The 144,179-nt window shown below is 38.5% G+C and overlaps 9 protein-coding genes and 3 long non-coding RNA genes across 22 annotated transcripts; 2 read left to right on the forward strand and 10 right to left on the reverse strand.

Annotated features, from left to right (window-relative positions):
* Positions 1-2,736: 2,736 nt before the first annotated feature.
* On the reverse strand, positions 2,737-7,032 carry LOC105390618. The gene is made up of 6 exons (XM_048625647.1): positions 7,000-7,032; positions 6,435-6,622; positions 5,480-6,189; positions 4,775-5,000; positions 4,572-4,638; positions 2,737-4,477 (listed from the first exon to the last, which is right to left on the reverse strand). Exons 1-6 carry the CDS (start codon positions 7,030-7,032, stop codon positions 3,251-3,253), a joined length of 2,451 nt encoding a protein of 816 aa, XP_048481604.1. The 3' UTR covers positions 2,737-3,250.
* Positions 7,033-7,956: 924 nt separating this feature from the next.
* Positions 7,957-8,776, reverse strand: LOC105390619. The gene is made up of 2 exons (XR_007267193.1): positions 8,525-8,776; positions 7,957-8,114 (listed from the first exon to the last, which is right to left on the reverse strand). It is a non-coding gene; the product is annotated as an uncharacterized LOC105390619 (long non-coding RNA).
* A 2,072-nt stretch (positions 8,777-10,848) lies between these two features.
* On the reverse strand, positions 10,849-12,570 carry LOC105390635. The gene is made up of 3 exons (XM_011561973.3): positions 12,486-12,570; positions 11,529-11,712; positions 10,849-11,134 (listed from the first exon to the last, which is right to left on the reverse strand). The coding sequence occupies exons 1-3, from the start codon at positions 12,568-12,570 to the stop codon at positions 10,855-10,857; spliced, it is 549 nt and encodes a 182-aa protein (XP_011560275.3). The 3' UTR covers positions 10,849-10,854.
* Positions 12,571-17,162: 4,592 nt separating this feature from the next.
* LOC105390636 (17-beta-hydroxysteroid dehydrogenase 14) lies at positions 17,163-18,155 on the reverse strand. The gene has a single exon (XM_011561974.3). It carries the CDS (start codon positions 17,993-17,995, stop codon positions 17,222-17,224), a length of 774 nt encoding a protein of 257 aa, XP_011560276.3. The 5' UTR covers positions 17,996-18,155; the 3' UTR covers positions 17,163-17,221.
* Positions 18,156-21,452: 3,297 nt separating this feature from the next.
* Positions 21,453-75,841, reverse strand: LOC105390638. Of its 2 annotated transcripts, none has more exons than XM_038117145.2 (5): positions 75,615-75,841; positions 68,764-69,143; positions 25,918-26,036; positions 22,226-22,319; positions 21,453-21,649 (listed from the first exon to the last, which is right to left on the reverse strand). In XM_038117145.2, exons 2-5 carry the CDS (start codon positions 68,908-68,910, stop codon positions 21,488-21,490), a joined length of 522 nt encoding a protein of 173 aa, XP_037973073.1. In that variant the 5' UTR covers positions 68,911-69,143; positions 75,615-75,841; the 3' UTR covers positions 21,453-21,487. The 2 variants fall into 2 exon arrangements, with proteins under 2 accessions (XP_037973073.1, XP_037973074.1); XM_038117146.2 differs by lacking the exon at positions 75,615-75,841 and adding an exon at positions 73,063-73,747.
* Positions 75,842-76,542: 701 nt separating this feature from the next.
* Positions 76,543-78,632, reverse strand: LOC105390620 (glutaredoxin-C4). The gene is made up of 3 exons (XM_011561955.3): positions 78,410-78,632; positions 78,119-78,223; positions 76,543-77,623 (listed from the first exon to the last, which is right to left on the reverse strand). The coding sequence occupies exons 1-3, from the start codon at positions 78,545-78,547 to the stop codon at positions 77,525-77,527; spliced, it is 342 nt and encodes a 113-aa protein (XP_011560257.1). The 5' UTR covers positions 78,548-78,632; the 3' UTR covers positions 76,543-77,524.
* Positions 78,633-84,577: 5,945 nt separating this feature from the next.
* Positions 84,578-85,967, reverse strand: LOC125489635. Its single transcript, XR_007267115.1, has 2 exons — positions 85,475-85,967; positions 84,578-84,839 (listed from the first exon to the last, which is right to left on the reverse strand). It is a non-coding gene; the product is annotated as an uncharacterized LOC125489635 (long non-coding RNA).
* Positions 85,968-92,752: 6,785 nt separating this feature from the next.
* Positions 92,753-93,437, forward strand: LOC125489225. The gene is made up of 2 exons (XR_007266825.1): positions 92,753-92,902; positions 93,352-93,437. It is a non-coding gene; the product is annotated as an uncharacterized LOC125489225 (long non-coding RNA).
* Positions 93,438-93,475: 38 nt separating this feature from the next.
* LOC105390621 (clavesin-2) lies at positions 93,476-95,153 on the reverse strand. Its single transcript, XM_011561957.3, has one exon. It carries the CDS (start codon positions 95,094-95,096, stop codon positions 94,104-94,106), a length of 993 nt encoding a protein of 330 aa, XP_011560259.2. The 5' UTR covers positions 95,097-95,153; the 3' UTR covers positions 93,476-94,103.
* Positions 95,154-108,188: 13,035 nt separating this feature from the next.
* On the forward strand, positions 108,189-115,820 carry LOC105390622 (protein quick-to-court). Of its 6 annotated transcripts, none has more exons than XM_038117338.2 (6): positions 108,189-108,426; positions 110,414-110,680; positions 110,976-112,037; positions 112,534-112,635; positions 113,111-113,197; positions 114,152-115,820. In XM_038117338.2, exons 2-6 carry the CDS (start codon positions 110,444-110,446, stop codon positions 114,353-114,355), a joined length of 1,692 nt encoding a protein of 563 aa, XP_037973266.2. In that variant the 5' UTR covers positions 108,189-108,426; positions 110,414-110,443; the 3' UTR covers positions 114,356-115,820. The 6 variants fall into 6 exon arrangements, with proteins under 6 accessions (XP_037973266.2, XP_037973265.2, XP_048478531.1 ...); XM_038117337.2 differs by having other exon boundaries at positions 108,189-108,418; XM_048622574.1 differs by lacking the exon at positions 108,189-108,426 and adding an exon at positions 108,804-108,818.
* A 41-nt stretch (positions 115,821-115,861) lies between these two features.
* LOC105390640 (protein smoothened) lies at positions 115,862-128,218 on the reverse strand. 5 transcript variants are annotated; one of them, XM_048622549.1, is made up of 12 exons: positions 128,012-128,218; positions 123,376-124,030; positions 122,683-122,896; positions 121,991-122,111; positions 121,252-121,330; positions 120,981-121,081; positions 120,546-120,669; positions 120,117-120,184; positions 119,820-119,953; positions 119,317-119,487; positions 117,383-117,589; positions 115,862-117,049 (listed from the first exon to the last, which is right to left on the reverse strand). In XM_048622549.1, the coding sequence occupies exons 2-12, from the start codon at positions 124,028-124,030 to the stop codon at positions 116,641-116,643; spliced, it is 2,283 nt and encodes a 760-aa protein (XP_048478506.1). In that variant the 5' UTR covers positions 128,012-128,218; the 3' UTR covers positions 115,862-116,640. The 5 variants fall into 5 exon arrangements, with proteins under 5 accessions (XP_048478506.1, XP_048478509.1, XP_048478495.1 ...); XM_048622552.1 differs by having other exon boundaries at positions 119,820-119,911; positions 120,075-120,184; XM_048622538.1 differs by lacking the exon at positions 119,820-119,953 and having other exon boundaries at positions 119,983-120,184.
* Positions 128,219-128,934: 716 nt separating this feature from the next.
* Positions 128,935-139,460, reverse strand: LOC105380105 (cytochrome P450 4g15). Its single transcript, XM_011549602.3, has 10 exons — positions 139,132-139,460; positions 138,290-138,379; positions 137,558-137,668; positions 137,128-137,316; positions 131,099-131,295; positions 130,918-130,972; positions 130,650-130,830; positions 129,880-130,031; positions 129,463-129,645; positions 128,935-129,127 (listed from the first exon to the last, which is right to left on the reverse strand). Exons 1-10 carry the CDS (start codon positions 139,286-139,288, stop codon positions 128,979-128,981), a joined length of 1,464 nt encoding a protein of 487 aa, XP_011547904.3. The 5' UTR covers positions 139,289-139,460; the 3' UTR covers positions 128,935-128,978.
* Between the last annotated feature and the right edge of the window lie 4,719 nt (positions 139,461-144,179).

The raw sequence follows: 144,179 nt of genomic DNA on the forward strand, positions 1-144,179 counted from the left end.
AGACAGTGACGGGGAAACTCTTTGAAATATTCCGTGAGAGGTGATTTCCCTTCTGTTAGTGAAAAAAAGCAGCAGGCGCCAAAACCACGTTATTTAGCATTCCGACCGGAGACGCGCCGACTCACTGGCCTCAGAACCAAAATGTACTGGATTCGGTACTATATTTTTAAATAAGTACTATTGAATCAGCTCGTTCTTTAAATAAAGTATACCTATTTTTTATATATAGCCTATTTGTTTTCCCACTGCTGGGCAAAGGCCTCCCCTTTTATCTTCCACAAGTGTACCTCTATACCTATTATAAAAAAGGAACTGTCAAATTACAGCTATAATATTGCATAGGATATAGATCTATAATTAGTTTGAAATTAATTAAATACATTAAATTAAGTCTAATATCAATACCTGATATTGTCTTAATAATAGGCGAAATCATAAAGCGAACACAAAAAGTACATTCATAGTAGATAGGTATACATTTGTTGCTTTACGAAGTAATTATAGTCAAATTCAATTCACTTTGAATCATTGATAAAACTAGTAAGTACAATATGTAACTGCCCAATGTAAAAATAAAATACTATACTACAATAATTCTGCCCATATTAAAATTTGTTAAAGTTTTACTCGACAGTGTACTTGGTACTAGTTTTATTTATTTTAAACCGTGTTTAACTCGATTCACATCCACCAGATATTTTTATTCCATGACGCGAACACTGGTACCAACAGGAGTCTGTTTGCTCACAAAGTTGAGAGGAAAAAGCGAATGACTATGGTCTGTGTAGTTGGGGCGGAATGGCCTTCAATGGAAATTGGTACGAAGCGAAGGGCTCACGGAGAAGGCTTTTTAGTTAGACAAAAAAACTTCCGCAAGGCTCCTTCTATTAGACTAAAGGACTTCTCTAGGTACTAAAACTGATAGGTATTGCTGTCTTGTCTCCGTACTGAAAATAAATAATATTCGTTAATACAGAAAGGAATGCATTCGGTATAAGTAGTTATCATTTAACTTCAATGAACCGCAACAAGATGCATTAAGTAAAAAAATATGAACCTTTGTATTTCCTAGTAAGATATTCCTAGTTTTTCAGTCACATGCTCACTTTTGTCGTCTAGCGAAGCTGAAGCGACAGTATAAACACGACTTTATATTCAATGTGCGTTGTTCTAACACGTCTCTACAGGGGAAAGGGCGCCAGTAGCAGATATAGCCACGTACCACTGCCACTGCCGCAGTCGAAATCCGTTTAAAACAATGTTTGTGTTTGTAAAACTATAAAATTACATGTTGTAATGAATGAATCCCTATCCGCGTCCTTACGCGTCCCGTAACACAGTATTAGATATAAGACATGGCGGTGAACCGGAGCGTTTGCATACCAGCAGTGTTACAATTAATGTGAGGTGGTGGTTTCTGTAAATAATGTAGGTACCTATACTTATGTACATTTATTTTCAGCGTTTCCAAAGCGAAAGTGAATTCGTTGTGGATTGATTCGTTTGATCCGTTTGATTGTCATGAGTTGGCTTTTGGAATACCAAACATGCGATAAAAGTGTGATGGCTTGCAGAAAAACTTCATTCGTTACATGACTGAGAAAGAATGTGTTTTTCAGATAGGGTATTTCTGAACACTTTTTTTTTAAATAAATAGCTTAGTTTGTGTCCTACTGCTGGGCGAAGATCTCCTTATGTTTGGTCCAACGATCGCGATCCTCCGTAACTTCGAACCACTCGTATACGTATTTAACTTCGTCAATCTGAATATAACACGATGAAGATGCACAAAACTATGAGAGCGTCAAATTGAATCGCTTCAAAATATGCTTTGCATGTAATGTGAGGATGGGCCGTGTCTGGCGTGCGGCGTGTGAGACATGGCTGGCGTGGCGGCGTGGCGGCGTGGCTCGCGTGGTCTCGGGGCGCGGAGTCCGTGCGCATCACTTGTCGCCGGCTAGGACCGGGGGCACACAACGTGGAATATAATATGACTTATTTGTGTTCAATTTATTTAATCTGTTGTACTTATGTATATTCTTAATTGCTATGTTCAATGTTTAAATCTACCTGAAGGGGTTCCTAAAAACTATGATTAAGTCCGTATATTTATACATTGGGAGTATATTAACTGACATTAATAACGCAATTATTAAATAGCGAAATAGTATATTTTCAGATTGAAAGAAAACTGTTAAATCACGCTGCAGTACATTTTTTTAATAAGATAGCTTGTATTTTTCCATTCAAGTACCTACTAGGGCATGCAATATACCGCAATACCGGTATAGCGTAATACCGGGATCCCGGACAAAACCCCGCTTTTTTCAATACCGGTATTGAAAATTAATACCGGTATTGAAGTAATACCGGAATCGGACATTTTTTAGGCTATAAATCAAGCGATTAAGATATAGTTATCCTTGTGCTCCTATATACTATGAAAGTTCACTTGTTCTCAACCGTTACATGCGGTTTTTGGCCTTTGGAAACCTACTTGCTGTCCATGCGTCCTAAAATATTTATCTCTAATACTCAATTCTCGTAAAAAATATTACATTATACAGAATTTGATTGCTTTTTCTTGTTGTATTTTGCCCTATACGACCTATAAACAAAATATATGCCATTTATAACAAGGAAGTCTAATACCGGTATTAATACCGGAATCCCGGTATTGAGTTCTAATGCCGGAACTCAATACCGGTATTGAAAATATTACCGGTATTGCATGCCCTAGTACCTACTACGAAAGTTTGTTTACTTATACATTTTATAAAAGTTTTTTACATCTCCAATACTCCCAGCACACTTTGCATTAGGTGTACTCCAGCCTTAAGCCGGCAGGCCTGCACCACGTTATGAAATGGGAATTAAATTGTCTGTGAAGAATACAACAGGCTAACCATCCGTTCTCAATCCTTTCAGACAAGAGCGTACTATCGCTACAAGTCTTATCCATCGCTCGCTGTGGATTTGATGGGAGTTCCAGGGTAGGAATAAAGGCAGTTATGTATGTTGAACAGGGTAGGATGATCGGTTTGCCTGCGAAGGGGGTTGGCAACACATAATCCTCGAGGATGCGGCTGCAGCCAGCAAGAGTTTGGCAGCCGCTAGCGGGAAGTATCGGAAACACTCCGTCGGATTATGAAAATCTTGATTGAAATAAGATTTTTCATATTGAAGCACTCTAAATAGTATAAAATAGAAACATTTATTGGTTAACAATGGTGCAGAGTATTGAAAATTCTTAATCGTCGAAAAGATCGAACATAGATAATTCGTGGTTATAGTAAGTTGGCCCCCGAGCCAATTTAGGTTTATAATTGAGGTCGTCAGAGGAGTAGACATAGGCTCTGTTCCCTTTCAGAGGTTTGTTGTTGGGATACCTATAGGCAGCCTTCTGAAGGTCGCCGTAGGTTGCCGGCCGGGGGGTGATGGCGCTGGTCAGGCTATTTCTGTAATTCTCTGAAGGCTTGTCTAGCGGCGTAAAGTTGTTATTTGATGGAAATAATCTCTCGTGACGACTTTGGTAAAAGCTCATGATTGGTTGAGCTGATCTAAGCGTTTTATAGGAGCGCAGTGTATCAGTTGGTGATAATTTTGCGTTTTGCTTTTGATCGTTGAAGTTAAAATCTCTTCCTCTTGATAATTGCATTTTTAAAGCTTGAGCGTCCTGTGGTCTTAGCTCCAATTTGAAATTTGTATGTTTTGAAACCTGCTTAGAAAAAACTAGAACGGAATCGTTTTTTGTCTGCAAATTATTTCTCCGAGTCTGCATTGATAATGGGATGTCTGAGTTAAGATCTTGTTTAGGCGTTTTTGGTGTTGCATCATTAGTTTTATTTTGGTTTACATCCACGGATTTCGATCTCATTTCTTTTATAACATTTTCTAACTCCACCAAATCTAGGGGAGACAATTTATCAGCTACGTGCTGCACCTCATTCTCGATATCAAACAGATTCTCTTTGTCGTCTCGTGCGGGAGTGTCGGTGTAGGCGCGGGCCGGCAGGTGGCGTGAGGAACGACCTGATTTGCCGGGGTCTATTCGACCTGATGCCATATTCTCATCAAAAATAGGTGAATCTTGGTAGTCTGTGTCATCGAACCCCTGGATGACCGAAGCTATCTCTCGCCCGAGATGGTTGTAGAACTGATTGTCAGGGTCTGCTTCATTGATTACTGCATCTTGATAGTCGTAGTCTACTGTAGGACCAGGGTATACTTTAGGATTTCCAAGTCGTCTCGTTTGCATTGGTTTTAATGTTGAGGCACCTGCCCGATCTTTACCTCTGTGTATCAGTTCTGAGAGATACTTTAACCTACTTGCGGGATCTCTACGTTTGAATGACACGGACTGTCTCACCGACTCTTCTGAATATTTCGGAACTCGCACCTCGGGTATGATTTGTTGAAGTCCCATATTAGAATGATCAGCGGTTCTCAATTTCTTTTTCCTTTTTAATTTTTGCATCTGTATAGAAGAGGAAACATAATTATTAATTTAATAAACATTAACGAACTAATTAGTTATATTGAACAATATTCATATAAATCAAGTGACTTACCAAATTCCGGATCATCTTATCTGCTTTTTTGTTGAGCAAGATATTGCTGTTCCCATTCATCGTATTGCTATAAAAATATTATTAATTCATATTTGTATACATGATATACTTTGCTTGTTAGCATTTTATTTATGATTTCTCTTGTTATGTATACTAGATCAGACCAGGTACCTAGTTCATGGCACGTATTCTATGAAACTTACTTCTTCTTAGCATAGCTTAGCATACGGCCGACAGCAACATCCGGGGTGGTTTGTGCTGTAGCCCCGGTGGTTACAGATGGAATGTGATCAGGGGGCTCCGTGGTCAGGGCAGGAGGGGGCATGTCCAGGTCTGGGTGGCGGATGGTGCGCAAATAATCTTGAGCACCACTTGAAGTTGTCGTCGCTGCGGTTGTACTGGTTTGATTTTCCGGCTCGCAGATAGGTTCTGTCGAAAGACTTTTAATTGATACTGTATCAAAAAAACTTTGTGGTTTTTGTCGGAGGCTAAGATCCACTTCGGGTCGCTGAGCCAGCGGAGTATAGTAGTAATAGTTTTCGGTGGTAGCTCAGTCGGGTAAGCGCCTGCTTCTCACGCAAGAGATGCGGGTTCGAATCCCGGCGCTGACATGTACCAATGAGTTATTTTAACTTAAGTACAATGTATACCATCGCTCTTACGGTGAAGGAAAAACATCGTGAGGAAACCTGCATATCTAGATTTTGCACATCTAGATATGTGAACCCACCATCCCGCAGTGGACCAGCGTGGTGGGAAATGGTCCAAGCTTAGGAAGGCAATTTAGACCTTGGGGATATGCACGAAGGTTCCACTTGAGAGAGCCAGGTGCAGGTATTTACACCCCCACAGAGAATAGAATAGAATAGTAGTAGTTTCCAAAATACTTGTATCATAATTTTACAAACCAGAGCAGTACGGGGGAACGGGTACCATGGGGTACATGGGGACCGCTGGAGGCATCGCCAGCGACAGCGGTGGGTAGAACGGGGTGTCCATGTTGGGCAGGAACACGAAATTCGGGAGATTCTTCGGCTTCTTCTTGATGATGACGATCTTCTTGAAGTCGTTTGTGTCCTGTTTGTGGTCACATTTTTTCTTAGCTGAACTTTTTTTTTGCTCGTCTGACTCGGAGCCAGACCCGCTGGAACTCCCTCCCGAGGAGTCGCTGCCTGAAGTGTCATCCTCAGACAGAATCTCTTCTGTTTTAAAAATGCTATCATTATCCGTTATTCTCTTCTTGTCTTTTTTCAATTTATGCATTTTAGCTGCTTTATTCACATTAGACTTTCCGGCTCTAAGTTTTTTCTTCGTCTTGCCTAGTTTCTTTTTCTTATTTCTTTTTTTGAGTGGTGTATTTTTTCCAATAGTTTTAACAGCGACTCTCCTAGTAAGTTCTTCATCTGTGTGGTTGACGTTTCGGACCACTGATTCCTCGATAGTTTTGAAGAACTGGTTGTAGAGCCAGTCGCCGAGGTCCTCGGGATTCCTCGGATAAGTGGCGTTGGTCGCGGGAGGGCAGGTAGACTTGGCTGTTGTCATGAGAAAGACTTCAGGCGTAGTTGCAACTTCCGACCTCTCCGAGTTCATACGTCTGGCTTCAGTTATAAGTTTAGAGCTGAAAATTTAAATAATAATAATTATTGTTCTGGACCACATGACCGACGACCATATAGTTATAGCTGGTTGGGGAAGGCCGAATCACAGTGTAGAACTCTTCACTGTATAGGGAGCAATGAATGACCTGCAGTGGACGATTACGGGCTGAGGATTATGATGAATAGAAAGCGTATTTTATGAAAGAACAGCTACTGAAACAACATGGTCCTTCTGCAGGTAGATTGGTAGTACTGGCATGTATACCTGTGTTCGCAGATCTTGGACAGCGTGTCGAAGTAGAAGCCGGGGTGGCAGTGGCAGCCCACCACGCAGCCCAGGAACCCGTCGATGCAGTACTCGAACCGGCCGTGCTCGCCGCACTCTGGAATACGGCTAAGGCCAGTTAGATTGCCAGACGGGGTGAGGGCCCTATCGATATTTTCCTTTATAGACTTAAAGTATTTTTTTTTCAGTTAGGAATGTTATTTTCATAAAGTTGGAGTAGGGATATGAGTGGCTGGTTACGTACCGAATTCTCGAAGAGATGTTGTAGTCTCTATCGACACCGCCGCCAGCATGATAAATAATCTCATTGTGATCACAATGATTCATACCCCAATCTAACTGTTTTTAATCTTGGACCAACACTCTCACATAATTATCATCGAACTTCACAGTTAAGTTCGTTTGATTTATAATTAATTATCGCAATTAATGACTCAATATTACAAAAATGATAAAATAGCTGAGTGAATATTTGCGTTTACTTCTACCACGATTCGAGTCTATTCAGGTCTGTTCTTAACATTATCTCGGTTCTAATTGGCACCTGGCAAACAAAAACATAACTGGTGTATTCCATTGTTTCCTTGACAAAGGAGTGTTCATTGTGGACTTATTGTGCAGAAGTGTTACAATGAGATGCGTTCAAACGAATATTTAATTAAGAATTAACTTCACTGTAGCAGTACTTGGTCACAGTCGGAATATCTTTATTACTTACCAAAAACTATTTTTATTAAATACTTATGCAAAATCTATAGCATTTAAAGATGAAAATTTTGTTGAAAACTGTTACAATCAAATCTTAGTTTTCTGTATCGTATGTAAGTGTAGTTGCAAGAAACTGATAATAACTTGCCGTCTTACAGTCTTTGGAAAACGAGATTATGATAATATACATATATAATCTAGACTAGATAAGAACCGTGATGACCAGAAAATGGTTCGGGTATTGGTTCAAGATACCTACTAAAATCCAACTGATAGCACTCTCACAATAATGGTAGCTGCAATGTGCACGGAATAATACGAATAATGTGGCACGGGTTGGAACTTCGGAAGCGGCAAACCACATCTCTTACTAGTATTTATAAAAGAGGAAAATACCTACCTACATACGAAGTAAACATAAAGATTCCTATTTTAATTGCTATATTAAGATCCGTATTATACAATACAATTTACTTACACTGTATTACTTTTAGTAAGTACACTGTACCCAATTTCAAAGTTTGTTTGCAAGAGATATCTGTAAGCGATTAGACCTCCTTGTTTAACCCAATTGTGTTGAAATGTAAAGTATTTCTTGGTAAATTAATATAGATAAGTACTTTATCTATCTACATCTACATAAGCAAATTAATTGATTATTATTGAAATTGAAAACTAATAGCACACTGCGAGTTATCTTAACGAATTCTAAGTCCGATTGAAGTTAGGTCTTTTTAGTGGACGCTCGCTTGATGATTTTTCTCTTGGGTGAAGTAAATAAAACATAAATTAATAAGATACAAATTACAATAAACTTTATTATATTACCTAGAACTTAATCATATTGTTCTGTTCTGGACCTATATCTTAAATCTACTGTAATTAACTTCTCTTCTGACCTTGTCTTTTCTTCACTGCTCTTCCCCCAAATCAGGAATTCCTTTCAGACCCCTGAAAATAAAGTGAAATTTTATAGAAATAAAAAATATGGTTTGAGTTCTTATTGATATATGTAGGTACATAGTTATGAGAAATGTAGTATTGCGGCTTATATTCGCAGAAGACCTGTAGGTAATAGGGTGATGATGGCCAGATGATGATGATGAGGACCGAGAAGGGATTCGTGTCCCTTGGTTAGAGGTCTATGATCTTCAGTGGACCTTAGGTTGGATGAAAATAGCCTCCTCTAGTGACGTATTTATAAACTGTATCTTATACAAGTCAGAGTGCAGTCAGTGACTGAAAACGAATCCGTATACAACTCTTTCTCCTAGCGTTTGACACCGACACGCTGGCGGTAGACAATCTATAGCTGATGCTGACGATGATGTCTCTCAAACCTCTCAGTTGTGTCTACTAACTTGGTGCAGTTATCCACGGTGACGCACTTATGCGTGCGGTCGTCACGCACGCGGGGCGGCGCGCACACGCAGCCGGGCTCGCAGTACGGGTAGCAGGGTCGCGGCCGCGCGCGCGGGTTGTCGCACGACACCGCCGCGCACCCCGCGAAACATGGCTCGTATCTGAAACATTATGAAAGTAGAATTTGTACGGTGGGCTGCAAATAAACCTGATTCCCCTTTAGTAGCAATGTCACTCTAAGAGGGTCAGGTTTCCGAGCAGGCTACTGTACAGTGTTTCAAGATTGGTCGGATGCCATTGTATAAATGAGTTGTTTATGATTTAGGTATTCATATTAATATGCAGCTGCAAAGTTTACTTGAATGCTTACTGTTACGTTGAAGAAAACATCGTGATGAAACTTGTACTACTCTCTAGACTATACTAATGTAAGTATGCCTATATTTTACTTACTGTTAGTACCTAAGTGTAGTATTTCTAATACCAATACGGCGTGCCCGTGCTATGTTAAATAAATTAACTAAGAAACATAGTCCATAATGTTACTATTAATATGTCAAACACTACCACAAAGAAAATAATTTAATATTCTATTCAACTTTAATTCTGACTCTAAAATTTATTCATAAAACTGCAGAGTGCAACGCAAACTCCTTCTCGAACGTATTAGCAAGTCATAAGTCAATTTTATGTGAGCACTAATACTTACCTTTCGTGTTCCCTTTCGCAGTTCATCGGAATTTTATCCTTTTCTTTCTCTCTGAAAATTAAATATCTGAATGTAGTCGAATCTGAATAGCTTGATATTACAAGATCTAAAATAATCAAGTAACCTGATTTACTCACACGTTAACTTTCGTTTCAGGTTTATCTTCGTTTTCTTTCTCATAGAAATTGGCTTCTGAACTCTTCGGTGGTGACATGCTGTCAAAATTGCTTCCGTCCTTGGCTGGTTCTTCGGGCGGGTAGCGGGGGTGGTGGAGGTCTTCCGTCCCGCTCTGCCACGGCTGCTGTCCCGCTCTGGCACCATGCAGCTGATGCATCAGGGCCCCCCTCCTCCAGTTCCGTCGCTGGAGCGCCGCGCTGTGCTTGCTCTCCGCATCTTCATAGTCGTAGTATGGGTTGGCTGTGACGCCGTCTGTGAACAGTAGATATTCAATTTTGAGGTGGTTATAGTGAGAGTCAAAATCAACCACTTAGTACTAGTAAAAAAACGCCATGCATCCCTTTGGATTAATCGAATTACACACCGTCTAATTGAATATTATTTTATACGTCGATTTGGCATGATCCAAGTTTGAAACAGGAGGATTGCAATGGACAATAATAACAGATTGCAATGGCTCATACTTTTCGGATATGCGTGGCCCGAAGACAGCCTCGGGTATAACACTAATATTTGTTGCGATCGTGGATTGGTTAAACACATAATATGACATAACTTACACAGTAGTATAGCCACAATTATTAATGTCCGCATTTTGATCCATGAAGTAAATTGCTATGAAATAAATGGAGCACTCATGTTTCCTCGTGTTTCTCTCATTCCCTACAATTGTCAATAATCGACTGCGACTGAAACAAAACATTGTAGGAAAAAGAAATGGAACAGTGTTTACAATTTCGTAGGATGCAATTTTGTAGCTCGTTTTATTATTGATAAAAGATTAAAATAACAGAATGTGCAATAACTGTTGTCGACCGGATTAAAGTCCTCGAACCATTCCGGTGCTGACCGCATTCCGGGGAATTGGGTGACCCATAAAATCAATAGTAACCATTGCTCCCAATGCCTCGACGTACACAAGGGCTCTATTTAGATACTGACTATTGTCTTGATAAACATCACAATAATAATTATCTGTAATTTTTATAAAAGCTTGTTTTATAAGCAACTGGCATAGGTAATAAAATTAGATGTAAGGCTGCATTTAAATTTATACAAATATGTAGCCTTGTGTGCATGTATCTTTAAATCCTAAGGTAATCATCGTATCAGACATCTATCAATTTCATCATGATTTCATCAATTGCGCATTGAGGACATTTAAAACGTAGTTTAAAAAGTAGTTGTACGATATTTGACAAACAACAATTTTACCAGTATCTAGTTTTGTCGTAATACCGTATTTCTTCTTATATTGATTAAATAGCTAATGTTCATTAAAAAAACAGAAACCTCAAGGAATTAATGCTGTAAATGGAACATGATTTTATAATATTTTCTGTTATCGTATTACAAGGTAGGTACAACAAAAACACATAAAGTAATTATTTACGTAATAAAGCTTTTATTTATCATTCTGATACTCCATCACAAAACACCACTCTAACTCAATCTTGTACCACCACCCCTTCCATACACGTCATTTTTTAACACCTTTCGCTGGTGCAGATGAGCCTTGACCGGCGGCGCGATCACGAGGTCGAAGTACTTCCCCAAGGGGGGGATTCCGGACCTCTGGTGCTCCTTCTCAGGGTATTCCAGGGCGCCCTGGATTACCGTGGACTGGTCCTTGCGGCTGCGGCTATGGCCCGTTCGCCCGCCATACTTGTGTTGAGGGCTTGTGGGTTCATGGTTTGACGGCACTGGGATGCCCATTTGCGTTCTGGAAAGGTTCAATACGAATGAAAATAATGGATGCTGGAAAGTACACAGGCGATGGTCTCACACCTCCACCACCACCTACATCAATCAGGAGTTTTTAATAGTCTTCATTACTTTTAAGCTATCAAATAAATCTCGGCTGGTCCATGCAAAAGTGTTACATCACGTGGCCGAACTTTTGTATTCTTAGAGCCTATTTACTACCGCTGGCGGTAACGATAAACTTCAGTTTCAATTTTGCCATAATTAGGTACCTACTGTATGTACGCTCACGGGCAATGAAAAAGTTCCAGTGACATATGGAACGTCAATGAGAGGTGGAACTTTTTCTTTTCCAGTGGTTGCGGATAACTCTGCGGTTTGAATAGGTATTTATTCATAGTTGAAACCCTTACGGAGTGCAGTCCTGAGGCAGCACACACTGATGCGTGCGGTCGTCACGCACGTAGGGCTCCTCGCACACGCAGCCGGGCTCGCAGTACGGGTAGCAGGGCCGCGGCCGCGCGCGCGGGTTGTCGCACGACGCCTCCGCGCACCCCGCGAAACACGGCTCGTAGACTTCGTGAGGCCAGTAGCATGCTGCGGAGATGGAGGGGGAGTGACTTACTGTCAGGGTGCAAAATGGTCACTCAAAATGTATAGCTGCCAATAAGTATGTTATTGTGAGTTTTCACAGGCTGTAGTTACCTACTCCCTAAACAAGCATACCCATAATATAAAAATAAACAGCAAAACCATGGCAGGAGGATGTCGGCCGACGGTGACTTATTTCTACCTAGGCTAAGGGTGATAAACTAACCAACAAGTCTTGTATCTATACAGTTCCTAGCTGGAAAAAGTTCACCCTCCTTATCTTAACCGTTGCTTTTTTCGCACCAATTTTTTATCGCTGACCGTTAGCGAAAAATAGTTGCTGGTAGGCAAGGCAAGAGAGCAGTAAATCTAGTTGCGGACACTAGACTTTCATAGGTCTTTCCCGGCGCTTCCACAGGTCCATTACAGTCCCGGGGGGCCGGAGATCGCCTAGACAATGCAATAATAGCCTCAACTTGCTTTCTCCACCTCTGAGGGTATAAATTTCGTAAAATAAACGACCTGTATGTTCAACTTTTAAGGTGGGGAAGCGAAGAAACGAAAGCCTCACTGGCTTCAAGTTTTCCGTTTGATTTCGGACAATATTGCACTCGTAAATGCCGGTCGGAGGCGATATTTTATCGTGTCTGTCTGCCGCAGAGACATTATTGGACTGGATATTACCTACTTATAAAGAGGAAGATTAATGTTTTGGTTTGAAGCTAGATCGTATTTGTAGAGATCTGGGGCACTGTGAAACTTTTACTGTAACTACTGACCTTTCATGATCTTCTCTTCATCCCTGCACACTACAAAATGAATGCAGAAGGCTGATAAATAAATCCATGCAGTGGCGGCGGTCATTGTTGTTGCCTCCACGTGTGTAGCGACCAACACACAAACTGTAATTTTACTGTACGAATTTCAGGCAAAATTAACCTTTATCGCTATGGGTATCGAGGTCTTTTTGCAGTTGGAACCTGTGGGGAGTGGACAAATAATTGTGTATTCTATGAGAGATACGCAAGGTTTAATTTGCGGCGACCGTCGATACATGATAAGGGGGAGTTGTTTGGTAAACATTGTGAGCGCGCTAATCCACGTTTGATTGAATTATAGCTGGAAGGTGTCTCGAGATCACGTTCCCATTAGTACCTCAGCGCACCTTCCGATCACAACCTGTAGTAGGTATGTAACGTATAAATCATGGCGATAAATCAAATATAATTTGGCAGAGGTGTGATTCGGGAAGCAGGTAGCAGTAGAGACTCAATATGAGTGAAAATAAGAAACGGGCGCAAGTGTGCGAGATCGCATCAATAAATTGTTGTGCCTATAGTTTGGAGAGGTGGAAAAAAGAAAATAAACAAGCGAACTACTGACGAGGCAGCCGTGTTATTGTTAACAAGCTGTTTTATGTAGTCGCAGCGGGCCGAGGCATTCGCCGTGAACACGAGCAGACGGCCACGTCGCGGGGAAATAGCTTTTCCGATAAAATATGATTGCGCGCGATCTTTTTTATTATTACCTGGCTGATGGCTGACGTACCGTGGGCCTAGCGGTGCCGCTCGCTCGGCCTAGAGCTACGGATTTTAAATTGTTTGTATACTGCAATTGTGTTCAGTCAGATGAAAAATTCAGGCTGAATATTTTGATTAGGGACGAGGTAGTCTTACATACAATATACATGTTTACTTACAAAAAATATGTTTCGAAGCGATGCAACGCTAACCATGACATAACATTGTATGACCACAGTCTATAGTTAATTAGTTTTCAGCAACCAACTGCCGTAGGCTATGACGATGGTCTTCATTTTCAACATGGTTTGGAATGGAAGGTCATAATCAGTAATTGAATAATGAAGGGTTAATTATTCTTCCTTACATACATGTAGAGCAATGAAACTCCTAACAAATAATGCAATTTGTACTCTACCCTTAATTAATTAGCAACCCGACACTTTGGCCCTTCTGTCACATAATATCGCCTGAAGAGGACACCCAGATTATCTTTCTTATCACGAACTATACAAATTACGGATGAAGCTATCTGCTGGTCTTAAAGTGCCGGCTTTCGATTGCCCAGCGTTTTTGTATCAACACATCCTTACAAACGCCTTACGGAATTGTCAGCTCCAACATGTCTATGATACGGTAGAGTTTAGTTTGCGGAGGCTCGCACCAGAAGCGAAGGTTAGAGAGTGTGAGGCACCTAGGGTCTCCAGGGTGCGAAGTTCAATATATTTGGGCGTCCGGTCTGCGGCCGGATCCGGCGATTACTGTCAGCGAATAAAGAACCGGACACGCCAGTAAATGTGCTCCCGCTTGACGGATTTATGCATTCAGTACCTTGAAGAACGGTTTCACATCGTAAAAGTTGTGGAAATTATTCGTTGGGGAAGCTGGAAAGGAATCCTCGAATAAGGAGCTACGATAATACAGACATTAAACTGTTAAGTAGGTAGTGGAATGTTGGAGTAAAACGGGGAAGTTGTAAGCCGAACTAAAAAGTCCGTGCGCGATACTACGGGCAACTACTGACGGTTACTTACCTTCAAGCAGCGAGCTGCCCGCCGCCGCCGCCGCCGCCGCTGCACCGCAAGACGTTCGAGATTCGAAAACACAATAAAGATCGAAACTTGCTCTGTCGTTTGGAAATTAATAGCTGAAGTTGCGGGTCTCGTTGTATCAGCGTCTGAATTCACGTACATTGCATTATTTTGTGCATCGCCGCATCTTCATCTTGTTTATAAGGCGCCATTTGTTACGATAGATAGGAGAACTGAGCTTGCAAAATACAGGTGATTTTATAGCTGAATGTATGAAGTGAAAGGGTCCGATGAGAGATTTCAGTAACTGAAATTAAATCAATATTAATAAGGCACTTGGGTATAGAATAGAAACTTAGCATTCGTTATCAATTTTATAGCCATTTTAGAGCTGCAACCATTGGTCACTGGAAGATAATGCCATTAGCATTAAGTTTGTTTATGAACAAATTAATTATGTGCAATAAAGAATTTCATAATAATTATGAATACTTTAGTTGTCCCAGGCTTTAGCGTACAATAAACGAATATATTATAAATAGAGCCAGTGTGCAAACACGTCCTACTTACGCGGGGCATGTAGCTAGCACAGCCGTAGTAGCTGGATGTATCGTTGTAATTGAAAACCGCAGTTAAGCTGCAGATAACAAGCAGCGGCGCCCTCTCGCGTATAAATTGTACAATTATATTAATCGCAATTAACAGCGGAGCCTTAACACGGCGCTTCTGATTATTGCGCCACTTTTGCTATTCCAAGTGTTGGTGCACAAATTTAAATATTCTTTAAGTACTTTTAAGAATAGGTATTCTATTCTCTTCTTAAAATCATCTAAACCAACCGAAAAATCGTCATATTATTCTTTGTTATGCTAAGACAAGTTCAGTTTTTTGGTATTTCGATTAAGTAGTATTCTTATCCTATGTCTTTAACTTCCGCATCACAACCAGCTATACACATTTGTACTTGTAGGATGTAGGGATATTTCCACTGTATGCTTTAATAAATAGTTATATACTTAGTAACAATAATACAAAATATATCTCCCATAGGAGCGATAGGGCGTGCACAGACCCAGCAGTGGGCAGGTAGAGATTATGCAATAAGCCCGCCCCGAGTGTCGCCCGCTGACAGGTGGGCTTACACATCCTGAATGCTGCCTACTGATTGTGGGGCCGGCTTACTGAATTGAATAACCTATTTGGTGGTCTGTGATTCCTGTAGGTATAATAAATATAAGTAGGTATCTACTGTCCTAATCGCATGTAAATATCCATGTCTGCCCGATATCATTTATTGTTAGGTCACGTTAGTTTATTATGATAGCAAAATAATGGTTATGTTTTAAATCTATATTCCGTAGAATGTCTACTTAGTTCCTAATCTACATTAAGTACTCAGATTATTGGAATTAGATACCTACCTGTTTTGTTGATCAGTTAGTATATTATATTTGTGATCAAAATCATTTCATAAGTTTAAAAAAAATAGTATTTTTCATTTGATTTGGGAAGAGTGTCACTGTTTTTTGGTAGTCTCTGCCCAGGAAAGGGCCACCAGTGATGATGGATTTATAGAAACTTAGTACCTACCTGAAAACTTTAGAGCCTGAAAAAAGCTTATTAATTAAGTGTCCAGTACATACCTCATTTGTTTACATAACGTGATTTTATTCACATATCTTTCCAACACAAAGGTTTTATATACATATACTTTTATACATATACTTACCAATGTAAAGTAGAAGATAAGTTGCCCCTTTTCATATTCATTAATTTCTTCATTCAACCATTACCCATTATTTACACGACAGCTCCTACACACGAATAACATTCACGTTTAGATACACAATAATTAATGCTACGTACGCCTATACTACCTGGAGGGTTACTCTAGTTATACAAATAGCCAGAACCTTATCACATTTGGAGTTCGCGCTTCGTATTAGGTACTATCGGTTACAGCTTTTATCATTTTCATTATAATCGATAAGTTCAATGCAACGAGATAGAGTGAAGGCATAACACCACTCCGGAACCTCGTTTTCCGTAATCTAGAGTGAACCCCAGTCCGCTATGTAGCTATAGCACGTCGAAGACACAGCAATCAATTAGGGCAGCGATTATACGCGGGAAATTAACGCGAGATAACACAGAGTAGCGCACCTGGGGAGACTCAGCCACGACACACAGATAAGCGAATGTACAGCCTCGAGGAGACACAGTCACAGAAAAGAAATTAAATTCTATCACAAACTTGCCACAATCTAAATGATCTCTGCGCCCTGAATTCTGCTGTTTTATTTTATGGTGTGATAAGAGATGGTAAAAAGAAAATCTGAAAGGATTAAGTGATATTTTTTTTTGTATTGGTATCATCAAAGTCAAGTCAAGGATCATCTACGTAGAAAAATCACGTGTAATAAAAATGAATAGGCTTTTCTTTTCTCTTATCTATTCATATTTCAGTCATGACACGTTTCTGTACTTCATAGTTTCATAATGGACACAGAAATAGCACTGTATTTTTGCGCTATTAATGAGCAGAATAAGCTACCGAGCTCGTTGGGAACCATCTTCAGTTTATCGCGAGGTTTCTGCCCTTTGTTCGGCAGAGCTTTACATATTTTAATCAGCTGGCTTTGTTTCGGCAACATTTGGCGGGTGTCAGCGACAAATAACACGCTATCTACTGCTATGGAATAAGATAACTGGTATAAGTTACTGAGACTGCCGGAGATGTGGTACTTACCAACTTGGATCTCTCGCGACAAAGGGTAACTGGGAACCGCGCTTGTTTATGTTATGCCATATCTTGAACACAGTTTGTAAGTAGGTACTAGTCGTTGGTAGGTATGTGTAATAAGTTTGGAATATATTCAGCATTACCTTAGAGCATTTCCCAAGCAATATATTTATTCAAATAACAAAAACTTATCTAACTTATTCCTCAATATAATTTTGTATTTAAATCGTAGTATTTTCCCCGAGCAGCAGTCCGCAGTCGATGGGGTAGCAGGCGCCGGTGACGCTCCGAGCCCTGGCGCTGGCGAGGTAGACCACCAGGTCGGCCACCTCCGCGGCGTCCGCCACGCGGCCCAGCGGCAGCGCGCCCTCCAGCCCCGCGTACAGCCGCTCGTTGTCCGCCGCGGACACGCCCGCGCGCCGGAAGATCTCCGTCCGCACCGGCCCGGGGTTCACCGCGTTCACGCGCACGCCCTGTGGACCCGCTTCTAGAGCCAGGCACTTCGTGAACATATCCAGGGCGGCTTTAGACATGCAGTACGGCATCAGCATGGTGTTGGGCTTGGTGGACAGGCAGCTGGACACGTTGACGACGTTGCCGCGGCTGCGCGCGAGGTGCGGCAGCGCCAGGCCGGCCAGCAGGTAGGGCGCGCGCGTGTTGGTGGCCATGACGGCGTCGAGGGCCGCCACGCCGGCGCCCAGCCCGCCCACGGACGTGATGCCCGCGTTGTTCACCAGCACGTCGATGCGGCCGAGCTTGTCGACGGTGTCGGCCACGATCCTCTCCACGTCGGCGTCGACGCTGACGTCAGCGCAGAGCACCAGCGGCTCCGCCCCCGCCAGCTCCCGGCACTGCTGCGCCACGCGCTCCAGGTTGGGGCGGTTTCTGCCCACCAGCACGAGCGCGGCGGAGTGCTGCGCGAAGGCGGCCGCGCAGGCGGCGCCGATGCCGGAGCTGGCTCCAGTTATCACAACTACTTTACCGGAAAAGTCCATTTTCCTCGAGTGCTAAGTTACTACTGTGAGTCTGTGATCGCTGCCCGTAACGTTTCCTGATTTAAATTCCAAACCCGTTTTTCAACATTGCCAATATGGTTGTAAAGATAAATAGACCCTATACTGTTGGACATAACGTTTAAGTTTGTTGAAAATAGTTTGTTTTAGCGTATAGTTTTCGCTAACTATTAAATCACAGCAACTTAATACTGAGTTTCCGCATTATAGGTACCTACGTAAGTTTTTTTTTGTTGTTAGGTTGGAAAATCATCAATAACAATTTGTCTTGAAGGTCAATTAAGTTATCCGCTAATTTGTATTTAATAAGATAATTCTACATATTTTGTAAAGTACTAAATTGGTCTGTATAGGTACAACCTGCTATTAAACTTTTTGTATTAAATATGTCTTAAAAGTAAGACAAGTAGTACTTTTTCATATGGACTACATAAGTACCTACCGATGACCGCGATGACTCACCTCAATAATGTACTCATAACTATGCTTAGTTACAAACCTAACTAACTATTTAATTTATTAATAGCAAATCTAGAGGAAGATCATATTAATTTAGAGGAGGATGGATGGGTTTTGGTAATGTGTAATCATGAAAACGACAGTGATACGATGACTTTCACATTTATTCGAGACCTCGGTATACGAAATAACATTCAAATCTTGAAGCGTTTATTTACATCACTTTTATTTTACTTATTCAATTTAATTAGTTGATCTTATACTAAATAGAAGCTCCCTAAATTGTCTTTGGCACTTGCTTTATGCTAGTTCTTATAAAAAGAGAATGTTTTCTATAAACTAGTACGAACCTACTTGAGCGCAAGCTATTGGTAGGAGTAGGACAGACACTTTATAAGAAAAAAGTTATAATTATACATTAATGGAAACATATTTTTCGTCACTCTAATATGTGAGCGTATGAAATTCTTCTTAAAAGCAAAGCAGTTATATTCAGTAAATTAACACAAAGAGTGGAATATGGTAGGTAAGTACCTAGTAAAGTATAAAATTTATTTTAATTGAATCACTACACCCGAGCACTCTAATGAAAAAACGAAGTGTTTTTTAAGATAATTTGTAAGTATATTAATCGATTTATTAGTAAGGGCAGCTAAATGATACACAATAGTCTTAGATTACAATTTTTTGGTTTCCATAGCTGATATAAATAATTATAATATTCTTTTTACAAAAAATGTGTACAAATATTGGAGGGAGTGCGATACTGGACGTCTGTGTAGTTCACCCTTATTTCTTAGGTACTTAAGTCTATTCTTAGACTAGCTTTCACTAAACATAGAAAACTACGATAGGATTTTAGGCTAGTTTATTTTAGCTCTAGGGTTCTGAATTTTTTTTTCTGTAGATTTAAGAAGTGTCAGTACCATTCAATTGTAAAAGTAGATATATTTATAAAGTTACGATGAGAAATTAAATAATGTGTAGGTATATGGTTTAGTTTTAAGTATGTGGTAATTTAATGTATTTATCGAGTGTATAACTTTAGACAGGTTATACAGTCATTCTATATTTTTTCAAGTTAGAATTAGTTTAAAACCCACCCTTCTCTTATTTTAAGTATGTAAGTACCTACATAACCAAAATATTAATTAGTGTATTAAGGTACTATTGACTCTCTTTTAGATCTTATCTTATTATTATCTAAACATTATAACAAGAAGCAGCATTACTTTTTTGGCTGCAAATAGTTTTTCTCAATACGGGCACAAAGTAACAAAAAGTTAGTTTCATTTGCAGAGAAGCGACTGGCAGCACACAAGCCGCTCCCGCGCAAAAACAAAAGAAAAATACCATGACTTCCTTCCGCTGGCTTAGCGTTTGTATTTTTTTACAAAAATGAATTTGTTCTGCAAAATGCAATATTCGGCCATATAGTTTCGTTATGCTTCACTCGTTTCGGATATGCCCAACATATTATTTTGCCTACTGAAGCATAAAGGAGGCTTTATATAAAATTTCGCTCACAGCCATTTTAAAATGAATTTTCATTTCGCTTACCAAATTTTCGATGAATTGGAAACCCTACGATGGACACGAAAAGCATATTTATATCATCACTACCCTTGCCTTGAGCGTTTCACTAACAGGTGAGTAGGTGTTTGAGAATATCTACAATAACGATAATACGGGATAAGTGGTGAAAATTAAGTACTTACGTAAATTAGAAACATTGATTGTATGCCGATTCATGAGACAGAAATTTTAGTTTTAGAACGAAGTTTCAGCGGTGCCGGAACATTTAATTTCCATATGAAGTTAGGCAGCTGCGTAATTTTTTTAGTCCACGATAGTTCTGAATGTAAGAGGATTGTCTTTAGAATCAGCATAGTCAAGTCATGCAGTAAAAAAAATCTCTTAAAAGAAGTTACCCAAGAAACTGACCAAGTCTATATTAGTGTGATACTTATACAATAATGATGACAATTAAATTGATTAAAGTAATGATTTTAGATTCCAAGACAAACATAATTAAACCTAAAGTTACATAAATATAAACGAGCATTTTACTACATCACAAGAAGACTAGATAAAAGTTAATAGACTAGATAAGCTGGGATACAAACATCGACCGCTAATGTACATTCGAGATCACAATATCGCTTCGCAATATTAATATTAATAATTTACATTTACACATCTTATACATAGCTAAGTAATACTGACGATTCTTAAAATAGACTAGAGAACTGTAGATTAAGAATGATTTTCACTCGTTGGTAGCTAGCTTAGCTAATTTATTAAATTACTGCTTAGACTTTAAAAATGCACCATTGCATTGGTTGGCAGAAAGTGTTTAGTAAACACACTTATGTAAGTTTGTAAGTATATCTTATAGTCCCGTGAGCAAGGGTAGGTATACCCTATTAGGTAGTCCGTATAAAAAAGTTAGTTTTTATGCTAGCTAACTGCTGGACGTGTTACTTGATAAGAAGATAATAATGATAATTAAATTTGTAAAGTTTTGATAAAATTAAAACATAATAACTTTTTAAATAATATTGAGGTAAATTAAACAAAAGATATTTATCAATCAAGCAGTATAACGTAGATCATAGCATATTCTATATTTTTAAACTGTATTTACATCCTTATTTCCAATGGATCGAGGCACTAGCATGCCTCGATTTTTACACATAGGTACATCAAAGAAAATTGCATGACAGCATTTTGTAAATAAACTACACGCTACTGGGAATCATTCTGAATATTTCATACGAGCATCAATGATATTGATGATCTCGCGAATCAGAAATATCAAAATCTACATGGATTTCGGAATAAAATGCACATTACGTGCAGACATATTCCGAAATACCAAGAACTTAGAATAAACATTCAGCTGAACTACATTCGTCCAAAGAGCATCGAGGACTTTCCCCAAAGCATTTCTCAGAACAATCACTTTTTATTTTCTTAATTTTCTTCTAAAATGTTCTTTCCAGCCAGTGCGTCCTACGCGTTCTTGAGATGCGTGGCGTCGTGGTCGCAGCGGCGCAGGACCGCGAAGTGCGTGACCTGGAAGGTGTTGGTGGACCGGCAGCCGCGCTCCAGGGTCCCCGTCATCGTGTAGCCCATGTTGAAGTCAGCTTGCGTCACGTTCGTCGTCAGGTAGAGCTGCGGAAGGGATGCCATGTTATTGAAGTGATATTTTGTTATTGGTGTCGGAAGTAAAGTCTGCTGTCTAGTAAATAGTAGAAAGAACTCTATAACGTGCTACTCTACCATCTTCTAACTGTTTTGGTAGAGTTACTGTCTGTACGTAAATTTTACATTTACTCAGTAGTGTACAGTGCTCCAAAATTTATAATGCGCATAGAAATCTTTGACAGATCGGTTGTTTTCGATTATGTGACACATGATATTGACTCCTATTTCTTTCGAAGAAGGTGCAAAATGCAAGTGTTTTTTTAAGGCTCTTACGATTTAATGATTCGGGTGTGAAGATCTGCATGTGCATTATTAATTTTGGACAAGTGTAATTGCTGTGCTACTGAAATAAGTATGACCTGTCTATGAGGTACTTCTACCTTCTCATGACCAGGAGAAATTAGCTAAATAAATAGTTTTGGCTATCATGTACATATCATTATTATAGTTTATCCAACCTATCCCATTTGTTAATATATGTGGTTCGGGTGTCGTTTCATTATAAGTAAATATAAAATACTTACGTCAAAAATAATCACATACCTTAAAGTCGGCGTCAGTGCCCATGTGCTTGAAGGTGCCGACGACGTGCACGGCGTTCCCGCCGCTCGCCACCATGCGCGCGTGCGTGCTGTGCCTGCAACCAACACCACAATGAGTTAAACCAATTACATTATTGGGAAGAAATAATGGCGACTGAACCAACCAATTACAACTGGGGAATCGGGCCTACTCGACAGTGGTGACATCTGGAATTAGCTTTGCGTTTTCCTCCCATTACCACTTGCACTGCTAGTGCTACTTTAAACCTTTGCCGATTAACGTAAAACCTAGAGCTATTCTGGTTCGGACATAAAAGAGAATCTCCATATCTCCGCGTAAGCCTTTTTAATCCGGGCTATCTTTATTTACGGTTCGCTTCCGAGCTTAGCGCGACAGATAGTGGCGTCCTCGCCACACACTTCCGGCCGTTTGTCAAAGCGCGCGAAATTAGCGCGGGAACGGCTTTACCTTGCGGCGACACGGGACTTACCTGCGCTACACGACCCGTGTGCGGACGACATGATTTATTCTAGCGAACTCTGCCACTTGCTGCCGACAACAATTTGCATAAACAAGGGTAAAACTACTGTAAGCGCCTTAGAAAATAATTAAGGAGGGTAATACAAGCCGAATACTGTTTTTACTCTAGGCTAGACCAAATAAATATTCATTTGAAGTCATGAGCTTCGAAGGAGGATCGAAATACAAGATCGCGGACCCTCAGACACAAGTGGCACGTAGAAGGGTCACAGTGGGGATCCGTGTAGCTTTTTTAGGAATTAGATTTTTTGTGTTTTCAGTGTGCAGTGGGACGGTGTCGGCATGCGGGGCACGTGCGTCAGGGCCGGGGCGGCGCCGACACGTTCCTAGTGAGGCCGTAACGGCCGACGTAATGGCGGCGAACCCTGTAATAGCCCCAAACATCTCGCTTCATCCTCCGAACAACTTCGCACGAACAAATTAAAAACCTTTACGCGCACTTCTGCACTACTTTTGAGACCGTAATCGCTGCGTCTTTTGGCGCCGAATTAAATAGGTGTCTGCGGTTGGTCGCAGGTAGCGCGGACTACTGCTGAAAGTTCAGGTCAGAAAACTAAGTTAAGTGGGTGTTTATTTTGCGGCAACGAGAATAGCTCGACTGTCCGTGTAATTGCTGCGCTGTTAGCAATAGGACTGCCTCGCTTGTAAGTAGTTGTAGAGTTTGTACTATATAGACACTCGTATAGCATCAACATCAAAGCCGACGACGACGCCAAAGGTTTTCATTATAAATTTAAAATAAGTAGGTACATCATTTATTTATTTATTTATTTATCAAATATGGAACACCAGCAGTTTACACAACACACACTGATAACATATTCCTCGTTACAAATTTCGTTGCGAAAACCATTTATAGGCGTACACGTCATTATCAAAGAATCTTATCTTAAAAACAACATAATATTAAAGTAGGAGTTTCAACATATTTAAAATATAACGAACACTAACATTATTAGCTAAACAAATTATTAAAATTATGTGTAACAAAAACAAAATATTAAAATTACTTGTAACAAAACAAATTATTTGCAACAAAAAATATTTGAATGAATGTAAAAATTATAATTATTTCAGGCATATTTTTTTCTTAAAGATATTGAAGGAATCGTGAAAGATGTCAATATTTAATTTATGATTATACATATTATAAAGGTCACATAACCTATTAATTGGAGAGTGGGATCCAAGATTCGTACAAGATTCGTATCATAAAAATAATAATTTGTTATCTCTTTCAGGTTACTACGAGGTGGTAAAAAGTTTCAGTTGTTAATCCTGAGGACAGCAGGGGAAAAAGCTTCAAGGTAATTGGCATAACTAGACAAGAGCCATCAAAAAAAGCTTCCTCTGTCATATAATCAGCGAAACACAGTTATTTAGATAAAATAGTGGGACGGAGGTAGCAATAATCGTTAACGCTAACGGCCACCGTTTAGTTCCCGCGTCGGGTATCTTAGTCGTTTTTCCTCTCGAAGCTCTTTTTAACAGTTCTGTTACAAGTCGTGGGGAGACCTAATCGCCCCTCCCTGCAGCGCCCTAACCCATTCAATAGTTTCAACACTTTGTTCCCGCAACCCTCAACTGTAAAGGGTGTAACACTAAACGAACACAAGGTAATACGTACAGTCTTGAAAATAATTGGTCTAATAAGAAGCCAGACACTTATTTGACTAAATAATTATATAGGCAAAGTTTTTTGTAAGTAGAAGAAAAGTTAAAGCCCCCAAGGATCATGCATAATGAGAAAAGGATATAGTAACGTCTTCATGTTTCAGTTTCAATAAAACTCTTTGAAAATCTTATACCCTAACACGGAAGTCTAAAGTAGGTTAAGGCTTTAAATCCGATACATATATCAGGCGTGTTAATAAATAGCATCTCATCCGCGCTAAGCTCGTTTAGCGTCTCCGCCATCTTTATTTACGGCACGTTCGCGCCACTTCTCACGCGGCGCAGCGATCGCGACGGTGGCGCCCCCGGCCACTTCCGGCCGTTTGTCAAACCGGCGGTATTAGCGCCCTCACCTGAACAGCACAAGCGGTTAATTGCGAAAAGTGCGCTAATGTGCTACATGATTCACTGCTTCCCTTCATACCTACAATTGCATTTTAATGAAGCTTGCAACCTTAAAAATGAATTTTCTTAATTACGATTTTAAGTTTCACGTTGTACGACTGAAATTAATTTGTTGAAAAGCCAGCGAGGGGCCACGGGAGCAGTAAATTCGTGTTTCTTATGATTCGCTCAGTGATGTTTACTGCGGAGGTACGATACAGGGAGCAGGCACGTTGGTTGGGAATCCATTTACCGGCGATACGTTAGATATTTTACAGCACAGCGGCGCACGTAGCAGACGCTATCTTTCAATCGCTTTCGACGAACGAGTTAGCTAGAAATATCTAAGTTAAGGTAAGTATACTTATTTACTTACTAGGATATGGGATAGGGAAGGCTAAGCCCAAAGTGATGTAAATGCCCAAATACTCAGTTCGGTAGGTATTCAACAGCGTTCAATGAAAAACTTTTTGGACTTGCATGGAACGCGCAACAATCGCGAAGACGATACCCGCGACTCTACATTTCTCTCACCTAAAAAATCTCTCATTTTAAATCAACTTCCACTGGAGTACTGACCTCCTGGTGCCGGCGACCTCGACGAACTTGCAGCGCTCGCGGCGCCACCAGCTCGGCTGCAGCGTCCAGTAGGAGGAGACCAGCCCTCCCCACGTGTACTGACCTCCTGGTGCCGGCGACCTCGACGACCTTGCAGCGCTCGCGGCGCCACCAGCTCGGCTGCAGCGTCCAGTAGGAGGAGACCAGCCCTCCCCACGTGTACTGACCTCCTGGTGCCGGCGACCTCGACGACCTTGCAGCGCTCGCGGCGCCACCAGCTCGGCTGCAGCGTCCAGTAGGAGGAGACCAGCCCTCCCCGCGTGTACTGACCTCCTGGTGCCGGCGACCTCGACGACCTTGCAGCGCTCGCGGCGCCACCAGCTGGGCTGCAGCGTCCAGTAGGAGGAGACCAGCCCTCCCCGCGTGTACTGACCTCCTGGTGCCGGCGACCTCGACGACCTTGCAGCGCTCGCGGCGCCACCAGCTCGGCTGCAGCGTCCAGTAGGAGGAGACCAGCCCTCCCCGCGTGTACTGACCTCCTGGTGCCGGCGACCTCGACGACCTTGCAGCGCTCGCGGCGCCACCAGCTCGGCTGCAGCGTCCAGTAGGACGACGACGCGCTGCGGGCCCAGCCCTCCTCCGGGAACAGCAGCACCTGCGGGGGAAGGTGAGGGGTCAGGGGGGGTGGAAAATCTATCAACTTCGCGCTACTAACTTGTATATATAACTATATAGCTAGATTAGGGTTTGTTAACGTGACAAACAATAGCTCTGCTCATTGCTTAAGCTTAGGTTTTGTAACCGTGGTGAAAGGATTGGCCATATTTATTAGACACAATGACATGTAAAACGATTTTTAAAATTTGCGAACCAACACAAATACTCATAAATCCTAACAAAGAAAGAAAAAAAAATGGAACAATTTTTATCAGATCGCAATTAAAAATATGTTTAATTACAAACGAAATCGAAATTTTCATCAGTTTACAAAGACATCGGCAGTAAAACGCAAAATGAGAACAATAATTTCCTATTCTAATAAAAATACGGCCATTTCATCATGAAAGCAATTTATTAAATGTAAATGACGTTTCCTTTCTCATTGATGTTATCTCAACAATCGAAGCAGAATTGCGTGAACAATATTTGAGGAAGCGGCCGCGCCCGGGCGTCGAGAGCGAATTAAGTAAATTAGAAAAGTTTTCAAGCCTTTCGGCGTCGAGCTGAAAAATAGCTTTTTGACGAAAACTAATATTGCAGGCCAGAAACAAAACAGAGTCGAGTTGTAACGAAGTTGTTTGAAGCGAAGTTTACAGTGCGCCGCGGGCGCGGGCGGCGGCGGGGGTCGCGGGGGGCGAGGGGCGCTTCCGACACGGCTCGGCGTAGTTTTCCACGATGTCGATACATTTTCGGAAACGGAAACGCGGCCGCATATTGCCTTCTCGAGACTACCCCGCTCGATTGGCTGCCGGCATTCCCTCTTATTTTCTTCACCGCGACTTGGGCAATATTTTTTTTTCTCCTAAAGAGTTTTCCTGCTTTCGACAATATTGCGCCAGTTTCAAAGGGCGAAGACGTCGAGGATGAAATCGCTTTCACATTGAGTGAGCACACTAATGATTGAGTTCCGCATACTCCGCGATACGGAGACTTGCCGCCCCCGCCCCCGCTGCCGCCCCCGCCGCCACCTGCCTGCATCCGCTCGCAGGACCTTTGACTATTGTCACATTTAATGCTGCTCCGACTCCTATTGTCATCCTCTAGTACACGACAACTTCATCTGGATGAATCCTTCGTTCATTGTAAAGGACTTTCCTTATTATTGACACTCCAGTTCAGGCTGCAGTAAACGTGGGAAAAGCACATTTTCTTGTTAGCAGAGTGTACGCAGCGCGAGTAACAAGTTGTTTGTGGTAAAGTTGGAATGATCGATGTTGCAGAACTGGGTTAGACCGGTCACGTCGACTGCTACGGAGTTTGTTCCACTTGTAGTTGCTTCTATTAGCAATAAGCTAACTGGGTAGGTGTATATTAGTAATCAGTAATCAGTTTTAATACAACTCATAAACTTATTACATCCTAGGTATTAGATCAGATTTGTTAGAAGGAAGGTTGAATGATCTGCTAAGAAGGCTATGCTAAGTATAAGGTCACAGTATGGTAGCATACAGACTAAGGCAACAGACACACAAGGTGGGTGGTCGTTAGTGGCAGGCGACGGACTTAATTGTTGTACTTCGACACCTAACTGCAACACAACTGTCTACTTATGTAGGTACTAGGACAACAGAGCAAGCTTGTAGGTATAATGCAACCGCATAATTAGGGATCAGTGTACACTGTACAGTGTCGTACAAATTATATTGTAAACCTGTGGCTATACAACGCTTCATTCAAAACAACTATTGTAAATTTGCGCGTTCCCCGCACAAAGTTAGTTGGTAAATAGGTACCCTAAAGCTTTCTAAACTGCAAGGATCAATTTTAATAAAAATGGAGGCCTCACCTGGACGCCGTTGTTGATAATTACTCGCTCTACACCGTCTCTAAACTTTAAACATGTTTTGAGTGCATTCGTGTGTAGCCGCCATATTACCATGACACCCCCGCGACTGTCCAAAATTACCATAAAAACAACTTACCAAACTTTTCCAAACCAAAATAATTAAATTATCCTCAGTCAGTTAATAAAAATGCAGCTGTACAGCCCTTCAGTCCAGACGAAATCACTTGACGCGTTTGAATGAAAAATTGTGATATTGCTAGTGCCAGAGTTAAATTAAAGACCTTAGTGCCTACGTATTAGGGAGGCAAATTGTTGTTTTTCTGTACGATTGTTTACCCGACACCTCGGTTGAAATCGACATAAATGCCGACGCCATCACCAATTACATAGAATTTGATGTTCATTCATGGTTTTTGCTCCATGCAAAACAAATCCATTATTTATAGGTAAGTAGGTACTTGTTCAAAAATATAAACGAGTAAAAAGCTTGAGCAAGTATTGATTAATAGCAGTTTTGTTTTTTTGAGCGGTCTAGTGTTCGTCTGTCGTCGCCTGTAAACGTATGTACAGTCTGGGGCAAATAAACTTGACCCCACTCAGGTAGTATTATACAACATTACAACTAAGTATGATTAAAAGTCCCCTAAAAAAACGCAGGCTCATGTCCAAAGACACTAAACCGACAATGGAGCAAAAGCTTCCAACCTCATTATAAGACCGAAAACACAAGTAACAAACTTTTGAGCCGACCGCCCGATCGTCACTTCAGCATGCAGCGCGACTGAAATCCAATTAAAGCTGCACTGTGCTCGACGGTAAACGCCGCCACTGTGGAGTGTCCTGGAGAGCCGGGACGTGACTAGCGCAGACTGCGACCGGCGACCTGTCGCGCGACCGGCGGCGACCGGCGACCGGCGGCGGGCGGTGACTCTTGCTACGAAATCGGACTGCTCAATGCAGTTTATACGCTGAGGTATTGTTTATTGGTACTTTATTAGCTTGTTTAATGGGAGTGTATTATGGGGGTCTCGGTACGAGTAGTGAGGATTTTAATTTCATGTTATTTTATTGCCATAATTCGGTTCTAAAACTAAATAAAAATTGCATTATAAACATGGTCCAAAGTGGTCATTTATAAAATAGTCATTAACCTACAAAAGTTGTAAATGCTTATTGAATAGCAACGAAATTGCAATGCCTGTGCAGAAACATCTTGATATTTGTTTGTAAATCGTGTTGATTCGCCGAATGCTGATTTCCATGAAGTACTCTTTCCGTGCCAAACTTATTTGGCAGAGCGCCACCGACACAAGTTGGGTAAAGCAAAAAACTGCTTACTTAGAAGATGAACAAGATAATATTAAATAATATTATCTAAATAGTGTATTTATTTAGATAATTTTATTTAATATGATCTTGTTAATAGGTATTTAAGTTTAGTTTGTGTGCTAGATACCACATTATAATTTATATTATAAGTTACACTTTAGTAGCTGAATGAGGAAGTTTGAGGACAGTGTTGTCTCCTTGGAACAAGCCTACATACATACATCCCTGGCTCCCTATCGCAAACTTGTTTTAACAACGATTTTCAGATTCTAATTGTTATTGAATTTGACATTAATTACTTCGTAAATGTTACTTCGTTTTGACTTCGCGATAGGGCCCTGTACTGGATGTTTCATGATCATCATCATCAGCAGCCCGTAGCCACCCGTAGTTATACACTGCTGGACACCAGGCACACAGACAATCAAAGTTTGTTAGCTCATAATTGAATTCATAATTTTTGTATACTGCATAGTACAGACCCGAATAAAAATATACCTAGTATAATAATCTACCTCTATGTTGTATTTTTATTTAGTATCCTAATGTTTGTTCGATTAGAATCGTTCGTTTAGGTCGAAGATGACACTACATCGATTGATTTATGGTTTGACGGTCTATTATAGGCAATCAATCATTCGATCATCGTGCCTTACTTTTATGTTTCATATATTTTATCACGAGTATAATTATTCCATCATTATTTACATACACACAACTGATGTTTGTTTATTTATATCCTGTAACAAAAAACTATAGAATTAAAAATAGTATACATTTAAATGACTACATAGTTAGTCATAGTTGAATAACTGTACTGTAAAAACTAGGAATAACAATCGACAACAAATGTAGATGAATATGTAACTATCTAGACCTACATTGAATTAGTAATTATCTACAGCATTGTATTCTAACCGATTAGTTTTTTAATCATTGTAGGTATCTCATCAAAGTTAGGTAAATTATTTTTTTATCAAAGTACCTATAAGTTATTTAATGCAGTCCGACAGTTTCAATTCAATTTCATTCGTTTACCGCGTTAATTGGAGCGTAAAACAAATCAGTGAGCCAGTTAGCAACATCGGCAGTCGATACTGAAGCTTAGTCAGAAATAATTAGTATTCTAGTACATCCTAGACTGCAGCGCGGCCGCTATGCAGGGTCGGCAGTCGGTAGTTAGCCGGATAATTCAATTGTCTACCCCACTAGCGTGATAGTTAGCCATTTCTGACCCAACCTATTACCAGCTGCAAACCGCCCCGTGTCTTAAATATAAAAGAAAATTAAGTTTAAGAAATTGCTCGTGCCATTTTCTGTGCAAACAAGAGTTTAATATGCTTGTTTATTCTTCACTTTGTTGGATATTTTCGCAGTTTAAAAAAGCCATTACTATACCTATTTATAAGCGTATGAGCGAGAATTGTATCATTTATGCGTCAAATTGTATCAAAATAAGTAATTAATTATTTATAAGTAATAACATTACTTATATCTAAACTGTGTTTAAATGATTTTGACTAGGTCTTGAATTATTTGATTGCACATCACAGTAACACACACACACTCATGAACACACCGCTGACTTCAATTTCAAATATGTATTTAACATAGGCACATATCTAGTGGGTCGTAATAGTGAAACGCGATTAAACGCCGGAGCTCTAACGAGCTCACTGCAGATGTAGTGTTGACGAAATCAAATGAACCTGGCTGAAAGCGGCTAATCTACCTGTCTCGCTTCAATATACCTTTAATTAAAACAAGATTCAAACACACAAAGTGGTATACACAGGGCTGCAAAAATATGAATGACTGTCTATACTGTGTTATGTTAATCCAGACTGTCAGCATACCAGCCACCAACTTGCATAAAAAATCATACCAGCCACCAAATTTAATATTTTTTATTGGGTGCAGCGATGCACCTCTGAATAGTTCAAGTACTGGGAGCTAATGGGGTGTTACTGCCAAAACATAGTAGGTAACCAATGAATGTCTCCTTATTTAAAAAAAGTGTAGGTATGTAATTCAAAGTCTAGACCAGTTACTTTTACAGCAACAATTTATTTCCACTAGTCCCACCATCAGCAGAATTTGTGTAACGAGAGTTGGTTCCTTTAGTTTTTAAAAGCGATGAGCTAGCAGTCGCCCGCGGCGCCCCCTGCCGGCTAAATACCGAACTAAACGAGAGCTCAACTACGGAACTTAATAATAGGGGCACAAAACTTGCGGTCATGGCTGTGTGTACTGCTGCAGAAAACTTATAAATTCCATCCTTTATAAACTTATAAAGTTGCATTATTGGAAAAAAACTTAATAAATCAGTGTTTGTACTGATGTACTTAAGTATTTATACATTTACGGGTTGTGGGCAGCGATACGATTTGCCGTTTTATATAATTAAATAAGTTACTGCCTCAGCCGGGGATCCATGACACAACATGCTGTCGTACACAAAACACTAGTGACAATACCTTCAGCTTGAAGGAGTTGTAGGTAGCGACTAAAATCAATTCTTAAACGACAGGTCCAACAATCGCTGTCAAAACGCCCATGGCAATGGAAAATTCTGGGGATGCTGCGCTCAACTAAACTGCCAATTTGCAGTCTGATGTGCCAACAAAGGTCCGGTGTCGCAGCCGGCCGCCGTAGTTCCACGAGTGCGTCACAATGGCGGGACCAAGTGTGATTTTTCGGTTCTACCTTTTTTGGCATAAGATTTTTTTGCCTAATCTCGTATTGCATAGTAACGTTTGGTCAAAGTCTCGTTACGCCGAAAATCGTATGGCATAAATCTCGTTTAGTAAAAAGTTATTTCGCATAACATTGTTTTGCCTAATAATGGTATGGCCAAATCTTGAATAGCCTAATAATGCTATGGCATAGGTTTATACAAAGTAATAATATTCGTTTGGCTTTAACTTTGACGGAGCGTCTCCCTACATAGCGCAAACTGGTGCCTTGTATTGTTTCCGCTGTTTGGAAAACGCTCCGCTCCGCTTCGCTGCGCTCCGCTTTGGTTTTGATGAACATGTGCACCTAACACGCTCCTCCTCGTTTTGCTCGTCGTCGCACCTATTTTTAGGTTTCGATCTCATGGGGTTTGTAATAATTATATTGGTCGTTAACTTTCGATTTTTTGATCATACAATATCGTGATTTTCGGGATGTAGGAGAAAAATACCACAATTTGTACATTTACTACATACTTAATATATTATTTATTAAGATAACATTAGGAGAAACAAGATTATAGTTACATAGGTATAGAGGAACATAAATTTGAGCAAACGAAACTTAGGTGTTTAAACATTGTGACTAAAGAGTTTTAGACGAAACGAGCCTTATGCCACATAAGTCTTGGCAAAGTGATGGTTCGGCCAAAAAAGTTTAGACCATACGAGTTATGCGAAATGAGTTTTGGTCAATAAAGATTATGCCAGATGAGCGGAACCCGTGATTTTTCTTATGTAATTCAACATTTACTACATAATTATTATTACTACATTTATTTACTTACCATTAATAAAAAAACCTGCCCAGTCATTTTGAAATCCATATGAATAATTATAGCAATTTTTTGCGTCGTGGCGAGGTAGAATGTTTTTGATTAATGGACATTAATTGTAGAGGCGGCAATTACCTACACTCGCGAGAAATGAAAAAATCGAGTGACATATAACCTAAACTACTCCTAAACGGAAAAAGCTAATCAATGACACCGTCCTCAATATTGACTCTACATTTGACAGCGCATCAGAATATTACCATCATTTTTTTTTAACTGTGTTAAAAAATTAAATTTCATGTAAGTATAAAAGAATTTGAGCCATAATGTAGGTGGAACGTTGTCATTGCTGGCGAGTTATCTAGAAAATGTTTATTTATATAAAACTAGACTTGGTGCCGCCATTCTGACGCACACCATCCCACCGATGCGCCCCACCGCCGCCGCCGCCCAATTTAGACGACAAAGGAACCAAGGTGTACATTCCAAAAGTGATTTGCTTGCTTTTATTGTTGAATGAAAGATATGGATCGTTAGTGTCGACAATAGTCCGAATATTTCGATTTATTCCGAAAACGAGAAAGGGATAGCTTTTGTGAGGTGTTTTTTAAGAGTAGATGACCCCAAGTTTTTGTTAAGTTGGAAAGTTTTATTATGAGGTATCAACTATCAACCACAAATACACTTTTTTGTAGTTCACTAACTTGGCTACTTTCAGCAAATATCTATCTATCTACAAATATTGATTTAACTCAATAAATTCCAGTACAGATATTTCTCCCCATCATATTACATATAGGAATTGTGTAAAAAACCCATCAGCACACAGGAAATAAGACGTCGACAGATGGAGCCTCCACAATCGCGTTACTAGAGCCTGCGAGCGCCAGACCGCTCCACCAATCAAATTAAACCAACGAACGAGACCCCTAATTGTACCAGAAGGAACAAAACAAATTGCCGGAATTAATTTTATTTGTGGTTTAATGATTGGCGTTTTTAGGATTCGGTACCTTAAAAGGAAAAAACGGAACCCTTATACTATAAGGCTTATAGGATCCATTTGTTGTCCGTCCGTCTGTCTGTCAAGAGTAGTCACGACCCTTTATCTCAGGAACGCGTGAAGATATTATGTTGGCTAGAAAATATATTTAATACTGTCTATAGAATAGAACGGAACCATTTCATCGCGAGTCCAAATCGCACTTAGCCGTTTTTTTGCTGATACGATGGCAACCAGATGTTGGGCAAGGCAGGCCTTCTTTTGTTCCTGGGAGGTCTATTTTAATGTGTCGTTAAAGTTCTTGTTTCCGGAAATCAAGTATGTAATTAGTATTAAGTTACAGGTAAGACGGAAACGGAATTCTCTGTAATAATTATAAAAGCACTCGAAAATGCTTCTTTAAATAAACGTTTTGATCTAATTGTTGTGTATAATGTTACGAATTTTGTTTCAAAGAATGAGGAAGAAGCGAAAATTAATTGCTTATTTTATTAACAAATTAATTGTTTATTTTGTGAACATTAGCCGTAACGTATATACTTACATAAGATATGATAAAATTAGTAAATTATGTGTTAAGGCCAATTGTAATATAGAGCCAATCACGACAGAAAGAGTCAATGACAAATGAAACTAAAATGTAATGTAACCGAATTCAATTTTATGCTACTATATACTTACTACCCCATTTGTAATCCTTGCCGAAACGACTGAGCCTTATCTTCTGTAGTTACAATAATAAGTTGCATTTGTATTCAAGACAGTCTGCCATCAGCATATCCGGCGTGAGTACAAAGCTATGCAAAGCAAGCAATACTAAAACTAATATGAGCTCATCAACCATGCATACATACCGAACTCAACTATAACAGCCCTATGCCAAATATAACTCAATTTTACGCCAATTTTAACTTTGTACCAAATGTATTCGGGTTCATTTTTGTTTACAGTGGCGGATTGCGACGAGTGAAAATGTAGAGGGTGGTTAAAATCATCAGCTACTTTGTTGTATTTTCTAATACAGTGTGTATACAGAGATCTATAATAATAAAAGATATAATCTTGTCCACGTCTTAACGATCTGGCAAATCATAAATATTTTAACTAGACTTGAAGCGGAAAACAACAACACGCAAACGTAGAAGCAGGTTGCAGGGTGAGGAAGGTTGAGGACAGAGTCTTATGTCTATGTCCCGGCTGGAATACAGCAATAAGTACACATTATCACTATCATCTCATCAGTAATAGTTATGGTTGCTAAACGATTTTATCAACATTATTAAACAGCTAAGTGCTACGGGTGTCGTAGCGCTACGAGCTTGCTACGCGCTACGAGATGCTACGCGGCTTCGTAGCACGTTTCTACTTTCTTCGTTTTTTGTGACAACCAATGCAGTACTGCAACAAAAACTTATAATATAAATAGAGTTCCTATTTCACAGTTTTACATTTTAAAAATTGTTCTTTAGCTACTAGCTTCATTACCCCACTAGCTTACAGTTTTCAGTGGAGGTGCGCCTCGCCGCCCGCCCGGGGGCTAATGCACAAAGCGGGTGCCGCAGTGATGGTACAAAGGGCCTCCAGCAGTTATTGACTACTACACGGATACTGCACGCTCATTGGCTGCTGTAAGCGGGAAACTCTTGTGAATTCATAGTTTAAAGGAGAGATAATAGTGCTGTAAGTAAAACGTCTTTGAAGTAAGATGAGCATTTTTCTAGTTTAAGAATATAGTTTAGTTTTGAAATTTAAATAAACGAGATTTTTTTATGTACAGCTATATTATATAAATCAATTTAGATATGAGTAGGTAAAACTTGAAGATTACAAAAAGGGCAGCTGCCCGTTTAATTTGTGTAGAGGTAGAGTATGTACTATACATATAGATCACCTGTTTTTTTTTAACATTTAAGTATTGCTTCTGTATTACTTGCGAAATGTTCACTCATAAAATTCAGCCCAGTCATAAATACTGGTATGTTCTTGTTCATAGTATGTGGTATGAAATTCATAATGTATGACAATAATACAATTAATTATAAGCGTCAATCCTAATAACGAGCTTGTCGTCGTGTTTAACAAGTGGAGGCGGCGGCGCACTGTGGGGACTGTTGTATGGAGAGATGGAAAATATTCTGTAACTTGATAGTGTGACTTATGTGTGTGTGACACAAAGGAAACACTAAGATTCTCACTACAACTGTACAAGAAACAACTATTAATTAATTGTAATAAAAACTATAATAAATTATATTGAATATATACATGTATTATATGTATTTTAAACCTACAAGTGATACCCTACCATGAAACATCCAGTACCGAAGCATCATTTTAATCCTGTGTCAGGGGTGAAGTGCACAGCGGGGCGACGCAGGGCGGCAAATAGGTCGCCTAACGCAATTGTTCCGAGCGGCTGGCTCGCGTGCAGCCTCTGTGGGCTGGAGCCACGTGCGTTTCATTCATACGAACGATGGGTCGTGTTCTTCAAAATAAAAGAGTTAAGTACCTACACTCACGAGCAAAGAAACAGTTCCACTTGCAATTGGCCCCATTTTTTAAAAACATTTATTAGGTGTTGAATATAAGGATAGAACATTAAATGAAATGAAATCGTTTATTTTTTCGACGTAGAATATTAGAATTACTTCGTAGTCATAATCTACCACCATTTCACAAAGGCCCCGTCATTAAGGAAGAAAGAAATGGCAAAACAATTAAACAAACTGGACTCAACAACATTAAAACAACAGTACGCAAATAATTCAATAAACAATAAAAGTAATAGGTCAGTTTTACAGCTAACTAACAGTATCCATATTCCTATAATTATATGAATCGTCTATTTAGTACACAGCATAAAAGGTTACAATGCGAATAAATTGTACAAAAGCCTTCAGTCATCGATAGATATAGAGTTATAGAAACTGGCATTAAACAATTACGCTGCCCACTCTACCTGCCTTGCACATACGGGGCGTGTGTCTAGTACAAGTAGTACAACTAATAGCATTGTAGAAGTGAAGTGGCCTGTGAGAGCATTCCTGCTAGTTCTGTGGCTTTGTGTCTCTTGTCTGTGCCGCGTCTGGGGGGTCACTCCATATGACGAAAAACGAAGTTTTGGGGCGCTGCTGCGCGAGCCACGACTCAATGTCAACGTATATAACGTGCCGATTGCGCGACACCTCTCGTTTGTTGGGTTTTCGTCAGTATTGTAGAGTAACCCTCCTGTGGCCGCTTTGATTTCACTAAAGAATTGTACAGACAGTCGGCGCACGAGATAACAATTCGTGTGAAAAGCGATGGAGCTGGAGTTTGCCAAACAAATATATTATAACTACTTACTTTACAAATACTATTATAGTGTATTTTATAAGTATTTTATCATATGGCTCTACAACCAACAAAAACAGCCCAAGGACCTCTACCGAACCAATTAAGAAAGACCATACAATGAATTATTTAAAAGGACCGCATCCTTCACCACAAAATAAATCTGATAAGAACAATATGTCAAACACAAAATCTCCAATAGACTAACGGAATTATGTATGGCTTTGGAGGAAATACAATGGGACATCTTTGGAATATCCGAGGTCAGAAGAGAGCACGAGAAATTGATAGAGTTAAAAAATGGATGTATCTTATATCACACTAGCTCAAACAAAAGTATTGGGGGAGTTGGATTTTTAATAAACAAATCAATGAAAAAGTATATTAATAACTACATGTCAATATCTGATAGAGTCGCAGCATTAGACCTAACAATAGGAACAAGAAAAATGAGAATAATTCAAGTCTACGCCCCTACAGCTACCAACAGCAGCGATGAAGATATAGAAAAATTTTACTCACAAATTTCTGAAGCATACCCTGATAGCCAATCCCAAGAGGTATATATCATAGGAGATTTTAACAGCCACATAGGCAAACGACAAGAATGTGAAAATCATATAATGGGTCCTTACTACTACGGCCAACGAAATGACAGAGGGGAAAGACTTGTACTTTTCTGTCAAGAATTTGGACTGAAAATTACAAATAGCCTATTTAAAGCCAGGCAAGGTAAAATGTGGACGTGGCTTTCTCCTGATGGGAGCCAGCACCAGATCGATTTCATCCTTGCTAACAATACAAGGACATTAAAAAACGTGAAGGTTCTAACTAAGTTCAAGATAAATAGTGATCATAGACCGGTAATTGCATGTCTTTACACAAAACAACCAAGAAGAGTTAAGTCCCATCCAAGAAGAATCATGCATTTTTCACCATTGGAAAAACACAAAGAACAGGTAAAGAGCACAATGCATGGCGAAAACAACAAGTCGCTGCAAACAATGTATGACCAGCTAGAAAACTTGCTACAACAATTGCAAGAAGAACTAAAAGTTGAAGACAAAAAACCTTTGAATACTATATTCACAGAAGAAACCAAAAAATTAATACATGAAAGAGATAAACTTAAATGGAAAACTAACAAAAACAGATTGGAAAGAACTCAGTTCAGTAAAATACAAAAAGAAGCAAGATGTAGTATCCGGAAAGACCTGAAAACTCACAGCCTGAAAATAATCGAAGAAATTATGGGAACTACGGGATCAGTTAGAGAGATAGAGAAACAAAGATCGATAGGAAAAGAAATGATCTCTACATTAACTGATACAAAAGGTAGAGTCGCAAAAACCAGACAAGATATACTTAGAATTGCAACAGACTTCTACCGAAATCTCTATGCCAGCAAAGAAGAGTCAATTGTAGAGAAAATCCAAAGCACTGAAGATCAAGATGAATTGCCATATATTCTCAAATCTGAAATTAGGTTTGCTATTGAAAATCTAAAGAGCAAAAAAGCAACGGGGAAAGACTCAATAACAAATGAAATACTGAAATGCTACGCAGACGTACTTATAGATCCAATTCAAAACATATTTAACTCTATCCTGAAAAATAATGTTTTACCAAAACAATGGCATACATCAATAATAAAACTATTACATAAAAAGGGCTGCCAAAAGGATGTCAACAATTATAGACCTATCACATTATCTTGCTGTCTGTATAAACTATTCATGACCATACTCAAGAACAGGCTCTACAAAACCATTGATGAGAGTCAACCAGTCGACCAAGCCGGATTTCGACGAGGCTTTTCAACTACAGACCATCTGCATTCTTTGAACATGATCATTGAGAAATATACAGAATACAACAAAAGTCTCTACATATGCTTCATTGACTTCACAAAGGCGTTCGACAGTATAAGTCAGAATTTTTTAATGAAAGCACTCCTAAAAAAAGGAGTTAGTGCAAGATATGTAAGCATACTCATGGAAGTTTACAAGAGGAGCACAGCACTAATAAAACTAGAGTCGGAAGGTCCTATGTTCCCAATTCAGAGAGGAGTAAAACAGGGAGCACCTTTTTCCCCACTTTTGTTTGGAGCATTACTTGAGGAAGCGTTTAGATCCGTCGATTGGGGCTCAAAAGGAATATCAATAAATGGGTATAAATTGACAGCCTTAAGATTTGCGGATGATATTGTCTTCTTTTCTGAGAGTGCGAGTGAACTGCAAGAAATAATTGCAGACTTCCAAGCCGCTATAGAGACTACAGGCCTCCAACTCAATGAAAGTAAAACGAAAATAATGACGAACAGCACGAGACAACCTATACGAGTAAAAGGAATAGAACTAGAATATGTGAATGATTATGTATATTTAGGGCAGATGATGTCATTCATTAAAAGACTGGATAAAGAAGTGGAAAGAAGAGTAAATATTGGCTGGAAAAAATATTGGGCTCTTAAGCATATATTTAAGTCTGATCTCCACATTTCCATTAAAAGGAAAGTGTTTAACGCTTGTATTCTACCAGCAATGACGTATGGCGCTCAAACATGGGCACCCACAGAAAGACACAAAACTAAATTATCAGTCAATCAACGAGCAATGGAGCGCAGTATGTTGAACGTAAGAAAATCAGATAGATTACGGAACGAGGAAGTAAGAAAACGCACAAGAGTAACAGACGTCATCACCACAATAAGAAAATTGAAGTGGCAATGGGCTGGACACATAATGAGAACTAACGACAACAGATGGACACGTCTCACAACTGAATGGACACCTAGAGATGGACAGCGCAAGGTCGGCAGGCCGCTGATGCGATGGACTGATGAGTTAAGGAAGTTCAACTCATTATGGTGGAGACTAGCCCCAAACAGGAACTTGTGGAACTGGATGTCAAAAGACTTCATTGCTCAAAATTAGTAACAGAGAACAGAAACGGTATCTCTAGCTCCAACACATCACCCAGTCAAGTCTGGTCAGCACGGGTGATTAGACCAAACCTCACTGATAGATTCAGTGAGAGGCCTACCATGTCCTATAAAGGACTTAAATGAATGTGACATAATTTTAAGTGAATATAAATTAATGATATTATTGTGTTAAGTATTGTTTGAGTTGCATAATATTTAATGGTAAATTTTCATTGATTTAATTAGATATTAATAGAATGTAAAGTACTTAATTGAATTATACAACCACGACATATTTTATATTTGATACTTTGCATGATAGTGTAAATATTTTTTTATTTTTTTTATTATTATTAATGTAAATGTAATGTATTAATGTACTTAATTTATTTAAACTGTTAATTTGTATTAAATAATTTGTTTGCATTGTCAATATTTGCATGATTATGATTAATTGTTTGGCAATAATTCTTTAAACTAATGTCAATGTATGTAAAACTTATGATTGAATAAAGGCTTTATTATTTATTTATTTATTTATTATAGTGTATTGGTACGAATCAATATAAAGTCGCTGAAGTTTTCAAAGCGATATTTGTTTCGCTTTTTATTGAAGTGAAATTGATAATCAATAATATAATCAATATTGGCTCCGTGAAACTGTACTTTATATGCGATCGGTTTACTCTGAACAGTCTGTGACGATGAACTTATCTGACTAGCTAATCATTTCACCGCGATGTGGTGGTAACAAACCCTAGTCTCTACTAGCTCTAGGATTTATAGCCAACACTATAAGAAGAAGCTCAATGTGTAACTAATGTACCCATAAAGTTTATCACGAATTGTAAATTACTGTTTTAAAGTGAATGTATTTTTTACGTCACTACTTTATAAAATAGAGTACTTAAGTATTTCAACCAAGAAATGCGGAGGTACCGACAAGAATAATGATAATAATCAAACGGCCAGTAAACACAGCAATCTTTCCTCATTCCCGCAAACCATCAATAAATCCAGAAGATACCTTCCCAAATTACACCTATCATCAAATAAAACATGTTACATCGCATTCGCTTTCCCTACACGCCCGCCGTGTCATTAGGACGAGTATCACAACAAAATTGCTTATGAATAGACGCCTCGCTTGGCAATAAGGACCTTTGTCGACGATATTGAGAAGTGGGGCCCATAACGACAATATTGAAACTGGAGGGGCTAATAATAATAATAATAGAGATATGCCATCCCGAATGACCTATTTGTATGTTGCTGTAGCAATCACAATTTAGAAGTTGGATATAAAAGACGTATCCATTAATTTGGATTAAACGTTTAGCTTATATACATTATAACAGTGGGATTTAATTATTGTTGCTCTTAAGTAAGCTGCTAAGTATACGACATGATTTAAATCTCCAATATGTGTTAATATCGTACATATTAAATAAGTTATTGGTATTGGCAGCGGGTGGACCATTACCGACGGATCGATTGTTCCTGAAACGGCCGCCATAACAGCCTACAGAGCTGTTGCACAATTATATCCGTGTTTCGACCAAACTCACTGTTAATTGGTAACACTACGTACACAAATATCGATATTTTATTTATGCTTAACGAATATTGCATTCCATTTGCTGTAATGATCGCAGAGAACAAAGCTTTTATTTATGAAATTTACCGTGAAAGCTAACGAGCATTCCCAATACCAACAGTAAAAAATGAATGAGAATTTTCTCTGTGAAGTTATTCATATAAAAACAAGGGTGTTCTGTTGCACCCGGCGGCGCCGCTGTAACGAGTAATGTCCAATTTACAATTCACGCGTCAGTAATGTGATTTGTCTTAACCCTTTGTGACGCGCGGCACAATACACCCGCCTGTAGATAAATTGCCGGGTCACACTATACAAAATTCATGCAAGTTTGCCTTCGCGTGTTTTTTACGCTCCACGACAATAAATTGCGGAGAAAGCCCCACGGAAAGCGTGAATTGCAAAACCTTACGGAATCAGGGCAACACGGTTGCAAGCTAAAAGGTTAAGTATGATAAATCTTTCAATAACCGAGGCATTTATTACGTAAAGTTGAAATTTTGCTCCTCTGCTTAAGATAAACGGTCGATTAAACAATAAATATGATTTATAGCTAAAGTAATGCTTAAAGTAAAAGAGTTTTGTAAGTATGCACATTTCTAAGAAGTGTAAATAAAATGATTTTCAGAAAGAATGCCTAATCACCACTGCACGTAGGAAGACAAAATGAGTTTACATTTCATTATCTGTTCGCAGACGTTCATTGTACCTAAATCGAGTTGAAACTTCGACGTGAGACTGGCGAAAGAGACAAAATTTTTAAATAAATATTTTATGAAATATAAATAATGAGTTTTTGTTTACCACGAACCTTTGTAGGTATTAACATATAATACATAAGTATATTAAGATTCATAGGACCGCAAGTTAGTAGGTACTCATATTATTTTAAAATAAAAATAAATTTAGTAGGTATTCTACTAGCTACAATGCAAGGCTTAAGGTCCTTGCGGCCCCATGAATCTTTCCACCGTGCATAATTTCAAAAGAAGTATGTAGTCGAGTTTCAAGCTGTTCCTTTCCGAGTGTATTTTCTGTGTCGTGTGCATTTATTATCAATACAGGTACCTACACGGGCCCGGGCGTGCTCCATTTCTTGAACTATGAAAATACAATAACCGCCCTATATACCGTCGTGTGTGTTCGGAAGCGCAATAACAGTCGCCTTATTTACATACTGAACAATGGAAATCGACATTTTAAAACTGCAGTTTGCATTGAGTGTTCTCAATACCACGGTCATTGTTGTGTGTCACACCATTTATAGGAAACATTGACCTTAATAATGTGTAGAGTTGGAAGCGCAATAGTTGGGATTCGATGTAGGTATAATCCCGCCACATCATAAACAATCATGAACTTTGTTTTAAAAAAACTGACTTAACCAGTGTAGTCGGGTAAGCTGATTTGTTAACTTTATGACGCTGTAGATTTTATTATCTGCTAATTTTAATAAAAAATAAGTATATTTCATTACAGGACTAATTAGACCATGGAATTGTCTGATATCCATGTATATGAAATACAAGGGCAATAAGCGTTGAACAATAAAATAAATGCCCGTCTATACGATGCCGTTGTCTAATGTGGACCATGATATTATATGCCACTTTAATTCAATTTCATGCAAGACGCATCTGACTTGTATATATTGTGGAAGGACCTTATGTTTCTTAAGTTTTATTTTACATAAAAATAGTCAATGTAAATTCTATGCCTATTTTAGCCACCAAAATGATGGCGGCACTGCAAGTAATTGAGACGCGGGCCGCGCGCGAGGCAAGAATTCGATTTGCCCTCCGTCCTTCCTGAATGCAAATTGAGGGTTCGATTCGTTTACTACAATTTTTCCGTTACGTTTTTAATGACATGCCCTATTCCATTCCCGTTATTTGAAAATGCGGGGCCCTTTCCGGTAATGGCAGTTTATGCGTGTATTTTTAGCGACGTAGAATACATATTTTTGGTAAATACTTGTAATGCAATTTGTTTTTTCACCGTACTATTTAAAAATAGGTTTGGTAATTAAATTTTCGTTCGCACCGCTGGTGAAAATTATATCTGCAGGGCAAATTGATAAAAGTATTCCAATTAAAAATTGATTTGGTCTGCGTAGTAACTACTAGTTAAATTTCAAAATTGTTTGGTACAGTTTGTAATTACATGCTGCTGTGATAAGTACATATGTAGCCCGTACCGCATGCCCTGTAATTTATACATCGTAAGTATATTTGACACCGCAGAGCAATCAATAGGAAGATAATTACAGGACTCAACTTACTTATATCATACAGTACGTAACTTAACCCTACTTATTTTACGTAATTAATTTTAGGACCTGTTGTGTAGTCTGTGGTAGTGTCAGTGACACACAGAGTAATAATCGTTAATACATAGATCATCTGTCATCCTGTGATTTTCCCTCTCTTTTAACGCGTGCTTTGCACGACATTGTAAGAAACAATTAACATAATATTTTAACTAATAAACAACGTTGTGTTCCTAAATAAAGAGTTTAATTACTAATAAACATGGCGCAGCCGACGGAGTAACCACTAACCCGTGATGGAAATAAAATCTAACACATCTAACGACGACAATTCTAATATTGAGATAGCAATGGCGGCGGCCGCGATTGAATACCGGATGCCGGCACCCATGGACCTGGAAGTACTGGACAATTTATATCCTCAGTGGCAGCGTTTCAAGCAGAGCTTTAAGATATTCCTTTCTGCAGCTGGACTTGGACAAATTACGGAAACGAGAAAAGCTTCAATTCTGCTAAATTGCATTGGACAGGCAGCTCAAGAGTTGTACTTCAACACATTATTAACAGGCGAAACAGGCGATGATGCGAAGGCAAGTACTCTCAAAAGCCAACCCGATGCGAACCCTAAACTCGACGATGTGATTAAAGCATTTGAAGAATATTTCGCGCCGAAGTCTAATGAAGTGATAAATACATTCCACTTCAACAAAAGGTCTCAAGAAGATGGTGAAAGCTTCGATAGTTTCTACACACAAATAAGGAAAATAGCAGCGAATTGCAATTTCGATACGCAACTCAACAGAATGTTACGGGATCGAATTATTGTGGGCATAAGGGACCACAGAACTCAACAGAAATTACTTGAAGTCAAGGAACTCACACTGGACCGAGCCGTGGACATCTGTAGATCAGCAGAGATGTCCAAAGAACATGCCAAGGTGTTAGCCAAGCAGCCAGACTCAGCAGGGGTGGATGCAGTTCAAGCTCGGCAACCATATCGACACTCACAGCAGCGGCAACAGCATGAAAACAAAGCTAAGTGTAATGAATTTAAAAATAATAATGTATCTTACTTGTGTAAAAAATGTAACACAAGGCATGGACCTCGTAGTTGTCCTGCCTATGGGGAGATCTGCTCGAACTGCAATAAGCCCAATCATTTTAAAGTAGGTTGTAAGAAGAAGAAAGATGTAAATGTAATTAATAAAGAATACAGTGATGAGAGCAGAGAGGATTTATGACTTGTAAAGGTATGCCACTCTATTAACAATAAGAATAAAGAGTGGACAGAGGCTCTTGTAACTGAAGGAAAAATTATCACTTACAAGTGTGACACAGGAGCACAAGTAAATGTGTTATCTTTGTATGATTTAAAGAGAATTGTCAATGATGATAATGCTCAAATGTCTGAGACAACAATAGTATTAGAAGCATTTGGTGGAACACAAATCAGACCTGTAGGGAAACGATGTATAAAAATTTATCATAATGAGGAAATTTTTGAGACTGAGTTCATAATAGTAAACCAAAAAGTACGACCAATATTAGGTTTGAGCTCACTAATAGAACTAGAACTACTTAATAATAATGTAAACACAATTAAAAGTAACGAAGACAAAAATTCAATTATTAATAAGAATGTTGAACTGTTTCAGGGAGTAGGAGAGTTTTCCGAGCCATTGGAGCTACACACTCAGCCTGGTACACGGCCAGTGGTGAGACCCCCACGCCGTATCCCACATGCCATAAAGGAGCGTTTACGGGAGAAGCTGGAGTCGCTGGTGAATCTCCAAATCATTTCTAAAGTTGAGCATCCAAGCAGCTTTGTGAGTAATCTAGTAATAAGAGAAAAAAAGATGGTACATTAAGAATATGCCTAGATCCAAAAGACCTTAATGAAGTGTTATTGCGAGAATATTATTTAATACCAACATTAGAGGAAATAATACCTAATTTATGTAATAAGAATATATTTTCAGTACTAGATCTCTCAGAAGGTTTTTATAATATAAAATTAACTAAGGAATCCAGTGATCTCTGTACGTTTAATAGTCCCTTTGGTTGTTATAAATTTAACAGGTTACCTTTTGGTCTATCCGTAGCCCCAGAAATATTTCAAAAATACAATGAAAGAGCTTTTGGAGACATTCCAGGTGTAATAATATATTGTGATGACCTGCTTCTCTGTGCTGACAGTGAAGCTGAACATGATGCGATATTAAAACAGGTTTTTGAAAGAGCGAAATTATATAATGTAAAGTTTAATAAAAGAAAATTTCAATATAAGCTAACTGAAGTAAAATATTTTGGTCATATATTTTCTAAAAAAGGCATGAAAATTGATCCTGAAAGAATACAGGCAATTGCAAATATTAAAAGTCCAACTAAAGTAAAAGAGCTGCAAATTTTTCTTGGGATGGTTAACTATTTGCGTAGATTTGTACCCCAATTGGCTGATTTAGCAGCACCACTACAATTACTTTTAAAGAAAAATGTAGAATGGTTATGGAGTGATGTACATGAAGCTGTGTTTAACAAGCTTAAAGAGAAAATTAGTCAAGCCCCAGTTTTACAAAACTTTGATCCCAAGCTTCCAATTGTTATACAATGCGATGCTTCCAAGGATGGCCTTGGATGTTGTTTATTACAGAATGATAAACCGGTGTGTTTTGCTTCTAGAAGTTTAACATCAGCAGAACGTAACTTCTCTCAGATAGAAAAAGAACTATTAAGTGTAGTTTGGGCCACTAGAAAATTTCATTATTATATTTATGGACAGAAATGTATAGTATTGAATGATCATAAACCACTAGAGTCTTTACTTAAAAAACACATACATGAAGTACCATCACCAAGACTACAGCGATTAAAATTGAAATTATTGAGGTATGATCTTGAGTTTAAATATTTAAAAGGAAAATTAATGTATATTGCTGATCTTCTATCACGAGCCTTCACTGAATGTGATGACACTGATGACTCTTATATGCATGAGGTAGTTCACTGTGTAGGCCTTGCTAACTATTTACAATGCACTGAGGAACAAAAGCATGAATTAATAACAGAAACTAGTAAAGATAGCGAGATATCAAAGGTTATAGAATATACTAAATCTGGCTGGCCAGCAAAAATAAAACTACAGCCGGATATAATACAACGTTATTATAAATTAAGATCTGAACTAACTATTGATGAAAATCTGTTATTTTTTAATAATAGACTAATTATACCCAAATCGTTAAGAGTAGACATTATAAAAAAATTACACGAGGGGCATTTAGGCATGACAAAATTAAAACAACTTGCAAGAAAGCTATATTATTGGCCAAAAATTGATGAACAGTTAGAACGGTATGTAAAAAGTTGTTCAGTTTGCCAAATGTATCAGAATAACAATGTTAAAGAGCCACTACTGTCTCATGAAGTTCCAAGTCTACCTTTTTCTAAAATAGGTGTGGATATCATGGAACTAAAAAATAAAAATTACTTAGTAATGTATGATTATTTCTCTAAATGGCTTGAAATTAAACATATTAACAATAAAACTTCAAAATCAATTATAAACGCTTTAATAGAAGTATTTTGTACACTGGGTATTCCATTAGAGATAGTGTCAGATCATGTTCCCTTTGACTCAAGAGAGGTTAGAGAATTCGCTAGGGAATGGGGTTGTAAATTCACATTTTCAAGCCCAAGATATCCTCAATCAAATGGTATGGCTGAACGTGCTGTCCAAATAGCTAAAAAAATGTTAAAAAAATGTAATGATGACAAATCTGATTACAGATTAGCATTACTTCAGTATAGGTCATCTCCAGTCTGTGGAACGAATTTTTCTCCTGCTGAATTGTTAATGAGTAGGAACTTACGAACTAAGGTGCCTGTTTCTCATACCTACTTAAAGCCAAAGTTAAATAAAAATATTGAGACTGATTTTAATAAGATAAGGTCTAGGAGTAACAGAAATTATAATTGTAACACTAGGATAAAAGCACCATTTATTGTTGGACAAAATATATGGTTTAAGAAAGATGTGAATATTAATAAATGGCTACCAGGTACCATTTATAAATGTAATGATTTTAGGTCATACGACCTGATAGATTATAATGGAGTTAGATATACTAGAACTTCTTATCATCTTCGACCACAATGATTTGGGGATTCACCAATATAATTACAGTGTAAGCGTTGGCTGAGTGTGCTGCTTGAATGGGTCTATTATCTAACTTTGTATACTTTAGATATAAGCATGAATTAATGTACCTACAGATATAATCTTCCTTTAGTACTACTATAAACTGTACTGTTTGGAATTTGTGTTAAATTTTTGATTTAATTAAGTTTAAGTACCTAGTACAAATGTTTGTATACATATGTAAACTGCTATACATATGTAAACTGTACACTTTGAATTTGTGTTTAATTTTAGATTTAATTCAGTTTACTTAATTAGTACCTAGTACAAATGTTAAATTAGAACTACGTATAAACATCTTTGTTGTGTAGTCAACATTTTTTAGTTTATATTAATTTGTTTAGAGAAGGGGGAAGAAAATGTAAAATAGATTTTCATATAAATTGTTAACAATTACGTTAAGTTTAAGTGTTACAAACGTAGTGGTTGTATAGGTATTCATTGTTACTAACATTCTATATATTCATAAATAATTTCAGTTTATATTCATTTGTTTGGAAAAGAGAAAGATGTTGTGTAGTCTGTGGTAGTGTCAGTGACACACAGAGTAATAATCGTTAATACATAGATCATCTGTCATCCTGTGATTTTCCCTCTCTTTTAACGCGTGCTTTGCACGACATTGTAAGAAACAATTAACATAATATTTTAACTAATAAACAACGTTGTGTTCCTAAATAAAGAGTTTAATTACTAATAAAACAGGACCTATTTGTTACAAGTTAATTATTGTTTTTTGTCATACTATACTCCCTAAGCTGGAGACAAACATGTTTTCAGGGTTGTTTTCGTTCAGAAACCATAACAATAAAATGGAAATGTACTTAACATCTTATCTTGCTGTGCATGATTGTACGATTGCTGTGAATAAATTTTAACTTAAGATTCGAAACTGACGAAGATATGAAAGTTTATCTTCAGGCAATTTAAGTTAGCCGGGCTGCGGGCGCGAATAGCGCAAAGATTATTTTAGTGATGAAGTGTAACCGTAAAGGATTTTGTATAAGGCCTGGGTCTCCTATTTTCATATATTGTCACGATGCTCACTATAGAAATGTACTGATGCGGTCTCCCTCACACGCCGACGTTGGCGCGTAGACGTAGTGAGCATTGTGACGCGGCCTACGGCGTGACGCTGGACGCGATCTACGGCGCGTAATAGGAGACCCGGGCCTAAGTACCATGAAATAAATTAGGAAAATTCATTTTATAAATGTACCTATTAAGTATAGTTATAATGTTCTCAGACTTTGCTAGGGGTAAAGTACTCAATAGAGGTAAATAGTGGCCAACTGTGAGTAGAATTTGCCATGAAGGGATCTTTATCCTATAATATTATTGTTTTTCTACACCAAATATAAAACTAAGTTATTCATAATGTTTGAAAAGATGACAATCATCTGTTTTCTTTAGATTTCCACTTTCGATTTTAAAAGTTAAATGGACAAAGATTTCATGCCAGTAAAAGTGTCAAAATTAAAAAGTGAGAATTCACAATTGTACTTTTTGACGATTATGACCATCCGCATTTAAAACGGTGTAAAATGTCGATGCTTCTTCTACTAGCTACGCCGCCGCCGTAGCCCTTCCTACGAATCTCGTAGCGCCGTGCTAGGTATGCAGTATGCAGGAGTTTCACGCCGGAAAGTTTTGGACATTATACTGTTATTACGGCTTACATTGAATTTTTTTCAATCATAAATAATAGAAAATATGCTTATTTCTTCTTATTTTATACTTAATGTAAAATGGTGTACGAACGTAAGAAACTCACAACGTTACAACAATATCTGCTAGCATAGACGAGACGTTATAAAGGTCGATCTTTGGGCACGCTCTAATCCGATAAACCTTTCGATGGCCCATTATTTTAAGGGCTCCCAATCACCGATAACTTATACACCGCAGCCCGAGTTTTGTACCTTAAAGTAGAAACCGGGTACAAAGTTTCTATTCCTTGTGAAAAAGACGAAAAGAAAATGACAAAGTTGTTTTTTGTTCGGTCGCGGAGTTCGTTTAAGGACTAAATTGTATTCCGAACTTGTTAATTCTCGTCTCCGGCGCAGTTTACTTAAGTAAGTCTTTCATTAGCGGCCGCCGCGTGCGCCGAATTATTAAGTTAGGTTTTATCGGTACACAAAATCGAATAGGAAAAGGTTTTTTTAAATACAATTTTGGCACTACCTTCTTAATAGTTTTTTACGCCAACTGTTGTGTGTACCTACACATTATTATGAAATATATAAAAAAAAATCCAACTGGCCAAGATCTTGGCATGACTAAAGGAAATGTTGTTAAAGAACCAACCAAGAACATAGACCTACCTAATTTAAGATACTACTAAAGTAATTAAAAACATTCTACACACACCGAGTATGACGTGAATGCATTATTTTCACATAAAATCAAAACTTAGCTCATTTTAATTTTGGCACGCGCATGCATCCCCGGGCTGATGTGCAGACAACAGGATTTGCATTTAATCACTGCCTCGTCGAGATGCACTAGGATACCACCTTTTATTATTTTATACTCCACTCTACCCACATACTACACCACTGCTTTAAATAATCTCTCTTTTAAATCCGGAATGGAAACGAGACGTGTTTTAAGTTTCACGTCAGTGTATTTGTAACCAATAAGTAGATGGTTATAACTTTTGTTAAGTTATCGTGATATAAAAAAAAACTAAACTTTGCTAGATAAAATACTATGAAATTATAATGTATAAAGCTGGATTATTATATTATAAGCTCGCTATGTTTACTTTGAGCTAAAAATAAAACGTTTCAAGTACGTAAGATGGATGTTATTTCAAGCAACAAAGTGTTCGCTTGATGGATTAGATAACATAATAAAAATAGAATAAACAACAAAGGTCAACAGTGAATAATTTACAAGTATTATAGAATAAGAAACTGTTCAAACTTAACAAAAAAAGTAGACCATCATAAATGTATCCAAAATTCTGACAAATCTGAACGGTATAATGAAAATAATTAGCGGTCGCACCGCGGTCCGGATTGGCCCAGATTGGAGGCTGCTCGTAGAAACAACCTCCACAGAATACAAATGAAAACTCCAACAGATACCTCTGTTTACATGATAAGTTTTTGTAATAAGCCTATTAGTGGTGGCGCTTGTAAAATACGTAAAGGGTGTTGCATTATAGCAAGCTAATACTTTTAACTAACTTTCGCAATTCAAATTCATACACATAACCCTAATGTCCCTGAACGAAAGGGTGAGAATCTAATGCACGTTATAGAATCAATCGGTGCAGTTATTGGCTACCCTATACCCCCCACGCAAGTAAAGGACGTGCACAGGGTGGCCCACAACGCAAAATCTGATCGCCCTAAAAATATAATTGTGCAACTCGCTACAAGGCACGTTCGTAACGACGTCCTAGCAGCAGCAAGAGTGCGCAGAGGACTCACCGTAGCGCAATTACAAAAGGCAATGGGAGGTACACCTACGAGTGGACTAGCAGCTTCTGAAAGCCGAGCGCACGACCAGAATATCTATATAAAAGAACACCTAACGCTGAAAAACAAAATCTTGTACGCCGAGGCCCGTAAAGCTAAGAAGGAAAAAAACTACAAGTTCGTTTGGATTAAAAACGCTACCATCCTTATGCGTAAGACGGATGATTCACGAGTAGTAACGATCCGTAACTCGGAGGATTTGCTCAAACTCTGACTAGTATTGTACATTTTCTTAATATCGGTTACTTTGTATTTCATGCAATTGGCTCGCATATACTATTATGTGTCCCTATACCACTACTCTGCTCATACTGTAATAGACCAAATAATAGTTAGTAAATTCAAATATGAGTGCCATCCATTATACTTTCTTATGTCCTACAAACAAACAAAATATGTACCTGTACTAAGTAAATTTTCAATAGAATAAACAATTTAAATATTTATTACCAAAACTGTGGTGGTTTGCGTAGCAAGTTGGCCGACTTAAGACTTTCAATATTGAATACGGACTTTGACATTATTATTATCACTGAAACATGGTTGCGATTAGGGATATATGACTCTGAGTTAGTAGACGATAGGTACAATATTTATCGTAGAGACCGTGATTTATCACTAACGACTAAACTAGACGGAGGTGGAATATTTGTCGCTATTAAGAAGTCTATATCAGCTACTAGAAGATTTGACTTGGAGGACTCAATTAATGAGGACATAATCATCACTCTACCGACACAGCAAGGCTCCACTCTTCTTTTATCGGTTAATTACATACCACCCAAATCAAGGACACATGTATACGAAAAAATACTAAATAAAATTCAAAATGTATACTCATCATACCCAGAATTTACATACTGTATGGTAGGCGATTTCAATATACCAGACCTTGAGTGGATTCCTAATAATACAGATAGAGCTCTTCATCCATCTCAGCCAACTAACGAAATTCATAAATTACTTACTAATACTCTCACACTAATGAAACTCTATCAGTACAATAGTTGTTTGAATGGAAATGGGCGTATCCTTGATTTACTGCTATGCAACATTCCTTGTAAATGTGTTAGATCTGGAGTGGAGCTGTCCCGACCCGGGCCTCACCACCCTCCGATTGAGTTTAACATGGAACGATCAGCACAGAAAACTATTCCGTCTAAATATGTGTCCAAGTATAATTTTTACAAAGCAGATTACCCGTCAATTCGTGAACAGCTCCAAACTATCGATTGGGATAACACATTAAAAAACATGTCAGCTTCTCAATCCGTGGATAAGTTTTATGAAATTTTATATGAAATTTTAAATAATAATGTACCATTAAAAAGGAACACCCAGGCAAAATACCCGAAGTGGTTTTCCCCAGCACTTAAATCTTCATTGAAGCGAAAGCTTAAATTGTGGAAAAGATGGAAGACTTACCAATCACTATCAGACTACGCTGAGTACTCCCTCCTTCGTACTAGATGCAAGCTGCTTCTTGCGGACTGTTCTCGAGCGTATATTTTGGATACGGAACTAGCTATACCAAAAACCATCAAAAGCTTCTGGCAGTACGTAAAATCACTCAAGAAAAATAGCTCGGGGTATCCTAGTACTATGTCACTCGGAGACAGTTCATCCAGCGATCCAGAACAGATAGCTGAGATGTTTGGAACTTTCTTTTCATCCGTATTTGAACCTACAAATACTATGAACCAGCTTGATTTGGATAGTCTTCCATCTAACCCCCTGGCTGACAACATAACCACACTACACCTACATCTACATAAAGTCGAGATTGCATTAAAAAACTTAGATGTTAACAAGGGCCCAGGCCCAGACGGAATAAGTGCATTATTTTTAAAAAATGTTTTCTCTGAAGTGGCTTACCCCCTCTACCTAATTTTTAACAAATGCATAACAGAAGGTTCATTCCCACATAGATGGAAAATAGCACACGTTACCCCAATTCATAAATCCGGTCCCAAAGCTGAAATACCCAATTATAGACCCATATCTAATATTTCTACCATCCCCAAACTATGTGAATCTATGGTCCACGATGCTCTATACCCTCTGGTTCAATCGCATATCAACCAACAGCAGCATGGTTTTATGAAAAAGAAATCTGTAGGTACGAATCTATTACTTTATTCTACTTACCTATTCAAAGCATTAGACGACGGTCTTCAAGTAGACGCCATCTATACGGACTTCCGTAAAGCGTTCGATAAAGTTGACCATATGTTACTACTACAAAAACTATCTTACAACGGAATAAAAGGCAATCTGCTGAAATGGTTCGCGTCATACATAGAGAATAGATTCCAAATTATAACCATAAATGGTTATTGCTCAGAGAAGAAATTGGTATCTTCTGGAGTAGTTCAAGGCTCTATATTAGGGCCTCTACAATATTTGCTCTTTATAAACGAAATAAACGAGTGTTTCCATAACTCTAGCATACTATCGTTTGCGGACGACTTAAAAATATTTAGAATTGTTAAAGATGAAAATGACTGTACTCTTATCCAGGAGGACTTAAATAGGTTTAACGAGTTCTGTACACAACATAAGCTACAACTGGCGTACGAAAAATGCCAACAAATCTCTTTCACTAGAAAACGCATTAAAACAAACTACACCTACAATATCGGAGGGGTGAATGTAAATAAAGTCAGTATCGTGCGAGACCTCGGGGTTATGTTCGACGAGAAACTCACATTTAACGAACATATAGAACATATTTGTAAGAAAGCTTATCAAATGCTTGGGTTCGTGCTGAGAATTTCAAAACCTTTCAAGCAAGTTTCCACATACATAACACTATACCAGTCATTAATACGATCCCAATTTGACTTTGCATCAGTTGTGTGGAACCCACACTATGCAGTTCATTCAAATAAACTTGAGAGTATTCAAAAAAGGTTTGTCAAGGCTCTACATTTCAGGCTGACACACTCCCGAGGGCGTTACGCTGATCTCCTAGCTCTCTACAAACTGCAGCGACTTAGTGATAGACGGACTTTACTGGACGCAATGACTCTCTACAATGTATGTAACAACCTCTACGACTGTCCCGCCTTACTGGAGCACATACACTACAGAGCACCCTCGCGACCATCGCGATCCAAGGCCTTGTTCTCCCTGGACACCGCGCGGACCAACAGCGGTAGTCGAGCACCTCTGAGACGGATGTGTGAGACGTATAATAAAGTACTCCACCCAGTTGACTTATTCACTATGAGTAAATTGAAATTCAAAAATCAAATAAGATGTATACTGGATGATACTCAAAATGCGAAGCCTAGTAAATAATATAGTAGGTACTTACCAAAAATACTGTAGATATAGATTTTCAAAATTATATATAATAATGTAGAATTTTCAATTTAATTTAATTAGACAATAATTTTATAATGTATAATAATTAGGATGCATGATTTATTTTCCCTTTTAATAAATTGCATGCTTAATTTTAGTCATAAATATTTTTATATCAACTAAATTAATTCTAAAATGTCACCAAATAAAGTATTATAATATTATATCCCTGAGAAAAATGTTCAAGGAAGTAGATTTAAGCATTTATTTTATATCCGTCTGCATATTACTCTCTGTGATCTATTTCTGTTATTTTTCCTAAATAAATAAATAAATAAATAAATAAACATACGTACATATAAATACGTATAGGTAAAAACTTCAAGCTTACGGTATATTTTAAATCTCACAGATTCATACTCACAGAAAGGGTGATGTTTTCCTTCGCCGACACGGGTAGTAAAATTTTATCAATCTGTACCGCAAACAACTTTTTATTACACTCGATCGTGTTTGTTGGAAAAATATTTTATATTACGAGTGTAGTTCTGTACAAACACTGGCGTTTTGTAGTCGCATCATATTGCAATATCAGTTTCATGTCGGTAGTTTCCTTTTATAGAAAACCTTTACCTATCTGATAAACTTGATGATAAATTCAAACTAAGTATACGTAACTACAGTTTTCGTTTTAAAACTGCACATACACACATCGCAGTTATAAGTTTATAACACCTCTCTTTTTAGGTCAAAGCGAAGCTTTTTTTAATGATATGCAAATCCACATTCTTTTATGTGTCTGAAACGAAGCAGCAACGAGTTTAGTGTGTTAACAGCCATGAATAAATCATGAAAAGCTATTGCATAAATGTGAAAAAAGCAACTATTAAAGTGGCTAAGAACACAATGGGTGTTATAGTGGTATTGCGGAGCGCGGGCGGAACCTTCGTCTTTTTGACAGCGAGCGAAAACGAAGGACAATGAAAAACACTTTCGCTTGGCGGGAGGTGCATGCAAAGTAGAGGGGCTGCGACTGTGTGCGTGTGTGTGTGTGTGTGTGTGTGCGTGTGTGTGTCACGACTGATTACATTTAGTGAAACTGAAAGTTCACATCAGCTCTTGTAGGGGAGAAAGGATACTGGAATGTTAAAGCAGACTATTCGCCCGAGTTTCTAAATCTAACAAAGTTGTTTTTGTGCTCAAAATAACTGCACCATATATAAATCTGTCAACTTTTTTGTCATGTTGCTAGTTGGGGAAACGAATAAATAGAGTCGCCCTACATACTCGTACATATACAGCAGTTTTATTACAAAAGATGTTATCGAGGGGGGTACTGGTTTATTAAATAAGAAAAAAGTTCTATCGCATAAAAACACTGGGTAGTAAAACACATAACAATGTTATAAAAGGAAAGTATTGAGTTCCGCATCTGATATGAATCGACAAACTACAGTAATATTGAGCTCGCTTGTGGGATATCGCATGAACAGTATTCTGTTACCGTATTAGTTTTTTATTGGGAAACCAATGTTTTTATTGTCGGTTTGCAGCATGTTTCATTTTTATCCGATAAATACGCATAATATCTCTTGTATCATTTCCAATTTTATATAATAAAATATTTTAGTTTAAAGGTGGTATGACGGAAGGTGACCTCTTTCCGTCAGACTCCTCCACAGGGGCTCATTTCGGGCATATTTCAGACGAGATTTACAATATTCTTATAAATATACAAATAAAAACGCTATTTCTAGAAGAAATATTGTTACTGATTTTATCCTCTGAGCCACTTCCTTTCGGCTTAATATACCACTTTTGCAACATTCTGTACACAGATACGACTCGGACTATGCTCGCAGGACCCGCCAATCCTAAACTGATGCACTTACATTCACCAGTACCATAAAAATAATAAAAAGCCTTACTCTAGCCGAGTTCATAACTGCTCATTCAACGAAACAGCCGCTGTTCACTCAACATGAATAGCGCAAACACCAGTATGAATCTCATGAACCAAAATTATTTCAACACAAATCCGTCGGTTATTTCACCGATGGCCATATCGTGTCGATCTCATCTGCAATTCCGATGAGCCCCGGGCGCTTCCAATCAAATTAATTACTTCACTTAGACTATCCCGGATGGATATAAATTGATCCTGATCAAAAAACGCAACTGACGGGATTTGATTTAGTTAATCGCGTCCAGGACAAGCTTTCGTTTAACTAATGATAGTTGATGGGACGGTGGGTTCTGTAGAGTTGTTTTCTTTCAAAGAGTTAATGTTATGTGATTCTGCGGCTACATGATAAATAAATTCACTTATGAAAGTACCTAAGTGCTAAATCAGTAAGTTACAACATATTATGACATACCTTACATGAAACCTGAGATCATTAAAGGATCGTAAAACAGTGTAATTTGTTCATTCGCCGAACTGTGTCTTATTATCTTGATAAATAATATGTATAATTACTCAAAACTAAAATGGCTTCCCATTCGCGATCGTAGGAACTTGCGTATCCTTTGTCTTCTTTTCTCTGTCCTCCACGAGCCTAATACTCCCCCCTATCTTAAGTCAATGTTCCAATTTCTTTCAGATACCCACTCCAGGCAGCTTCGCTCCTCTCACAATTTGCTTTTAGCTTTGCCCTCCTTCCGCTCTGGCTTTATGTCTGATTCCTTTGCGGTTACAGCTGTACGACTTTGGAACGATCTTCCTGACAATATTAGAAAAGCCCCTTCCCGCAACGTGTTTAAACGCTTAACTCGTGCTCACTACCTCAGCAAGTATGACAGCCTATCCTGAACCTAATGTAAATGATATTAATAATATATTAATATATTAATCTATTTCTTCGGTATATATTTATAGAAGTATATATTATAGTTTATTATTATATTATTTCTATTTGTGTATTCTATTTATACAAGTATATATTTATAGTTTTTTATTATATTATTTCTATTTATGTATTCTATTTATTGTTAGGTACAATAATTATTGAGTGACATTGCAATTTCTTTCTTTTTTTTCTCTTTTTTTTGCACACCTTTAACATTATTTCTCCTGTACTTCCTGTGGGTTGACTGGTAGAAAATGCTTTTAGCATTAAGTCCACCCTTTGTACACTTATTTATATATTTGTGCAATAAAGGATTAAATAAATAATAATATAATTAAAATAATCATAGAAATATGAAACTGTAGCCGGAGTGACTAAGATGTATACAGGATGTTGCAAAATTAGTATGGTAAGCCAAATAGGAGGAGACAACTTGTTATTCTAAAGAACTTTTGTTTTACGAATATTAAAAATTCTTTAAAAAATCTTCTCCTTATTGTAAAAAGTCACATCACCAACAAAAATACAAGTATTTTTTGTCAATTTTAAGTATTTCAGCATGACCCTCTATGACCCTTTTTGTATTACTATTCTTTTTTTAACATCCTGTATGGGTTCTACTACTTTATAAGTTTAAGTTCTATTAAAGGGAGCATTCTTCCCAGCTCATTGTTTGTGAAGTCCTGACGGGCCCGGTTGCCCCACTTTCAACTTCTTCAATAAATCGCGAGAGAATTATTTCCCAGCCAACTCACCTATCGAGAAACGTAACGAATATTTGTATATTTTTTACATTATTTACATAAACCTCAAAGGGAAAAATGTAACGCAGGAAACAAAAATATAAACTCGTAAAGCCAACGAAAATATGAGGGAGAAATATTTTTTACTGTTACGATTGGAAAATATATTTAACAGCGCGGCCGGTGGTATTAATTTTCTTTTTTATGAGAGTGTTACATTGGGTGGGTTTGGATTGGGAATTCATTACTAGGATCCACACTCCACTGAGCATACCTAGCATGGAGCGTAAGACGCGCAAATCAAGATGTAACAGAAAACCCGCGGTGTACACATCGCGCGGCCTCGAGACTCTCGAGAGCGAGCGAGCAAGATTTTTATCACGTCTTGCGCCCCGTGCTAGGCATGCTGGATCTGGTGGTCCTCGCGAGGCGCCATTATCCCCTCGAAGCGAGGGTCGGATGGAGAGCAAACACTCGCGTCACCCTCGTCTGCGACGCCACCGCTGTACGGGAGGTACAGAATAGCTACTGAAACTTTAACTCTTACACTTTGAAAAAATTCACCAGTAGAAATGTAAAAGTACTACTAACTACTATGTACCTTTTTTATTTTATTTTGAAGTGTTATTGGGATAATGGTTTTTTGGTGTTGTTAATAGTGATGCGAATAATATATTATGTGTATTCCACAAGGTGTATTTGCAAAAAATAGTAGGTTCCTAATTAATAAAAAAAACCAATTCCGGTAACAACAACATGTAAAGTAAATGTAAGCTACTGTTGCTCCGAAGCACGGCGTTTAACAGACTCTGTGCCGGCGGAAATAGCTCATCGAGCACCAACTCCAGTAGAGATTAAATTCCTATACAACCTGTCTGTATACCTGTATACCTGCTGTATACTCGGTCCATTATACATCTCGGTGTGGCGCCCATCACCGCAGGGATACGAATTATTTGACAACCAGCGCTCCCTTACATTAATTACAATTCTAATTGAAAGACAACGTCAAGAAAGTTTTGTTTGCAAAATTAGCAAAGTAATTAAACAACGCGGAACTGTCTAATACATTAGCGTAAGAATTTACATCAAGCCTCAAAATCATCGTGTTTGTGACAAATTGCGGCATAATCTCAGCTCTTGAGTGTTAAGCTCATCTGTTGCCGAGGCCGAGTGTGAGCTGCCGACAGTCGGCGAGATTATCCCCGTTTCAATAAGATCAACCTGGCAAAAGCCAACGGAAAGGTAAATATTATTTGAGATTTCCGTTACCATCGGATCAGTTTTAAAGTCACGTACCGGTGAACGGTTTCAATTTCGCGCGGATCTTCGTATCGAGACGTCGTATAGACGGAGATTGCAAACGGAACACTTTGGACTTTGTAATGCTCCTAATTCTTAAGTCGTCAGAGTTCACTTTGAAATGTTTGTATTCAATACAGAGTCGCTTTGACTGTACCTACAGGTACATTTACAGGTCTAGGTACGTTGGTATTTCCCTACGGACAAGTACAAATGTATGTTAAGCTTCAGACATTTTCGCTTAGGACTTAACGAGGTAATATTAGTTTGGTCTCGGTCTAGATGTTCCCAATTATTGCGTTGTTAATAACGGGACGTGGCGCGAGTACGAAATGGATGTGAATGTGAGGATAACTAGTGTACTTAGTTGTTACTTATAATTTAATGTTATACCTTACTAAATACCTAACTTAAATAAACTAACTAAATAATCTTAATAACTAATATAAACTTTATTGGAAGTACAAATTCATCGATCATGGAACTTAATATTTTCAAAAACCTTCACAGTGTTTTCAATTAAGCACAGAGTAATAATTAGTGAAAGGGAGTAACAACCGCTAGGTATGTTTTATGTTATGTTGAAGATGAGTTTTATACAATTTAAATAATTATGATAGTTACGAGCCACAAACCTACTTGAGGAAACTTGCACGCTATCGTAGTTCCAACTATTTAGACCCAAGACTCATGGTAAGCGCTTTCTTAATCCAAAGCTCCTGCGATGTACAGTGTGGTCCCGGGTGCTGTGAGTGGCTCCATGATGGATTCCCCCAGGGACCGCGCAGACACCGGCGAGGAGGTTGTAAAAATCGCACGGGCTCCTTGGAGGTGTTCCTCTCTCATTGCGGTGGCGTTATTTTTTTATTTGTATTTGTAATGCCAGAGTGTAGGTACGGGTGAATGAATTATATTTATTATGTATTAAATCATTACGTGACTAATTTTCTTAAAAGGTGTATCTATAGCAATATATGGGTATTATCAGACATTTAAGTAAAACTAATAATAACCTAAATTCTAAAACAGTTTTTTCTTAATTTATGTAATAGTTAAAACTAATAATAACCTAGGCCGAGAAGGAGGTGGCGGGACGACCTCATCAAATATTTGCCGGATTGGGAGGTAGCCGCATTGGATGGGGATGAGTGGAAAATTAAAGGGGAGGTCTTTGCCCAGCAGTGGGAAAATAGGTAGAGTATTAAAAAAATAATAATAATAATAACCTAACAGCACATGCTGAGCTGGTGCCTTTTTGACGCTCTGGACAGCAACCTTGTTTGTTTGTATTATTTTCTGTTTTTTTTTTCATATATTTTTTTTTTGTATTATTCTTTTTGTTTCTGTTTTTTATTGTTCAGTGTGTCAAATAAATGTTTCTTTCATTCTTTCTTTCTTTAAATTCTAAAACAGTTTACATAACAGTTAGATAACCTATTTAAAAGTTTCAGGCCCTAAAATTACCCTAATTTACGCAACAACAAACTGTAGTTCACAACTTCTAAAACGCTTTGTGAAGATTAATCACCATATAAATGTTGCCATCAGTTTTCAGTCTCTTCAGGAGCGAGATGAGGCCGTCACTCTCAACTTATTACCTTTTAAACAAGTTTTCATCATCCGACCTTCGTCCTTATTACCATACGGATAAGTGTCACAATCGGGAGGTGTCAGACTGGGGTTAGTTGGGTCGGCGTGTCTAGTGAAGAATGCCGCTCGGGGCATATTAAGGCCTGCGTCTACTTCTGCTTACGTATTGAAATGTAGTTACAGTACCTTACTGACCTACTCATATGTATAATAACATTAAATATCAACTCTCTCTCGGCTCTTAGATTTACAGAGTGAAATTGTTTAAAAAAATGTAGGTTCCTACTTACTTAACGTCCTAATTAGAAAACAGCCATTGTATGCTATGAAAAGAGCGGGACCACCTGCCAGCCTGCCACAAGTATTTTTATGCTTACTGGGTGGTTCCAGCCTTGTGTGTAACAAGTCATAAGTTTGTTAAAGAAATAAACAAACAATATTTGATTTGATTTGAAACCCTCTGTCGAGTTAAACACTTTTTCTTCAGTGTATCTGATTGTTAATTGCTTTGTAGATTGCAGGATAGCATTAAAAAAATATATATATGTGGGGACATCTCACACACGGCCATCCGACCCCAAGCTAGGCAGAACCTGTGTTATGGGTGTCGGACAGCTGATATATCTACACAAATACATAGATAGATAGATACTAAATATAAATATCAACACCCAAGACCCGAGTACAAATATCTGTCTTTAAAAAAATATCTGCCCCAGCCGGGAATCGAACCCGGGACCTTCGGCTCAGTAGTCAGGGTCACCAACCACTACGCCATTCGGTCGTAGAAATTTCTTCTTAGTATTTCTTTTCTGTCACCCATTAGACGATTCAGAGACAGACACCCAATGGTGTAGTTTGCGGCAAGGAAAAAAAAACATTTAGGTATAGTATTTTTCTTCAAATTGATTGGCAAATTTCAATTACCCAAATTTAAAATAATAAGCATTGTATAAAAAGTTTTAGGCAAAAGCTTTTCTTTAAAAACCAATTCCGAAATGTATCGACAAGATTCCATTAAGAACCTCAATATCGTAAAAACTTTACCGATCGAAGATGAAACTTTTAATTAAAATATATCATAAGAAGATTGATGTGCTTCAGAGTTCGACGATCTTTGAGATTGTAAATGTATAACAAAGTTAAATAAAGATCTTAAAAGGTTTTTAGCAAAAAGTAAAATTAGGTATTTAGGGTTTGTCTACTGCGCCTCCTCTAAGACCTAGTATTTCCATTTCCCGATCTAATACCTATCACGGCGCTAGAAATCGCGGTGTCGATCAGTGCTCTGAACGTTTATATACCTAGTATTTATATTTATTTTCAAAGTTTAACTGCTCTTACATAGTTAGTTACTATTGGTTTTTTAATCGTATACAATACATGATAGTTTAGGTTAACTTAATTTGAAATAAAATTAATGCTGTATTTGTAAAAAACTAATCCATAAATTACGTTCCACTTACTAAGTATATGTGAGAAAAATATATACTTGTTACTATAATTTACGTGTTTTTATGTAGGGACCTCTACAATAAAGTTATATACTACTACCAACTAAATCAGTCCCGGATATTGGGAACGCATACTTGACATGTATCTAAGCAGCTTATAGAGTGCTTTCGGAACACTGCGAGCCAGAAAGCTCGATCCGCTTAGTGAAATTTTAAATCCAGGACCGAGCATTAAAAATACATTTAACAGTGAAAGTTTTTCGTCTTAACAAAATATCGGTTCCACTGACGAGATCCAATATCCCGCATCGCCGTTCAGTGTTAGACGGACAAAAAGACATCGGAACATCTGCTGTGAAGATCACTTTTTCATGAAACTTTCACGAAGAAGTAGTTAGTCGCCTGCAAGTTCGATATTTGAGCCGGCATCAGTGCTGCGCGTGCATTTTCAAACTTTTCCGTTTGAGGTAAGTGTGCACGGGCCTTAAAACTACTCTCACAGGCAATGAAAAAGTTCCACTCATAAAATGCCAACCAAACAACTCAAAATTTTTCAAACATTTTATTTTAAATTTGAACAAAATATACCGTTTTTAGTTGATATTATCCTTATAATTATATGCTCTATTAAATGTACTTCAGTGTTTCAGAAGGCGTCATTAAGCTAACCTTTTCCGTTTAGGAGCAATTTATTGCTGTCCTCAGTGGAAACTTTTCATTACCCGTGAGTATATTATTGTACCTAATATTAGTATACACTTGGTATTCGTTGAAAAATGGTCGGCTGCAGGAAAGGATCAACAAATAAAGTATTTATGAATGTTATTATGGAAACATCAAGAACATAAGATACTTAAGTATATTGATTTTTTTAAATGCCACTTACGTGTTGGAAGATTCCAATACATACTCGCAAATAATGTTTATCCACAAAAACATGTTGTTCTGTTGGGACAAAACAAACGGACTTTCGTATTTTCGCAGATATCAAAGCAACGCTACGAATAAAACTAACGTTGCAATTTTGCGACTTAACGGCGACCATTGCAATTACGTTACAACGGTAAATCTTTAGTTTCTTTTAAGTACTTAACGTGAACCCCAGTTACACAACTTTAAACTCGAGTTACTGGGAGTAAATCTTGAACATTTCGCCAAGAAAAGGCTTGAGGATATTAACACCGCCTCGCTAGCGCGAATTAACGTTTGCGGGCAGTTCGAATGAGCCCTCCGCTGTAAGTTATGGCTCTCAGCGCTCCTGTTTGCCCTACAATTTATACAGAGAAATTCGGAGCAACCGCCGAGGTTTAAGATTCCGTTTAGCTCTGATATAATAGCCGACCGGCCCATCGTTTTGTTAGTAGGTGTACTTGCAACAATGGTGTCGTACATTAATATTTGTCTAAGCCAATATTTTTTGTTTTGCTGTTTGTACATATGCCAAATTTCCGTTTAAATGTAATTTATTTAGTACGCTAACAAGTCCAACCATGACATAATGAATTTCAGTTCCAACTTCATAATAATAATAGAATAAAATTTTAAAACCGAGGTATCAAGTATCAGATCCATTTTTAAACATTGGATAGAAAACACTGCTGCATCCTGTCTGATACTGGGAAAAGTTAACAAGAAATTAAAATTTCCGCTAGTTGTAGAACTTGCCCGGGAAATTTTACAGGCTTCTAGAAAATTCTTGTGCACATAGCTGCCATGGAACGTTTTATTATTATGAAACGTTTCAACGTCATCATTGATAGAATAAATTATGCTGTTTATTGATTCGTAATTTTTTACTTATTTGGGTACTTATAACTACATAACTAAGTACAGTCATTTAAAACTTAACATACTTATTTTAACTTCTGAGTCCTGCTAGCTGGCCACTATTAAAACAAAAATCATACATCTAAAAGTGTTAAAAAAGTTTTCAAATTTAGTGTAGTTTTGCTTTACAAGAAAAACTTTATTATGTAAATAACAAGAAACTCCGTAATCTTACGATTATGGAAATGTGACGCTATTTATCCCAACATTTGGGACATCGCATCTGAGTGTGCTTTACATAACTTGATGAATTCTGAGAGTATGTAAATTGAAAGAAAAACTTACACAAAAGTAAAGGATTATGGCCGGCCTGAACATTGGCCATTTTTAGGTTTTGTGAATGTCAGTGCGTGTACCTAAGTAAATATAAGTCTGCTTAAAAACAAATGAAGCATACTTACCTTGATTTTCCCAAAAAAAAATAGCTAGAATAAAGCATTCAATTACCCTATATAGAACTTATTAACATTATCGACTAAGTCTCCGCGTTTATAAATTGGCTTAGAAGTAAATTCCCCAACTTTTAAATTGGCTCGTCAGCGCCTCTAACTAACAAAGGATTTGAAACACTTTTTTAATTATTAACTCGAAAACTCAGCAGTTTTTAAGGAACTCAAAGAACCAATGAATTTATTTTATCCTTATTAATTATGCAAAGCTTAATTAATTGAGTGCAGATTTTTTAAATACTCTGGAAGGGCACATTTAGGAGGCGAGAAAATAATTTTGTAATTTAGAAAAAACCAACCATAAGTCAATGCTCATTAGAAGGTCCGGACTAATTTGCAAAATTATTCCCAACTTAGTTAATTAGTACTCACGCGGTAGTTGGGAATGATGTAACTAAACTCTTGTCTGAAATAACGAGTCGCGGTTATAATTTGGTGTCATATTCGCTTCACCTACATTTATAATGATCATTATAAAAGTCGTTACGAGTATGAGATACAGCGTGAATTATTAAAATATGGATATGATTTGTATTTGCTTTAACTTTTACATAAGTAAGAATAAAAAGTACCTATTAATAAAAATATATAATATTTTTTTTGTTTATTTTACTAATAATAACTCTAGGTAGATTTATTGTTAAAATATCTACCTGTTGTCCCACAACTACATTATAATGTGCCATCCATTCCACTTCAACAACAAGGAAACAGAAAACCCAAGCTACGTAAAACATATACTGTCAATAATCTAAAACTTTACAGGCCTAATACACCTTTATAAGTAAGTTTAAGGTGACTTGCGCCAAATATTTGATCGTAATTAAATATATTGCTGGCTTACTTTGACAGTATAGTGTCAGAGCAAGCCAGAAATAGATTCAATTGCTGTTAAATATTTGGTGCAAGTAATTGTTTATGAGGGAAGTTACATAGGTAGGTACATGTCATTTCAGTATTGGAGTGCAGTGTATTGCTGTTGCTAGTTATCCACGTCCAAGTCTCTCGTCAGCTGTTAAGCAACGTCTCCGTCTCGGCGTGGTCTCGGCAACCAGAACTCTGCACCATGAGAGCTCTATTCTTATTCCATTTACTGTTCTACAGCTAATTGGAAATACCTTAGGCCGGCTCCACACGTTGGTCCCAACGCTCGTACCAACGTTGGACTGTAAATTGGGTGAGGCGTACATACGTTGGCTCATAAACTAGTTCTGTCCCGACAGGGCCAACGTGAAGATGTCCGATACAGAAATCTTAACTGCTCTGAGGCGATAAATATGAGCTAATTAATGATTTCCGCTGTTTAAAATCTTCAATTGAGAAGATCATGCCCATATATTCTGTTGAATGCTGCGCCATGCATCAGCTAATACGAGTACATTTAGATTTCTATGTTCCTTTCGAGTTGCGTCCCATATTATAGAATGTGCTTGTTGTTAAGTTTAATAAAATCTGTAACTTTTTAATTTTTCCATAAAGGTGACGATTTTGTGTATGAGAAATCCCTTCTCGCTCGACGTCCGCACTCGTTGCGTGTTGCAACAGCACTGAGCAAAGCGCCAACGTGTGGGAGTGATCGCCAGCGTTGGCGCAGATTCCTTTGATAAAACCGACACGAGCCGGCCAACTACCAACGCTCGCCCCAACGTTGGGGCCAATGCAATTTTCTAGATCCATACGTTGGACGAGTAGCGTTGGGACCTGCGTTGGGGCCAACGTATGGAGCCGGCGTTACACCTACATAATTATGTATAAAGGGTGATTGTGATTGGTTATTAGATTGCTTTAAATCTTCAAATTTTTGAATTAAAAGTAGTAGATTCGGAAATATATATTCGTTACAATATTCGTTTGCAACGCTGAACCGCTATATTGCATTAAGTATAACCTTTTGAAACTATAGACAACTGCTTAACATTTCGCAAATTGCTATGATATGATTGGTAAATATTCATGATATACCCACCTTCTTACCTTTGTAGTTTAGCAAGAAAATATTCACTGAACTACGTTAATGTAACCCAGTAAAGTACTATTCTATGCAAACTTCGTTAGTCCGATTCTATGGTAGGTATTGGTATCGTATGGTATGCAAACATTCGTTTTCTGTCCTTGTTCCACGAAAGGTTTCCTCAGGAGATAAGTACATGCCCGGGAGGGTATTATATGCAGACACATTAGTGGGATTGGAAAGCTCTCTGCCAAATTTAGAATTGCAAAACTGACTGCAGTCTTCGATGTCGCTGGTTTGATTTAAAAGAAAATATTTTCTGCAGTGGAAAAATACCATTTCGTTCTTTCTATGATAATTTGAAAAAGAAGTAACGTTGGTTTATTTAACTGTTCTTTTATGGTTGCTTTTATCTAGTGACTGTAAAAGTAATGTTTATAAAATAATCTTTATCTTTTTATGCTGGATTGTTACAGTCTTTACGAATCATGTAGTGTATAGTTTACGCTAGTTTGAAAATATTTTTCTAGCACGGACTGTGATAGCAATAAACAAAAATATAGTAATTATTTGAGTAAGTACACTCATAAAATGTATATCAACGGCACTAATAAACAGATAGGAAATGTTCTTGTTCATATAATATACGGGGAGGCTGCAGTTGTTTTCCCTGCGGAGGTTAATCAAAGTTGTAGACGCGTGAGCCGTCAGCGCGAAGTAATAAGATCCTAACTTAGCGGCGCACCACCCAACTTATTTGCGTTGCCAGTTATGATCCTTAACACAATATACATATATTGTCTTCAGCATTCGTGGAAGTTTGCTCAATTTACAACCCTGGGTGTTCGGCGCATAAATAGCTACAGTCAAAACTTTTAAGTTCGGCCGACAAGTTGCCCGCATAAACTTCACGGAGGAAAATTGGTTGTCTGCAACTTGGACTGCCGAGTTGCATATGTTTTGATTCAACAAATCATAATAAGCAGTAAAATAGTTTCCAAAATATTAAGATCTAAAAGTTAGTATACTTATCTACCTACTTGGATAAATTTCCCAGAAGATCGTGTTTTACGGTTCACTTTGTCTTATTAATGTGAGAGGTTCGTCTGAAAGGCTTCATTTACGGTGATCGCGAGTCAGCCACCGTGGCCTAAACCTGATTTAAACTTGGGTTACATTAAGAGCAGCCTACCTTGAAATATGGCGGTACAGTGGGGCAGAGCTGCGGCCGAGTTTGATCAACTAGCGGCCGAAGGTACAAATCACGAGTTGAGATGGTTAGAGGTAGCAGGTACTTTCAGCTAAGTGAGTTTTGGTAAGAAGGTATGCCAGGGAATTAATTTATGCAAACTATTCGGGAAGTTCGGATATTGAAAGTGTTTCGAGTGCTTTTGAAACTTAGTGCATAATTTAGATTACGGCCTTTGTCAAACTTATTTTTGTTGGATCTGAATCTTAAAATACATTACTTATCTACTTATAGAATTCTTCATCCTTGAAATCCTTAAATACTAACGACTATCATGAGGATACACACAGATGTTCGATGAAAATAATAAGTGAAGGTACACTTTATTAATGTACTGTCGACAACCCGTATAGAACGATCATTAGCCTATGTACTTAGTACACTTACATATTTAATTATTATGTTTTTTTGAAACATTGTTCTGGTTACCTTGGGTAACGTTAAAAGTAACATTTAAAAAAGTTTAAACAATTATGTAATTATAATTATATGTACTAACCTTCTTCGGCTTCCCGTTCTTCCGTAGCAGCTTGGCGCAGCACAGGCCGCGGGTGTCGGGCAGCGGCGCGGGCGCGCGGCGGCGCCAGCACGGCACCCGGGGGCTGCCCTCCCCCGCGCCCCGCACCTCCTCCTTGTCCTCACACATACCCCCGATCAACCGCAGATACCGCTACTTTATTACAACCCCTCACATCGTCCCGTCCTAACTATACATCCTCCCGATAGCGTCCACACATATAAATATATTACCCAAAATACGACTTTTTCTTCTAGCGCCTTTTAAAATATACGTTTGTTTGTCTAAGTTCGATATCTTTGTACTATTCGTGGGTTGAACAACAAAAGGGAACTGTGGTGACGCAACGTCCGAGTCAGCATCTGCAACAAACAGAGGGGTTCAGGTCTCAGATACAACCTTCATTAGAGTTTCAGGAGGGTGCAGGCTCCGGCCACTTTACGTGTTTAAAGTTTACGAACAGTCTCATTTCCATGACATTTGGGGGGTTTCTCAATATTTAAAAAATCCGAACATCATACTTAGTTACTGCCAATTAGAAAATATTGTATATATTAACTTATATTACTTACCTATTAAATATTTAAGTACATATAAAATTACGGTTATTTAAGTAGTTTTTATAACAACAAAAGCATACAATAAGGACAGGCTCAGAAAAACCCAATGTAACTGATCTCGATTCCGGAAAATGAAAATCATGTGTCTCCGGGGAATACTGTGGGAATCGAAGAGGCCCCTGGTGAACTTTTTGCCCACACGTCAGTTACCAAATATTTTTACTGTTCACATGTTAACGCTAAATAAAATAGTTTTATCTACCTATTACTGAAACTGTGTTGTGTGTAAAAATTTACTTTACTTAAAATACCTATAGTTTCATTGAATGCACAAATACCTATGGTATTATTTTATTTATACATTAACTTTCCACGGCTTTTCGGAGACCTGGGTAGTCTCTAGCGAATAAGGTGCACAGCTTAGCATAATCTGAATAGGAAAGTTTACTCGCCGCGCCAGTAACTAGCGCGAGTCGCTCGCCTGATGAATATTGAGCGTGACACGTCTAATGAATGCAAGAACTTCATTACAGGGGCTCATTGAATTCTTTGCCAACTCCTAACACCACTCATTAACATTCCTGATGGCTGTTTAAGGTAGAGGGGGAGGAAACTTTGTGTTCTGTTCTGTCATTCGGATTTGTCCTCCCGTGGTAACTGGCTATTGTCACTGTTTTTGCAAGCTTTAATGGAAAATACTGTGTCTGCATGTATTTATACAGGTTTGAATGCTTTTAGGCTAGTGACTTTTTTATAGTAAGCTAGCGTTAGAGCATAATAATATGCTACAAATAATTATTAAATTGATACCTTTGATCAACATATACCTACCTAGGAGTGTTGCAGGAGTTAAAGTAATTACACTCGGGCATTTCTGTATAGGTACTGCGGGCAAACTCTTTGAGAGAAGAGCTGAAATCCTCACCGCCGTTGGCAGAGCTATGTTGTAGTTGGCTAGTTATTGCCTGGCGCGGGCTCCAGTTGTTGTATTAGCGAGGTAGCGAGCAGAGGGAATGCTATAAATGTGCAATAAGTAGACGCCGCCCGCCCACCGCCGCCACAATACTACGGCTAATATACCATTCTGTTTGTCTTGCCACCCAATAAAATGACTTTTATGCAAATCATACCAATTCTATACATTTTTGATGAGCTCCTTCTCCGACCGGTTTCATTATAATATTTATTTTCGTCTGAAACTTTGGTTTCAGTCACCCGTAGATTTAAGTGTGACGGCTCTGAAGAACTTTGCTTTTTATTGATTTTTGTAACGGAGCCAAATGATTTGCATAATTATGAAAGGCTTGTAGAATCTTACAAACTTTCTCGTCTTCCTCAATCAAACATAAAACAAAAATTAGTATTTACCTACTTTAAGGTCCCTGGCTCAATTTCCGTCCAGACTTTTGTTGCTGATAGTTAATCGTTCTCGCTGTAGGTATTTATATAAGTATCAACAAACATAAATACTGCAAAAAGTGGGTGCAGCTTTAACCACTGCCTGCCCCGTATAGTACTCTTTATGTACTTATTTACCTAATATTTTGTTTCAATAAATCGTATTTTAACAAACCTAAATCAAATAAAGATTTCAGTAAGCCCAACAGGACCCTATAAATAACAATTACGATTCTCAGTGAGGCCTAAATCCTATATCTCAATTAGCGTTTGATAGATATACGCTGTTCCGAGCCTTCGAGCATAATCCGTTTAAACTCTCTGAAACGGAGCCCCGAGCTTCGCAAAACATACTCCAGCCGAGTACGTTTATAAACTACTCATTATAGAGTACAAATAAGCACTTAGGAGCTCTAGTCTAAGTGTATAAACTCTAACGCTTGTTGACATGAAAGGCGAATAAAGCGGTTTTTGCTCAACTCCTTTTGCTTTCAGCATTAAGTGTGCCTCGCCTCTTGGCCCGACAGTGCATAAACTGCTTTTATATAAAATCAGGAAAGCTTTGGTACAAAAAGTTGGCTTTAGTAGGAACAGAGACAGCGGGAGGGTTCCACATGAAAAAATACAATTTCCTGTAAGTATTTTCGTGGCTCCTCCACGTTAATTACGATGGAGTACAAGCACGAGTGCCATAATTTTCTGTTATTTAATTTCCTGTTTTAAGTTGTTTCATTTCTGGCAACCGTAAATAACACTTTAGTACATCCAACATTTACTCCTATATACATTACTTAAGTAAATAGGTAGTGTACAAACATGAAAAGATTTATTACGCTGATCAACAGATAAAATACATACAATCCTAGGCAGCCCCAGTAGGCATAGATAAATAAAACATACTGGCTGAAAGCTCAGCGTAGCTCATGTGATTGTGAAGGAGCGCGTAAAATTCACTTGTTTCAGAAATTTACCGCGCCTTCGCTGAAAGATTTAGTTCCATGACGTACTGTCGCGATATTCAGCGGTAGGCACGCGGGAAGGCTTTATTGCTTTGTTGAAACTATTTATATGCTTCTGCGAATTTGAGTCCGTTACCATTTAATTTTAAGGACGTTTTTAACCGTAGGAGTGAAACGTAGGTTAGCATCTATACAGAATAAAATTTTGTTGTGGCTAGGTCATGGATAATGAACAAGACATTTGTTTAAAAATTCTAAATGTTACTTCGTTATAAAACTTATGTAAGTAACTTTATTACCCATAAAATTATCATAATATGCTTCTATAAAAAATATGTACTTAGTTTATATTAAAGATACCTATGCAATTTAAATATGAACCAGATTTCAGCAAACTTTTTAAACCCTTTCCTGGGGTTGTTATCTGAAGAGGGTCAGGGATTATGACAAGATAAGTCGAGTGTTGGGTCCCATTAGGATCACATTTCTCGTTTAAATTATTTCATATTACTAATATCATATTTAAAAAAAAACTTAAATTTTAATTTTCATACTGCACAAGTAATTATAATACGGCATTAACATAGTAATTTCATTATTGCACTTAAGAAGATACTATTTCTCGATCAAAAGTGGTCCAGAATGACGAGTTGGTTCATTTCCTTTCAGCTTAAAACATAACTTTTGTAAAAACTACCTAAATAGTTGTTTAGGTTTAGTGGTTTAGCTTTAGAAGAAAAATCTTAATATTTTCCGAGCAAAATTTTATTATTCTAATCATATTCTAACTGGGAATATTTATTTGTAGCCAAATTTAAATTATAACTAAATTAGCAGATACTAAGTTATTTCAAAATTCAAATTCATTTAGTTCAAGTATCGACATGGCTCATAATCACACATTACATGATAATATATGTGCCTCCTTACTTTATCACTGAACTGTCCACCACTTAACTTTTAGAATAAATCTGGTTAGTATTCAATATTCCTACTAGCCGTTTAGATTATTATAATTTTACCTGAAAATCCAGGGCAAGTCATTTTAGCGTGCGAGTAAGACAAGAAAATAAAAGTAAGTCCAAACCTAAAAGGTACACATAGAAGGCTTGTAGCGCTCACGAGAGGGTCTTTATTGCACTCTTTTTTTAATCTCCTGAAATTCTGAAGGGACATTTGCTGACACCGGTGTATAAAATCTTTTCAGGAAAAGCAAATAAAACACGGCTCCTTAATTTCCCGAAACAGTATTAATCTGGCCTTGATGTTTTTTTCTGCACCAGCGATTTTACGGGAAAAGCATAAAACTGAAATAAAAATAAAACATAAACTGCAAGCATACAGCGCTAATCCAAACTCCTTACCCAGCGAAAAGAGGCAAGAGGATTACTGTGAGGACGCCACACGCGCGGCGGTCGCGTGGAAAGTTTTGCCGCGTCCCGCGAGTTTCCCGAGCCAGGACCGCGCGCGCCCGAGGCCGACTGAGGTCTGGGCCCGCGCCATCTCCACACCTCCTTATATACCCCCAGCCTACCTCCGGGAAATGCGTGGAGCCTCCAGAAAGTGGTCCTCCGCACGAAAACAAACGACGACGCCATGTAATTTGACGGAGCCGGAAAAACTCCCTCGCATACTGTTGCGATTCATCATAATCATCTATCAAACCGAACAAAAGTGCGTTCTCTGATAATATCTGCATAAACTTTGTATTACTTAAGTTGAGGCAATTTCCTTTGTTTCGTTCAGCCATTTTCTTCATATATGAATACGTTGATGGTATCATAAATGAGTTATTTGGAATTTATTGCCTATGTTTTGTTTTACTGTCGTCGTGCCTACATTCCGGTTAGGTTTACTGTGATAAGAAACGTAACCACCTTATTGCACGAAGCGTATTTTCTACGAGCCTACATAATACATAATAATTACTGGTGCCAGAATGATGTATGAGGCTATTTCCTCTCGTGTATTGCGTCCTTGGAAGGGACAAGTGTCACCGGAAACTAAAGTGTCCGTCCGTGTACGGATTAGGGTTGGAGAAAAAATATTACATAACACTTAATATTATTTTGTGAAATATAGGTAAGTACAAAACCTAGGTAAATTTATAACTCCCAAGTAACCATGCGATCACACTGATATTAAAAGGCGAAAGTTTGTAAGTGTGCTTTTTTATATCCTTTCACGCCAAAAGTACTGAACGTTTTTCGATGAAACATTACCGTCTCACTACACTTCTTATAAAATAAAACACTGAAGGCCTACTTTATATCGCTTCGCGTCTTTCTAAGAACAATCGTATAATATTCCGCTGACAATACTATACGATCCATTTCTATAGCTATAAAAAGTATGATTGGAATAACCCAATCCGTAATTTCCAACAATGGCTCTAACTGTTTCAGGCCGGCCGCTTCCAAACAAGGGCCCAACAAGGCTGATTGTTCGCGCTAGGGTCGAAGATGGGACGACACTCACGCACTCGTCTCTACAAATATAATTATGCTGACCACGGGTTATAAGAGGTCAGCTTTGGAGATCGAAGGGAACGGCGATGGTATTATCCTTCCTACTTGATTAACAGGGTCGCTCATTTTAAACTTTACCCGGTGGAAGTTTTCAGTTAAGTATTAGGTACGTGTTTTGATCGCAGAATTTAGATTAACCCCCGCATTCATGTAAGCCATGCAAGCGTCATCGTGTTACTCAAAGTTCAACGCTTTGTGTTAGAAAGTCAAATTTCATTAAAAAAAATCTTTTACATTCTAGTCCTCTGAATAGTATGCCTAGTCGATGATCGATCTATTCATTCCCCACGTCATGAATATTGCACAATGGGCGAGGATGGGACTGCCCAAATCCGACCAATATTTATGCCATAGCCGAGTCTTAACCAAATTCCTATAATAAACAAAGACCGAAACAATGGGGGCTAAACAACAGTGCTTTTATTAATTCATTGAATGTGGCCGGCGTGTGACGGTGATCCTCTTTGTGAGATTGTGACGGGCCTCTTTACACAAACCCCGCTGAATAATACTCACCCTGTACTTGTATACTTACTCACCTATGAGTGTGAGGGAACTCTTTTGATATCTTTTGTATGTTATGTGTTGTGTTTGAGGAGAATAAAATTGTTTGAGTGGGTAATTTGAGATTAGGTAGTTCTTTGTAGAAATTATTTAGTCGTTAACACAAAATGCTTGTTTTGTTTACAAACATCTATAAATTCTTACCGCAATAAATCAATGAAATAGTGATACATCTTCAAATGTTCATCCCTGAGAGAGTAGGCTGCTGCATTGATACTCGCCGTACCGAACTAAGTTTAGTGGTCGACTTTGTAAGGTCATTTTCTTTAGATTGCTGATCTATTTATTTTATTTTAATTAGGCATCATAATCATAATCTTTGACTCGATATAGGCGATGGATAGAGACAAGTCTAACAGAGGGTAGGTATCATTTGGGGTATTTATATGCTCTCTCTACTATATTACGATGTTAACCTTCGGCCCATCACTGATAATTTCACGATTGAACTGTCTTGTAGGCGTGCGATGGAATATTCCCACACAATATGTAATGACGCAAACCCAGGCTAAATAAGGGCGAAATATGAGTATAGGAATTTATAATGAGCCAAATAAAATGTATAATGGGCCATGAGGTGTCCGTTTCTACTCTCAGATAATTAATAGGGATTTTTTTTTACTAATTCATAAAGCTTTAAATACAAATTGATCGCCTAAATAACTATTTCATTTACATTCTAAAATGACACCGGAAATAAGTACTTATTATATTTTTAATACTTCCCCAGTAATAAGTTACATCTTACCAGGAACCTACAAAGAGCGCACAGAGAAAAACGAAAAGTAAGTATAACTAAATATAGACAAACAGACAGTGCTTACCTTACGACACCCTCACGCCGAAAGTCACATGTTCAGAGCTTCACCCGACAGTCCACTGTACTAGTACATCACTGAACACGACCGACAACAACTGAATACAAGCTTATTAAACAATTTCAGCGTTTGTTTACACAAATCTCGACAAAATAAGCTATAATATTGTGGTGTTTTGTTAGGGCGGGCTCGTGGCGCCGCCTAGCGGAGGGCGCGCGTACTGCCGCGTGCGAGGGCGGGCGACCCCCCCTCCCGCTCGCACCCGCCGCCCCCGCCCGCGCCGCCGACACGCGAAAACAACGCTTTTATCAATGACATACGACATATAATATTACTACTACGCGGGTATCTCCGTCGCGAGGCACGAGTAGTGGCCTTGAGTGGGCCTGATGTTTTCATCCCGTGTGCGTAATAAACCGTTTAAAGGAGGGGACGGCGACTTTAGCTCAGGATTTATGGACGAATCTGCAGAATTAATTCGAACCGATTGTGACGAGGCAAGGGTGGTGCCGACAGATTTCAAGTTCATTTACATAATTAAAATAAATATGCGGCTGTATATTTGCTCTCGCAACAAGAATTGTAGAAGTATTGTAATTTATTCGATTAGTTTAGAAAACATCTTAGTTCCCTCGGGTATTACTTGCATCTTGTACAGGAGTGAGGCTAATGAATAATTCATTTCTAAAATAATGTAATTATTTAGTACATAATAGGACAGGATGTCTACAATACTTGTTTCCTTTCGGATTCATATCAGTGGCTGAAATGTGCGGTCTGTTCTGATAATAAACCACATTCATAATTGATTATTACTATTTTAATTTAAGTATACTATGTGGTTTCCCGTTGCCTAATGCCTATACGTTTATAGTTACTTATTTTACACCGAAATACCTACATTAAATTAATTTACGTAAACAAAAAAATTAAATTCTTGTACATATTGCAAAATGTTTAATAAAAATATAAGTTACACAAAATAAATTAAATTCAACATCAATAAATTCTTACATATCAAACACTTACTTTCAATTTACACAGACAATTTTTGACTTGTACTTTTCAAAATAAACTACAGAATACAATACAGATGCAAATGCATTAACGAAAAACAGAAATTCCAAAGTAGTGCAGCATAATAATGTAATAATCTCAAATCAAATATACTTAGGTAAGTACATATTGAATACAACATAAATCATTTCATCCTTTAGGTAAGATTTGATTTGACAATTAAACTTGTACAGTAGGTAACAGTTATTGCTAAAATTGTGTTAAATAAGTATGTATTGTCTTTTCTACGGTACTTATAGTAAGTACCTAATAAGTACTTATGAATTGTACTTTTATGCAATTGAAAATAGGTAGTTAAAATGATTGCAAAAATATTGTGAACAATTTAGGTATATCTAATGGAATTAAGTAACGCAAATTTACTAATCACAGCAAGATAGAAAAATCGAGATGTTTACAATGGTTTTAAGTTTTGTATCAAATTTGAGAACATATTTGTACAGAGTTTAGGAGAATGTAGTACACAATGCCAACTTCGTGTTTGTGCAATTTTACTTGTTAACATGGATAATATTTAATTCTAGATTGGATAACGATATTTTGGAGGTTTTAAATGTTAATACTACCTTTGTGCATATCCCCTTAGGCTCCATTCACACTGATAAACATCTTAATGACAAAATAGTTGTACTTCAAAGCTTGATAAAAATGTGGTCTCTCCGAGCCGGTATATGTATTATGAATGTACCCATTTCCCACCTCACTCATCCACTGCGGGTAAGTAAGTATTTTTATTTAAATTACAATATAACTTTTAACATCCTCCCAGAAGCTGTCTTTAGTGCACTACATTCTCCATTTACAAGCTAGAACAAATAACTACCATTTACACATCCTTCTTAGCCAATGAGCATGGATTCCAGCTTGCCGCTCTCATGCAGAGCCTTCACGTCAGAGCCTCCCCCAACACAGTTACCATTGATGAAAACTTGGGGCACCTGAAATTACAATAAAAATGAACATTTTAGCTTTATTGCTCATAATGATAAACTGTTTGGTTGGCTGATAAACCCTTCATTTTATCTTCAAACTGCATTCACAATAAAAGTAGATAAAGGGCGTGGAATTTGCCATGAGTCACCACAGTTATTAACCAATTATATGGGATATTGATTTTTGCAATTATAAGTTTTGTAATCACTACTGTGCATAATTTTGTATCTATACTTTACAATAGGTTAAGGGAGTAAAGACAAACATCATTTGTAAGTTACGCAGGGACTGTCTATCACAAGATTCAAAAGGTGGCACCTAAAGTCATAATAACCCTTGTACGGCCACGGCTTTTCAAATTATTTCATTGGTTTTAACTGTAACCCCTTACCTGGTTTTGGTTCAAAACAAGGTGGGATCCGCATAATCTACCATGCCTGATTATTATATGAATTGTATGAATGATTGGGGGTTATTATATGAATGTATGTTGTACTTACAGTTCTGAATCCAGTAATAGAAGACAACTGCTCCTGTATGACAGAGCCGTCGTCGCGCTCGTCCAGCTCGATCACTTTAATTGGCTGCTTCACTTTGCTAAAAACCTGAAATTTAATCACATTTTAAGCTATGACATCATAACATTATACTAACATGTTTTTGAGTCTAGATTTTGGTGAAACGTAATAAATTATAAATTCTGAATTTGAGGAAGGTAGTCTGGTTTGTCATATTTAACCAAAATATTCACCAAATAAAGACAAAAATTAGGATCAAAACTGGAAACTTACATCTTTAGCCAACTTGCAGTAGGGGCAGTATGACTTGGAGAATACAACCACTTTGTCTCCAGCGATGGCTTCTTTAATGAAGTGTTGTATTTCTGCTGAACTGGCCATCTTAGCAGCTCTGCTAGCTTGTGAGCCCATAAAATATTAATTACAGTTAAATTAACAAAAATTCCGACCGAACCGAAGCGAATTTGGCGAATGCAAATTTTATTCTGACAGTGACAGAGAGACAGAGACAGCTGAGCATTCCGTCAACTGTCAATGTGACACGACTCACGACTGTCAAACAGACTCTGTGGCAGGCAAGTGGCAGGCACTAGATGTGCATCACAGATCTACCACACACCGCAGCGTCAGAATCATTATTCTGAGCAATTTGTTGACGGTTTCGTATGGCGCTTGTTTCTGTTGCAAAGTTAGCTTTGTCGGACTCACGCATTCGTTTTTATAACGAAAGGAGTTTAAAAAATAGTTATTGTTCTATTTTTTATTTCTCAATATTTCAAATTAAAGGTAACTACCTAATCAAAACGCTGTTTCGTTATTTTGAAGCTGCATCCGGCTCATCATTATGGGGCATCGCAATATTGCAATGCATACCTATGAAAGAGATGGTATGGATAATAATGGCTGCATTCATACTGGTTTACTGCACTAAATACCTCAAGTGCTAGATACCACTAGCATGTCTGCTAACGGGTGAATGCGTCATGGTGGGTAACTTTTAATCAAGGATTTCTCTTTGCGTGTAGGTTCCGCAGGTAAGTCCTTCATACCTGTATACCTGAGTTGTTGCTCAAGTTAGAAATGTGGAGTACGTGCAACATTAAATAGTTATTATTTCGTATTTTAACTCTCTCAATAACGTAATATCTGCATAAAATACTATATCAATACAGTTACTTACAGTCTTATTTTTCAGGAAGCTTGATAATATAGTAACTAAGTGAGTATAAATTACAATAAGAAACAACATAGATGAAGGGTACCTAAGTGTGCCATGTGGCCCATATGTTGTGTGTATTGCGATTCGAGTTTCGTTCATAGCATGCTATGTGATACATTCATATTATTATTATTATGAGTCATACGCTCATGAGGTGTGCATCTTCCGTGGAGCGTGAACAAAGAAGCCGATTGTTATCGACTCGGTTCATTAACCGAAACAATGCGTTCTTACTCACGGGCGGACAGTTGTCCCATTTTATGGTTTAGCATTGCATCAATGCACCTAATTAACAGACAGGCCTATGAGGAACAAAATAGGTACGGTCAAGTGCAGAGAAACCTGACCCCCCTCTCATAGTAACAATGTTTCTGAGAGGGGTCAGGTCTTTCTGTACAAACATAGGTAGGTATAGAAGGTAAGTACTATTGCAATGAGTAGGCCTAGGTACTGGAGACCTTACTCTACTTGAGAGTTAACAGCTTAAGCAGCTAGAATTGGCAAAGCATGGTGGCTGCATGACGATCTGAGACAACAGACGGGTTTGGCAGAGCCATGGACGTTGGGTAGCAATAACCATACACATATTTCGCCATCTGCTGATGACACCGACCGTGCAGCACGGTGGATGCACGTATTGAGGTAGGAGGTTACTATAATATATCTCAGCCATGACAGCACTTGCAGTAACGGGGCGCGTCATAGTATCGTATTTGAAAAGCCGGAGTGACCGCCCTGGACCTTCAAACGATGAATCATCGCTGATCTCAATCGTCTAAACCGGCCCTACCTAATACATAATTAGCTGTCGAGTTAGACCTTTCCTACTATTTGATTAGGCCACATGTCAATGTTACGTAATACACGTGGTATAAGCAACTACTTACTACAGTATTGGGCAGTGGCAGTGCTCAGTACTCAGCACGTGGTCGGAAACAAATCAACTCTACCATCCTATGCTACTGTTTCTTAAGTTTATGTATCCTAAGACACAAACCGCAAATCGCATCTTATATTGCGGAAGATTTCATTGCAATTGTGAAGTTGGTAGTTAGCTTGGCCTAGATGTAGTCCGTGTTATACTTAGTTATACCTACATAGGTTATATCTACCTACAGAGATCTAGATAAGTACTACAAAGTAGGAAACAACTTGATTCTATCAGTCGTATTCATTAATCTTAAAATGTACGTAGTCAGAAGGATTTTGTATTTGTCATCACCGCCATGCCATGCAACCAAATGTTGCAGTTAGCAAGTGTAGGAAACTATTTCCATCTACTTAACTAGGTACATATGTGTAATATGTATATATCTAAACAAGGAAATGAGCATAAGTACTTATCCATGGCCCATGGTACATATTTATAATATATTTGTTACTAACTGACTTGTACTCGCAGGTATTTTTCAGTTTTTTCGCAGTTGTGGACAGTTTTGTTGGACGGTTACTCTAACTTTATAAATAACGGACGAACGAGTAATGGCGTGCAATGGGTAGGTACTTTTATTGCAACAAGATACAGTCGCTGATAGCTTGGCATAGCTCCGAAACTTCGGTTTGTGTAAGATAGAGCGACACCCTTGAGTCTTAATGGCTAAAACACGACCATATCTTTGCTATGATTCAAATGGTGCCTCGAAATGTTTATTGCGGTATTTTTATTTCATCATGGTTCATAAATCATGAGTACTTAGGTACTTATAAGTTTAGCTGAGGGATAAATCCCGGATAAAAACAAGATAGAAAAAGAGAAGATAAAAATTACCTAACTGCTTATAAACTATGTATTTTGTTGTGGATTATATTGAAATAAGTTGTTAAGTTTTTCATTCAAGTCACCTCTACCATCTCGACTGGATTTTATTCATGCATCTAAATTCTAAAATATCCATAGCAAATATAGTCGGTGTGTGGTATAATTTACAGGCCCATTTTATTGTGGAATGGTTTTCCTAACCTCTACAGCGCCCACTCAGTGTCCGCTATATTTGGGGATTCGATCGTTTATTCGATCCGAAACAAAATAAATTGCTAGCCCATAGACTAACAACATTAAATTTGTGAGTTGGCACTTAAGAATATACTTACTTGCTATTTTCAACCAAACTTCAACTAATTCATACGTGGTTGATCGCAAGCTGATGATGAATATGATGATCTTTTCAAAACGGTGACAAACAAGGTTTGTAATCATGGTGAAAGGATTGGTCAATTATTTTGACTGTCATAGGATAGGTAGAGTCCGCTTCGCCACTGAAGTTTAATCTATTTACTTTTTGACTGCACTCATAAAACTAAATGTCAGATACCTAGTATGATAAGCTAGTTCCTGATTATGCCGAAAAAAGTCACCAGTCGTGGCCCGTGACGCGGGCTCTACTAGGTACTTTCGAGATGAGTATGAAAGTTCACACTGAAGGGTCATTAAATTCTTCATGACATTATTTTAGCCCCACCATGAGTATGACAATAACGTGGCTACGCCCATTTATACCTACCTATAATTTATGTCGAGAAACGTAAATAAATAATATTATGATGTCATCAGGATATGCATTTACATTTTTGTCTATTGTTCTTTGGTGATGTTGCCAAGCATTATTGTTAAACACTGAAAAACATCCTGTGCGCCTATCTAGTTACATAGAGCGCTAACAAAGCTAGCCTTTTGTTGAAAATAGTTGAATGCTTCTATAGGTTCTAGATTACCTAAGTCTCTAGAGTATTTGTATAACCTGTGTCCACGTGGTTCTATATGTTTGTAATGCGTTCAATGCTTGGAAAAGTCAATCCGTACATGATCCGTACCTATATCTACGCGGACTAAAAAGTTCCAGTGACATAATGGAACAGCAATGGCAGGCGTGAGGTATCATTGAGTAGAGGGTACACCCGAGTCGGGCGTTGGTCTATGGCTGGCGAGTATATTATTATGATTGAGACATGCCCATCTACCAAGGAGTACTAGGACAAACCAATGCAGCATATAATTGCGCAATAGACGCAATACCTCAAGAGTCGCATTACAGCAGTCTGTGGCCGCCTGTAACAGAACCTGCGCCCGCGCACGAAACATAATATTACTTGGATATACTAAGAGAGCTGGTTTAACTTGGCCACAAACGGTATCTGGAAGCCGTTAGTTAATTGCAGGGGTAATATCGCCGTTTGGGGACGGGACGGGGGAAATTTATGGGACGTATCGTACCGTTAAGGCGAGTATACTCATATTCAACATGTCGAGCTGTTAGGTCTACTTAGGAACTCTAAAACACCGATTCCGCAGAAATCTGCCATAAAAAACATGAATAAGTACTTAATCAAAATACTTGGTTTTGAAAGTACCTACCTCTACCGATGAAACCGATAAAATTATTGGTATCATTTTAAAGTGCGAGCAGCGTCATTTTTGTAAAGTTGTGAAAGAATGAAATACGCCCAAGGGAGAGCTGGGTGCTTCATTGCTATGAAGTCGCTAACTCGTTGTTAACTGTTGGTTAACATATCGTAGGAACGTAGGTGATAATCATACATGCATAAGCAGAGTAATGTGGCTGACATATAAGTTCGTTATTCGCAACAAATATGTAAATATCAAACCTGATTTATATTGTTCCAATTTATGACAAAGTAGGTAATACCTACCTACCTACAGTATAAATATGCCATAATTAAATACTAAATCTAGGTGGCCTAGGCTATACTTATTTCTGAGGAGAACCAGTTTTAAATGTTAGCTCTGAATGTGCCAGTATTTCTTGTTTCGCTATTCTGGTGAATGAAGTGATATAAAATATACCTACCTATGCAAGTTTGAATTCGCGAGCTAAATTAGCTTGAAATAGCACACGATTCTTATAATAAGGGGGGTAATTAATAAAAAAAAGTTTTTAACGGTTAACTCCCAATTACTAAATAGCCACCAACAAAATATCAGTTTCTGCAAATATTAAGTCGATTGGACAAAGGAATCATGCTATCCCATAACAATAACAACCCGCCCTCCGTTTCTTAGCCTGCGTCATACAAAGAACAATCCTGCAAGTTTCAGGAGGATACATTCAGAAGTCAGACCGAAGGATTTTATAAATTTATTAACTAATCGCTTAATTAAGTTTATGTTCACACCTTACATTAGCCATTACGTATAAATATTCACATTATAATTAAGTAACTACACACATAGGTATGTACTTATACGTACTTAAAGGAATTTAACATAAACTATGATAAACTTAATTAAATAATGTATAATCTATGCCTTACCTGTGTATGTTTAACAAGAATTGCCACCTTCTCATTAACAATCATTAGGTAGATACGTACTAAATACATTGTATAATACTTAAAAAACCAAGCTTCAAATTAAACTATAAACCCCAGTAGCAAGTCCAGCACCTGCTTATGGCATAAAATCTGTGTGCACCTTTCAAACCAGTTGGCGTCATAATAAATACATTATTTAATGAGATTTACATTATGAATAGGTACATAATGTTTAAGAACACCTGGCTCCTCGTTCATAGGGGTTCGTAAAATGCATTACCTAAACGGTTTTTTATTTTAGGTACTTGCACGATACGCGTCCGCAATAGTTAAATTGCATTCTTACCTTTATAGATTACGAAAATATGAGTTTGAATATATATACAACCCAACAAGCAAAATGGTCGAATAAGGGCCCATTTATAGCACTTAAAATCGAATAAGTATTGATTAATGGCTGAAATTTTACTAGATTGTGCCATAAAAGTGGTACAGCTATTAATAAGCATTTTTATCTAATTTGCGCTGTAACAATGTCGAATACACATCTACTCGACCTATATTCGACCTATATAGCCCGTTTATTCGACATTTCTATAAAAGCTGCTTTATTTTATTTAACGCACACATTAGTGCTGAAAGAGAGCTGTAAGAGTTATTAATTCGCTTATTGATTGTTCAGGTTGCTATTATAGAACTATTACTCATCATTGTATTATTTGGATCTAATTAGCTGAATAAAAGATTTTATTTCACTATACTGCATCATTGTAACTCTTATAGCTTCATTAATCGACATTTCGAATAAAAGCTTTCAAATAACTGTAATAGCTCACATACTATTTGAAATGCTCTTATGGCACATTAATTCGATAAATAATTCAGTAACAGCATTTTGGTTACGTTTATACAGTTTATAGTATTTTAATGTGACAAGCAAATAAATAATTCCATTGCACATTCATTTTTTTATTACGTGATAAAATGGATTACAAGTCATGGAAATTAAAAAAGAAAATTAAAACAAAGATACGGAAAAATTCAAACTAAGGTTCAAACAAAGTATTTGTCTCAAAATTCGTCAAGTGCGATGGCCGAAACGTCAAGTGGTTCCGTTGTTCCACAGAAAACAACTGAAGAAATCGTGGGCCTGGTGTCTCGGTCCATAAAACATATCCTCCCTTCTCAATTGTCTGCACAATCTTGAAAACCATTCTGGAAAAAAGCGTGATTAGTATCTTTTCTGCTTTATTCAAGTTGTATACTTGCTTGCTTTGCAATCAATCAATCACTTTTAAATGTTTGCTATATTCTATTCTGAAAATCAATGTAATAAATTTTTCATCGTGTGAAGAAAATGAAGTTTTTTTTTATAATTATATAGTTGCTAATTTATCATTAAGTATGAAATGAAGCAAATATGAACCAATCGTTAATTAATTACATTTAATAAAATACATCAAATGACATTCACCCCAACTCGGGTTAGTCAAGCTAAGGATTTTGCATTGAGGAACCCTAAATTTATTTAATGATGGCTGCTTGTTTTGCTATTAGTGCAACATTGTAACTATTATTGCATCAAAAATCGATTAATAGTGCTGTAATAGCGATATACGAACAAACATGGCTATTATTTTATTTTTATAATTTATTTCATTAATTTTGACCATATTTACTATTTTTTAAGAAAGATTTAACGTAGCCCTTAAACATATGTTAAAGAATTCCTATTACTTTATCGATAAAGTTAAATGCGCCTAAGATTTTTCGTATACGAATGTGTAAAATGCAACAATAGAAATTGCACTAGTAATAACTCATTTAGTTATTAATGGAGACTTACTTACCTTTATGCTTTTGTAATCAGTCATTACGATAGATCATTCACAATAATCCACAGATTTTCTTCCATATATTTTTCTGCAACAGTGTGACTAAAATTCAGCTAAATAGTGGGGAAAAAGTAATTTTGTTGCATTTATCCCACAAAAATGAAGAGTTGTAGCAACTCGACAGCTATTATTCTACTTATTAGTCGATTAATGAGCACCACATCGCTGTTACTGCACCCTTAGTGTAGAAGCTGCAACAAAATTGCTATGACAACCCTAAATTGGGTACAGTTTACTTTTACTCGACTTTTAACCTACTATATAAGCTTCTTGGTTACAATCACTCGACTTTCATAGCACTGAATTGCTGTATAATTTGTGCCCTTTTCGCGTCGAGACAGCGCTGCCGTGACCATTATTCGACTAATTACGGGACTTTTACAGCACATATTAGCAAAACAGGAACGTGGCCATTACCTTTATTGCACATATTTTTGCTACTTGGGAACTAGCTGTTCCCGCGCGCTTCGCTTCGCCTTGAAAAGTTTTCCCGAGGGAATTCCGGGATAAAAAGTAGCCTATGTTCTTTCCCAGGGTCTAGACCGTATGTATACCAAATTTCATTCAAATCCGTTCAGTAGTTTTGGCGTGAAAGAGTAACAGACAGACAGACAGACAGACAGACAGACACAGTTACTTTCGCATTTATAATATTAGTTAGGATGACGATAAATATACAATTACGTCACAAAGATACAGCTGCAAATTTTGTTAAATTGAAATAATTCGCGGCAATTTGTGGTGTTAGCGCCTGCAATACTACGTGAAGGTTGAGTGACTCACGGCTAAGGTAAACGGGCTCTGTGGACGGAAAAGTATTAAAAATTGCATTTATTTATGTAAAACCTACCTGTCGAGGTACATTTGTACTGTAGGCCCTTGAAATAAAGGTTAAGGTGAATCGTAGGGTGAGCTAATCAAGGAAACAATAAATGCAGTTATTGGGCAGACAATTTTTTAACAAACTCAGATGTTAAACTACTTGTACATATTTGTCACCGACACAATAAGAATAACAAAAAGAATAATTTAAACAAGTGTTCCCTCAATCGATCAATTCAAATTTGGAATGCTAAATGCACAATGGACAGTCTCCGACTGACACTATTCTGACGACCACGGGACACACCCTAGAGCACAGCTCTAATCTCTAATCTTTTATCTCACGGAATTCTGACAGTTATCAATTTTTGACATGTCAGAGATCACAAACCTTTTTTGGCTGGGTACTTTTTTCAATACGAGTCTGAATATCAGTTGTATCCGGATAATTTTCTATATTATATTTTTAAATATTTAGAATGATGGTCTTTACGTTAGGGGCTAAAGATACTAAAGAACCACGAGGACGCTTCTTACTGGGAGAGAGAAAGTCTGACTCTTGTGCTGTCAGATGGGGCCGCTTCCTGGGAAGGGCCAGGTTGTGGCTCCATAACGTTTATAAAAATCAACAAACTATTACAACGCGAAAGGTCAACGATAAGAAACCGGCCAAGTGCCAGTTGGACTCGCGCACTGAGGGTTCCATACAAGTCTACCTACCTGAGATATTTTTCCTTTTAATTTCATCATTATGTACATCTATATGAAATATTAGCTTGATATCTTTAACCGTTTCTGAGAAAAATGGTGGTGACAGACAGACGAACAACAATAAGGGTTCTTTTTTTCCTTTTTCAGGTACGGAACTCTAAAAAAGAATAGTAACAATCGGATCAATCGTTTCCGAGATATTCGTGGACAAACATACATACCAACAAACATATAATCAATAAACATACTTATACAATAAAAAAAATCATATTTGTTTATTAGGCTTAATGGATTGTCATATGTTAATATGGTGCAGTTCCAATAATCTTACATAGGTACCTATATACCGAACATATTATGTACTTACCCAATTGAGAATCTTTTATTTGAAATCGATTAAAAAGGTTTGTTATTCCTGAATTTAGTCGCAAGTGATGCCATGCTAAATAATAAAATAAAGTAATTAAAATTAATTCGATACAATGGTCGTAAGTCGTGATTTTACTTAATATTATAAATGCGAAAGTTTGTGAGTATGTGTGTATGTATGTATGTGTGTACCTTTGTTACTTCTTCACGTCAAAACAACTGAACCGATACTTATAAATGCGAAAGTTTGTGAGTATGTATGTGTGTACCTTTGTTACTTCTTCACGTCAAAACAACTGAACCGATTTTAATGAATGAATACCGAACATATTATGTACTTACCTAATTGAGAATCTTTTATTTGAAATCGATTAAAAAGGTTTGTTATCCCTGAATTTAGTAGCAAGTGATGCCATGCTAAAGAATAAAATAAAGTAATTAAAATTAATTCGATACAATGGTCGTGAGACGTGATTTTACTTAATATTATAAATGCGAAAGTTTGTGAGTATGTGTGTATGTATGTATGTGTGTACCTTTGTTACTTCTTCACGTCAAAACAACTGAACCGATTTTAATGAAATTTGGAATGGAGTTAGCTGACACGAAAGTAGCCTTTTATCGCGGAATTCCCACAGGAAAACTAATTAAGGTGAAGCGAAGGTCGTGGCAACAGCTAGTATTGAAATATTTGTTATTTTTGTATTAGCTACTTCACTTGAGCAAGTAAATATTTAGATTTATGTTTTTCTATGAAAACATTAAAAAAATATTGCCCTTAAATGGATCCAAATTTTACCTTTTTTCGGTGAAGAGCTTTTTTAGTGGTATCACTAATGAAATGTCAGAATTCCGCGGAATTAAAAATTAGAGTATTATATAGAGAGTAGAGATTATAGTGTGTCACCGATACGATAAGGAGACCAACAAAAATGAGAAATGTACTTATACAATAAGATTCACTGAATTGACTCTTTTTATGACTTTACAATTTCAAAGCCAATGGGGTCACTCTCTCTTTAACTGAAGTTGATACCTGCCTACTATAAGTTCCTTTTTTCGTTTTATTAAAAGCTAGAACTCTCTAAATTATTTTTAATTACGGTATGCGTCATATCAGTTCAAAGCATTGCGATGCTAGCGGATGTAACCTATCATTAAGCAACTTGCAAATTAAGTATAATGAAATTAGAACATCGGTGTTACTATGAGGAAAATTTGAGGCGAGCGAGGGTAGCATCGGCCGCAGCGATACACTTTCTCCGATTAGAGATGCCTCATTCCCATTTAATTTCTCTGACTAATGCAGGATGTTGCCAATGGAGATCACCACCTGAACGAGGATCATGCATTTCATTATATATTTTTCTATTACTTTTCATGAATATTAGGTGAGTTAAGATAATTTTTTTTGTTTGTAGCTTGGTTTTTCTTCCTAATTTGCCCTAAACCGTTAGTAGAGCAATATTTTCAATAACGATGTTGGTGACCCGCTTTCGAATGACCATTTTCACCCTCCATACTGGCGCACTTTTAAAGGTCGAGTTGGCAACCCAGGCGAGGTGAGGGCCCTTCCTTCCGGCGCGACCGGAAGTGGCCACGTGACCCGCATGGCGCAGGCGCAGGCCATTGTCTCTGCCCGGCTCTGGCTCCCTATTCCATGCAGCGAAGCGTTTGAAAAACGAACGAGTATTGGAATGTCGCAGTTGGGTGAATTCCATACGAAAGAATGATCGATACTCGGGAGCTAGGCTGGCTGAGCTGAAATCAAGGGGATATCTACAAAGGTTCCACTCGAGAGAGCCACGTACAGGAACTTCACCCCCTATCAGAATATAATAGAATAGATGTTCGAATTATGATTCGGGTGATACTGCTCATACAGGTTCCATCGGTTCTAAGCGCTAGAGATATTTTAAAGCTTCATTTTTATGATTACTTATATGAAAGTTCCGATTTATCCAATATACTTACTTTGTCCCTCAACAGTTAAACCCGGTGAAATGTAGAAGGTGGCTGATTAAAACATTCCTCGGGAACCCCTACTTGTAACCCTTTGTTTAAAGGTTGCGGGAAATAGACAGTTAATAAATACTTAATAATAATACGAATAAAAATGTCACGTCCAACGAACGCGGCATTAACTAGTCTTGGTCGGATGATTGCGCTTTCACTGCTCACAAAGGGCTAGTCGTTTTAGCTTTCTTGATCATTATTCATTTGTCAATAGTAAGTATACCATCGATACTATCTCCACTCAGGTAGCTGAGGGAATTACACACTATTAACATAATTTATCGTCTATTTGCATAGTTAAGCAAATATAGAGAAAATTAAAAAAACACTTGGTATTAAGCTCGTCCGTGTTTTACCCTTAGGTATGCCATGAGTCTTAACTCAATTTATAAAAATTTAAAACATTAGTTTTTTGTTTATCAAAGTTGTGAACTTACATACAGTTAATACAGCATGGATCCCAGTTGAATCAGCGGAAACCAAAACCAACCATCTATCTATACTTATTGCCGGTATCTATATGGTGAAAGGATTCTTCTTTAGCCTATATCAGTCCGAGTCGAGCGGGCCTCAGTGATCGTAACTGATCGCTGAGGTTAAGCAACAACTGACACGGTCAGCCATTGGATGGATGACCAATTTCAAGTGGTGCTTTTCTGGACGCTTCCGTGCTTCGGACGGCACGTTAAGCCGTGGGTCCCGGTTGCTGCTTCGGTAGCAGTCGTTAAGCCTAGTCAGAGGCCTTCGGGCGGCTTGAAAACATCTGACAGTCGGGTTGCCCACTTACCCGACTCTCTCAGCACAAGCTTGCTTGTGTTGGGTCCACCAACCCGCACTTGGCCAGCGTGGTGGACTAGGCCTAAACCCTTCCTTCATTGGAAGGAGACCCGTGCCTCAGCAGTGGGGACGTAATGGGTCGTGATGATGATATATCAGTTCACTGCTGGACGTAGTCCTCTCCCAGTGCATGCGACTGGATGCGATCTAACGCTTGCGCTGGGTGAAATGGATTAGCCAGTCAAATTAGCTTCCGTAAATAAAATACAATAAATTCGTCACTCGGGAACGCTAATTTCGTGGACTCAAGCTACACACTCCACACTAAAACACGGAAAAGCATTATCTGCTAAAACTATAAATGTAAAAATATATTACCTAATTCAAGTGTGAGAAAACCCATAACATACATAACTCATACATACTGGAGTTGTATAGTCGTATACCTAATATTTACTTACTAGTTTTTGTTATCTATGAACTTAACCTAGTTCTCAGCTAACTTGGATCTTTTGTTGTAATGAATCGGTATTCACTTCAAAACAATGATGGTCTTACTATAAGCCTTACCGCTTACAACAAAGTCTATTTCCATGATCTAGATCTAGACTCAACTGTAGACCCACACGTAACTATGTGTTATCAGTGAAACTCTACCCTATCAACACCATAGTATCTATTGTCTACCTACTCGCTTCACTGAATATACTATGGATAACAATAGTCTATTTAAGTAATAGCTGAATAATGCTAATGCATTGTTCTGTATTCTACAAGCCATGACTTAACTAACGAACGCTATTCATAAACACACACTTGGTCATCCTAAATAGGTTGTATCCTCTATATGTTGAGTTACAGTCACTGTTCTATTCTGGTTATTTTGTTAATTACTAACTAAATCATTAAATATGTAATTAGTTGAGGGATAGTTTTTTCATCCTAATTGATAAAAAATCAAAATCTTTAGTTAAAAACCGAATTAGAATACCTCTAAGCATATATTTTTTGTGAAAATACGTATAATGTATTTATAATTATTTATAGTTATTTTACTGCTGCTCTTATTTCAGGTGTAGCCGAGTTATGAACACAGGTATACCAACCTACTTACCATCGACCTGATTATTGAGTATGTACTGATAAAATTAGGAAGAGCGATAAACCAGTCAGTTTCAACTGCTTGTTATGTAGGTACCTAGTTTTATCTTGACCATATCTTGACTTATGATTTTGGTACAAGGATGGAAGATCTTCGATAGTATTTTTGTTTTGCCAATTCATCTCTTTACTACCTCAGTCCTGTCACTGTCATGCAGATTAATCGGAAAATAAGATAACGGAAAATTACATTTTATAAATAGAAATTACGTAGGATTTTTCATACAACTTTTCTAGTTATGTAGGTATTTTATTTCACCTACAGCGTTTTATTTCAGTTCTTTATATAAAGATGAAGGTTTCAAATTTCCTATTCTTTTCTTCCTATGTTTTGTTGTTTAAATATATTTTTCAGTAAGTAATGTATTTTGAATTTCGAAGTAGGTATACAATTGAAACAGTGAATACACAGAAAACAGTTTGAAACATTTTATTTTTTTCAATAACAATGCTTACGATATTTACATAATACAAGTCAAGCAGGATGTCACATGCAATGCTAAATAAATTATACTGAATGAAAATACATTCTATTATCCTCACTGAGTCAGATCAGATGTCAGTCAGATAGGTATAATTACAATATTTGCAGAGGTTTCTTTGTACCTCCGTCACTTGAACAATCATCATCATCATCTACTATAAGTACAAAGAGAGCACGTGGATTATAAGTACATAAATATAGGTTATACCTGAGGTTATCACATAAAACTGTCCTCGTTAAGTTAATACTGCTCTATATCCATAGATAATGCGGATAACACTACAGATTATCGCTAGTTTACTCACACAAAACTACCACAAACATGACTCTGAAATTAGTGCAATCATTGTTCAAATGTTTGTTTGAATGCTTTGCAACATCATGGTGAAAACTAACATGATATTTATTCATAACAATGGTACCTATAGGCATCATTTTAGGTCGTACGTGAGACAATTTTCCGATACTTGGAGCTGGTGGGTTGGCCTACTCCAGCTGTACAAAACGATTAAACACACTATGACCTTTTTATTCACTCCAGACGGAAAAAGTGAGGTGTTATAACTGTTATAAGTTTAACGAGTCTACGTATGTATGAATCTGTCAGTGGTAGCGTAACTCCCAAAGGGCTGAACCGATTTTTTTTTTTTTTTTTAAGGTCATATTCGAGTGTTATTAACCACATTTGATCAAACTTTTAGTGTTCTATGTCGAGGGTTTTAACGTTGGTTAGGTTATTCGAGAACAATTGAAAGTGATCGAGACTCCCGTTTAGCCACTGGACAATCCGCCCGCGGCCACACAAATGTTGACACAAACTCCGCTACGCTGAACCAAAATAGATACCCTTTCATCATTTGGAGAAGATCTTTCGTGTTCTTGTGTCATGCACCGTATTGTAAATATTATTAATATAAGTAGTAGTTGTAAATCCAATATCATTATAATTGACACCCAGATCCAATGGATAGCATGGCTCCTATTTTTCCTTCATCAGTCTCTTCCTATATAGGTGTAACTTAAAATAATAAATGCTTAAAAAAGTAGGGATGGCGAAATAATATCGATGTATCGATATATCGATATATTTTTATAAATATATCGATATTTTCCGACGATATATTGTAAACCGATATATCGATACATCGATATAAATAATCAAGTATCGAAAAAATATCAAAATCGATATTTTTTCATTAACAATACCCTTTTGTTGGCGTCACAACGCAATGCGGCGATACTAGCTCGCAACCGTGTACCGAGCGAGAGTGTAAATACACGACATTTGCACAAAGTGACAGTTAAAAAATAGTGTTTTTTAATAATTCCATATTATTTGATTTCACAAGAATTTATTCCTATAAAGCTACCGATATATCGATATATCGATATTTTTTTTTCGATATATCGATTTCAGTAACGATATAAAAGAAAATATCGATATATCGAAATATCGATATTTTTTTCCACTTTCGACATCCCTATAAAAAAGCCTCACTTAAGCGAGATCTAGAGATTGCTTACAAAATAAATTATGTAGTTCACTGTCAAGTTTAGTTAATGATAATCAATTATACACAAATAAATCATACTGGTTAGTGGAATAAATAATACGATGAGTAATTATTATTTATATTTAACTTCAAGTGCGAAATTGCTATAGTTGGTAGGAAGGAAAACAATTACCATCACGTTTTCCCCTTCGCGGAGAGTTCAAGCGCAATTAAGTTGCATGGAATAATAAATTTATAGGTAGGTTGTGGAGAGATAACCAGCAGTAATAGAGCCAAATAAGGTAAAGATGCAGAATGCCGGTGCTTCGCGGAGAGTGGAGCATCGAGCATGGCGGATGCGCCCAAACCAGAGCTAACCACCGTTACATGCAGCGCCGGTGCACCGCGCTCACACCCACACACTCACACACACATACACACGAACGGTCAATACTCATCCGCTGAATCAGGCATCCCAGACCTACGTACTTACAAAGCACTAATGACGTTACCGCATCAAATGACGCCCTAACAACCAAATCCGGACGGAAGCCATAAAAATGCGCCTAAACTAAACACATCCTATCCACTTTCTCCCCAAGTATTTTATACTGGACGATTCTTATTTGTCTCTTGACAATAAATTAGCAATACACTTGATATCACACACTGCACTCCCGCCGCCGCCGGGGCGGCCGCCCCGGCGCGGAGGATGTCCACTAGAGTCACTGCTCGGCCGCCACTACCCGTGTCAATCTTTATCACGCAGTAACTCCGACTTTGCACTCTTTTCGTTTCCGTAAAACGAGAAACTTGAATTATCTTTTTGTTTGTAGGCTTTGTTTAGCTTGGCCAGCGGCGGGTCGTCCTCAGCCGGGGCGTCTTTCTTTGTCGCCTGCGGCTTGGTCCCCACGATGTTCTCCCCGCGGCAGAACTCCTGCAGCCAGAGCTCGGAGTTGTAGGAGGGCCCCTCGCCGCCCAGCTCGGCCGGCAGGATGTCCAGCGGCAGCGAGTCGTGCAGCGTGGACAGGTTGTTGCCGTGCAGAATGATCCGCTCTCTCGTCTTGGCCTTGAGGTAAGGTTTAATAACGGCCAACGCCGTTTCGACATACCACGGCTGCCCGATGAAATGTATGCTCTTAAATCTCACGGGCATGCAGTCTTGCAATCCGTCTATCATTAGTTTCAACGTTTTCGCTTGCAGACTGCACGACTGCTTGAAGGTGAACTCGGTCCAGTCGACGATGATGACGTAGCCGTTGGCCTGGTTCTGCACGCTGAGCAGCGTGCGCTCGAGCGTGAGCAGCAGCGCGCGGTACACGGCCAGCAGCGGGCAGGCGTGCGGCGTCCAGTTGCTGGCCAGCATGAGCAGCACGCAGCGGCCGCGGCGGTCGCGCTGCTGCAGCACGCCGGGCAGCCCGTCGCCCAGCGCGCGCAGCACGGCGCCGTCGGCCGCGGCCCACAGCTCGGCGTGCTCGCGCCGGTACTGGTGGTAGCGCACCAGCAGCTGGAAGCTCTCCTGCACGTCGTGCTTGCGCGCGTACAGGAAGCGGCGCAGGAAGGCGTCGTCCTGGCAGCGGCTCTTGTCGCGCAGCGCCAGGTTGAGGCTGGAGTCCACGGCGTCCTTGAGCGCGTCGAGCGCGCGCTGCCGGTCCGCGTCCGTGAGGTGCTGGCGGGACACGTCGCAGAGCCGCTCGCTCTGCATCTGGTGCAGGCGCCAGTCGTACTCGGCGTACTCGGTCATGGTGTGAGGAGCGCCGGCGGCGGGGGCTGCGCCTCGACTGGCTGCGTGCGCGTCGCGCGCCGCCGCCGCCGCCGCCGCCCGTTCATTAAACCGTATAATGCTGCCTTCACATACAGAGCTACTTGCTCGTGTACTTGACTTTTTGTTTTAAATAATTTACTGGTTTTCATCTATTATTTCCAGCTTACTCAGTAATAGCTTTGGTAATTATGATATTTTATGATTAGTATGTATGTATTACTTTTTTGTATCCCTTTCTAAATTTGGGACTTTTTGTGGTTTTTTCTAGCTAAGGCTCGAATCGAATTCACATAATTATCTAGATGTGCTAAACCTAGAAATGTAGGATTCATCACAATGTTTTCCTTGACCGTAAGAGCGATCGTATGCATTATACTTAAATTCCAATGAACTCATCTGTACATGTCCACCGCTCGCTCGCTCTACATGGTGTTATAACGGCATTTTAGCGACTCATAAATTCTGAAAAAAATATTTGCTTTTCTATCATAGGTCTAGGTAGTCTACACATAGATTGGTGACTTTTTAATACGGAAAGTGGATATTTTTTATGAATTTCGATATATTCCATAAAATCCTCTATTTCACGATTTTTATAAAAAGTCTTTTTATGAAGAAGAAACCAAATTTTCTTGTTGGCCACATATTTTATCCGTTTGCATTCAATCTAATATTTATAGTGATAAGTAATTGATAGTTTTCGGTCTACCTTAACTTCCAATTTTAATAACTCTATCTATCGATAGCTGACAGTTACGACTTTGACACATAATAATTTCATTCAGTCAGCTATCGATAGATAGAGTATTGAAACTGGCAGTATATCTATTTTTCATTTATTGAAGTTACTATAAATTTTACTGGCATTACACTTGACTAACCTAGTAGTCGAGATAGTAGGTAGATAGTCAAGTAACTTGCTCACCTAAAGACAGCATAACTTACTCAGGCAACGCCAGTTGTTATAAATAAAAGAAAACTGAAGGTTGGCAGCACACCGGTCAATTGGCTGACTGGTCTACCGATGACGTAGCCGCCTGCGCCGAGTGAGCGGGACAAAACTTCATGAAAGAAAAAGATAAAACATGAGCTAGATAATTTTATGTAGCCTTTAGCGTAACGTTCAAACGGATGGCCGAAAACGTATTGCGTTCGCATATTGTATTGTAGTCTTTGTTCACACCAAAATTGGCTCTTTTTATTGTGGTTTCAAAAAGGAATTGTCGTTATGAAATCCATAATTATATTCTCTGCAATAGAATTTTGAGTTTATGATGGAGACTCGTGAATATGGCTGTTCAGCACTTGAATAGTGCTTGCATACGGTAATTACTTGGTCATGCTGCTTTCAGCACACGTTTATTTAGCACAATTATTAATTATGTAGACACCATTTATGTGCTGAATAACTTATAAGATAATTTCTCTCCTAACAAGCTTTCTCGAAGCAACTTTTTCATACAAAAGAGTTCAACGCGCGCTATTTCAAATAATTGATGTAACTACTTGACAATTAAATCTGAATTTCATACTATTTAAAAACATACTATCCTTTCAGTTAAGACAAAGAGTAACGAAAATTTAAAAATCAACGAATCTCTCATGGGATTCCATCATTCTGTCTTGATTATAATACTCACTTTACTATTCAATTTTCACCTTAAATAATATTTATCAACAATCTGACATCGGAAAAAAGACATGAAAAGGAAACTATTCACTGCGATTAGACAAAACTATTCGTTGAAGTTAACGTACCTATTCTGGCGTTAGTATTTAGTATTCCATGTGTACCCTGATGGAAGTAAAAAAACCATTTACCGGAGCAATGACTTTTAAAAAATAACTTTATGACGGACATGGTGCATGCTATGGTCATTGCCCCTGAGAGAAAAAACCTTCATCTGTGAACTTTCGAATAGTTTTTTAGGGGTAAAAGTTGTCTATCTTGGTCTAATCTTGTGTAAAGGAGAAAGATAACTGCTTGTGAGTACAAGCATAGAATAACCAGACTAGCACTTGTACTTGTTATTCTATGGTACAAGGAGCGAGGCAAAGGGAGTAGGAATGTAAAAATAGATCGCAGTACGGGTACGAGATCTAGAGATGGTTGTTTTAATTCTGATCATGTTTCTATTTACGTCTGCACGAGATGCTGGTCATGCTGGTGCATGGCTATGTGTCTGTAGACGTGACTTCAATGTACTTACAAGGTTTGCCATTTTTATTTCAACATATAGTATGTGTATATGGTATATGATGATTATAAGATAATTGAAATGTTCATTTAAATAAAACGCTTATATTTAAAAAGAAACCGACATATAATCTAGAAAATAAAATTCTTTCGATTTCGCCATTTTGCAAAGATTCTTTATCAATACAGGACATAGCCTGTTAATTCAATTGCAGTTTTCTCAACTTATTTTCAGGCTGTAGTCAGTATGGGTCATTTTCGTTGTTAGGTGCCTTACGTCGATTTATTCTTTTCATATCAAAGCACATTGTACCATACATGTGTACATTTGAAGTATATAAGTATATAAGATTGTAAAGTAAACACTTTTTATTTGAAAAAACAGTCTAATTTTATCATAAAGCGTATCGTTAATTCCGGTTGCAAATTAACTTGAAGGCTTAATGTAAGTACCTAACATAAATTTATAATTACACACTACCTAATTACATACATTAACTTGGATTTTATTCCGTTTACCTTTCTATTTTGAGTGGTATAAACAAATGACTAACCTCATTTTTGCAAAACCTTACTAAATAAGAAAAACGTCTTACATAAATATGTATTATTAGGTAAACAAGCATTTATACTTATTTGATGAGTTACTTTTTGCAAACAAACTTGAAAACGAATATAATTCGTATCCGATTATCTCTACACCGATAAGCGAAGCATCGATCGATCACAATCAATAACTGATAGCCGCGTATCTATCGACTATCGACCTAGATATTATTTCAGATTACCTATTTTGAAACGAAATGGTCAATTTATTGTAGGTAGATTAGATACACAGTATGCATGAAATGTGTGGGATGGATGGGCATATTCATATTCGCAAAATTTATAAATAAGCATCACACCACCAATTTTATTTAAGAAACTGATAGTGTCAAGAGCTAGCTTAAAAGAAATGAGAATATGCCAGATTTCAGTTTCGATGTAGAATGTAAATTGAATATTTGACCGAGGATAATGTAAACTTTAATTGCGACCAGCAGCATAATATATTATTATCATATCATAATTATTATTACTTATACATAGTTAGTTTAGTAGGTGGGTCCCAACTTCTTTACACGCGTCTCGAAATTTCAGCACCAAATACGTACATATAAGTAAGTATACCTTATTATAAAATATTATTTTTTATAAATACTGATCATTATGTTATGTTTGTGTGTAGCTGAGAGTGAAACTGTCTTCTTATTTCACGTGTCATTGTAGATATGAGTCACAAGATCTTGTATTCTTGTACCTACTTGCTTATGTAACACCCGACATTGACCTTGTTGGCCTCTACGTTAGATGAAGATGATAGATACGGTAGGCAGGTTAGTTATTTGAATACAAATCTGAGTGCTTAGAGTACATGGTATCTCGCGTTTTCTATAAGTACTTAAAACATTTATGGAGGCCGTACCAGTTTAAAATAGCAACTTTTGCATGCAGAAGTTAAACGTACAAACTCAAAACAAGTTTAGTTACTGTCTTATACTTGTAGAGTTAGCGAAGATACAACATTGTAAATCTTGACACATAGGAGATTCAAACAGGACGCACCTGTTGGCTGTACGATGTACGATGTACACCGTAGAACTTGCATGAGACACTCGTCTTGGTAGGTACATACAGATGTACCGATCTACCTACCTAATGTAACTTTACTGTGTACATGTAATGACAAATGACATGTAAGTATGTATTAGAGCTAAAGACATAATAATACATTATCGATTACATGCTCTCATTAGGAACTATTATATGTATAAAATTTACTTTAATTAAAATAAACCCCTATTGAATGTTGAATGCTATAAGATATAACATCTGACCATCTAACGCTTAAATAATAATATATACCTACTCTAACTTCTAACTAAACGGCATCGTATGTAATACACACACTGTGTAAGTTGTAACTATACCTATATATTTAAGTCTTTATTTACTTTTTTATCCAATTATCAGTTTAATCTACGGGTTGATTAGTCTAGCGTGTCTGTGTCCGGAGTAGGGCATGCAATACCGCAATACCGGTATTCGTAATACCGGTATCAGGGACAAAATTCATGCTTTTTTCAATACCGGTATTGAAAGTTAATACCGGTATTGAAGTAATACCGGAATCGGACTTTTTTAGGCTATAATAAAGCGATTAAGATATAGTATTCCTTTGAATTGTGAAAGTGCACTTGTTTCCAACCGTTTGATGCAGTTTTCGGCCGTTTGATATCTACTGTTGTCTATGCGTAAACGGACACTGGATGTAAAAATAATAATTTATTGTAAAATTTAAACTCTTATTCTCAATTCTCGTAAAAATCTATTACAAAAAACTGAATTTCATTGCTTTTTCTCGTTTTATTTTGACCTATACGACCTTTAATCACAATATATGCCATTTATTACAAGGAAATCTAATACCGGTATTAATACCGGGATCCCGGTATTGAGTTGCAATACCGGAACTCAATACCGGTATTGAAAATAGTTCCGGTATTGCATGCCCTAGTCCGGAGTCTGCAGATGATATTTATTATCTTATCTGATGTAGAGGTACTTACCGACTGCTTGGTACTTAATTGCACATGGCGGCCGTGCCTTCTACATGCAAATGACTTCATCTCTACACTCATATTCACTTGTGAAATCGGAGAGAGAGCGCTCATTCAAGCAAGAAAATAGGAATTTATGACGTACCTGTCAATATTAAACAGTAATAAATTGAGATTTACGACATATTATTCATGTTTTCTAATGAGCACATAATATTTATCAAACCATAATAGTAAAAAATGATCTACTTATGTAGCCTTATGGAAGATGGTAAGTACAATGACTTCATTGGCTGTAAGATTAATCACATCGAAAGTAGGCAGGAACCTATCTACCTACTTTAACGTTTTTGTAATACATATTTCTTGTACTTACTTAAGAAGGTACGAACACGAACATAAAAGATTTAGATCATTTCACGATGAGTCATCGATCGAATGTCCAGGCGGCGAGACTACACCGTTTGGCTTTTAGCCTTAAAGAATGTATAAAAGCTTTTTATGTGGTGGTGTTCGATCATACACACAAAGATATAAAACATGTCGATCGCTTAAATCGAAGGGGAACAAAAAGTGGCCTCCACAGGCGGCAAGGCTGCCCGGCCGGTTCTTGCTTCTTATATCCAATTACGGCAGAAAATGGCCACTTTAGGTCTTTGGACTTTGATTCAATCGAATATTTTTTTAATAACTTTTTGCACGCACGATTTGCGCAAGTAAATTTTCGTCTAAGCGTACGTACGTAGCTACTAAGAACTAGCAATCGTCTAACGATTCCAAGTATTTAGTGCCCAAGCGTTCTATTTGCTATCCTGTTTGAGGATGCATTACCTATGTTGGTTCTTGCAATTTCTGTTTAAAGCTAGCCAGGTTGCTCGCCAATTAGTGTACAAGCTCGGCTGGTACATAGGGATAGTAAAAACAAGTCAGACACAAAGAATGCGAGTTCGTTATAGTCCGTTCCAGTGTCGGTGTTCTCGTCACGTCCACTGAAAAAAACCTAGCTCAGGCGTCTTAGAACAGGTTAGTGAATCAACTAGTGTGAGCCCCTTCGATACGACTCACAACTATTACGAATTCCGGATGGTACTATCTTCAAAAGAAAACACCAGTATTACTATCACTATTCACTTCGAGGATCTCTGGAGATGTTCACTATTCGAGCTTTCTATTAGAACTGAACTGTTCGACTGTTACTATTAAACTGAACTTAATGTGCGCCGGACACCTCGCTTTATATAGGCCGGCGAGCGATCTTCCCGAAAGTTCCAGAGATACTCGAGGTCACACTATTTATTATTATTATTACTAAGTAGGTATAAACATTCCATTCTTATCTACTAACTATAAGAACCTAACTTAGCATCTAGAAAGTTCGCGGATGTTGTGGAACATTCTCTAACTATTGTTCTAGAAGCTTCCAGACTATTGTAGATCTATTGAATCCATACTAATCCTTCTAGAACTTTATCGAAACTACTGGAAAGTGATAGAATGTTCCAGAACCTTCGCGAGTTATCTACTCTATTTATCGATTGTCGCGAACATTACTCCCGCCGCAGCTCTTGTAGCTGAACTATCCGCGGTCGCGACATCTTCGTCGATGGGCAGCTCCTCGGTCATCTCCATGGTAGGCGCCCGCAGGATTCATGACGTCTCCTTGCTGCTGAGAATCTCGCACATACTTCTCCATCCATCGTGCCCAATACTTGTCCGTTAATCTCTTGTCTATGAGATCCAGTCTTCTAACTGCCGAGTCACACATGCTGCATTCACAATTTTTCCGCAGCAGTCCGGTCTCTCCCGCCGGTAATACCTTAATTTTATCCTCCAGTAACGGCAGCGCATGCCGATCTAACACACTATCTGTCGGACTATCTATTTTTTCGGAGAGACGAACCATTTTTATGGCACTCACACTCATCTCACGATTCTTTAGACTATGATCTTGGGTCGTGTCTATGGATGGCGTGAGTGCTCCGAAGATTTCAGCTGGGGGCGGCAGTGTAGGCCCCTCACTTTCAGCACTGAATTGCTCACTTGTCGATGTGACACTGTTTACTGGAGCCACTCTATTTCCCTGCAGCGGTTCGTTCCGCTGTGGCTCCCGCCGGTTTTCACTGGCGACGACTACTTCCGCAGGTTCAGGCGTAACTCCGCTGGCGATAACATTTCCCGCAGGTTCAGGCGGGACTTGGCACGTGGTGACGTCTTGCGATGCGCGTGCGAGTGTATTTCTCCGAACCCGTGCTTGTTTTATCTCTTCTTCTAGTGCAGCGACCTTGGCTTCAGCCAATTCAGCTTTTAATTCTTCTTCCTCAGCTTTAGCTTTAGCTGCAGCTATGGCCACCAGAGCGTTAGCTTTAGCCATCTTCTTTTGTTGCTCAAGAAGTTCCAAGCGGGCCTGTAATTCTCTGCGCCGTGCTCGAGAATCAATGGTGCGTGATAAACTTGGTGGATGTGAAGTTCCGTTCTTCGACGATCTAGACTTGTAGACACTTCCTTCTATTTGCTCCTCTTCCGAGTCCTCCTCTAGCACGGCAACCTTGGCTGCAGCCAATTCGACATCAAAAATAGCTGCCTCAGCTTTAGCTATGGCCGCCTCTTTTCGTCGCTCGAGAAGTTCCAATCGAGCCTGGGCCAATTCTCTTCGCCGTGCACGAGAAGCAGTGGAGTGCGATGAAAATGGAAGACGTGATCTTCCCTGATTCGTCGATGTTGACTCGACACTATCTATTGCAGCGCTGACTGCGGCGGCGGGGGCAACGGCAGTTGTGACACCGGCAACGACTATAGGGGAGGGTGGCAACAATGGAGGGTGCAGCGTCTCCGTCGTCGGCTCTGACGGCGGTTGTGGACCTGGTGTACCTCCTGTGGTTGCACCCAATGCCGATGCGTACTCCGTTGCATCTGCAGACCTCGTCGTGGAGACGGCAGATTTCTCGTCCGTAGTCCTCTTCACTGCGTACGACTTCTGAGACCTCGTTACAGGCATCTTCTTTTCATCCAATCCGGATGCACGAATGACCCTAAATGTGAGGTCACTTCACGAACTAATACGAATGCCGGCTATAACTATCCGGCTCAAAAGGACCATAAATGTGAGCCCCTTCGACACGACTCACAACTATTACGAATGCCGGATGGTACGAACTTAAAAGAAAACACCAGTATTACTATCACTATTCACTTCGAGGATCTCTGGAGAAGTTCACTATTCGAGCTTTCTATTAGAACTGAACTGTTCGACTGTTACTATTAAACTGAACTTAATGTGCGCCGGACACCTCGCTTTATATAGGCCGGCGAGCGATCTTCCCGAAAGTTCCAGAGATACTCGAGGTCACACTATTTATTATTATTATTACTAAGTAGGTATAAACATTCCATTCTTATCTACTAACTATAAGAACCTAACTTAGCATCTAGAAAGTTCGCGGATGTTGTGGAACATTCTCTAACTATTGTTCTAGAAGCTTCCAGACTATTGTAGATCTATTGAATCCATACTAATCCTTCTAGAACTTTATCGAAACTACTGGAAAGTGATAGAATGTTCCAGAACCTTCGCGAGTTATCTACTCTATTTATCGATTGTCGCGAACAACTAGTTTGATGCGGCTTCGTCCAGGCCACATACATACACGATTTACACGACCCTCCCACGCCGGCTCGGGACTAATGCGAGCCAGGGGGACAACCCTAGCTTGACGAATACGAAACAATAATTGTCTACGAAGTCTCGGAGAGCTGGAGTAGGTAGAGCTGCAGAAAAACTAAATTTTGGAGCACTGCGCTAACCAACGGCAACAAGACAGCTCGTTGCAATAGGTACACGTACCTGCCGATTGCACGACAGTAGGTACTGCGAAACATTGTTTATCGCAAAGCAAGAGTAGCCCCCCAGGTAGAAGGCAGGTTCGCACAAGAGAACACTTTGTAAAGGTCACGGAGATTTGTATTTACATTCTCATTGAGCGCATCTGCATGAGCAATGGACATGGACAGTGAATCTACATGTTATACAGGATGGAATTTTATCAGAAAGTTATTGAGTTAAAGGCAAAATATTATACGGCTGAACAAAATTTCTGCTATACTACGTCCGAGTGTAATCTATGTAAATATTTGGAATTTTTGGTCACATAAGAGTGTCCAAATAAAGTCGGTGCCTCTGCTTCAGTCGAAACTTTCGCTACTAACTTCTGTACCAACCTAGTTACTTACCACGGATTTAATAAAAAAAAACAACCTTAAATGCGTTAAGAATGTGCCTAACTACATAGAAAAATACACATTGCACTGAAATTCAATATTGAGCTAGATATTTGAAGAGTGCATGCATATGTATAAGTACCTACCTACACTATACCTGGAAGGTACTAGTTATTCTATGACTATACGTACACAAACACACGAATCACGCAGGAAGTGTTCTATTCTAATAACTGGGCGAGTAATAAAATAAACAAGCTAGGCATACCTACCTACATACCACCGTATAATGCTTATGCAACTAAAACTGAAACGATCACTGCAAACTTCAAGGCCTACACTTTGTAGAAAAAATAACACAAACGCAGGTTTTTCTCACAACAGCCAAGAGACAATTAAAGACTTGCAACATATCCGTTCTACTCGTAGTTTTATTCTTTCTTCACATTAAGTAGTTTATTTTCATTCACGTTCTTTGACGGCAAAATATTTAATCCATCTGATTGATTTCCTCTCCAATTCTCAATAAATACCTATGTCTTATAATGGTCTTATAATGTCGTGTAAGTAAGCGGCAGAATTAAAAATGTTAAATACGCACGGCGTTTTAGCTATCAGAGAGCACAATCAGCTTTCTTGAAAGAATATTTGCCAGTAAAAAGGTAATTAGATTAGAAACGCGTCACAATGTTTCTTGTTCGCCTGGCGGGTCATTCTACCTTAGGAAAAACCTAAGTTTCAGAGCGCTGCCGAGCTAACCACACGTCTATCTCGAATAATATGTGGCGACATTTCACACATAGCCGTCCGAACCCAAACTAGGCAGAGCCTGTAATATAATAATAATACCTACACAATATCAGACAGGTGATATTATATATTCATAGATAGATAGATTTATTAATATTAATATCCAAGACCCGAGTACAAAATATTTGCCCCAGCCGGGGATCGAACCCGGGACCATCGGTATAGCAGTAAGTACCGTATGTGTCACTAACCATTCGGTAGTTATAACGTGGTTAAAACCATATTAAACGTACCGATTATATGACATGTCTCGTTTGTAACTTTTTGTTAAGCTACGGTAACCCCGCAGCACCGCATGTTACCATCGTTATCAGAGTATGTCGTAATTGAACATGAGGAGAAAAAAACTTGTTTCCATCCGCTTCCACGAAACTAAGTAAAGCAATCGATGAAGAGACATACCTAATAGGTACCTTCATGCACATTCAAATAAGTAAGTATACAGGGTGATTGGTAAGTCGATGTATTCCTTTAATTGGGTTGTAGTCGAAGGCATTTCCAGTCGATTGAACCCCATAATGCATTATCCGAAAATCAACCATTTCTGAGTTATTTAAGTTTTTTTTACTTTTTTATTGTGCCAATATTTATGTTTAAATGCAAAATATTTCAAAAACCAACGATTTTTTTAATACTTTTTTGATTGTTTTGCATTGATAGAATAGAATAGAATAGAATACTACTTTATTGACTAAACAGAACACAAATAACAATTTATAATACAGTGAATACAACGCAATAGGCGGTCTTATCGCTAAAAGCGGCAAATCTCTTCCAGGCAACCTTTGGGTGGAGGAGAGACTAAAAGAATAAATGAGGAAGGTGTACAAATGATGTAGTAAACATTCAGTTTTAATAATAAATACTTAAATACATACATACATAATATACTCAAAGATAGAGGAAATAGTTACAATAGTTAGTTGATGACACCTTAGTCAACTAATTATAATCATTAATTGCGTAATGTTTAACTTAATTTGGACACAGTGCTTCAAAATAGATGAAACATTAAGAAAAATTTAAGAAAGATGAAAATAAAAAAGCTAATTTAAAAAAGAATTTTATCTGACAATTTTTCAGGCACTACAGCTTAAAAACACAATCAATTTATAAGCTTTAACATGACATATTCCAATCTAAAATCGATTAAGGTATGGCCAAGATATAGCCAAAACAACCGCATAGGCGGGCAAATCTCAGTAGGGAAACAAACAAGATTTTGTTCAAATTTTAAGGTAAAAAGTATTGTAACTGGACTTATCCGAACCATTTACAAATGATTGTGTTCCAATAGTGCGGTTCCTCAAATGCACTGATCTAGGACAAGGTTGTTTCACCGAAATAATGCTTGTCCGATAACACGGTTAGCCGATTGTAATTTTCAATTATGATTGGTAAAACCATAAAACTACTGTTCGACGACGGTTAATTCGCCGAAAACATGATTGGCCTACTGGCCAATGCTACTGCACGTGACAATAGCACTGTTTGACAATGATTGTTTTAAATTCAACGTGTTCAAACACTGTGCCAAATATTTTAGCTGAAAAGTTTCACCGAATAGTGTTATAGGAGATGCAATTTGGTGGTTAAACTGGGCAGTCGAAAAAGCATTCTATCTTTGAACCTATCGTCATCAAAAAGTACTTTCGGCTAACCGTGTTATCGGACAAGCATTATTTCGGTGAAGCAACCTTGTAGTCGATCTGTGCCTTCGAGGGACCGCGCTATCGGAGAACAATAATTAGGAAACGGTTCGGAGCTCTAAAAAGTCCAGTTATAAGACATTTTACCTTAAAATTTAAACAAAATGTAGTTTGTTTCCCTACTGAGATTTGCCCGCCTATGCGGTTGTTTTGGCTATATCTTGGTCATACCTTAATCGACTTTAGATTGGAATATGTCATTTTAAAGCTTATAAATTGATTATGTTTTTAAGCTGTAGTGCCTGAAAAATTGTCAGATAAAATTCTATTTTAAATTAGCTTTTTTATTTTCATCTTTCGTAAAATTTTCTTAATGTTTCATCTATTTTGAAGCACTGTGTCTAAATTAAGTTAAATATTACGCAATTAATGATTATGATTAGTTGACTAAGGTGTTACCAATGCAAAACAATCAAAAAAGTATTAAAAAAATCGTTGGTTTTTGAAATATTTTGCTTTTAAACATAAATTTTGGCAAAATTTCAAAAAAAACTTAAAACTTAAATAACTCAGAAATGGTTGATTTTCGGATAATGCATTATGGGGTTCAATCGACTGGAAATGCCTTCGACTACAACCCATTTAAAGGAATACATCGACTTTATAATAACCCTGTATACATTTTCAAGTATACGTTTGTATACCTAAGTAAGTAGTACCTAACTATACCTACATAGAGGTAATTATGGTTTACCAAAAAAACACCACTTGGCTCCATCAGAAATGAGATCACCCTCTAACCCTCTATGTGTGACAATGCTACCTAAGAGGGGTCAGGTTACTTTGCCTGAGACTGTACCATATTCGCCATGAAATTAAGGTAGCTGCAGACAACTGAAGTGGCAATGGTGGCTGGTCATATCTGTCGATGAAAAATATTCACCGTTGCTTGAGGTAACCGCGAGTTCTCCAGTGGAGACTACGAGCAGGCAAGCGTGGCGTGGGACGCCCTCCAGCCCGCTGTACCAACCAAAGCACGTAACCAGTAGTAGCATAGAATAACAAGGTAGTAGAGCTATAGTTGAGATAGATGGACAACAGGGTGATGTGTCGCAGCTTAGGTACAATACATCCAGCAGTAGAGGCTTATTACCGGTTAATGATGTTGCCTATCTATTTTATTCATAATTCAGATGCAGGTTTTACCCGCAATCCGCGATGCAGCGCGATCGCTGTTTTCAGTCGCTACAGCAACTATACAATACTTATATCTAACTACCTAACAGCTATATACTTCACCTCACCATCCTCGAACTAAACTTGCTGCAACTTATGTCTCCTTTATGAATCGAATTGTGTTTCCAAAACAATTGCAACAGAGGCGTATAGATGTCGACAATTGCGGTGTACAAATAATAATTAGACCTTCGTATCCAAAACCGACTTTATTGCTTAGACTGAAAGGTAGAATGGTGGAGTGAATATTGCCTTTTACTATACCAACAGAAAGAAACGAACCAGCCAGTCACTGAGCGTAACATAAGGCTGAACGAAGCATATTACCGCGCGACCGCCGCCGCCGCCGCTGCTGCCAACTCGTACATTCCTAGTGTAAAAGTTACCGCGAACGGTTTACTCTTTGCAATTTGCGATGTTGGTTTTTGTTTCTTCCAAACACTACTGTAATATCGAATTTGTTATTAGTGTTGCTACTTAGTGCGGACGAGCTAAGTGCGTTGTACGAGAGCTAAGGATTGTTTTGTAGAGATGTTTGGTTCAGTGGCTTCGTGAGCGCAATGGAGTGCTGCGGATTAGCTCGAGTTCTCTTTGGTAAGTAGGTACGTAACTGGTACCTGTGCAAGTCTGTACCTAAAGGCTTATTTATCCAATATAAATATGGAAAAAATACCTACTATATTTTGCCTAAAAGGGCTGTATTATTAACAAGGCTTTGTTAGATAATACTTAACTTACACCCATTTTACGACCTACCCAAACTTACCTCCATATCGATACTGTCTATTTACTCTGCCTGCTAAGTCTATATATATATACATAATCTATCTATACTTACGATACAATACTACGGATAAAGTTATTTATTTGTTATCATTTGTACAATTTAATCACCATTACAATTTAACAGATTGTAATAGTTTGTTACGTGCCCTACTAGTAAAGTACCTACATAACATAAATAATCTGCCTTATTAATGATTCTAATAATTAGGTAAGTACTAACATCAGTTTTATTCGTGATATTCTTAAAAAATATCGACATCCCGTGATCAACAATGCAAGTAGCTACCTTGTTTGGCAATTAAAATCACGAGCCATTAATTAAATCAATCACGATATTAATTCTCCGTAATATGAAAGTTTGAATAATAGTTTTTCAATAGTTAACTAAGTAAGTAGGTACTTATACCCTATTGATTAACGATAGAGGCTAATGCTATTGCTAGGTATGCGTGAAAAATTCAGGTCGTTCACACTATTTTAGAACAGGGTGTTTTTAAGGTTCTGTACCTCAAAAGGAAAAGAGGATCCCTTATGTCCGTCCGCCTGTCTGTCCGTCTGACACCACTCTTTTTCTCCGAGATAGTTACGCGATATAGAGTAGGTACCTAACTACCGGGAAGATAAGATTGGTCCTAAGGTTAGGAGAAATAAGTTAAGTACTTGGCGAGCTGTTGGGCATTAGCGACCCCACCCACCCGATGCCGGGGAGAACCGAAATACTGAAATACTTGGTTGTCCAGAGTGAACACTGACGAGGAACAGGATCTCCCACCTCTTGCTTGCCTTCATTGGCTGGCTTGAGTGGTGTACCGCTAGAGCATTTTGCTCGGAGGAAGGAAGTATATCCAGTAAGTGCTTGTAGGGGTCTTGACCGGCATCCGCGATTGCTCTGAGAGCCTTGGTATACCTCTCCACCCTCAGCACCTCATGCCATGTTGCCCCCTTGTTGCTACGTCACTGTTATGTGCTAGCGACTGTTTTGGGGGGCCCATTTAATGTGTGTGCGAGTCACCCCCTGCCTTTTTATCCGTGTGTGAAACATATAGGTCAGGCAGGGGCCATAGTCCTTCCATAGTCCCAGTTACCCAGTCCATTTAGCACCCCACTCCATAACCCTGTATTAGTTTTCTCCATATCCTACAATAGTCCCGCACTAACCGGGGATTTTCCTTGGGTTTACTTCTATAGTTTTCACAGGGAAAATCGTCGGTTAGTGTCACATTTCATATAGATTAATGTTGTCAATAGGGCCTCTACATGTTGGCTTCGGCCCCATGCACGCCTTCCAAATGTCCGGGACCCCATGGTCCCGAGATGGAAAAACAACAACATAATAATAATTATATTATTATTTTTGTACAACACATCTCCATGCATGTATGTGCCCATCCGAGTCCGCGTTTTTCTATGTATATGTGCCTTACTAACACATAACAGACTTAGCAGGTAGGTAGGTTGTGCAACTTTGACTGCGAACTACGAGTGAAGTTTTTTACGAGCGCAAAATGCGGACATTGTACTCATTTTTCCGCAGCTCCTTAAAATATCTATACATACTTATTTACCTTCATATTAAGTTAATAGCTGAATAAGTAGGTATTAATATGTAGTATAAAAAGTTAAAATTAAAATGTTACAAATTGGCACATCGGTGCAAATATCTTTGCATCATTCACCGGTGGAAAAAAAAAGTCATATTTTGCTTACTTTTTCGCTCTTGTCAAAGTTGTCAAACCAACCAAACTTATTTTCCATTTCCACGCGAATTTTGTTGCGACGTTGCGACAGCTGTTTCTTTTGCAGTGAGCGGATTGATGTAAATCATTGAAGAAAATGAGCAGGAACTCAATGAGGAGGTCGGATTTCCATGACGAGCACTGCTGCGCGGGGAATGTCACCGGGAACTTCCGGCGCACCTCTTCCCTGCGCGTGCGTGGGGAGAAGATGGTGCAGCAGCGGTCGCCCCTGTCCACCAGGAGGGTCATCCCGATCATCACGGAGAACCAGCACCACAAGCACCGCAGCGATGCGCCGCGCCCGGCCGAGCCGAGCCCGCGCCCGCGGAGCCAGGTCAGTGCCGCGACTAACTTCAAATCAACCTGAATAATTAAAAACATTGCCATGGCTACTTGAAGCCAAAACCAAAGTATTTTTAGCTCGTTGTTTGAGGCTGTATATCAAGTAGATAATTTGCGTGAGCTCTTTGATAAATATAGACTAAATATTATCAAAATAATAAACATTTGAGTAAGGTTTACTTTTTAATCCCTGATAATTTTTCTGTGAAATACTGACCTACTTAATTACTTAACAGTCAGAGTTGTTGTGCCTGCCTTGACCTTTTTCAGTCTTAAATAACACATAGGCTTCATTTTTCCAGTCACTCAGCTCCAATGCTGTCCAACAAAAAAGCCGATCTTGCTTGAAACCTCATGACAACTACATGGACAGAAAACTGAGCCCCACTGACTCCGCCCACACTCCACCCGGCTCCCCTGAGGATCTGCCCGATGATGACTCCCTACACAGCTATGGCAGTGCTGCCACAGCTGCCTCCATTGATGCTGGATATGCCCCATTCAATGGTACCACATTCAGCGGGAGGTCCATGCGCTATGTGCTGCACTGCTCCTCGCATGCGGGCCTGGCCGGGGATGAGTACCTCACCCCCACACAAAGAGCACAAAGACAAATAAGAAGACTAAAGCACCTACTCAGCCATGCCAAAAAAGATCTTGATAAGAAAGACAGTGAAATATTCCATTTGACCAAAGAAGTTGTTGAACTGCGCCTCTACAAGGCTTCCATTTGTTCCCCTGACGACAAATCTAACTCCAGTGAAATTGTGACTATAAGGGAGAATGCTGAAGATGGAACTGAACAAGAGAGTCCCAAGCATGCAGTTGCATGTCACTCATCATTTGACGTTACCGACAGCCCCTTATTCAAGGACCAGACCCCAACTAGATGTCGTAACAGTGAAATGCAAGGTTCCTTTACCGATTCCGGCCACTATGATGATCTCACCAATTCGTCCTTACACTCCAAAGAATCGATTACAATGCACACACATGATGCATCATGCATGACAGAAACAAATGAGCATGAAGAAGACCGTCGCAAGCTGATAGAGTATTACGAGAAGAAGATAGAGGACATGGTGCGGGCACATGTGGGGGAGACGCAGGAGTTGAAGAAGGCGCACAACGACAAGGTGGAGGGGCTGTTGTCGAAGCTGGGCGAGGCGAGCGCGCGCTACGGGGAGCTGCTGCCGTCGCACGAGGCGGCGCGCGCGCGCGTGGCGGCGCTGGAGCGCGAGCTGGACGCGCTGGCCACACAGCTGCAGCAGGACGAGGCCCGGCAGCGCGCCGCCTACCTACACATGTACAACAAGGGGGTCGAGGCCTCCAAGTATGAGCCTGATAAGGTATGTATTCTGTATCTGTATTAGAATACATAAACTGGTTGTAAAAGTAGCCAGATATTCATTTATTATCGAATAACTTGGAGAAGCCTATGTGCAGCAGTTGATCACTGGCTGACTTTGATTGTAGAATGATTTACCTATCTGGGATAAATTACACCATTAGTTTCAGACAGTCATAATATTAAAATAGCTTCCTTGCTTATTGTTGTGCAACTCTTTGTTTTGATTTCAGTGCTAATATTTTATTTTGTCTGCATAAATCTTACTGAATCGGTATTTAAAATTCAGCATTTGCATATTTTACGAGGTCATAACTATTCTGTATAATATTTTTGTGATATATGAAAATGTCTTGTTCTGAGTATGTGATACTGCAGAATTTTCCAGCATAATTACGTTTTCTGCACTCCTGTAATCCATTCACAAAATAACACAAGTACCTGAGGCAGAAATAAATACCAACTTATAATTCTACGAAATCCTTTTACACCCTCAGGAGTTAGAGAGTCCGGACCGGTCTTGCTCCTCGCCGCGGGTGTCGGTAGAGGAGCTGCTGGAGCAGCTGCAGATCACTCAGACGGAGCTGGAGAATGTTCGGGTAAGCACCGTCATGTAGCTCGATGCTTGTGTCTGATGTACCTTCCTCATTAACACTAATACTGTCTTCATCATTCATCTCTGATTGCTCTGCTCTTGACATCCTATGATTCCTGGTTAAATTAAATTATAATAAAACTAGAAACTGGGAAATCCTCATTTTCTGAATAAATAACTTGATATAAATTCATATCTTTTACAAAAAAAAGTTTTCTTGTAGTTTATTATTCCTACTTAATTATTTCCTAAAAGATTTTAAAGTAGCTGACTTAACAAAATAATTTCTATTATCTTTGATCTAAATAATCTGTATGTAAATTGTTAATATTTCATATTTTAGCCTTCACAATACAGCTAGAAAGGCCCCAGTCGTCCACGTGTTTCTGTACCATTGTTTAACCACCACGTCACACGGATGTGTGTGTGTGCATGTAGTGGCCAATAACATCCCCGCTTTAACATGTAGTGCATTGCAGGATGCGGAATACACCACGGAACGGTCGGCAAAGTCACTTCTAAGTGCAAAGGAGGCTGTTTCCTTGTGGGTCCTAGGAGCGAGAAAGGTTGGAGTTGCCCCACGGATTTACAACCTTGTCATTTCACCACCACTTTGTTTTTCAAAAACACCCAGCTTCGGCACACTGGTTCAGAGGAAATGTTGCTAAAGTCCATGTTTTGTGTTTCACAAGTTCGTTATAACCAGTGTGGGGGTGGTTGATGAGATTTGAATTCTTTTTTAGATCTCGGTCGTGTCTTTGTTGTACAGAAAGTTGGTGCGTTTATATGGAGTCTACATAATAATCTATATTTATTGGTTTATTTATAAGCTACAGGCTACAGCTAGTTTATTTATAATCTACTTTTTACGGTCCGCCTTTTAATTAACATTCATTTTTGTATAACTCATCATCAATCTCATCATAATTTCTAATATCGGGCTTCTTAATTACAATATTCAACCCTTATTGACTAACACTTAAGATAAGCTTTAGCAACATTTACTTTTAACCACACGTTGATAATTTTTAACTTTATGAAATTTACGCTTTGCATGATTGTTAGAAACAGCCTCTTTTGGTTTTGGGGTATTTTACAGGGTGGTAAAGGTTTTTTTTATAATAAACAATAAAGGGATGGTGAAGGCGAAATGGTGGGTATGGCTGGTAGTTTTATAACTTATTGAAATAACTAGGTATCGTGTTCTTATATTTTAGTAATTGTGAAGTGTTTACACAGTTGCTCGGTTGGCCTTGCTACGTTATTCGAACATTACAAAGTTATAAGTAAAAATAGGAAACCAACAGCAATCCAATGTTTCTCGCATGTTTTATTTTTTATGTAGTTTATTATTGTGCGTACTTATGCAGAAGTTTTTCAACAAAGAATTTCAGTAGAAATAATGTAGTAAATTTAATTTAAAATTCTGTAACTTGTTTATTTTTTGTAGATGCATGATGTAGGTACTTTATTACCTTCAGTTACATACCATCGAAAGCTAACTAAACAATCCTTTTCAGGCAATGTACCGTCGCATTGTCGAGTCCCAGAAGGGAAATAAGGCCAGTGTGGACCCCGAGGTCACCCTTCAGTTCCTGAAATCGGCAATCTACTACTTCCTGACTGACACCGAGAACCACCAAGGTCATCTGAATGCCATCGAGAACATCCTAGGCTTCACTGAAGCTGAGAAAGAGAAAATCCGAAAGGCCCGCGCCTCATAAGACTGCTGTGATCGTGTGATATACTGTAACTGTAGATTTCATTTCGTTGTATTGTATAGTTTATTTTCGCATGCCGTCTTCTTGGACACCACGCGTGTTTTTTATTTACTTGCTTCGTTTTTAGATCATGTCACAATATTGTGAAACAGCATAATTTAGTTTAGGTAGGTAAGTATGCTTTGTTTTTAGGATATTGTCTTTTGAATCGATTGTTCTGATTGTCTTCAATTTGTGATATGATTTATTCCTTAACTTTAACTTATTAGTTTTAAGAACCAAAGATTCTCGTTTCCTATGAGTTGTGCGTTAAGTAGTTAAGTAGATTGTAAGTTAGTAAAATGTATTACAGTTTACCAAATTTTCAACGGTCCTATTTTAAAATTATAGTTTATACATGGTTTTAAATAAGTTATCTTTTGTTATTTCTTGTTTTTGTTATGGATGATTTTGTTATTTTATTTTGCATGCGAATGCATTTTATATTTTAATCTAAGCATAATAAATTACAATAATTATAAAAAGTAGATTAGCTATAAATGCGAGACAGGGAATTATATTGACATTTAAATAACAACGGAGATAATTATTTGTGATCGTCCTTCTATAAATATTTACAGTTAGTGATTATCAACTCACTTTACATCATATTTAATTTTCCCCTATTGTTATTTTGTTCCTATTATCAAACTTGCCAACATTCGTAACTTTTTATATATTGTTCTGCTGTTAGAAATTTGTTTAACTAAATAAGTATACTTACCTACTTAAATACATATTCTGCCTTGCCACCGTTCTGCAGCTGTGATCAGTAGTACCTAATATTGTATGAATCTATGTAAACTGCATAATACTAAAGTATTATTTATGAAATTATGATTGTACATTTTACGTCACTCATGGTTGCAAGTTGCAATATGTAAAAACGGAGTTAAAGGAATATAAGATGATTAATTAATTCGGAAAATCAACTAGGCATCTCGCTTCATCTGTATACACATGCTACTATGATTAACTCATCGTATATTCTTTTATCTAGTTTATTTATATGTTAAGATCTAAAATTGTGTGCACCTAGAGAAAATATTATGAGGAACTGTCCTACAGGGCCGTAGGGGTAATCTGTCCGAATCAGAGCAAATAGTTGTATGTAATTAGTACTGCGTTAGAGCGGCGACTGTTTTATTCGTCGCCTGTAGGTAGCTAAATTTACAGAGCAGTTGGAAATAAAATACATTGTAAGTAACATAGCAGCATTATCTTTAAGTATTACTGTGCAATATTCTGATTATGTTTACTTTCGCTCAATTGTTTTTATTTGCTACAAGTAGTTTACTACAACTTTGTTTCAGGGTTTTGATCATGACAGTATTTGAATATTTTCATGACATTAGGACAATATTTTGTTTTTTTGACATGTCCCTTGCCTATTTTGTTTCTTTTGCACTGATTAAAAGCAAAATATGAACTTTTGGTCTTTTATTTCGAAGTTTTAATGAAACGAGGTCGTTACAAAATGAAATTTTATTGTAAAATATAAAACACTGAGTTGATTATTATACTAACTGATAAATTTGTAGCAAAAATTACGTAGGTATGTATAAAATATTATACAACATTAAAGCTTTATACAGATATTACAATGAGACAGGCGGTTCACGAGACACGCACAATGCAATACCACATTCGATTAGAGTTAATCTAATTTAATAGTTAACGTAATAGTCGCATTTTACACTGCAATGACAAGTTTATACTCAAAACTTCAACTTATGAGTTCATCAGTGTCACAACCACTCATTTTGTACGCATTAAATATATCACCATGTATACAACTTGGACTATGGACATATCAAAATCTTATAAATAACTTATTCACAAGATGATCATTGTATAAATGCCTAATAAAGTGCAAAACTTAAAACTAATGTAAATATCAGTCGAATTCAACGGGTAAGTATTCTTTTGTATTACATTCATATGGCACATTGTTCTTCTGTTAGAAAGTTACCAATATCACAAAAAATGCAATTATTGCTACAGAAATAATATTGTCATGTATGTCACAAATATGAGATTCATATCAGTCTTCCCTTCAGTTTGATATAAGTATAAAGCAATACTTACAAACATCATTTAGCCACGACACTTAATCACTATGCAAAATCGCAACTAACCACTACTAAAAATAGCTTTGGACGTTTTGTTATCCTTACTTTGAACTTCAATCCTTACAAGCTAGAGTATTAAAAAGTGCGAGTTTAAAAATCATCAATTATATAAAATCGTTAGTCAAAACTGAACTTGACCTCCTCGCGTGAGGGGTCATTGTTGGCTTGCAGAGCTTGCAACCAATAGCGGCTAATCTGGCTCTCTATCGACGGAGTGCTTTCCTTCCTCGCAGTCCTGTGCTTGCGCTTCGCCTTCCCGTGCTTGGTCCTCCTTCGCCCCACTTTGGTCTTCATCTCTGCAATTTTGACGGAGAGTTGGCTGTCGAGCGAGTTGCGTCGTGACTCGACGGAGACGTGGCGCAGACTGATGCTGATCTGCGAGTCCTGCGAGTGGCGGCGGTCGGGGGTCGAGCTGAGCGAGTGGTGCGAGTGGTGCGCGTGCGCGGTGTGCGCTGGTAGGACCAGCGCGTCGCGGCGACGCACGAAGCGCGGCAGGTTCGCCGCCCATGAAGAGGATAGCTCGCCACTGTTGATAGGAATACACACATTAGACTGGTAGACTATTTGATTTTTCTGCTAGGGCATATGAAGCAGAGAGGTTCTTTCCACACGGTACAGCTCAGCATCCCACACCCTTCTTGTTATCTGATATCAAAACTGCCTTGTAACCTCACATGATAATCTGCATTCCACAGATGCTTCCCTTTTGTATAAACAGCAATAGACATTTTCAATAACTTCAGAAACCAACCTCTACCGATGAGCCTGGTGTTTTATAAGGCAGTATCACCGACTCCTGCCCTTAGCCATGACGGAAAATAACCTTTACGGCAGCGGTGGCGCCATCTACAACACTGACCTCTCGTATTTAGCGTCGTCGGGGTAGTCGATGGGCGCGGTGTTGTCGAGGAACAGGCCGACGGGGTCCTGGCGCGAGCGGCCCAGCGAGATGGACAGGCGGCCGTGGTCTCGCAGCACGTCGCGGCGGCGGTACGCGCGCGCGATCAGCTCGTGCTTGTGAGCTCGGCGAGCGCCAGCTTCCGCTTCCACGCTGCAGCCGCATTTGCTGTAATGACATTTGTGATGTTTAGATAAAAATGCAGGATTGTAATCGTGGTTTTAAAGTTTTTGCAATTTAAAATCACCTGCTTTATTTCCAAAATAATTAAGCACAGTGTTGTTAAAAATACAACAGGTTTCCTGTACCCCCATACTCCGAAAGTCATGGAGACGTAAATTAAACCTATTTCAGCACAAATCTATTCAATAGAATAAATGTTATGTATACAGTTGTGGGGTACGGCAAAAAACAGCAACATTGAAATACTGCAAAGATTCCAAAATAATGCACTGAGGACCATAGCAAGAGCTCCCTGGTTTACAAAAACTGATGAAATACATGCTTACCTAGAAATACCTACTGTGAAAGAGGAAGTTAAGCATCTCACAAAAGCCTACAGAGACAGGGTAACAAATCATGAAAATGAGCTGGCGCGATGTCTAACACAGACAGAAATGACCCGTCGCCTTAAACGAAGCCACATCTGGGACAATTATTCAGTTGGATAAAACTGAATAAATTTTAATGAAGGACAGCCTATCAATGGAGAGGCCAGTTCTGCAAGTCACTCTACCGCTCAAAAGAACTGCTTATGGTCCAACGACTGATCGCATGTTAGAACAATCAAGGAACAAAAAAAAAAAAAAAAAATGTTATGTATAAATCGCATTTTACTTTTAATAAGTTATTTAAATTGTAGGAAAGCAACTGACAATAACAAAAGTATTTGCAAAACCTTTATTTTTATGAATGTATGTGGACATTGGACTAGTAGTTTTCATTGCATAATACAAAGATAAAGATAAAAGTGAGCACGTAATAATATGTTAATGCGTATCGGCACATTAGCGACACGCAAGTGCGTACGAAACGTGACTGATTAGGACATCAATTTGTTCCACATTACGCACAAACTGCGCCTAATGTTGCCAGGACACGTGACAACTATTAACTTAATAACCCTCTGCTTGTATTGTATGTCATTATTACACACAATTAGCTCGACAAGACAACCGCCCACTAAGGAAACATTGTAGAGCATCTCGAGAATTATTGCGGTTCGCGTGAGTCGATTGATGAAAGCAAAAGATTGTTGCTGGTAGGCTTATCTAACTAGAGATCTAACGATTTCACAGTCACACAAATTATAGCTTATTATTAGGTACGATAGCTTGAAGCATATTCCAAAATTTCATAATATAATTATTCAAATGTAATTCTAACGTATAATCAAAAAAACATTATTTTAACACCGTAATACTTAATTTGGAGTAGCGGCTTCGCCTATTTTGTTCGCCTGCGAGGTTGGTAGCTATATTTTGAGTGTCCACTTTATCAAATATCACTGGCTCTCTATATGGTATGTCAGCACCACCTGTAAAGCTAATACCATTATAACGGCCAGCTACAAATGTGGATCCAGCTTTAGGTAGTAATATTTTCTACTCTGACGTCCTACACACTTACGTAAATCGCGCGACGAACACACAGTTTCAGCAAGGCAAATAAGACATTTACTGTAACGCTTCAACCAATCATAAATACTAGACAATGTCATTAACACATTGGGCCTTACCACAAAACATAGACAGAATTTAACAGGTGTTTAGCGCTGTCAAACGGCTACAAAATCTGTCAAATCTCGTTTTAAACACTTGTTAAACAATGTTTTAAGTTTCTTGTTGTAGTACAGATTGTGTTTACGACTTTGGTTTACTAGTTGTGTAACCCACCGTGCGAGGTAGCGCTGCCAGGCGCGCGCCGCGGCCGGCGTCCACGTCCACGACGCCATGAGCGCGCCGCCCGCGAACACGCTGAGTAGACGCAGCTGAAGTACTGACACGGAAGGCCGCGCGCCCGCCACGCAGCGCCCGCGCAAGTCGAAGGCTTGCTCGAGCCGGCAGCTGAGGGGTTAAGGGAATGTTAGTTTAGTTTACAGTAAATAATATACATATACGTACTACTATACGTAGTCGGGGCTAAAGAAACCTGACCCCTCAAAGGTAGCACAGTTACACCGAAATGGGTCAGGTTTCTTCATAAATCAGGGGACTGTATTAGGGCTCAACAACCTCCAGGTAAGCAATAAAATAAAATAATGTATAGGTGCGATTATTTAAATGATTGACATTACAGGATTTCATAATTTGTACATTTGTATAGATTGTGAAGGCCAGCTTCTATTTAGTATTCCTTCGCTTCCCAGTCCCACTAGCTAGCCTTGCTGCGAACTCACATGATGTTGGTCCGGAAGGCGCTTAGCCACAGCCGGCGGTTGCGGAACTCGTACGCGTGGCAGGCGACCGTGACGCACACGCACACCGCCACCAGCGCCGCCGTCAGCGAGCAGCGCGTGATCGTCTGCCGGATCTTGTTCGACAGGCGAGGGGTTAACTCACATGATGTGGGTCCGGAAGGCGCGCTGCCACAGCCGGCGGTTGCGGAACTCGTACGCGTGGCAGGCGACCGTGACGCACACGCACACCGCCACCAGCGCCGCCGTCAGCGAGCAGCGCGTGATCGTCTGCCGGATCTTGTTCGACGCTCGAGGGGTTATCACGTCCTTGCTGGACACGCGGACGGCTACCAGGGAGAATACGCCTGGAAGAGGAACAAATTATTTAGAATAGGTGAACGGAGGGCTTTGGGTGCTGCTTGTATAGACTTATGTCCATTGTTCCTCAGCTCCACTGACGTATTAAGAGTGAGGCCCCATTAGTTGCACTGCGTTGCGCCGCGTCGTCCCAAAAGAATAGTCATAAAATATATTATATTGGCCGCGACAACGCAACGCACAACGTAAGCAGCATTGCTATCAAACATCAATGCAATGCTGCATTGCTTAAGTGCGATAGTGGTACGATAGTGGACTAGTGTTGGGATTTAGGAATCTACATAAGGCAAATTACATGCGTCGACGCGACTTAAAAAGCAACCCATGCTGTGTAGCTCATGTACTCACCTCTACAGAGGAAGTACCCGCCCAGCAGCAGCGCGGTGCAGAGCGGCGCCAGCAGCATGGCGGCGCGCATCCAGTGCTTCATGTAGCCCACGAAGCAGATGCCCGTGATGCTGCTGCCGTCCACCTGAAGAGTAAGGCATTGCTAGGAAGTGTTATTCATTAAACATAGACATTATCACGCTTTATCAATTGGCATGACGGGGCGGGAGCGTGACGGATCGGCAATGGGACGCCAGCTTGCTAATGGGTGTTTTAATACATAAGATTCCATATGACACATTTTACATTAATTTGTTAGCGCGGTTTACGCGAAAAGTTTTGAAAAACTGTCCTTTGTCTCCCTCTAGTCTCACAATATTACACGCATCATATCAATAAACAACAAATAAAACTTCTGCATGATTGTAATATTAGTGATATCTAGATTGTAATTACCTCTCCGAACGCCATCGTAGTGATGGTGAGTATGAGCGGCAGCGACCACGCCACTAAGTGGAAGTATGCCGCCTTCTTGTCTATGCGGTCTTGTATTTTACCTGAAAAATAATACAAATACATAGATTAATCCATTGTTCAAAACTGTATACTTATATTTTTACGAATTTTCAATTAGTTTTTTACAGATACTGTCTAGTACGTCGGGTCCATTGACCAGTTCAGCTCGATGAATGATAAAGTTCATAATTAATATGTGGAGTGACCTCACCTAAAGCCCGGAAGCTCATGTGCCACGCGTACGTGAATATCACGAACCAGACACACGCCGCCATCATGAAGTAGTACACCTTGGAACAAACAACAATTAATATTTACAATACTGATTGAACAATCGTCAGGAGCCTTTTTTTTAAACAGGTAGCGCTAAAATAAGGCATCAAAGCAGCTTTCAATAGCAATAGGCATACTATCAAGGATATCAATAGATTTTATCAGCTAAATAAAGGTTTGTTTGATAAATAGTGAGTGAAAGTGGCTGTCGGTGAAGTGATCCTAACAATCATGCTCTATATTCATACTGTCAGCCTGGGATCGAGAGTCAACGTCTGTGGCTACTCTTATCATGTATCATCATCATCTTCTTCATCACTACGCATCAGGTTCCCACTGCTGGGGCACGGGTTTCCTTCCAATGATCGTTTAGGCCCAGCCCAGTCCACCGCGCTAGCTTAGTGCGGGTTGGTGGTTATCATGTATACCCTATGTAAGTGTCTACAAACTCTGTCTGTCTTTATTTAATGTTATTGTGCGTCACTACTAAAGAGGCCTCCACTGAAACACCAGCGCGGTGTCCTTGGCTGTGGCCAAGGGCGCTGCAATAGCTGAGTGGACGCTTTTTTGGCGGACAGCAAATTTATACGTGAGTTCTATATTATGGTGTATAATTAAGTATGATTGCTGTCATTGTCAAATAAAGTTTTATCTTTCTTTCTTTCTTTCAAACTGACCAGCACAAAGACGACGACGCACGACAGGTTCTCCTCGGCGGAGGGCTCCCCGCGGCGCCGCGTGCCGTCCTTGGAGCACACGATGTCCTCGCGCGACCCCACGCCGAACTGCACCAGCCATCTGGGGGAGAGAGAGATAATGGAGAGGTTACAAGTGGGAATATTTGAGTTTATAAAAATGTTAAGGTTTTCTATACATTCAAATACATTAGGATTCAGTAAGGTTGAAGAGCACTAGTAGCCTGATGCATTATTGCACCTCCGTTGTCCAGATTAATCTGGTGGGTAACTTAACGTATATAACGTTAAGTTATACAACGGAGCTCGGAGGTGCATAAATGTAACTACGGTATATATTATATTTATAATAATACGTAACAATGGCCAAAATGTTGACCTCGCTAGCTACGCTAACAAAAACGGAATCAGATAAGATCAAACTCGAGGACAAAGCTCGGAGCAAGGACCATGAAATGACACTTAATTTGGTGGTTTTGGAGTTCAGCTCTGGCACATGACTCTGAGTATGGGTCCATAATTTTATTTACAGTATAGTAGGAACCACGCAAACCAATGCGCAAGAAGACACTACCTATGTATGAGGAACGTGGCGACTCATGACCGCTATTTTATTCTTCTTTCATGATAAATAACAAAATGGCGGACCTAATCATGTAATATCACTAACTCACCCCATAGATGCGACAGCAAAGCACACGTTGATATAGAAGATCACCAGCGCCGGGTATTTATTGGCGCTGCGCCAGTCTATGAGGAAGGTGGCTACAGTGAGCAGGTTGAGCGCGAGGCACGCGCCCGCGCCCCACGCCACCAGCCGGTGGATCTGCTGGTGCTCGTCTACCGTGTAGAGCGGGTCCAGGCACGGGATGCCGCAGCCTGGGATGCCTGAGGGATGAATTAGGTAGTAGATTAGTGTTGGGGTTAGTTTGTGCTTTTGAAAAATTGGATTGGAACCTCTAAACTCTACCTAAGCTTCTAATTCTAAACTCTTCCTTATCTTTGATTGTTTTATTTCTCACCAGGTTGGCCCACTCCGGTTTGATTTAGGTTAACCGGATGTGTAGGTTTCATTGCAATTTGCCACCTGTGGTCAAAGATCCATTACGGATAGCTAAGCCAGTGAAGTAAGTAAACGAAGTATCCAGACATGCCTGTTATGTGTATATAATTTACACAAGAATTGGTATGAATGTGGGGAAAAATCTATCGATATGTAACACAAAAAGAATCTGATTTCATAATATCGGCAAATGTAAACAATTTCATCATTAATAAGTAAATACATAATAGGGCACAGTATCTAATGAGTAACATGAACTAGAGGCTATCTAATCAAGCCTTTATCAAGTATCTCAGCGACTCACCTTCATAGAAATGCAGCGGGTTGTCGGTGTGTATGAGCGGCGGCAGGCACCGGCCCGTCGTGTTGAACTTCATCTCGCGCGCCGCGTTCTCACACTTGGGCGGGAACAGCGTCTCGTTGCACTTCAGGAACGACGGGAAGTACGACGTGTTGTACAGAATAGCGCACGGCTCTAGCGTGATCTTGCACATTTCATACGACGGGAGGTATACCATGTCGTGGTCGAGGATTCGTTCGCATTTAGGCTTGAAGGTAGCGCAGAGCAGCGGCTGCACGACTGCCCAGCACTTGGGCACATTTATGAGCTCTCGATACAGCTCCAGTTTCGTTTCAATCTGTTCCTGGGTGTCGTAGAATGTGAGATGGACGCTGGTGAGATCGTAGGGCAGGCGCGCGCCGAGGCACGTGCGGTTGTGCAGGGGCTCGCAGCGCGCGCGCCGCACGCAGCTATCCAACTTCAGCTCTCGCTCCGGGAACCACTGCGACCCCTTGTCTGGCTTGATGAGGCGGTAGTTGGGCGTCCCTGCAATGGCCTCCAGCCGCTCCGTGGAGTTGTCCCCCAGCTCTATGATGGAGTTCTTGTCGCCGGGGCCCAGCTGGCTGCCCAGCGCGGGCAGGCAGACCGCGAGCCACCACAGCACCCGCACCGGCCACATCTGCAACAAGAGAGATGCCGCTGTTACATCCACGCCGATTCACTGCACCAGTGCGAAAATGTAATGCTAGAGAATTAAAACTACAATTTACTTTTCAATGGTTCTTTATTCAGGTTCAGGGCGATTTTTAAATGAAACCCTTTGAATTTCCAGACCTTTATTGAACATCTACAAAGAGTGAACGGCGCAAAAAATAAAAAAAATATTTTTATTTTAAGTACACATTTTCGTAAACAGATTGTTATCGTCCAAGGATAAAGGAAGGCTTTTGGGTAACTATACTTTATTCGCTAAGCCCCTAAAGTATTTTTTCTTAAAACTACCAAATACATTATGTTATGAGTATTTCGTAACATTTTAATTATTGTGCATCAGTCATATGAAATAGGTGTTGATAATTCAAGCCATAAATAAAATAATTAGAAGCCCAAGATTGCAAGTTATAGAAAGGATAGAATTAATAATGAAATTGTTATTTAAATGTTTGTTATTATGCCCCATATTTATTATCAAGTTCAAAGTTGTTCACTTCAGAGAGGCGTTTTACAGCGAGCATCTTTATTGCAAAGACTACAGGAGAGGAATACCTTGGACGATATCATTATGACGAAGGTTATTCTTATTCATTTTATTATTTATTTCAGAAAAATATAAGCTCGTAATTTAATATAAATAAGCTTAACTAGAAGGTGTTCTTTATTGATTGGAAAACTTTATTATTGACAAAACAAAATACCAGGATCTTACTATAAGAACGGTGAAGACGACTTTAGTCGCTGCGGCATGTGACGACTTCTGGAGCGCTGACGCTACTGGTTCTGCCAAGAGATCTTCCAAGTTCACACCAGTTGATGGTCTTCAAATCCCGCGGGATCCTACTCCAAACACCAATGGATAACCTGCCATTTTAAACATACACTTTTGAATGCATTCAACAGCTAATATAACTCACAAATAGGTCAGATCAACTCACCAGTAACTTCTGTAAAAAACATGGTTAAAACAAATTGAGGTAGATATATCTTTTCAAAAATTGTTTTTTTAACGAATTTTTATTGTTTTTTAAGTTCCTTACATTAAAACATAAGCTGTAGGTAAATAAAAATATGTACATCGCTGCAGTATCGCCGACACTCGTTTTTACACTTATCACTCGATTGAAGAACTCAACGCATGCATACTGACACTGGTAACGTCAAAGTGTCTGTTAGTTGTGGAGTGGTTTCGCGCCTCTTCGGAAGGGCCTGTTGTTGGCGCCGCGGCCCCGCCAGGGCTGGCCGCGCTGGTTGCCGCGCCAGTTGCCGCGCCCCCCGCCCCCGCCCCCGCCGCCGCCGCCGCCGCCCCCGTGCCCGTTCATGCCGCGCCCGCGCCCGCCCCTCTGGCCCCGGAACCCGCCCGACCACCGCTGGTTCCTCGAGTAGCTGTCGTCGTCGTCACCGTCTCCGTCGTTGTTGTAACTATTATTATCATCATCATTATTGTAACCTTGATCGTACGAATCGTCGTCATTGTAATCTTCATTGTTTTGAGAGTAAGACTGGTCGTCGAAATTGGAGTTGAAATGCGGTTTGTTGAAACCATTGTCGTGGAATGGCGGCCGCGGCCCGCCCATGTTGCCCATAGGAGGACCCATGCCTGGAGGAGGCATGTTGCCCATTGGAGGCCCCATCCCTTGAGGTGGCATGTTTCCCATTGGTGGTCCCATGCCTGGAGGGGGCATGTTGCCCATGCCTGGTGGAGGTCCCATGCCTGGCGGAGGTCCCATGCCAGGGGGTCCCATTCTCATGTTACCCATTTGATGCATAGGTGGCATGTTGCCCATTGGTGGCCTCATTCCCCTCATATTGCCCATGCCTGGAGGTCCCATACCCATAGGTGGTCTAGGACCCATAGGTCCCATATTCATGTTCATGTTAGGCCTGTTGTTGTAATTATTGTGATCACCGTCATTGTCATGTTCATTGGTATCCATCATGTCATTGTTGTAATCATCTTGATAATTATCATAGTTATCATAATTTTCTTCCATGTTTTCATTTCCTTCTACATCATTTTCATCTTTAGCTGGATCAGGGTATTCAAATGGTGTGAAATTTTCGTCATCTGCATCATCTTCTAAATGTGGCATGACATCATCTAATTCTTCTATTTCACCAGTGGCTACATACCTTTTTAATGCTATTGGACCCTCATTTATGGCCTTTTCAAGTTTAGAACCAGCTTCTACAGGAATCAGTTTTCCATAAATGAATATAGCTGTGGGTTTGATCTGCTGCAGCGGCAGGGCCCCAGGAAGAGACTCTGCCAACACCTGGGACAATGCTTCTGTGGCTACATCATCAGAGCTTGGACCGTTGTTCCACTGGGCTTGGAAGTGTCTTGGTATAGGTTTGCTGTATGGTACTTTTTTCACCTTTTTGTCCAGGTCCATTGGTAAAAATGTTGTGTCTAAATCTAATCCAGGGATGGCTTTATCAGTATCAGTGGGGAATATTTCTACTTTGTCCTCAGGTCCCATTCCAGGAATAACTGCTGGTTCATCAAGGTCATGATCATCTTGGACACCAGGTGGTAAAGTGTTCAGATTATATTTGTCTCTCATGAGATCTCCAGGTCGATTTCTAGTCCAAAATTTTGATGTGTGATCATTTGAACCAGAGCACAGAATATGTCCTAATGGATGCCATGCCATTGTCCAAACTATTGATTCATGAGCTCCTTCTATACATCCAACCTCCTTGTCTGTACCTACATTCCAGAACAGTATGGCTCCATCTGAACCTCCTGAACAGAACAATCCTTCATGGTTGGGATGCCATGCAACACTGGATGCTTCTTTTTTGTGACCTCGGAATATTTGTAATTCAGTACCAAGTTTGCGAATGTCAAACAATTTTAATAAATGGTCACGAGAAGCTGTAATAAGCCAATTTCCATTTTCATTCCATTTGAGATCCATCACAGTGGACTTGTGGGCATGCAGTGTTGATAAAGCAGTGCCAGATTTAGGGTCCCATAACTTTATTGGTTGCTGATTGTCTTTACTTCCTGACACAATCAATGCCTTTGTTGGATGCCATTGCACACATTTGACATCAGCACCGTGGCCTCTCAAAATTCTTTCTTCCTGACATCTATAGAAGTCAAAGATGCGTAAGGTTCCATCATCAGAGCAGGTAACAATTTTGGAATCACTAGGACTAAAACTAATTCCACGTACTGCTTCCTTGTGAGCTTGGTACATTTTCACATTGTTCATATTGCTTTGCCAATACTTAATGAACCCAGAGTGATCTCCGGTGACCATCCAACCTTCTCCGTGAGACCAAACCATAGATCTGACTGGCGAGTCATGGGCTTGAAGAATGGTTTCAAAATTGAATGTCAGACCATTCCATAATGTGAATTCACCAGAAGATGCACCAGTAATTAAACGCCTGCCTTCAGGTGTCCAAGCAACGGCAAATATAGGACACCTCATTTTATTGGTGGCAGTTTTTACAAACCGGGTTGTGACTGCATTGATGGGGTTATCAGGATAAGATGGTGGGGGCATCAGATCTGGGGTGTACATGGCGTCGGGCTGCAGTGCGTGGCGATCCCGCCAGTCGCGTTGCCATACGCGGTTTTCTAAAGCATTAATTATTGCGGCATTGTAATCAACCGTCTTCCGCATAACGGATTTACGTAAGCGTTTACCATCAAAGTCGTCTTGGGTCATATTAAGAGGACCCTGAGGGGGGAAGCGCATTTGGAAAGAGTTGTAAGGCCTAAAGTTGTGTCGCATGGGACGCACGGGCGGCGGGCCCATAGGCGGCCCCATGCTGCCCATGCCGGGGGGCGGCATCGCCAGGTTCGGAGGCGGATGCCCGAATTCCATGGTTAATGACTTCGCTACCTATTTAGAAAAACATGTTGTGATGTTACAGAAAATTATGAGTTATCCTAATACTACTGTTTCAGTTTCGAAAAACACCTTACCTTTTTTGCGGTAATGTTATAACATTATTCACTTATATTGGAGTAGAACACTTAACACTATTTATGAGCTTTTCTTCACCGCTTAACAATAGACATTTATTAGAAAACTAATCACAAAATTAAATACAAGAACACAAATAACCTAGCATCAAGAAAATGCTAAAGCGTCAGCCATGTTGTCGTTGTGTTACTTTTTTTTTATTATTGTCTCTATGGTAGCTAGTGACGTACTAATAACGAAATAATAATTTCGATTGAACTTTGGTCGATTGTGAATTGTGATCTCAGAAAAATAACGTGTCCGGTCACGTTATTGGTGGTGGACCACCTGCTGATGCTGGCCTGCTGCTATGTTAGCTTTGTTTCCTGGCGGGTAAGTCTCCCAAGGAACACAAATAGGTACTTCTCTATCATGAAGGCATCCTGCCTACGAATGGTGTATGATTAGAGAAATTATTTCAAAAATGAAGTAAGTTAAGTAAGTACTTATTATTTTCCATGAAGAAGATCAAAGAACATAAATACCAAGTAGTTACTTCCAAGTAAGTGGGGTACATTGAAACATAAACTCCAGAATCGCTACCGTTGTTATAATTAAGTAAGTACCTATGTAACTAACGTTTATACTTATAACTAAATATTTTTACAAACTTACTGATATAAACCAGGGTGAGTTTTCGTTTCATTGTCCTACCACTTGTCCATATACTCATTACTCACTAACTACGAGTACCTATTCAATATTTAATTTATGATATGAAAAAAGGAATGGCGCTCCTCTGGGCTTTGGAGTTTATTCCTTTGACTACTTACCTGCAAGATAACACGCTTATGTATGACGTATGTATGTATTCCAGTATTTCCAGTAATAGGAGTAGTAGATAGGAACCTCGTCTAAGTTTCTTTAAAATAAGAAAGCCTTCTTAGGTAACTAGAAAAACCTATTTATTACATTGCCATGTTTAATTTAACGTTTTTCTATACATATAAGATGTCCCTTTACCGGGAAAAGAAGTATTTCAATTTTTAACTGTTCACAGGCATTAGATTTTATCTTGTAACTTCTTAGGACATTTGACAATATACTTTTCATCGCTAGCATTCCAAAGTGGCGACCTGCAAAGATTGGATATAAATAAAGTTAATTAAACTAGTTAGTCATAAAGGAAAACAGCAGAATGTTAGAAAAGGAAATGTGTGATTCGGGGGGTCATTATCAACAACTTTTAAAATTTCCCACAAAACATGACGTCTAGGTTCATTTCCATAAAAACTTTGTTGGTCCAACATTTCCGAAAATTGTTCAAAATAGCCCACTGAGTTACCCCTGTCGCCTTACTAAACCTTTTTAAACTATCTAAGTAGGTACGTATAGCTATTAAGTTCAGGGGCGCCGGTACTAAGTTAATGTATTTTAATTAATTAATATATGTTCATTTTAATAAACATACCTATGCAATTCCTAGACCCAAAACTAAATGGAATGAAAGCGCAAGGGTGTCGCTTGACGCTGTTGGCTGGCAGGAACCTGTCTGGGTTGAAGCTGTCCACGTCAGGGCCCCAGATCTTCTTGCATCTGTGCATGACGAAGGGTAGTATTGCGCACCCTACGCCTGCAGGCACGGTACAGTTTGCTGAAAATGTCAAATAGGTATACAGGATGTTAAAAAGTGAAAAAGAAAGGGGTAACTCAGGGGGTAACTATGAACAACTTTTTTTCGAAACTTAACATAACTTAATGGGGGTCAAAATTATAGCTGTTGCCGTCGTAATTAAACCTAATCTATAGTAGGGTATAAAAAGTCAAGATTAAGAATAAGCCTTATTAAGGCCTAATTATAATTAAGTATAGATTGTGGGTAACTTACAAAGTTGCACAGTTTTCTGTGTCTCCCTGCCAATCACAGGGACGACCGTGTACAACCTCATGGTTTCCTTGATAACTCTTTCCAAGTATTCCATTTTACCGAGATCCTCTTTGTTTGGTGGTCTCTTCGAATCACCAAAAATCATTTGCAATCTGAAACCGACATGATTATACTTAAGTCATTATTTTATTACCTACTCGTTGTGGTGTTCTTTCAAGAAAGGCATGTAGGTATTATATTCTGGATTAGCGCTTATTTGTTGATCATATTATTTGAGTACACAGGATGTCGCAAAAGTGGTATAACTACCTATTACTTAAGTTGAAAGGGGGCTCAGCGGGTCAAAAAAACACGCACTCACGCCTTGTACTAATGTACTCCCTTGCGGGGTAGGCAGAGGTACATTGCTGCACCCACTTTTCGCCAGAGTGTTATGTTAGTCCCAATGTAATAGGGGGTGGGCCTATTGCCATTTTACGGGCACATCCAAGACCCGAGAACAAATATCTGTGTTTAAACAAATATCTGCCCCAGCCGGGAATCGAACCCGGGACCATCGGCTCAGTAGTCAGGGTCACTAATCACTACGCCATTCGGTCGGTCAAACTGAACAAAATTTGGAAATTCACAAAAAAAAGTTTCTTCATATTATAAACTTTGATGGTCACGTATTTAACTTTTTACTTTTAGTTGTAGAACAAAAATTGTTCTGATTGACCTCCTGAGCCACCCCTATTTGGCTTAGAATATTGCAATAGGTAGGTACTTACTCGTCGAAGAGCATCTCTTGTTCCCGTGGGTGGCTCCCCAGCAGCACGAGAGCGTATGCTATGACCAGAGCCGTGGTGTCATTGCCAGCTATGGTGATGGAGTCGATGTGCTCTCGAAGTTCTTCATCAGAGAATTTAATATCCTTCTCTAGTAATTGCTGCAGTATATCACTTCGAGCGTCTGAAACACGATTTTGTTTTTAAAGATAATTAAAAATAGGTCCTTTTATGCTTGACCTCATAACATGCTAATTATATAGGTACTTACGATTGACACCGTTGGAGTCTGGACTTTCAAATGCAGCTCGCTTCTTTTGTATAACCTGAGAACATCGTTTTAAATATAAATAACCAAAACTAAGTATGAAAGTATTATTATAAACATGAGAATACAGCTATACCGTGCTGGTAGTTTCAACCAGAATCCACATTTGTAGTGCCAAAATTACCTCATCAGCAAACTTATGCGTGACGTCAATGTTCTCCTTCTGCAGCTTCGCGTACGGCGTGAGGTGAAACAGCACTTCGGGCTGCAGCCACGCCTTGAACAGGCGCATGTTGATGACGGACATGACGGTGTTGCGCGCGCGCAGGTACGGAGTCTCCGGCGACTGCTGCACGTCCATGCGCTCGCCCATCGCGGTTTCTGCAATGGTGGTGGCGGTGGTGAGCAGTGGCGGATTTACAAATTTGCCGCCCGTAGGCCATTAATATTTTGCCGCCCCTACTACTGACTTCTGAAATTCAATACGTTAGTTTAATTCCGTTATTAGTACGATAGTGAACTTAATGATATTTCTGTCTTAAGGGCCCGTACAGGGTGACGTGCCGCGCCAATTTTGGGTTTTCAATGCTCTTCACACAGCACACGCAGTGACACGCACACATGTAAGTTTGCACAGTGGGTCGATAAACTTTTACTCGCCAACTTTATTGACAATTATGTTCAAGTACATTTTGGGTGATTTAAGGGTAAGTAAGTATAATTCTTACTTACACTGGTAGGCACCAGGAAAGAGTAGAAATTAATAGGGGTGCCACTTTACTCTATACTCGGAACCCGATTAGCTTTCTCAAACAAATGTGGTATTTACTTGTAGAAAGGTAACTAAAAGTATTAAAGTGTAGATAATAAGTTTCGGGCATCCTCCAGCCAACTGAACCCCGACGACAAAGCAAAGTAAATACATAGTGTTGCAAAAGGGCTATACTAAGCCAAAAGGGGATGACTCAAGGGGTCATTCTGAACAACTTTTGTTCTACGAGATTTGCAAATTCGCGAAAAAAAATATTCATTTTCCATGGTAAAAAGTCACATGTCCAACAAAGTTTCTATGAAAAAGGTTTTTTTTTGTTAATTTCCAAAACTCGTAGAGCAAAAGTTCAGAATGACCCCCTGTCTTACTCCTTTTTACCCGACTGCCGAAGGAGGAGGGTAATGTTTTTTGATTGTATGTATGTATATATGTATGTTTGTCTGTTTCTTTGTTCCCTCCTGTAGCCTAAACGGCTTGATAGATTTTGATGTATGAGGTATTGTTAGAAGCGTATTGATGGCGCGATGGCTATGTGACGTTCCATTAGCGCCCTCTTGAGGACATAACGTGATGATCGAAAAAATAATAATTCAACTTTGCCGTGTAAGGTATCAAATGAAAGGACTTGATTTTCACATTACAAAAATATGCATATTGAAGGTATTTAAATAACAACACCAAAATTATTAAAATAAAAAATTATACCGACGTAAAATTTCATAAAATAAAAACAACTAAAAAGTTACAAATAAAAAAATACAATTATAAAAAACTAAAAACCTGACTGTACGCTAAAAACATGGTCCCAATGTTAATGGAAAGTATCGCAGGCGGGGACCAACTTGACCGCCACTCAAGGCCGTTTTCTAAGTAACATTCAGCTAAATGGTGAACCCTCTGCTGGTATAATTTGTTTATATACCGCTTTTTCAATACCTGTAAGTACATTTTTTGGCAGCATAATATTTTTACTTAATTTTAGGGTTTCGAACGTCAAAAGAAAAAAAGCAACCGTTATAGGATCTCTTTGTTGTCCGTCTGTCTGACTGACTGTCTGTCACCGCCCTTTTTCTCAGAAACGGGTAAAGATATCAAGCTTATATTTCGCATAGATGGGGAGTACCCCAAAAAAAATATTATGGTACTCCCTGTCCCACACAAGTAAATTTGGCCTATATTTTTTCCAGTTATTTTGATGTGTATCCTTTTTTTTTCTTTGTTGTTTTGTATAAGTATGTGTTTCTTTTCTTTAAATCTGTATTTTTTTTGTTGTTGCTGTCTATGTGTCGAAAAAATGTATCTTTATCTTCAAATCACGCCATCTATCGTTTGTTTTTTTTGTGGCTACTGTCTATAGAAGAAATTCCGTCATTGACAATTTTACGTTACGAATTTATTTTTATTTATTTTATTTTTATTTTTACATTTTCGTGGAGAATCAACAGCATTTTGTTAATAAATAATTATTACTTATGAACACATAACAACTTGATGCCATTAACAGAATGAACTTAGTAAACCCAGTAAACCTAACACATCCAGAGGAAAAACAAAATCTCTTTCTCTCTCTCTGAAAAACATACTTAATAGCCCAAACTCGATGCTTTTAGCTATTAACATCTTTGAAATAAAATTGAGCCACCACCGTGTTACTGCCCTCATCAGATCCTCACGAGACCATACCTCAACCAGCACCAAGAGACTGTATTTTTGATCCCTAACCTAATGTTCGTGCGTATTGTCATCACTTAGATCCATTCGCTATATTCCTGCTCCTCATCAGACCTTTACGAGACTGTAATATCACGAGAATATTGCACACTATCTAATTTAATTTAATGTATTGAATATACTGGAAGAATTATGCTTCCTCAATTTCAAATCAAATTATGTTGGTGTCATAAAAGTTGAAAAAGTGCAATGACAACCAATGTGCAGTGATTTTGTATCTGTACACGATAAGATCGCGAGCTGTCAGTGCTGCCTAAACCGACGTGACCCTTCTTTGGAGGCCAGCGGCCAACTGAGTCAAACGTCACTTGTGTTTATGATTTTATAACACAGAAAGCCGCCATAGATATTTGTATGAAGATTTGAGGGAAAAAAATTGCTCAAGTTTGGGATTAATTTACACAAAATAAGTGTGTGTTTATTAAAAAACAAGGTATTTAGCGCCTAGTCCAAGCCTTTAACTTTATAATATGATAAAAATCATATGAAAATTCTTTATAATTACGACACAGTTGTTACAATACGGGAGTGTGATTGACTGGTTTTTCTTGATATTCTGAAATTAATTTACAGTTATCCATAATCATTTACTTAAATTCGAAGGATTCAGCACCTAGCTAGACTCTTCAACTACCTGTGTGATTTTTTTCAAGGCTGTAGAGCATCATTTACTACATAATTCTATGACAATGCCAACCCTCGATTCCCTATTGCAGACCCTTAGATAATTTTTGCAACCCGCTATGTACGTACTAAAGAGTTTAATGTTGACATAACAAGTTTAATTTGACAGGCAAATAAAAAAAACCCCACTTTAAAGCGTAAAACATCTGTAACTTTTAAACGGCTCAATCGATTATCAGCAAACATATGGTCTAAGAACACTCTCCCGTAGAACACATGTGATGATGTGACACAAAATAATATTAAAATCGGTTCTTTCGTTCGGGTGCTATGATGCCAGAGACAGACACACACACACACACACACACGCACTCACGCCTTGTACTAATGTACTCCTTTGCGGGGTAGGCAGAGGTGCATTGCTGCACCCACTTTTCGCCAGAGTGTTATGTTAGTCCCAATGTAATAGGGGGCGGGCCTATTGCCATTTTACGGGCACCTCCAAGACCCGAGAACAAATATCTGTGTTTAAACAAATATCTGCCCCAGCCGGGAATCGAGCCCGGGACCATCGGCTCAGTGGTCAGGGTCACTAACCACTACGCCATTCGGTCGTCATGAGATCAAATAAGTTTTACATTATTTTCCTTCGAGATTTTAAATTTGCATAGCTAATCATCGATTAACTAGGTATATTGAATCAATTAACTTCAAGTAGATCGTAGGTAGTTTTTAACCCGTTTAAAGCAATAAAAGCTTCTCTCACCTGAACAATTTGTCACCGGTGCAGCGGTGTGCCATGCGAAGTGCTATCCAAGTTTGGATAAATAATAATATGCTCCAAATTCTGTTTTCGCAGAAGCAAAGATAGATATGTTATGATCCAGAATCTGGTTTTATCGAAATATTACAAAGCGTTTATTAATCGTTTTCGTATTTTATAATCGTAATTTATACATGGATTGTGTACACGTATAATTATTTATATAAAAAAAAAAAAACTAAAAAAAGCTATCCCACCAAAAACATTAAATGTAAAAAAAGCCAAGTCTCCCGATGCAGTCTTTCCATCGTAAAAAGTTATGAGATCTCATAGAAGCCAAGTCGTATTCATATTATTTTGTAGTTATAAATCAACATTTAGTAATTTTATCAATAGTTTTATTTATATTATAATTACAGTGCCTTGGCAATGAAACAAATAAAACGGCATTTTAGGTTACGCAAACCGCATATGTAAACATTAGTATTCTTAATTTTATTTTATTTATTTATTTATAATTTATTACTGTATTAGAGCATGTGTAGTCGGTAAGTCGGTAGTGACCATCATGATAAACACTATAATTGAAACAAAACTAATGATAAAATTAATGATAAAATTACAAAATGTTGATTTATAACTACAAAATAATTTGAATAGGACTTGGCTTCTATGAGATCTCATAACTTTTTGTCAGTTGGTCAGTGAGTCAGTGAGTGACAAAATGGAGTAACTTTGATCGACCGTAACTCCTAAACTATAAAACTATCAATTCAATTGGCATGTAATTTCGAAATTAAGCTTCTTATAATGCCTACTATTTTTCACCGAAAACCTAAACTAGCTTTGTCCACTAAGATATAGGTGCGAAACTGCCGCGAATCGCTTCAAGAAAAGATGGTACCGCCGTGCCCGTTTTGCTCGAGACTTGGCTGGGGCACTGCCGTGCCCCAGATTTGCCAAATTTGCCGCCCCTCTCAATCTGCCGCCCTAGGCACTGGCCTTTTTGGCCTATAGGGTAAATCCGCCACTGGTGGTGAGGTGGTTTAATTAGTGCATAGTTACGTTCATCGTTCTATGGAAAGGGTTGTTTAAGGGTTACGAATTATCTATGTTTGTATGTAATAATAATAATAATAATATATGGTATTTATGTATGGACCTACCTACATTATATGATAAGTTTGTGTTTTTGTTACAGAACTCAGACACAAAAGAGAGTTCACGAAGAGGTCAATTCAAATTTACAATTTCAAAGATCAGAGCAGATGATGTAAGTAAGTATAAAAAAACATGATGTACTTGCATTTGTGTAGCTTGGTAGGTACAAACTATCTAGATTCCATATCTAACAATCGAATGTAGTTTACCTAGGTATAGGTATAGGTACACAATTTAAACCCGCATATTTAAGTACATCCAGTCTCTTTTGATGAGTTCTTGTGCCATGACATAATGACCTTAGTTTAGTTATTATTTACTTTTTCTAGAGTCAAAGTTAACTAAATTCAAATGTTATTCAGCGTATAAATACCTACCTATATAATTTTCTGATAAACGTATTTTTTTTACAAACTAGGTACTTTCTATTCGAATAAGGGGCTCCTTGTCTTTAACTCCTCTGTAATCTTAGGTCTCTCTCTCTCTCTCTCAGCCTTCTGTAGTCCACTGTTGGACATAGGCCTCTCCTAACGATCGCCACCCCAAACGGTCACCCGCCATCTGCATCCAGCGGCTTCCCGCTACCTTCCGCAGATCATCAGACCAACGGGTTGGGGGGCGACCGACACGCCGTTTGTCGACACGGGGTCTCCACTCCAGAACCTTTGTACTCCAGCGGATCGTAATCGGATTGTAATCTTAGGTACCTGTTGGTATATTCAATATAAGCTCTTATTGTACAAAAAGTCATTAAAAGTACAACGGTCCAGTATATTCTAAAAGCTATCATGAACCTGTTCAAATAATTTTTGCATCAGCAAATAAAAAATGTTCAAGTTTTCCGACGACGGAGATTCTACTAGTATCTAGGTAACTGGTAACTGTAACTATAATGCTGCTTTATGATAGAGACCAAAATTAGTTTTTGGTTCATTGTGTTGTGCCCCAATAAAATTATTGTCCGTAAGTACTTACCTCAAGTAGGACATTATGGGTCATATTTTCTTATTGGAACCATGTGAATATTAAAAGAGAGAATTGCGATTTTTGGTTTATCTTAGTTTTTAGGGTGAAGTTTGGACGTTGCTGTCTGCTGCAACCTCATTAGTCCGCTAACAATTTAGGTACTTATCTTACTTTGTAAAACCTACGTCCTACTTACCAAACACAATATCCAAAGTGCACGAAGTAATATATTTAAACACATCGAACTCTTTGTCGACCGTCAGCTTCTCCGATAGTCGACTGACCAGCACCTGTCCTTGTTCACCGAATACTTCGATGTAGTCTTCGATGTTGCGTTTGTGAAAAATCGGCAAAAGTACCCTTCGGTGAATCTTCCATAGATCCACTGAAATTGAAAAGGTAATCCATAATATTAAACGTTCTAAGTAAGACAACGATAGAAATATAGATGGATTCACAATAGGTAAGTAACTAGGTAGGTAGTTATTGAAATAAAAATTTAAAATCATAAAAATACGCACGTTAATTTCAGACAAAAAAGTAGTAACGGGTATATGGCTATAACATCGATATCATTGGTTGGTAAGTAGGTAGGTACATTTAATTGTAATTTATGTACTATTTACCTGGGGCAACAAATAACCCATTTCCAAGCCATTTTTGAAGAAACCTGTACGATGAGTCCTTTTGCAGACACGTCTCCAATATAATTTGAGCATCATCAGGATTTGTAATTACTGAAAATATACACATTGTATCTAAATAAGTAAATTGTATGTACTCTATTCAGTGAGCGTTAAAAACGCTGCACACTGTATCTGGGTAGTTTAGTCCTACATGACATGACCAGTGGGCGATATATGGGGGCTCGTGAATCTCAGTAATAAGATATAAGTAGATACTTAATATAAAGTAAAACACGAAGGACGTTACTTATCCTGGAGGGTAATTCTCTAGCTTATAAATAATTTTCTTATTTTTTATAATAATATCGGTAGTAACACTGCTATCTATCGCTGGGTGGCATGGCAGGTAGCGGGCCAGGGTCCCTACATATCATGGAGACTGGCTGAGATATTTGGCATCCTAGTCCAACAGTGTTTTTCCACAGGCACACGCAAGACGAACATAATATTATTATGCCTAAATACTTGCCTATGTTTGCAAATACAACTGGTCGAAGTGCTAAATGTTGAGAATTATTTCTGCAAACTTTAAGTATAAAAAATGTAACAGTTTTTTTCTTATCCCTGGTGCATTAATATGTGCTTAAGTAAATTAATCTAATATGTTTTCATTTAATTGCACGTAAAGTCACTTTTAAAAGGACACACAAGTGTTACATGATAGGTACATACCGACATAAAGTTGAGGACCAATCCAAATTGTTCCAACACCATTTGTTTCTTCAGTCATTTTAGCTAGCTTTTGAATGCTATTTAACATTCCTGCAAAAAATATAATACGATTAAGTATACACTCTACTATGTATACAGGGTGTTAAAATAGGGTAAGGTAAGTATAGTTATCCAAGACATAGAGAAGAATTGAGGAAATACATGGTGTTGTAAAAGGGTAAGTTATTAAGTATACTAAGCCGAAAGGGGGTGACTCAGAGGGTCATTCAGAACAACATTTTTTTTTCTTTTCCATGTCAACTTTGTTGATCACGTGAATTTTTATGGAGAACATTTTTTTTTCGAATGTACAAAATTTGTAGAAAGTACGTTGTTCCGAATTACCCCCGGAGACACCCCCATTCGGCTTAGTATACCCTTTTTGCAAAACCTGTATACATATAAACTTTCTTGGTCACGTGACTTTTTCAAAAGTTGTATAGAAGGACCCCCCGCTGGTGACTACCAGAGTGTCCGAGTACCACAGTATTTTTTTTTGTTATGGATAGTGGTTACAGCTCTAAAAGTAAAGCATTCCTTTGGCACTGCATATATCGACCTAGAGGTACTAAGTATGTTTTAACGTTATTTTAGTGTTTCACCCCCGGTTTCCGGATTTAAACCTCTTGATTTTCTATGAAAAACCAATCAATAATATAAATTAATACCTAGACAGAAAAATAATTGCTACAATAATGTGACTAAAGTATCCCATTAGGCGCAAAAAAGTCCATAAATTTTATCTAGTACTTACATAATTAAGTACAAATTAATAGACCTACTTAATTATTGTTGTTACTTACGCTCAGGACCTCCCATGAACCAGTGTGCGTGTCCAATAATCGGTAATGAACCATTATTGGGTAACTTTCGGGACAATTCGTACAAGGATTTTCGTTTTAGTCTGTAGAAAATATAATATACAGCACAAACGGATAGTAATAATATTAACACTATCATTTTTATACGTTCCTAAGTATTCACTTTTGTGATAACTGCTAACTATGCTATGAAAGTTAAATAGGTAGGTACCACCCTAGGAGCAAAATAAATAAGTATATACTGAACAACACTCAGACGACCGTCATGAGATAAGTAAGGGCACGACTGCGTATGAAGTTATACTCCATCCATGGTCTGCAAAATATTACTTATGCATCATGACCGGCAAAACGTCTACAAAATAAATATTGATCTATGGAAGTAATATACATACAGGTACTTAGGTATTCACGAGCGCGTAGAAGCTGAACGATGGATGTCACAGTCGTTTGTCACATTACAATCAAACACAGTTTGCTAAGTATCAAAATAGCTGGTGGGTAAAAACTTGTACCAACTAAGTACGTCTTCTTAACTCAAATATTGGATATTTACTATTTAGGTAGACGTAAGCATTAGACAACTTTCAAAAACTACTCATATTATGTACAATAGGAGACTGAACCTGAACCCTACGCACTTTTTGTTTGTCTCCCACGTCACTGTCTGGCAAGACACAAACCCTCCATATCCCACTCAGGCAGAGACAGAGGTCTATCAAAGTGCCACCTCCATCTTCACCGTTGCAGTGGCGATGCTATGCACGGAACCCACTAGGTAGTTTGGGTAGTTATCAGCCCACTGCATCAGTTTGCTCGCTCTGCCAATAAGTTATCAATAAATAATATACAGAATCAAGATGTTAAACTTCCGATTTTGATTCTGAGGTAACGATGCTAACTCAGTTTCTGACTAGCTCTACTTAAATCACAGTTATCATCAATCAAATTGTACACCTTAAACTGCAATCATTACTTATATCTTAGGTACCTACATTGCTCGTCTAGAACGACTAGGCTAAGATCTATTTGAATAAAGTCTAGTCTGGTGACCAAGGTTCCACACGTGTGGATTGCTTGTTCTTGTTTAACTTATTTCACACGTGATTTGCCTTAAACAAATATACCTAAGCGAATTATCACCTGATTAGGTAGATATAGGACGTATGTTATGTTATAATGATTTCGTAATCGTTGGAACCCAATATTTGAGATATAATAAATATCTGCTCACTGATCTTGAAAACACCACCGCGGTGCACCGTCAATAAAATTAGAGATCAATAATAAATGAAGTGAATCTTTTTGATTATATCCCAAACTGTAAATCCTTGGCTACCTACAACTACAACACCAGACATCACCTAGAATACGAAAAATTCATAAAATAATATTAAATAGACCGGTAGGTAAGTATTTTTATTTTACCAATTCTTTTATTTTATTTACTACCTCTATCTGGGGTACATTATAACATCCCTTGTGGCACGATTAAGCTCATAAGTAGGTAGCTAGGTCCTTTCCTATAGTACCTACTAATTACTACGGATCTCGAATGGGTGTTTGTGTGATACCTACAATATTCAAAAGCTTCCCGGAAGAACTATGTAACCAAAATTTAACTAAAAATCAATTTAAAAACAAACTTAAGCGTCATCTAATAAGTGCATTTTAAGCATAGTTTAGTTAGGTACCTACCTTGATCCATGTATCCTTATCTTAATATCTGTATGCCTGATGTTGTTACTGTGTTTAGTGTGCGACGACGCTGTGTATAGTTATAAATATGTAATACCAACCAAGAGCTTGCCGATGCAAGAGCTGCTATTGCAGTTTGCAATAGCAGTTTGGCAATTTTTGTAAACTGTAACCATGCATGTTGTTTTTTGGATAATAAATAAATAATAACCTTATTTTGTGAAAGGGTGGAATCCCGTGTGGTATGTTTATGTACCTAAAGTTATTGGGTGGGTAACAATAACAAGCAGAGATGACTCATTGGGGGGCACTCTAAACAAATTTTGGAAATATGAAAAATAAACCCTTCTGAGGAGTCCTTACAATCACAGATTGTTATGTTAGTATCGTAATCATAGTAGGCACATAGTCACGTGACCAATAATTTTATGAAGAGAAGTAAATAAAAACGGGAATTTTCAAGAGTTGTTCAAAATTACCCCCTAAGTTACCCCCTTCCGTCTTAGAACAACCTCTTTATAACACCTTGAGTAAAGTAAGAGAGATAATTAAACTACGCTGTACGCTACAGAGTGTTGCAAAATTGGTATAAGTAAAGAGGTGATTCGGAGGGAAACCACTTTTGTTCCACGAGTTTTTCAATTTTACTAAGTAGTTATTTAAAAAAAAATTTGCTCCATAGAAATTTTCTTGGTCACCACAGGACCCGAGTCCACGTTGTTCTATGCCACAGCCACGTGACTAGAGCGAGGCAAACTTTTTTTTCGCGAAACTAAGTGGCGTAGTTGATGGAAACATCCCATCCAACCATCCAACATTCCCTCCATCTCCTGTAACCTGAAATATTATTTTGATTATCCTTCATGAATGCCAGTCTACCGACAAATACCTACTTACATAATTTACTTTACGAACCTATAGGTATGTAACGTAACTGTACAATGTCCAATATACCTTGAAATGTAAGTACAAGAAGCCAAGAAATAAATAACACATAAAACATATTTATGGTGTATTGTTGGTTTACCTGGATTGTCTCTTCACAGGGTAAACATTTACCATTTGGTTTGAACTAACATTAATATAATGGTAAGTATATAGGTAGGTTCCCATTATGATTTATGATCACCGCATTTACGTATACGTACGTACGTTACGTAGTCGTACGAGTCATACAACATCCAGAGTATGCTTGTAGGTGTTGCAAAAAGGGTATAACTTCTGGGCTTAGATTTAACATGTTGCACAGACACGTAGGTTTCGGCTTAGTATAAGTACCTACTTACCCTTTTTTCAGCACCCTGTGAGTTTAGTGCTTCTAGGCTCAAGCGCCAATATTGGTTAATCTTCGGGTAGTAGAATTTCAACCCTCTTATTAGTACTTATGACATTGTGTTTAGTTAGATTGTGACATCGGTGGGTTCCTTGTTCATCATTATTGTTTACATGTAAGTAGTTAAGTATATCTGATTACCATAATATTTGCTTTTTTATAACTCGCACCTAGGCAGGTGTTAGGTAAGTATACATCTCTAAATTTGGAGTGGAATAACACGGTCAGTGGTGTTTATGACGTCTACAAAGAATACTTAAGTAGGTAAGTACCTACCTACTTACCCAAACACATTTGTAGGTAGGTACTTACGGATTAAATATTGTAAGTATATAAGTACCCTACTTAGGTAGGTAGTAGGTACCCCCTATAGGGGTAGATTAAGAGATTTATATAAGTACTTACCAATCTATTACTTACAAGTACAAGTATAGTACTTTCCATGGTCGAATAACGCCATAGACAACACAAGTGTGAGTGGTGGGCTCGTGGCTCTTGGAGGCCCTTCAAATAGACCTATGCGGAGCAATCTGCAGGGTCATAGGCATGGTATAATAACATATGGTCATAGGGAAATAGTTGACAAATCTCAAATAGAAAAAAGAGTAGTAGGGTAAATCGTGGTATAACTGGCATGTGTCAGTAACTGGCACCTTGACTATTAAACTAAATATATTAAGCTTTTGGATATAGTAAGACCATCTTTGATGTGTTTACAGCAATCTCCAATTATTCATTGATATTATAGTTTAATTTTACGCCGCTAGGTATGTATTTTCCGGCGCTGGAAATTATCTCAGTCAAAGCGACGAAGATCGCCAAAAAAATGCACGTGCGTTAAGTTTTTCTTAAGGAGACACCAAAATTTGTATGGCCTGTTTTCGCGAAAATAAATAAGTTTTTGATAGTGTGACAATAACAAGGAAGTAGGGGAAGGTCTAAACAATATCATAATAGCCCGATTCACTGTGATTTTAGTTGCTTTTGAGTTATATTTGAGGGTGCTAGTTACTGAAATGTAATTTATATCTTCTCTTAGTAACTGGCACCCCCCTGCCAGTTACTAATATTTTGGGTTTTGTGATTTTAAGCTATTTTATACCTTCTATCGACAGAAAATACGATTTAAAGTGCACTGTAAAAACCCCCAGTGTCTAGGCAGCTTTGTTTCAATAACTGGCACGGGGCTGCCAGTTACTAATCTGCATTCATTTTTTTACGCACCAATAACTGGCACTTACTGGTGCGGTAAACATTTCTTTCATGTTTCTTTTCAGAAAAATTACTAAAATCAAGGCAATCTACAGTAGTCTGTAGTTGTCCACTGCTGGACCTCTCACCAGCAGTGACAGTGCACTCTGTTCTCGACCTTCCTCATCCAGCCACTACCGGTCAGCTTTATAAGGTCGTTGGTCCAGCTGGCCCGAAGGTATCCGCCGCTACCATTGCCTGTTCGTGGTCTCCACTCCAGAGCGCGTTTGCCCCACTGGTCATCGGTTCTTCGGCAGCTATGGCCGGCCTTATGCCACTTGAGCATACAGAATTTAAGAGCTATATCGGTTACTCAAGTTCTCTTACGGATTACATTATTTCTGATATGGTCCTTCAAAGAACCAAGAAACTTTCCAATGCCCGCTGATCGATTTTGAATCGGTTGACCAGTCCAACCGTCAGTGTCCACGTCTATGATCCATACGTCATCACCAGTAAGACGCATTGACTGAAGACCTTTGCCTTCAGGCATTTTTATGTGAAAATTTTGGTTCTTCTAAATCTTCCCCTATGCAGTCCAATCCAGTAATATTTTGTTTTATGCACCTTACAGCTTCGTTTTCGAAGTTCCTTCTGCCTAGTCGAATAGACTGTCCAAGGTAGATATAATATACTGTTGCTGCATTAAGGCCGCTATGCATGTTACAACGAGGGAATTCAAGAACTGCCCAGGTCTAAATGGAATCAAAGGCTTTCTTATAGTCCTTGAAGAACTTGATAGAAACAC

The sequence above is a fragment of the Plutella xylostella genome, chromosome 3 (assembly GCF_932276165.1).
Source record: "Plutella xylostella chromosome 3, ilPluXylo3.1, whole genome shotgun sequence".
Lineage (NCBI taxonomy): Eukaryota > Metazoa > Arthropoda > Insecta > Lepidoptera > Plutellidae > Plutella > Plutella xylostella.

Bases quoted from the DNA above. Each gene is read 5' to 3' on its own strand.
- LOC105390618 (XM_048625647.1), bottom strand. From the start codon at position 7,032: ATGGAATACACCAGTTATGTTTTTGTTTGCCAG. The intron at 5,001-5,479 runs GTTTGTAAAATT...GTCTTTCGACAG, and splicing joins CGTTCCCCCGTACTGCTCTG to AACCTATCTGCGAGCCGGAA. The intron at 4,639-4,774 runs GTAAGTTTCATA...ATATTTTTATAG, and splicing joins CTAAGCTATGCTAAGAAGAA to CAATACGATGAATGGGAACA.
- LOC105390635 (XM_011561973.3), bottom strand. From the start codon at position 12,570: ATGACCGCCGCCACTGCATGGATTTATTTATCAGCCTTCTGCATTCAT. The intron at 11,713-12,485 runs GTCAGTAGTTAC...CCATCTCCGCAG, and splicing joins TGAAGAGAAGATCATGAAAG to CATGCTACTGGCCTCACGAA. The intron at 11,135-11,528 runs GTAAGGGTTTCA...GAACCTTTCCAG, and splicing joins CTGCCTCAGGACTGCACTCC to AACGCAAATGGGCATCCCAG.
- LOC105390636 (XM_011561974.3), bottom strand. From the start codon at position 17,995: ATGGACTTTTCCGGTAAAGTAGTTGTGATAACTGGAGCCAGCTCCGGC.
- LOC105390638 (XM_038117145.2), bottom strand. From the start codon at position 68,910: ATGTGTGAGGACAAGGAGGAGGTGCGGGGCGCGGGGGAGGGCAGCCCC. The intron at 22,320-25,917 runs GTCAGTACACGC...TGTTGGTTGCAG, and splicing joins GAGGTCGCCGGCACCAGGAG to GCACAGCACGCACGCGCGCA. The intron at 21,650-22,225 runs GTATGTGATTAT...TCCCTTCCGCAG, and splicing joins GCACTGACGCCGACTTTAAG to CTCTACCTGACGACGAACGT.
- LOC105390620 (XM_011561955.3), bottom strand. From the start codon at position 78,547: ATGGGCTCACAAGCTAGCAGAGCTGCTAAGATGGCCAGTTCAGCAGAA. The intron at 78,224-78,409 runs GTAAGTTTCCAG...ATTAAATTTCAG, and splicing joins ACTGCAAGTTGGCTAAAGAT to GTTTTTAGCAAAGTGAAGCA. The intron at 77,624-78,118 runs GTAAGTACAACA...TTGTAATTTCAG, and splicing joins CTATTACTGGATTCAGAACT to GTGCCCCAAGTTTTCATCAA.
- LOC105390621 (XM_011561957.3), bottom strand. From the start codon at position 95,096: ATGACCGAGTACGCCGAGTACGACTGGCGCCTGCACCAGATGCAGAGC.
- LOC105390622 (XM_038117338.2), top strand. From the start codon at position 110,444: ATGAGCAGGAACTCAATGAGGAGGTCGGATTTCCATGACGAGCACTGC. The intron at 110,681-110,975 runs GTCAGTGCCGCG...AATAACACATAG, and splicing joins GCCCGCGCCCGCGGAGCCAG to GCTTCATTTTTCCAGTCACT. The intron at 112,038-112,533 runs GTATGTATTCTG...TTACACCCTCAG, and splicing joins CCAAGTATGAGCCTGATAAG to GAGTTAGAGAGTCCGGACCG.
- LOC105390640 (XM_038117333.2), bottom strand. From the start codon at position 127,910: ATGGAATTCGGGCATCCGCCTCCGAACCTGGCGATGCCGCCCCCCGGC.
- LOC105380105 (XM_011549602.3), bottom strand. From the start codon at position 139,288: ATGATAGTGTTAATATTATTACTATCCGTTTGTGCTGTATATTATATT. The intron at 137,317-137,557 runs GTAAATAGTACA...TTTCAATTTCAG, and splicing joins TGGGTTATTTGTTGCCCCAG to TGGATCTATGGAAGATTCAC. The intron at 130,032-130,649 runs GTAAGTACCTAC...TGTCGGTTTCAG, and splicing joins CAAGAGATGCTCTTCGACGA to ATTGCAAATGATTTTTGGTG.